The sequence below is a fragment of the Mauremys mutica genome, chromosome 12, assembly GCF_020497125.1.
Source record: "Mauremys mutica isolate MM-2020 ecotype Southern chromosome 12, ASM2049712v1, whole genome shotgun sequence".
In the NCBI taxonomy this organism is placed as follows: Eukaryota; Metazoa; Chordata; order Testudines; family Geoemydidae; genus Mauremys; species Mauremys mutica.
Window position 1 is genome coordinate 26,386,791 of NC_059083.1, and position 113,196 is coordinate 26,499,986.

The 113,196-nt window shown below is 48.5% G+C and overlaps 3 protein-coding genes and 1 long non-coding RNA gene across 9 annotated transcripts; 1 reads left to right on the forward strand and 3 right to left on the reverse strand.

The window, feature by feature from the left end:
* Positions 1-7,035: 7,035 nt before the first annotated feature.
* On the forward strand, positions 7,036-8,343 carry LOC123346648 (uncharacterized protein F54H12.2-like). Its single transcript, XM_044984124.1, has one exon. The coding sequence runs from the start codon at positions 7,036-7,038 to the stop codon at positions 8,341-8,343; it is 1,308 nt and encodes a 435-aa protein (XP_044840059.1).
* A 7,411-nt stretch (positions 8,344-15,754) lies between these two features.
* LOC123344954 lies at positions 15,755-17,755 on the reverse strand. The gene is made up of 3 exons (XR_006572679.1): positions 17,457-17,755; positions 17,268-17,333; positions 15,755-15,875 (listed from the first exon to the last, which is right to left on the reverse strand). It is a non-coding gene; the product is annotated as an uncharacterized LOC123344954 (long non-coding RNA).
* Positions 17,756-18,067: 312 nt separating this feature from the next.
* Positions 18,068-19,413, reverse strand: LOC123344902. The gene is made up of 2 exons (XM_044981403.1): positions 19,039-19,413; positions 18,068-18,898 (listed from the first exon to the last, which is right to left on the reverse strand). The coding sequence occupies exons 1-2, from the start codon at positions 19,318-19,320 to the stop codon at positions 18,224-18,226; spliced, it is 957 nt and encodes a 318-aa protein (XP_044837338.1). The 5' UTR covers positions 19,321-19,413; the 3' UTR covers positions 18,068-18,223.
* Positions 19,414-43,791: 24,378 nt separating this feature from the next.
* On the reverse strand, positions 43,792-104,428 carry LOC123344841 (butyrophilin subfamily 2 member A1-like). Of its 6 annotated transcripts, XM_044981325.1 has the most exons (16): positions 102,212-104,428; positions 67,006-67,125; positions 65,000-65,347; positions 62,441-62,722; positions 60,857-60,961; positions 60,117-60,137; positions 59,525-59,545; positions 57,528-57,548; positions 56,099-56,119; positions 55,625-55,645; positions 54,293-54,313; positions 53,854-53,874; positions 48,687-48,707; positions 48,226-48,246; positions 47,492-47,524; positions 43,792-45,829 (listed from the first exon to the last, which is right to left on the reverse strand). In XM_044981325.1, exons 2-16 carry the CDS (start codon positions 67,103-67,105, stop codon positions 45,315-45,317), a joined length of 1,572 nt encoding a protein of 523 aa, XP_044837260.1. In that variant the 5' UTR covers positions 67,106-67,125; positions 102,212-104,428; the 3' UTR covers positions 43,792-45,314. The 6 variants fall into 6 exon arrangements, with proteins under 6 accessions (XP_044837260.1, XP_044837261.1, XP_044837262.1 ...); XM_044981326.1 differs by lacking the exon at positions 56,099-56,119; XM_044981327.1 differs by lacking the exon at positions 55,625-55,645.
* Between the last annotated feature and the right edge of the window lie 8,768 nt (positions 104,429-113,196).

Here is a 113,196-nt window from a genome sequence, read left to right on the forward strand (position 1 = left end):
ACTTTTTCCCCACTGAACGGTGGTGGTGAGTGGGAATGGTTTAGCATATCCATTAGGTTTTGACACTGTGGTCCCATTGGAGAGGGTACAGAGATGCACGTCTCCCTCAAACTGCAGCTCTGGACTATGAGACAAATTCTCCTCAAACCTAACTGACCAGGGAAGAACATAACCAGCATCAGAAATGCAGGCCCTACACTTTCTAATAATTGAGGGGACGGGAATCCCTTACCCAGCGAGGTCACTGTCTCGTAGTTCTCTTGCATGACATCTCTGTAGAGGGCAGGGCCGGCTCTAGGCACCAGCGGGCCAAGCAGCCGCTTGGGGCGGCATCCTGAGGAGGGCGGCAGAGGGCCCCGGTGGACCGCCCCCCGGCATGCCGGCGGGAGGTCCACCGGAGCCGCTGACCTGCAACCACCAGAGCGCCGCCCCGCCCCAGCAAATCCTAGCCGCGGCTGGGAGTTAAAAGGCTCTGGGCTGCCCGCCGCAGCGGGGAGCCCGGAGCCCTCTGATTCCCGGCCGCGGCTGGGAGTTAAAAGGCTCTGGGCTCCCCGCCGCCGCGGGCAGCCCGGAGCCTTCTGATTCCCGGCCGCGGCTGGGAGTTAAAAGGCTCTGGGCTCCCTGCCGAGGCGGGGAACCCGGAGCCCTCTGATTCCCGGCCGCGGCTGGGAGTTAAAAGGCTCTGGGCTCCCCCTGCGGGGAGCCCAGAGCCCTTTAGACACGCCTGCCGCCCTAAGGGCGCACGGACTGCGCCCCCCAGCCCAGGGCGGCAATTCAGTGCGCTGCTTGGGGCGGCAAAAACTCTAGAGCCGGCCCTGGTAGAGGGCTCTCTGAGCGGGGTCCAGCAGAACCCCCTGCCCCTGGGTGAATACACAGCCACCTCCTTGAAGGTCACTGGCATCTGAAACACCAAGAGTCCCCCACTCAGCACCTGCTGCCCCAGCCACAATCCCACTAGTCACAGGAAAGGGTGGGGGGAAGTGAAGCTCTGGGAGGGCCAGAGTTGCAGGGCAGGGGGTGTGGGACTGGCTGCAGGCAGAGCAGTTGCAGAATCCCCCCCCCCCTGCTCAGAGCAGCCAGGAGGCTTCAGGGGGTGGGAGAAGGTGAGAGCTCCTTGTCCCCCCAGCACACAGAGCAGGGCAGGATCGTCTCATTTTCCACACACCTGCCAGCCACAGGCTGATCCGGGAAGCAGAGCTCTGAGCCGGGGACAGGGACAGGAATCCCAACAGCTTCCCTGCATATTTCACAGCAGCCTCTCTGGCTAACGGGTTCAGGCTCCAGCCCTGGGAGCCTGGAAAATGTTCCCAGCCCTGCCCAGGTGGTTTGACAAATATGGGAATGTTTCCTCCTTCCCTGCTGCTAATGGGCCTACTCAGAAAATCAGCAGGTTTATCAGACCCTGTCTCCTCCCTGCATCTCCTACCCTCCCCCCCCCCAGCAGCTCCCTGAAAATCCCCTACCTGAGCTGGCTCCATCACAGCCATTTCCCTGCCCTGTCTCCTGGCAGGCTGCCGATCTGGAGCAAAATGTGGACGTGATTCCTCAGCCTGTCAGGGCAAGAGAGGCAATGGAGGAGGTTACAGAAGGGGCTTCAATCCATGTCATACCCTGATTCCCACCAGGCTCTTCAGACCCTCCCAGTAACAGCATCTCTGAGCCAAACACTAGAAAAAGAGCAGAATCAAAGGGGACACTTTGGGAGATTTCCCCCCATTGCAGTGTAAACCCCTCCCCCTTAACAACTGCCCTGACTCCCCCCTGCCGCCGGCAGCCCCCAGGGACAGGCAGGCAAAGGCTGATCTCACTGGCCTATCTGCACTCCCCCCCTGCCAGAGCCAGCAGTGACTCCGGTCTGACACTGCATGCGGCTGAGATCTAAACGCTGCAGGGAAATCAGACCAGGACCTGGGGCAGCTCTGAACACTCAAGAGACAGACCCCTGAGCAGTTAGACCCCTGCTCACCCCCTATGCTCGTTTTACCACTGCCAGGGGAAAAAAATCCCACTGGCTGCTGGGTGGGGCAGCCCCTCACTCTCTCCTACCCCAGAGTCAGAGAGCTGCCCTTGTATCTCTCCCCACCCCGCTGCCTTCTCCCTGCCTCTCTCTCCCTTCCCCATCCAGCCTCCTCTCCCCACATCCCCCCTTCCCTCACCATGTTCCCCACTCACATGTTACCTGATTCCAGCCTCGTTCTCCTCAGCTCCATAATTCTCCTCCTGCAGCCCAAGTCCCCTGCATCGCCCCATCCTCGCTGCCCCCTGCATCCTCATCACCTGTTTCCGGCCACCTAACATATCCCTGTTCCCTCCTCCTGCCCACACATCCCCCTGCACCTCGTTAGCCATCTCCCCATGCAGGTGTAAGCGGGAGGCATCGCTCCTGGGGAGGAATACAAAGGTCTCTCTTACCTTCCCTCCAAGCGGTGCCCTCTCTATGGGCAGGGGCTGGGCGGGAGGGGGGCCCTGCTCAGGCTGGGGGCTCTGCCCTGGGAGCGGCTCCTGAGGCACAGCAGGAATGTTACTGCCTTACACTATACACCTCTCCTGTCTACAGCCAGGGCTTTGGGGTTTTGCAGGGAACTGAGATTCCGCACAACAGTGACCAGTTACCGCAGTGAGTGCGCAGTGAGTGCGATTCCCTTCCTGCTGCTGGGAACAAAGAACTCCACTGATTGCTCCCACTGGGCCCGACCAGTAAAACCCATTGCACTGAAACCTCCCTGCCCCAGACCCCGCCCCTCAGAGCCTTCATGTCCCCTGGCCATAGCACTATAGGGTCATCATCCATAAAAGCCACGAGTCAATGGAAGGAAGTAGTATAAGGGCCCTACCATCAATCAAACCCTAACCCCGCCCCTAACCCCGCCCCTTGACCCCTGTAGTCCCTCCCACCTGTCACCGGAAGTCCCACCCTCTGGGGTATTACTTCCGGGGTCAAGATGGCCACATGACCGGAAGTGAGGTGGGTCATGTGACCCCTCTAAGAACTCCTCCCACCCCCCTCTACCAATCAGGAGGGGTTTCGTCCCGGAAGGACCACCCCCCAGAAGAGATTTGCCCAATCAGGGTGACTTCCGGGGGTGGCCACATGACCGGAAGCGAGGTGGGTCATGTGACTCCTCTAAGAACTCCTCCCACCCCCCTCTACCAATCAGGAGGGGTTTCGTCCCGGAAGGACCACCCCGAGAGGAAATTTTGCCCAATGAGGGTGACTTCTGGGTTGGGGTGAGCGGTCCGGAAGTGGGTCGTGTGACCCCTCTAAGAACTCCTCCCACCACCCTCTACCAATTAGGAGGCGTTTTGTCCCGACAGGACCACCCCGAGAGGAGATTTTGACCAATCGGGGTGACCCCTCTAAGAGCTCCTCCCAAGGCCCTCCGCCAATCCGAGTGCAGCACCATTACCCCATAAGTCCCAGCGCCGGACAGAGGAGGCCATTTCTTACCAAGCACACGTGTTTTAGAAAAGCGTGGAAAGGCTGCCGAGAGGAAACATGGACTCCTTCACCACCCCCGTCAGAACTTCGGACTTTGTTTTAGACCCAAGCACCATACTTATGTGGCGCAGGCGCTACGTCAGCGACAGTTCTGAGGAGGAGGAGGGAGTGACCGAGGGGAGCCCTTTGGCTCAGCCGTTGATGGATATGTCGGAACCCAAACCCGACACCCTCGTGAGGCACCCCGAGGAGCCTGATGGCCTCTCTTTGTCCACCCCCTCAGAGCCTGATCGCCGCTCGGAGGAGTCACCGGTGGACAAGGCAAACGGAAAAGACGGCGCTCAGGTAAATGAATGATTAAGAAACGACGGTAGAAGAGGGGGTAATGAGGCTAGGAATGGGGTTTGTGTAAATTTAAAAAAAAAAACAACCAAGCAGTTGGTGTACTTATACTGTTTCTTTTTCTGAAAATCTCTCAACAGCTCAACAATGCCTTTCTAGACGCCTTAAAGAACTTGCGTATCAGTAACCCGGTGGGAGTAAATAGATCGAACATCAGCTGTTTTTGCTCATGTCCTTTTCACAGATTTTAAGCCAAAAAAAAAAAAAAAAAAAAAAGGACAAAATGGAAGAATGAACCAGCTCAGACTTACCAGGGGGTGATGGCGTCCATTTTACAGCCGTCTGTAAAAACAAAACAAAACAAAACCAAAAGATTATGTTAAACCAGGCAATTAATAAAATTTTTATTTAAATGTGTCAATATGAGTGTGCGTGTCCATTTTTCATACTTGTGGTAGTAAAAGAATGAACCAGCTCAGACTTACCAGGGGGGGTGATGGTGGCCATTTTACAGGCGTCTGTAAAAACAAAATGGAAGAATCCATCAGCTCAGACTTACCAGGGGTGATGGCGTCCATTTTACAGCCGTCTGTAAAAACAAAATGGAAGAATGAACCAGCTCAGACTTACCAGGGGGTGATGGCGTCCATGTTACAGCCGTCTGTAAAAACAAAATGGAAGAATGAACCAGCTCAGACTTACCGTGGGGGTGATGGCGTCCATTTTACAGCTGTCTGTAAAAACAAAACAAACAAAAAAAAAAAGATTATGTTAAACCAGGCAATTAATAAAATTTATTTAAATGTGTCAATATGAGCGTGTCCATTTCCATACTTGTGGTAGTAAAAGACGGTACCAGTAGCAGTCATGTCTACGCCAACGGCTCTTTTAAAGAAAATATATTACAATCCCAGGGAAGTTGGGAGCTTTGGCGGAGTGAACCCTCTTTTTCGAGAGGCTAGAAAGCATAGTAAAACTTTAAATAGAAGACAAGTAACAGCTTGGCTTTCAGACCAGGATGCTTACACTTTACACAAACCGGCTCGAATACATTTTAAAAGAAACAAGACCATTGTTTCAGATGTGGATGCGCAGTGGCAGGCAGATTTGGTGGATATGCACCGGTTCTCCAAACACAACGGCGGTTTTAAGTACATCTTAACAGTGATAGACATTCTATCCAAATATGCCTGGGCCTTAGGCCTAAAAGACAAGACGGGTGGTGAAGTATCCAAGGCCTTTAAAGCTATTTTCAGCGAAGGTCGCGTGCCTCAAAAATTACAAACCGATCGGGGGAAAGAATTTTTAAACAAACCTTTAAGTGGATTGTTAAAGCGGCATGGGGTTCACCATTTTGTTACTAATAATGAAGTCAAAGCAGGGGTTGTGGAGCGATTTAACAGAACTTTAAAAACTAGGATGTGGAGATATTTTACAGCCCATAACACCTTTCGCTACATTGACGTCTTACCTGACTTTATAAAGAGTTACAACCAGAGCTTTCACAGAACTATACGTACCAGACCCCTTGATGTTAACCCTTCAAATTCTCTGAAGGTATGGAAAACGGTTTACGGAGATGGTTTTAAAATAAAACGGGTTGTTGCCCCTTTTAGAAAAGGTGACCACGTGAGACTATCTAAAACCAAAGGCGCTTTTGAAAAAGGTTATGAACAGATGTTTACCGATGAGATATTCATAGTGGATGAAGCCTTAACCAGGAGCCAAAGACCTGTCTACCGATTAAAAGATTATGAGGGTGAGGCAGTGACTGGATCTTTTTACCCTGAAGAATTACAAAAAGTAAACCCCAAACGAGACAGGATTTATAGGATTGAAAAAATTCTAGCGGAGAAAGGAAAAGGGAGAAAAAAACAGCTACTGGTGAAATGGTTGGGTTGGCCTGATAAATTTAACAGCTGGGTGGAAGCTTCTCAGCTCTGTGACATTTAGACACGAAACAGAAAAAAAAAATCCTCCTGCAAAAGACAGAGAAGAAAAAAATTAATAATGAGCGATGGCGGGTTTTACATCACTTTGCCCAGCAATGCCAGCTCTGCAGTTTTTCCCCAAAACACCATCTCGAACTTTACAATACGGCTAATTAAGCCCTTGGATCTCCCTGGTGCCTGGGAGGTGGGGTTAGTGGAAATACAATACCCACACAGCTGGAATACTATCAATGAAGACACCCCTTTTGAAATCACCTTTGGCGATAAGACGTGGAATTTTATCCTACGACGAGGTTATTAGTCGACCATACCTGAATTACTGGAGCATATGAACAGCGCCGTGGCTCGTCACCCCGGACCACCTGAGGTGGTCATGAACTATGACCCTGTGGGCAGAAAAGTGAGACTTAAATCTACCGATTTTATGTACGGGTTTTCTACTGGCGGGGAGCTAGCTAACATTCTGGGTTTGGGCCCCAAACGCAACGTCCAAAAATTTTCCTTCTCGGCAGACATCACAGGGGGTTTTAACTCCTTGTATCTGTACACGGATATCGTAGAGTACCAGTTTGTGGGGGACTTTTCTGTTCCCCTGTTACGCTGCGTCCCTGTCCGAGGAAGGAACAATGAGTTTGTTACCATCACCTACGATAAACCTCATTACGTCCCTGTCAGTAAACACCACATCGACACCATTACCATTGAAATAAAGACAGATCAGAACAGAGGCGTTTCATTTCGCTTTGGCAAGGTGATCGTCAAGCTGCATTTGCGACCGCGGAGAGAGCGAGGTTTCTAAAAAGAAAAAAAGCAAAACACTATTATGGCGATCGTAAAAAATTATGGCGACCCCACCATCTACAGGAACTATTACAAAGCCCAGGCTGGATATGCCCTTCCTGGATATCATGGGGCCCCCGTGATGTACGGGGCTGGTGTGGGTGGAATATTTCGTAGCCTCTTTCGAAAAGCTGTACCGCTTTTGAGGAGAGGGCTAGAGATTATTAAACCCCACGTAAAAACTGCCGCTCAAAACATAGCTAAAGACGTGGTAGGTCATGTCTCCCGGGCTGTTCTGGAGAAGGTGGGGAATACAGCTTCACAGGAAGGAGCGGGGCTGATGTACATTAAAAGGAGGAAGAGAAAGAGAAATACGTCATACCCGCGACGCACAGGTCCCCCGAAACCCTTTAAAAGAAGGGCTTTGACACGCAGGGCCAGCCATAAACGAAAGTCCAAGAGGAAGCCTGGGCAAAAGAGGAGACGCGCGCTGCCTGCTAAAAGAGACATATTTTAATCGATATGGCTTTTGTTCACTGCGGGTCTGAAGAGTGCGCCAAATCCGAACTAGACTTGTTTCAAATAGCCCCTACGCAGACCAGCATCGAAAAAAGCATTTACATTGAGGTGCCACCTCTATCGGCCGTTACGGAGTCTGCCCCCATTGACTTTTTTATAGCAGGGAATGGCATAGATTATATGGATTTAAACAACACGCTGCTTTACCTGTGTTGCAAGATTGTAAAAGGAGACGGAACCGAACTTGCCGCGGATGCCGAAGTGGGCCTGGTGAATTACCCTGTGGCCTCTATTTTCAGCCAGTTGGATGTTACTCTGGGAGACCGCCTTGTAAGCCAAAGCAACAATTGTTATCCTTACAGGGCCTTTATAGAATCAGTGCTCAATTACAGCGATGACACCCTCGCCACGCAATTTTCTGCCGGTCTGTTTTACAAAGACACTGCTGGACAACATGAAAAAACAGAGTTGGATGGAAGGAATCTAGGGTTTGTGAGGCGTGCAAAGCTGACGGCCGAAAGCAGAACGGTAGAGCTGCTGGGCCATCTACACAGTGACCTGTTTTTTCAAGAAAAACTTTTGTTAAACGGAGTGGATGTGAAAATTAAACTGACGCGCAGTAAAGACGCTTTCTGTTTAATGGGCAGCGCGGCTGAAGGCTTTAAACTGCGCATTGTATCAGCGTCCCTTTTTGTGAAGAAAGTACGGGTGGCCCCGGGTGTCCGTCTGGGGCACGCGGAGGCCCTGCTTGCCTCTAATGCTAAATACCCCGTGGACCGTGTGGGAATGAAAGTGTTTAGCATCCCTGCGGGCAGCAGGGTCAGTAACCAGGAGAACCTGTTTTTGGGACAGTTACCCAAAATGCTCGTCCTAGGGTTTGTGGATAACGATGCCTTTAGCGGAAGTTACACTAAAAATCCCTTTCATTTTAAACATTACGATATACATTTTGTGGCCTTGTATGTGGATGGTGAACAGGTACCGACCAAGCCTCTGCAACCGGACTTCGAGGCAGGACGCTGCGTGAGAGAATACATGAATCTGGTACAGACAGCTGGTAAACACATGAAAGATCGTTCTTTGTTAATTGACCGGGAGGAGTTTGCACAGGGTTACACCTTGTTTGCCTTTGACCTGTCTCCCGACCAGGAATGTGCAGATCATTATTCCCTAATTAAAACTGGGAACCTGAGAGCAGAAATACGTTTTGGAAAGGCTTTGACAGTCACCGTTAATATGATCGTGTATGGGGTTTTTGACAATGTCATAGAGATAAATCAGAGAAGAAACGTTCTGTTTGACTACATGTGAACATGGACACCGTGCAGCTCTCACGTGTCTTATCAACGGATCCTTACACGAAAAAGAATTTCTTAGATGTGTTCCCTTGTGATTGGCTCCCTGGAGGCAAGCTGTCTCAGAGACCCCTAGGTTTGGTGGTGAACACGCATCCGCACAACCAACCGGGTGAACACTGGCTCGCCCTGTATCTGGCGGAGCGTAACCGTGGAGAGTTTTTTGACTCATATGGGCAACCCCCGAACAGCGTGTTGTTTCCTAAAAGCATTATGAAATTTTTAAACAAAAATGCCACAGACCTGGTGTTTCACAATAGACAATTACAAGACCCCCGCTCCGTCGCCTGTGGCTATCACTGCGTGTTTTTCTTACATCATCGTAGCAAGGGTTTATCTTTTGAACGGCTTTTAAAATTGTATTCTAATGACTTAGTGCAAAATGACCAGATGGTAATGAATTTTGTAAAGAGTAAATTTAAATTCTTGGGCATGCCTAGCCTTGCTCAAAACATGTTTCAACAAGCCCAGACGTGTGTATCTTGTAATGATTTTTATAGCCGTGTTACCCAATAAAACACCCCAAGTGTGGGGTTTAAAGAAATTGATGTTTGGTGGGGGTTTTTTTTGTTTTTTAAATGACCAATTGAGAAAAATTACACAGATTTTTTTTTTAAAAAGTATAGAAATGTTTTATTTAAAGCAAAACATTACAAGTTTTAAAAATTTTAGAATGTGAAAAAAAAAACATTACACACTGAGCCACTGGGCTCTTTTAGCCAATTTTTTTTTTTTATAGGGCAAAAAAGGGGTCACGGATTTTTGATCCGCCCCGGTGTCAGCGGTCGAGGCCTTGAGGCGTTCCAAAAGGTCTCTGTTGGCTGCATTGCCCATGACGGAAGAGGGTACGTTCAGTTCCGCCATGGCATTCATAAACACATCCCATCCTTTAGGTACACGTTTGCTAGGTACAGAGCGCGTTTGGGTGACGGCCCTGACTAAGTCAAGCATGTTAGAACCATTAACCACAGAGCCTTTGTACACAAAAGACCCTTTATCGTCCCATGAAGAGAGATTTTTATCCTGGCCCAGTTTATTTAGCAATACTATTGCATTTTTTTTAAAACGCTTATTCACGTTATCCAGCACCTCCTGAGCAACCGAGTCTGAGTTCTTTGGTGTTTCTGGGGGTTTGGCAGTTACGCTTTGTTCCTGTTCCGGTAGAAACAGACTTATTTTCCCTTTATCCGCATCGCTTTGCTTCACGTACGTTAGGTACCTTTGAAGCACGGCGCTGTAAAGTTTAGCCTTTTCGTATTCGGCCAGGTCAGTTCTTTGAAGAACAGACTTCATTTCAGCGTCCAGTAAGCGAGTCGCTGTTGTTCTGATATTTTCCTCTGCCGGAGGGGATGCCCTTAATTGCTCCAACTGGTGGCTGGGCACCAGGTACATTTTTTCTGCATACTCCATTATCGATTAGTTAAAAGCCCTGTTATCAGAGGGATAGCAAAACTTAACAGAGGCCCGATAAACCCCCCAGACTGCTTTACCAGAAGCTTTTTTCTTTTAAGCGAAACGCTCTTATTACACAAAGTTTTTATAAGCGTGCGTTTCTTTTTTAACACACGCACTTGATTCTGTGTCAAAGGTACGTTTCCTTTTAAGATATTGAGCCCTATTTCTGAAATGGCCGCTACTAGATCGTCAGAGGCTGAACACAGTATAGCCCTCCTTTGCTGCGGGGACGATTTGCTAAGTAATTTTAAAAGGCCCAGGTTTCTCTTCACGCAGCTAGACATGTTTTCAGTCAGCAGCCCCAGCTGTTAAAAAGGGGCCTGCCGATAAGTCATCTCTTTTTATACCCAGCTGCTGTTTTTTTTAAAGTATAAACCACCGGCCAGTCTGGAGGGAAAAGACCGGTTCTTAGTCTATAAGCTTCTGGTGTGGAAGCATTTAAATCCACCACCAGGTAGCCATAAGGTCTTTTGGTAGCATCCTCAAAAGCTTCTAGAAAGAATTGAGCTTTGCCGGGGTACATTTGCCGAGCGAGCGTGGTGATTTGTAATTTGTCCCTGGGGTTTTTGAACAGAACCATGTACTTTGTGTTTAGGTTAATCGTGCGACTCTTTTTTCCCTGACAAAATACGTTCTGAACTATATACATAATGCTCAGGTTTCTGTGATGCACGTACTTGGTAAAAGCTTTTTCAATTTCATCGCTTTCACAAGCAGAGTTCATCAGATCGTCTATGATAATCATATTTACTTTATTAGTAGGAAACAAACCGTCATCATCCAAAGCATCAGGCAACCCCTCCACAAAATTGATAAAGGGATATTTACAGAGCAGTTCTTTATACAGAGGTTGCCAACAACTGTAACACCACACGATATTCTCAGGCATAACAGACAGTGTTTGTTTGGCATTATCCAACACGTTTTTTATAAAGTAACTTTTTCCGCAGTTGCTAGGCCCCGCTAGAATTGCAGAAAAGGGGTGTTTCCACCTCGTATCCATTTTTTTTTCAAAAGCCGTAGGGCAGGGTTGTAAAACCTTTTCCTAGGACCCTCTTGTTATAAACCACTTTTTGTGTTTTTTTAAGGGTTTTTGTCTCTATTTGCCACTGGTTTTTGTTTCTTACAATAGAGGGCTGCTGCACCTCTATCTTTTTCGAGGTGTTTTCTCGCAGACCCGGCAGTAGCCCAGGACTAGGTCTTTCAAACTGTCAAAGTTGACCTTTTCACAGTTTGCTACGTTTAGGGTAATACCTTTGACTTTCATACAGGCCTTTCCTCCAGACAGCTTATACCCGTATGTTTTTGGACCTGCCGACACAAACTCGGTGATGTGTTGATCTGGTGGAATCTCGCTTGTGAGGTCCCCTAAATAATCCCCCAGAGGGGGATTCCAGACACCCTCCCTTTTCACAAATATCACCGAGTCAGTGTCGTGGTACAGGCACCGCTCTTGCAAACCGTCTAGGAGGCTGTATAATTCTAAGCGGGCATAAGCGGTGGTGAAACAGGCTATGAAAACATTGGTATTGCCAGAGACCGTGTACCGTTCTTTTGCATGCTTCCAAGACACACACGCTGTTTCATCATCGATAAACTCGCAGGATGAAACCTCGTAATTGGGGGAAAATAGGTACTGCAAGAGTTCATCAGGGTCTCTCACGATGCTGGTGTTGGGTAGGTTGGTTCTTTGGCCAAATTTACCCCACAGAGAATTTAAAAACAGTTTAGCGATTTGGCGTTTAGCAGGGTTTGATCTGATTTCGTGTTGGCGTAAATGCACGCCTTCTTTCTGGTAGAAATCGCTGACGTACTTATTTTGTTTTTCCTCGTTTGTGCACCAGCTGGGATACCCCGAAGCCTCTTGTTTCTGGCGGAGGTGTAATTTTATGTACTCTGAAAAGAGTTTATCAGATTTTTCATTAAAATGCCAGATTTCATAGATTTTAGCCACCACGTACCCCTTCGCTATGGCCGCGTTCAATTCCACCGTGCACCAAGTCCCCAGGATGGCCCGCTCCTCGTCAGTATGGGCGCATGTCTCCCGCTGCTCGGTTTCAGCACAGGTTTGGCATAGCGGGAACATAAGCTTGCCACCCACTCTGACAGGTAACAATGGGAAAAAGAGGCCTCGTGGGGGGTACACTTTAACTTTTGCGATTCCAAAATAATTTGCCAGGGGTCCAAATTTGTCATAAACTATATCGGGGTGTCCGATAGGGTATTCTTTGGTTTTGTTTACAAAAGGGTACAGGCTGGTAAAGTCATAATAGTGGATTTCTTCCCCGGGGTTAGGCTTGTAATACAGACGGATAGCGTTTGTCCTCCCCCCAAAAAGAGCATCCCTAGGCACAAGAGGTTGGGGTAACTGGGCTCGGTTTAAAAAGTCTGCCAACTCCCTGTCTGTTTCTTTCATTACCTCCCACTCGTGCTCCCAAAGAGTCCTCACTACAAAACCAAATAGTTTCAGATAGTCAGCCTTGAGCTGCGTCTTGTAATAAAGAAACCCAAAAGATGTCCCCGTCATAGGATTTTGTGCTTTTTCACAATAACAGGTGACACAGCCGTGGAAAAAACATCCATTAAACTCAAAGGCTGTGCGTACCCCATCAACATCGGCATAACCGTCTAAAAAGTAGGGGCCTACCTGTAGTTCCCCACCCTGTAAAGCATGCCGTATCTGTATATTTTCTTTGTGAGAGGTATACAACAGCCACTGAATAGACGGGGTCGAATATCTCTTTTTCTGCCTGTGATAGTTGTCTGGAGGGAGAAGAGCTACCGTGTTAGGCTCCAAAAACATAAACCTGTACATAGCCATGCAAACGGATGCCAGTGTTATGTACTGGAATGGATCTATGCACAGTTTTATCTCGGTGAATTTACCAGGTTCTCTCTCTACTACATTTCCCTTCTCCGTCATTTTCATAATCTCTCCTCTGTATAGGATACAAGCCTGTCTCAAAATTTTGACATCCTGCTGACAGTAATACGCGAGCTCTTTCTGCAAGTCAAACACCTCAGAACTGTGGTCCTGATACCAGTCGAGAAACTCTGCTTTTTCTCCGGGCATCATGCTTTCTACACCATAGTGTGCCACACCGGGCATAGGCCCCACATAATTTTGATTTTCTAAAGTGTTAAAAAAATGGGGAAAATACCCTTTGCACCCTTCAAACCCCATTGCCTGCGGTAGCTTGCTAAGCTTCATGGGCAAGAAGTTTAAAGAGTCTATAAAACGAATCCCCAGGGCCTTCACTTCCACGCACATTAGTTTACTACCCTGAGTAATCAGTTCTATGCACATCTTTTCCTTCAGTAACTGCCTAACGATGAAATACGCATCATAACCTTTGGAATTGTGCGCTAGGAACGTGTAGTCCCGAAACTCTTTGCCGATAAAGGTCTTAACAAAGACAGACAGACACTCATCGCCCTTAAATTCCCAGGATTTTTCGGGCTTTAAGGACGTAGCAAAAATGTAATTGGGAGTGTGCACCCCAGTCTCCTGCATGCATTCGAAATCATAAAAGATATACTTTTCTGAGGATTCAGGCTTTCTAAGGCTATCCATAAAGCAAAAGTGACTGTCTACATCACCAACGATCGAACCCTGACACTGCTTACATCGTCTCCCTTTACACTTATGCCGCTTGTTCACGTAAGACTGACACTTATCACATAAAGTTTTAGACAGGCATTCAACTTGGTTTTTTGACGCACAGTCGACATGTCTGTCTAAACACTCTTTGGATCGACAATACAGTCTACAGCTAGGACACCGCAGCTGCACGCCCACGCTGTCTGAGCACGTTACACTCAAGCAGAGGCGGCAACGATACCTGCAAGAGTGGTCGTGACTGTACACCGTATGGCAAAACTCACGATAATTTTTCGCTCCGAACAACTTTTTCACATCCAGAACTCCATAGTAATGCTCATCGTGCAACAGGATGAAATAAGTCTTGGGGTACGCTAGGCCTCCTGTTTTGAAAAAGCCCCAGCCACCTTTTTCCGTATACAGCACCACCTGTATGTTCACTCCTAAATGCTGTTCAAACTTTGCTACGTCACTCAACAGAACCTTTTTTTGATCTGACCACCCCAGTTGCTCATGCAACTTTCTCGCCTCCGCTAACAATTTCGCGTCCGTAGGTTTACGATCGGACATGACGGCCAAAAGGCCACCCGCAAAACACAGATTGGTACCGGCGTAAGTCAGGTCTACCAAACACTGTCTTTTTTTATGAATAATTTGACTACTCAGAATAGAATTTAAAACTCTACGAGCACCCCCACCCCTGTTTTTTACAACTGTCACAACAAGGCGCAATGTCCCATCGAGATGCAACTCTCTATTGCTCTGTAGCAGCTTTGAGGTGTGATTTAAGAAATCCTCAGCAGATAGCTCATCCCTAGTTCTTCTGACTGAAAACAAAGCGTTAGCTAAATTACGGCTCTCTAAACGTAACTGAACGTAATCATCAGGGCCTACCCTACCATTAATGTCATCGAGGACCGACTGTATTCCCCGGTGTATGGCTTCAACAACCTGCTGAGCTGAATTTATTTGCTCAAGGTTGACAAAACGAAATTCCTCACAATATACCGACCCCCCGAATCTAAGTAATTCACGTTGCCAACTTCTCACTCTTTCCATATACACCTCTGCATTTTCGGGGTTACTTGGGGGTTCCTCTACAGGATCGTTAGCGACATCTTCTACATCAGTTGCTATTTGAGGGTCATTGGGAGAGGAACGGGGCCCATCTAGAGAGCCCTCTGGGGAATTTACTAAACCAGAGTCTGATTCCATCTTCCCATTTTCAGAGAAGCCAGTCTGAGAGCCTCCAGTAGGAGGCATCTCTTTTTGTTTTTTTTTCCTCATGAACTCTTTAGCCCTTTTTAAAAGTTTTACAACCACCCTGGCCTGGAACTTTTTGGCAGCCATCTGTTTATCCCCCAAGCGCTGTCCCCCCTTTTGTTTACACATGAGCTGGTGTGAACCCTGGAGGGTGCCCCTTTTACCCAGGCCCCTTTCCACGACTAGTCACGCCTGCTTAGAGACACCCTTTCCAACCCTCCTGTCTTTCAGCATTGCTCTGAACAAAGAATCATATTTTTCCCAAGTCTTTCTAGAAGGCCGTTCTTTTAGACTCCCCAAGGATACAGCATCCATCACTTTTCTGATGGAAGCATCAAACTCTTCCCAAACACTAGAACTCGGGGGAGCTGCGGCGAGCTTATGGTTTTGGGAGAATGTTTTGTCAGTGCTCGGTGTTTTATTCACAACCCCTAGAGCGCATGCTCCGGGTTTGTGAACGTGGGCATTTTCGCTCACAGTTTTCTCAGGGCTTGGTGTGGCTGTGGCCGCTGAGGAACTGGAATCGTGTTTGTGTGGTTGCAACACCTCGGCATTGCAGAAGCTTCTAGTCCATGGTTTTTTATATGGAGCCCATACACTACATGCTCCAGGTCTGCGCACCTTCAGAACCCCTAGAGTGCGTGCTCTGGGGTTGTGAACGTGGGCATTTTCGCTCACAGTTTCCTCAGGGCTTGGTGTGGCGGTGACCGCTGAGGAACTGGAGTTGTGTTTGTGTGGTGGTTTTTTTACCAGAGTCTTTTGTTTTGTCCTTGGGTTTCACGTATATGAGGTCTGGGCTGTTTTGCGTTGTTAAAGGTCTCAAAGCAGATTCCTGGTTCTTTAGTGGTTCTGGAGGAGGTGTCCTTGTCCTTGTCGCGCTGACAACAGCATTTTCAGAAAGGTTGCCCCTGCCTATGAGGGAGAAAAAAACCATAACATTTTACAAAAAAAACTGAACTTTACCATCTACTCTCTCACCCATACCTATGTATTTACTTAAAATACAAAAGCTCATAGAACAACTAAACCAATAAGCAAAGTATATTTACAGGGCTTCATGCATCCTTCAGTCACTGATGCTGGTGAATTTTCCTTTTCAGCCGTCTCCTTCCTTTTTCTTTTGAGTTTGTTTTCCCTCTGGTCTAAGGATTTCTCATGTTTTGACTGTACTGTGAGCAAACACATAAAACCATCTTGTAAAACTTAAAAATTATATATTTCATTCAGTAGGGTGTTTTTCTATTTTAAAAAAATCATAGCTTTACCACAAAATAATCCATTTTTGGCCCTACAACAAACAATTTTTAAAAACATCTTATTTTGCAAAATAAAAACCAAAACTGCTTTTTAAAAAAATCCATTATGCACAGTAAAAAACCAAATACTTTTTTAAAAAACCTATGCCCCAGCTTTATAACACACACACACACACACCCCAAATCATGCTTGCAGCCACACACACTTTTTTCAAAAAGCCACATGTTACTTTTCAAAACAAACAAACAAACAAAAAAGCCCCCAAACCATGCATTTAAAAACCCATGTGTTTGGGCCTTCCCCCTCCTCAAACCCCACATTATGTACAGTAAAAACCAAATACTTTTTAAAAAACCTATGCCCCAGCTTTATAACACACCAAATCATGCTTGCAGCCACACACACTTTTTTCAAAAAGCCACATGTTACTTTTCAAACAAACAAGAAAAAAAAAAAACCATGCATTTAAAAACCCATGTGTTTGGGCCTTCCCCCTCCTCAAACCCCACATTATGTACAGTAAAAACCAAATACTTTTTAAAAAACCTATGCCCCAGCTTTATAACACACCAAATCATGCTTGCAGCCACACACACTTTTTTCAAAAAGCCACATGTTACTTTTCAAACAAACAAGAAAAAAAAAAGCCCCCAAACCATGCATTTAAAAACCCATGTGTTTGGGCCTTCCCCCTCCTCAAACCCCACATTATGTACAGTAAAAACCAAATACTTTTAAAAAAACCTATGCCCCAGCTTTATAACACACCAAATCATGCTTGCAGCCACACACACTTTTTTCAAAAAGCCACATGTTACTTTTCAAACAAACAAGAAAAAAAAAAGCCCCCAAACCATGCATTTAAAAACCCATGTGTGTTTGGGCCTTCCCCATAAACCCCCCACATTATGTACAGTAAAAAACCAAATACTTTTTAAAAAACCTATGCCCCAGCTTTATAACACACCAAATCATGCTTGCAGCCACACACACTTTTTTCAAAAAGCCACATGTTACTTTTCAAACAAACAAGAAAAAAAAAAGCCCCCAAACCATGCATTTAAAAACCCATGTGTTTGGGCCTTCCCCCTCCTCAAACCCCACATTATGTACAGTAAAAACCAAATACTTTTAAAAAAACCTATGCCCCAGCTTTATAACACACACACTCACACACACCAAATCATGCTTGCAGCCACACACACTTTTTTCAAAAAGCCACATGTTACTTTTCAAACAAACAAACAAACAAAAAGAAGCCCCAAACCATGCATTTAAAAGGCAGTTTAAAAAAAAAAAGTTACCTTTTACTATGGGATAAAGTGTTGCAGGGACATGGTTGTTCTGTTCCCCCCCATGTGTGCTTGGGCCTTCAGGTTATAGAGCAAGCAGAAACATGTTAGTATTACCACCAAATCCCTATACAACCTGGGTAATACTTTTCTTTTTTTTTTAACAGTATTAAGCACAACTATAGTTAAAATGGTTTTTACCTTGGCCTGGTTCCATGCTAAACAGATCCACCCCTGAAATACATACAGGCACCATTATTTACTAAGACAGCCTGGGCAAAAAGTGGCTTTATAGTTTCAGAGTTAAAGGCACAAGGTCTTACCTCTTTTTGAGTCCAGCAGCTCTCCAAGAAGGTTTTCTGTTAAAAAGGACAAACTCCAGCACACCTAAGATTTTTATAGCCTCTCATGCCCATTGTTTTTCAAATAGTTGCTAAAAGGTTAATTTAATCACCACAGGTAAACTGCAACACACCCTTTTGTGAGCTGGGTTGTGGGGGTGAGGGTTGTGTATGCTTAAATCCATTCATTTCAACAGAGCGTGGATAGCTCAGTGGTTTGAGTAATGGTTTGGTAAACCCAGGGTTGTAAGTTCAATCCTTGATCTGGGGTAAAAATGAATATTTGGTCCTGCTAGTAAAAAGGCAGGTCTTATGAGATAAGTATATCTCCATATTAACTGTATTATACTCAAACATGTCTGAACTAGTCCTGGCTCTATTTTTTTTTTTATTGTAAGCACATTTTTTTTAAGGATATTTCCCCCCCTCCCACAACATACATTTCACACACAAGCACAAAAACACAAAAGCTAATTCTCACAAACTATTTTATTTTAAAAAGACATACAACTCCTTCAAAACAAACCAAGATGCTTCATTAAAACTTAAGGGCAAAAGGCCTTCTAACAAAACACAATAATCACAACCCCCTTTTTTTTTTTAAATTTACAGCTACCAAGTTTTATATCACATGTTTGCCTCCTCACCATTCTCTAACTTAAGCCTTTTAGATTTCTTACAAATAGTCTTTTTCTTAAGCAGGGTTCTGTAACTTTTTGTGCGAACTAGACGATCAATATAACGTTGTAAGCAGGCATCTTCCGGCTTGGTCATTTTCTTTAAAACACGGTCAGGGTCTTCACTGAATTGCACAGCATTTATCAAAGTCACCCCTTGTGCTAAATGTTCTTGGGTTAGGTACAGACATTGCATAGCATAACCTATGGCAATAACAGTGTTTAATAAGCTTTCCAAACACAGCTCAGCACACAGGGCCCGGAGCTTGCAGTTTATATCCACTGAAGTCCAAGTCACACAGTCATGGTGTCGTTGGGCTGGCGCATCTATAGCACAGCCCTCACAATCTTCAAAAAGCTTTTCCCTAAGGCAGTGTTTAAGAACAGCATAAACAGCAACGCGTACAATAGTCCGCATAACTTTTTTACGCTCACGACGTGGCACTGGCTCGGATAGTTCTATGCCAAGCCTCCTCCTAAATTCCTCAAACCCATCATCCTCGGAGCCCTCTTCAACAATTTGTATTGGTGTTGAGCAAAAACATGGTGGGCCCGGTTCATCTTCGCTGCTTGATGCAACGCTGTCCAGGGGCTCTGGGTCCTCTAGAAAGGCATCGTCGAGCTGCTAAAAATTTTCAAAAAAAAAAAGAAACAGTGTAAGTACTCCAGCTGCTTGGTTGGTTTTCTTTAATTTTTACACAAACCCCGGTTCCTAGCCTCGTTACCCCCACCACCGCCGCCGCCGTTTCTTAATCATTCATTTACCTGAGCGCCTTCTTTTCCGTTTGCCTTGTCCACCGGTGACTCTCCCAAGTGGCAATCTGAGGGGGTGGACAAAGAGAGACCATCAGGCTCCTCGGGGTGTCTCACGAGGGTTTTGGGGTCGGGGTCCGGCGTATCCAACAACGGCTGGGCCAAAGGGCTCCCCAAAGTCACACCCTCCTCCTCAGAACTGTCGCTGATGTAACGTCTTTTCCGTGGACGGTCAAAGACCCTCGGGGCTAAAACAAAGTCCGAAGTTCTGACGGGGGTGGTGAAGGAGTCCATGTTTCCTCTCGGCAGCCTTTCCACGCTTTTCTAAAACACGTGTGCTTGGTAAGAAATGGCCTCCTCTGTCCGGCGCTGAGACTTATGGGGTAATGGTGCTGCACTCGGATTGGCGGAGGGCCTTGGGAGGAGCTCTTAGAGGGGTCACCCCGATTGGTCAAAATCTCCTCTCGGGGTGGTCCTGTCGGGACAAAACACCTCCTGATTGGTAGAGGGTGGTGGGAGGAGTTCTTAGAGGGGTCACACGACCCACTTCCGGACCGCTCACCCCAACCCAGAAGTCACCCTCATTGGGCAAAATTTCCTCTCGGGGTGGTCCTTCCGGGACGAAACCCCTCCTGATTGGTAGAGGGGGGTGGGAGGAGTTCTTAGAGGAGTCACATGACCCACCTCGCTTCCGGTCATGTGGCCACCCCCGGAAGTCACCCTGATTGGGCAAATCTCTTCTCGGGGTGGTCCTTCCGGGACGAAACCCTCCTGATTGGTAGAGGGGGGTGGGAGGAATTCTTAGAGGGGTCACATGACCCACTTCGCTTCCGGTCACCCGCCCCGGAAGTCACCCTGATTGGGCAAATCTCTTCTGGGGGGTGGTCCTTCCGGGACGAAACCCCTCCTGATTGGTAGAGGGGGGTGGGAGGAGTTCTTAGAGGGGTCACATGACCCACTTCGCTTCCGGTCACCTGCCCCGGAAGTCACCCTGATTGGGCAAATCTCTTCTGGGGGGTGGTCCTTCCGGGACGAAACCCCTCCTGATTGGTAGAGGGGGGTGGGAGGAGTTCTTAGAGGGGTCACATGACCCACCTCACTTCCGGTCATGTGGCCATCTTGACCCCGGAAGTAATACCCCAGAGGGTGGGACTTCCGGTGACAGGTGGGAGGGACTACAGGGGTAAAGGGGCGGGGTTAGGGGCGGGGTTATGGTTTGATTGATGGTAGGGCCCTTATACTACTGAAGGACAGACAGGAGATATTGGGATCCTGGGGAGGGATGAAGGGGCATTTCTATAGAGACCCACAGTTCTTCCAGAGAGTCCCCAATATCGACAGTGATGGAGTCCTGGTCCTAGAGAGAACAGCAGGGGACACATTTCACAGTGACACCGACTCTAACCCTAAGCTTAATATATTTTTGTTACAGGTGCCAGTTTGCGCCCTCACACCTTTGTAAGCATGGCAGTCAGACTCACTGACATGACCATCTCCAGGTACGACAGGGGTAACAGACACTGCTGTCTGTCTAAGCTACCTTTTCCTGGCTGGCAGTGCCTACTTAGAAAGAGATATACACCGGATCCTCTCTAGAACACCCGTCTATATAATACAAATTCCAATAGAACGCAGTCGCAGATCCCAAATTTAGTAACCGTCATTAATTTTCATTGTAATGCAGTCCCTGCTAGAACGCGGGACTCGGCATGGATCCCAAATCCTGCGTTCTAGCGACGGTCCGGTGTAGTTTGGCTACTGTGTGGTTAGCAAGCAAGGAGAGGCTGAGCTCAAAGAAGAGTTTCTCCAGTTTAAAGCACCAAAACTGTGGATCAATCGGTTCATTCTCGTGGGACAAAAGTGCTCTCACTTGGTCTGTGTTGCTTATGAAAGGGGATCCCTGTACAGCACAGCAGGATCTGCCATGAAACTATCTGGCCTTCGCTCTCCTGCTCATGAAGGATGTCCTGTCCTTTGCAGGAGAGAGGAGGAGCGAGATCACCTCACATTTCAACCTCAGATCCCTTTCATGAAATTCTGTCAGGCCAAAGCTGTGAAATCGCGTAATGGTGTTTCTACACAAGGGGACACTCAGGGAAGATGAGACGAGCGCCCCATCGCTTCGATCTTTCTCTTTCGACTTGCAAAACTGCATGTGGGTTACACCTGGACTATAGAAAACTTTAAAAATGTTCAAGAAGTGATCAAAGACCTGATGGTTTACAGCAGTGGTCCCCAACCTTTTCCGGGTGGCGGGCGCCGGACGACAAGCCACCGAGGACCGGCGTTCTGGCAGCGATGCCTCTTGATGACGCTGCTTCTCGGCGGCTTTTCGGCTAATGCTTGTCTGCCAGCCAGTACATGGGCGCACATAGATGCCCCCGCAGGCACCACGTTGGGGACCACTGATTTACAGTGTTGGGGGAAGGACACCTGCAATTTTCTGTGATTTCCCTGACCACCGCTGTCGAAATTAAGGCCACCTTACTTCTGAAGGAGATTAGCCACACAAGGGTTTAAAGCCCTAGACTTCATGTCCATTAACTTCACACCTTTATTTCTTCAGGGCTCGTCTGTGTGGTCTGATGCTAATGGGACAGGAATATGTGAAATAGATTGGGTGGGGTGTCTCTGCTAATTCCTTTAGTTTTAAATGTTTTAATTTCTTTTCCATGATGCCCCCACAAATGGGTGCAGACATTCAAATGCAGCACCTGGCACAGGAGTAGCAGCAGTCGCCACACAATCAGTATCAGAGTTTTCAGCCCATGAACAATAATGGGTCATTTAACATCAGACTCAGCAGCATAGTCTGTGTCTATAGAAAACAAGGGTGTTTTTGCCCACGGGGTAACTAACCTGCATTAGCTAGTCCACTGCGAAAACATAAAGGAAAGGGTGAGGTCAGTACGGTGTCCCTGGACTGACCAATGCAAAGGATAAACTGAACAATTCAGTTTAAAAATTATTTGACTTGGGCCCTAGAAATCAGTCCATGTGTCAGAAGGAAGAACATCCCTGAAATCGATCACAACAGAAATGGAGCATCCATCAAAGGCTGGGAACCTCAAATAGGGAATTAAAAGTATAAACAATGCGCTAGAAAAATCTATATCTGGAGGAATGTTTATTCCCCCTCCCCCTCCCTATTCCTGGGTTTCCCACTCTGCCCTGTCTGGGAGAGCCTGTGCCCCAGCTCTCCCCTCCTTTTGTCCCCCCACATGTCGCTGTCCCAGACCCCAGCCCGGGCTGGCTCCCCCCGGCCCGCCCCCACCGGGGCTGGCGGCAGCTTTCCGGGGTCCTGGGCGGGAATCGCAGCCAGCTCTGCTGGGAGCAGCCTGGGGCCAAACCTCCCCCTGCAGCCCGGGGGGGCGGGTCTCTCTCACCTTCCCTCCGAGCGGGGCCCCCCGGGGCTGGGGCCGGGCCAGGCTGGGGGCTCTGCCCTGGGAGAGGCTCCTGGGGGGGGAGCAGCGGGAAGGGCCCTGCTGGAGATTCCCCTCTCCCGGCTGCAGCCAGGGCTCCGGGCTCCCAGCACCAGCCGCCCCCCGGGGCTCGGGGATCTCGCCAGGAGCCTGGGAGCCAGAGTCACCGCAGTGGCTGTGAGTCACGTCCTGCTGCTGGGCCTGAGCCGGGGCTGGTGCAACCACTAAGTAAACTAGGCGGCTGCCTAGGGCGCCAAGATTTGAGGGCGCCAAAAAGCAGTGCCCAAAATGTCTGGGATGCTCACCCGGTGCCGGCTAAACGTGTAACCCTCTTCCCACCGCTGTGCGAGGGGGCACTGCAGCTTTGATCAGCTCCGGCTGGCCAGGAAGTGATGTTATTCCTCCTCTGGCCACCAGGGGCGCTGCGCTGCTCCCTGCTGCTCTGGCTCTGCCCCAGGCCCCCGTCCCTGCTCAGCCCCGCCCCCACTCCCCTGAGCTCTGCAGCAGGGCCTGGTGGTGGGAAGAAGTGCAGAGACCCGGCCCCAGCCACGCCGCAGACCAACCCCACACCCCCTGCCCTGCCCGCAGCCAGCCCCACACCCCCTGTCTCCAGCCAGCCCCTGCTGCACCCCCCTGCCCAAAGCCAGCCAGCCCCACACCCTCTCAGGTTATTCATTTATTTTCAATAAATATGTAGACTAAATAATGAAATTAATAAATTTTCAAGCCGAATGTGTATTAATTCTAATGAACAATGCCACGTTATGCAATACTCATTTTTGAAAGTTTATAATAAGTAATGCTCTGGGTGGAGGCAGTGATGAGCTGCCAAAATCTTAACAACCGGTTCCCTATAAAAAGTTCTGATTTAAGGGATGTTCGTCCACAGTACCTTTCTCCATAAGAAATGGCAATGCATTGAATCATTGGAAGTCATACTTAAGAATAAAAAAACATTTTTATATGTTTATTACAATAGAATTTAAAATACATTTGAAAAGAAAAAAAATATAAAGATGTATGAGTAAGCAAACAATAATAAAGAATGAAATGCCTTTTCTTGTATTTTAAAATATTACATGTGAACTACTTAAGTTATTAAAAAAGTAATATATTTATGTTGAAGTATACAGAATGTGTGTGCAGATACTTGGACGGCTGCAGCAACTGTCTGCAAACTCCACAGCTAGTTGCTGCCAGCCAGCCCCAGACGGCTGCCGGGCACAGCACTGCCAAGTGCTACCCAGGCACAGGCTGCTCCGTTTGGCTTACCCGGGGTAGGATGACCAGACGGCAAATGTGAAAAATCGGGACAGCGGGTGGGGGGGGGGTAATAGGAGCCTATATAAGAAAATAAACCCAAAAATCGAGACATCTGGTCACCCTAACCCAGGACCACAGACCCTGCCCCGCAAGCCACCGCTCGCCTTACCAAATGCTACTGCAGGAGAGATCTGAACCCACCCAGAGGCAGAACTGGGGGATGACTCTCCCCTGGAGGATAAAAGGAGCCCCCCCCCACACACACACACACACCCTGTCCTGGGTCCATCCTTCCCTCCTTCCCTCATCACACAGGCTCCTCCAGGAGCTGCATTGGGAGGTTTATAAATTACAGCTCAGCAAACAAGCTGCTGGCTGTCAGGAGCCCTAGGCAGCCAACCCAAGGTACGCCAGCTACACAACCACTGCACAACAATCCCCATCTACACCACACTCAAGAAACAATCCGTTGTGCTGCAAGAACCCTGTGCAGTCCCAGCAGAGCATACAGCACCTCACCCCCAGCAACACAACACACTGTACACAGCCCTCCTCCTCCCATACACACCATAAGTGACCTCAAGTATTATACATCCCTCCTCAGTGCACAACCCCCAGCCCTCACCCACTACTGTGCAGACCTTCTCCCAGCCGCACAACTCCCCTGCTACCCAGCCGCCCTACAACACACAGCTCTGTCTGGCACACACACTATACACAGGTGGTCCCCACTACAGCACTCCCCTAACTTAAAAAATGCACAATGCTCTGAGCCGGGGGATGGATGGGGGAAGGTGAAGTCAAAGGGGGGGGACATACTCATGGGGCAGGGGGCCCCTATAGGGCCTGGGGCAAATTGACCCACTCACTCTCCCCACCCCAGGTGGGCCCCGAAGCTCGCAGCCCCTCCTTACTTTGGTGGCCGCTCAAAGCTGCAGGACAAGCTGGAGCTCCGCTGAGCTTCCCCGCTGCCAGTGGCTGGCCACTGCGGCTCTGCGGGGGGAGGGGCTGGGGGGGACATCCTCGTGGGACAGGGGGCCCCTGCAGGGCCCGGGGCAAATTGCCCCACTTGCCCCCCGGGTGACCCTGGAGCTCGCAGCTCCCACTTTGCCAGCCGCTCAAAGCAGCAGGACAAGCTGGAGCTCTGCTGAGCTGCCCACCTGCCTGCGGCTGGCCACTGCGGCTCTGCGGGGGGAGGGGTCAGGGGTGGGGGGGGCATCCTCGTGGGACGGGGGCCCCTGCAGGGCCCGGGGCAAATTGCCCCACTTGCCCCCAGGCGGCCCTGGAGCTCCCAGCTCCCCCCTTACCTTGGCGGCTGCTCAAAGCAGCAGGACAAAGCTGCAGCTGGTCACTGCGGCTCTGCAGGGGGAGGGGGCAGGGGGCATCCTCGTGGGGCGGGGGGCCCCTGCAGGGCCCGGGGCAAATTGCCCCACTTGCCCCCGGCCCCAGGCGACCCTGAAGCGCCCAGTCCCCTCTTACCTTTTGGCAGCCGCTCAAATCATCAGGATGAAGCTGGAGCTCAGCTGAGCTGGCGGCGGGCTGACCACCATGCGGCTCTGCGGGGGGTAGGGGGCAGGGAATCCTGCGAGCTGCTCAGGTGGGAGACAGGGAGGTCCTGCTGGCCACATCCAGCCAGCAGACCAGAGTTGTTCTCCTACCTGCCTGGCTCTTTAACATCCGGTTCTCTACCGGAATCTAATTTTAGCAACCGGTTCGCCCGAACCGGTGCGAACTGTCTGCAGCTCACCACTGGGTGGAGGGGTGGGGGCAGGAGACACAAGGTGGAAGTTTTGCCTAGGGCGCAAAATATCCGTGCACTGGCTCTGGGTGGAAGTGCTCCTGGTGAGGACGCACCCTAGCAACCCAAGCAGGGTAGTGTGAACATCGTCTACTGCAGTCATTACTGTGGTGGCTGTAAGTCAACCTAATATATGTAGACTTTGGCTTGGTGTGTGGACGTACCCTTACAAGCAAAAGGATTTCTCTCACCCAAGAGCTTTCAGCAGTCCCTGCTCACTAGAAAGCCTGCCAGCTAGGACCACTCCCCCAGCTCAATGATGCTCCTATTGTCTTTCAAGCAATCTTGCTGCCCTCAGTAGAGATGGAGGAGGGGAGATATCCAGAGGCCTCCCCCCCCATACTCTGTCCCTTTATACTGGAAAGATCTTTGCTGGAACATTGAGACAGGCAACTCCATGGTGTAGGTGAGCTCCAAAGCGTCCTACAGATGAACTGTAAATGTCAGGGCAGGGGGTGTGGGGCTGGCTGGAGGCAGGGCAGGGGGTGCAGCAGGGGCTGGCTGCAGGCAAGGTGGCGGGCAGGGCCGTCCCTAGATATTCTGGGGCCCTACGCAGCCCCCCCGCAGAGGGAGGGGTTGTAGTGCCCCAGGCCTCTAGGAGAGCAGGGGGGCCCTAGGATTCCATAGGGTGGTGGGAGCGGGGGTGCCCCAGGCCTCTGGGGGGCACTGGCTGGAGGGACGGAGGAAACCACTCCCCAGCGGCGTGGCTGGGCCGGGTCTCTGCACCCCCCCCCAAAACCTGTCCCTGCTGCAGAGCTCAGGGGAGTGGGGGTGGGGCAGGGCAGGGGCGGGGTCTGGGGCAGAGCCAGAGCAGCAGGGAGCAGTGCAGCGCCCCCGGTGGCTGAAGGAGGAATGACATCACTTCCCGGCCAGCCGGAGCTGATCAAAGCCACAGCACCGGGTGAGCGTCCCAGACATTTTGGGCACCGCTTTTTGGCGCCCTCAAATCTTGGGGCCCCAGGCAGCCGCCTAGTTTGCCTAATGGTTGCACCAGCCCTGGGTCTATGCGTTGAGGGGGAGGCGGAGACCGGCTGGGCTGTCAGGTTCCTTATCTCCCTCCTGCCTCAGTGATGGGGATCGGCCTGGCTTCAAGGCTGCCCAGGTGTGTTGACATCCCTGGCTCCCTTCTTGCCTGCACCCAACCTCGGCATCTCAGCAATATGGAAACGCTACCTGTTACCAGCTAGTAAGCTTAGGGAGGATTAATGACCCACCAGAGCAGGGCCATCCTTACCCACAAGCAAAGTAGGCAGCTGCGTAGGGCACCAGGAAATGTGGGGCACCACATTTCCTGGTGTCCTGTGCAGCTGTGTGCTGCTCCAGCCTTTGCTCCAGCTCTTCCCCAGGGCCCCCGCCCCTGCTCCGCCCTAGCCCCACCCCCACTCCTCTGAAGATTGCAGCCAGCTCCGAACCCTGCACTCACCACATGGTAAGTGGAGTGAACCAGCCCCAGCCTGCTCCACTCCCCTGGCTCCCAGGCTTGTGGGGAGGGGGGAACCGCCCCCCAGCACTCACCAGCGCCGCGGCTGGGAGCCAGTGGAGCACGCTGGGGCTGGGTCACTCCACTTCCCACAGGAAGTGGCCAGCCCCTCTCCCCCCTGTCCTCCGTGGAGGCCTGGGGTTGGGCCCCACACAGCCCCCCTGCAGAGACCTGGAGCCAGCCCCCCCCTCTTGCCCACAGCCAGCCCTCCCCCATGGGGGGCTGCATAGGGCACCAAAATAGCTAGGGACGGCCCTGGCCAGAGTTTGGCAGAAAGCAGCACGTTTATTACACTGATATCTAAGTTCCAAAGAAGAGAAGGGAAAGTGGGGGCGGTGGGGTCACACTCACATCCGCATACTCACGCTTCCAGGACAGGCACAGCACTGGAGACGTCAGGATCCTTCAGGGTAACTGTACCACAGCTCAGTGATGGATGGTGTGATGAAGGTAAATCTTCCCGAGGCACGATGGAATGCAATGTGGCCAACCACTGGCCAGGCAGTCCAGGTGAAGGGCCTTTATGGGAGATACAAGCTTGTGAGAGAGCCTGAGCCCTTTTAAAGACCTGCTCCTCATGGCCTGCAACTAGAGATGCATCTGGTTGGTCGTACTCCACCTCAGGCAGGGTCCATGCAGTGTCCATGCATTGGGTGTGTGATCACTGCCTAATTAGAGTCCCAGACACCTTGTCTACCTGGGAGCTGTTCTGATCTTCCAGCTGTTTAAACAGCCCATTCATCCTACAAGCATTCCAGGAGGGAGGGGTGGGGCGAAAGCCACTTCACAGGTATTCAAAGAGGGAGAGGAGACACAGCAGGGGGGACATCATGTAACAGACTTTTTGAGCATACAGGTATACATAGCGCACAGATCACTGCTGCTCCTACAACTCTCTGCTCCTTGATCTATGATCATTACAGAAGTTGTCCTTGTAGGGCACAGGTGATCTGTTGCAAACAAACCAAACAATCATAACCAGGTGAATATAACTAAAACCATTACAATTGACTAAACATCAGAAATAAGATAAACATAAATGCAAACAATCATAATCAAGAGTAGAAAAACAATAAAACCATCACCATTATAGTAACTGGGTACACTGAGAAATAAAACGAGGCCCAAGTTTGATGCTGCAATAATCATCAAACAATAAAAGTCAACCCTAGCCCTTAAGTCCACACAACAAATAGGATCTGTAGAAGCACCACAGTTGTCAAGCAAGGTTAAACTGATTTGGAAGATACATAGGAACAGAGAACTGGGTGAAATCGCTGATACTTAAACTAACATTTAGTTGTACAGGTTATGGGGGCCCATGAGCTTCCCTTCAGGGCTTGGGGAAGTAGAACCAGGGTGCATAGAGGAAAGTGTGAAATTAACAATACAAGAAAATCTAATACAAATGTATCAATAACAAAAATCAACAATAAAATGATCATTAGAGAATGTAACAAAAAATTAAACTTGGGGACCAAAGTCTTTTGGATAGAGGTGGATGCGATTGATAATTTGGTTGGAGATGGGGGAAGTAGAGAGAGGGGAAAAGGCATTTACCTTGTCTAGTGTAGCATCTCCTCACTCTGGATCCAGTGCTAGCACAGGACACCACCAGAGACAGGCACAACACAGACTTTGTCGTGACACTATAACCATGGTGTTTTATAACTCTTCAGCTGATACCAGCTCTCCTGATGTTCTGGTTCAGAGGCTGGAAGATAGAAGCTTAGGCCTGGTCTACACTAGGACTTTAATTCGAATTTAGCAGCGTTAATTCGAATTAACCGTGCACCCGTCCACACCAGGAAGCCATTTAATTCGACCTAGAGGGCTCTTTAGTTTGAATTCGGTACTCCACCCCGACGAGGGGAGTAGCGCTAAATTTGACATGGCTATGTCGAATTAGGCTAGGTGTGGATGCAAATCGAACTTAGTAGCTCCGGGAGCTATCCCACACTGCACCACTCTGTTGACGCTCTGGACAGCAGTCCGAGCTCAGATGTTCTGATCAGCCATACAGGAAAAGCCCCGGGAAAATTTGAATTCCTTTTCCTGTCTGGCCAGTTTGAATCTCATTTCCTGTGTGGACGTCGTGGCGAGCTCAGCAGCACTGGCAGCGATGCAGAGCTCTCCAGCAGAGGAGTCCATGCAATCTCAGAGTAGAAAGAGGGCCCCAGCATGGACTGACCGGGAAGTCTTGGATCTGATCGGTGTGTGGGGCGATGAGTCTGTGCTTTCGGAGCTGCGCTCCAAAAAACGGAATGCAAAGACCTACGAGAAGGTCTCCAAAGCCATGGCACTCAGAGGATACAGCCGGGATGCAACGCAGTGCCGCGTGAAAATCAAGGACTTGAGACAAGGCTACCAAAAAATCAAAGCGGCACACGGACGCTCTGGAGCCCAGCCGCTTCTACGAGGCACTGCATGCCATTCTCGGTGGGTCTGCCACCACTGCCCCACCAGTGACCGTGGACTCTGAGGATGGGATAGCGTCGAGGGGCAGTTTCTCGGCGATGTTCGCCGATGGGGAAGATGAGGAAGGGTTTGTGGAGGACGAGGCAGGCGACAGCGCTTACAATACTGCTCTCCCCGACAGCCAGGATCTCTTCATCACCCTCACAGAGATCCCCTACCAACCCTCCCCGGCCGTTAACCCGGACTCCGAATCAGGGGAAGGATCAGTCGGTAAGTGCTATAAACATGTAAACATTTATTTTTTAACAAAACAGGAATAAAAACTATATAAAAAGAAGGTCAATGCATATAGGGATCGAACAGAAATCCTCTTGGGACAGTTCTACGAAGCTCTCTGAGAGGTACTCGAAAAGCCTCCGCAGGAGGTTCCTGGGGAGAGGTGCCTTGTTGGGTGCTCCGTGGAAGCACACTCTTCTGCGCCAGGCCATCCTGAGGTATAATGGGAGCATCGCCTCGACCAGCATGGCAGCATAGGGCCCTGGTCTGTGCAGGGATTCACGCAGCATTCGCTCTCTGTTTCTCCTGGAGACCCGCCTCAGGGTGATCTCGCTCGGCGACTGCTGCATCTAATTAGGGGAATTACTTTAATGTTACTATTGTGAATGCTTGACTTTTCCTTTGCATAACAATGACCGTCGTTTAACAGCCACGTGTTGTAGGCTGCAGAGGAAAAGCATACAGGGATCTTTCCCGGGGACAGCCGCGAGGGGCTGGAACAGGGTCAGACTTTATGCTTTCCAGATTGCCTGCAGCAGGAGGGCACTGCTATCCATTAACTGTTAAGCAGCCTAAAGTTTATGGCTTACCAGGCCTGGCTGCTACACGGATTCTGCTGTCCTGCCCCGCTTGCCTGATCTCCAGTGCAAGACCCCAGGCAATGAAAGCGAATGCCGAAAATTCGAACTTGTCCTGAGAGCACATGAGATTAGGTGCCCTGTATGGTCTTGTTCACAGAAACTGAGTAGACTGTGTTCAGTGTTCGCAAACATGTATCTTTGGAAGGAAATCACTTCCTTTTTCCCATCACACAGCTGCGGCTCATTCCCGAACTGCCCCGGCATCCCCCTCACAGAGGCTGGCGCAGATTAGGCGGCGAAAGAAAAAGACTCAGGACGAGATGTTCGCTGAACTGATGGCCTGCTCCAGAGCCGAGGCGGCCCAGCAGAGCCAGTGGAGGGAGACCCTCTCTCAGCAGCAGCGCTCACACAGCGAACGGGAGGACAGGTGGCGGCAGGAAGACCAGCAGGCGACTCAAACGCTGCTTGGACTAATGAGGGAGCAAACGGACACGCTCCGGTGCCTTGTGGATGTTCTGCAGGACCGCAGGCAGGAGCAGAGAGCCCCCCTGAACTGTATCTGCAACCGCCCTCCCCCGCCACAAAGTCCTGTCCCCCCCTCACCCAAAATCACAAGAAGGAGGGGCGCTAGGGGCCGTGAAAACTGTCACTCCACCCCAGCAGAGCGCTCATGTACCAAACAGCTCTCATTCCCTAAAGTATGAGAATTGCTTGCCTTCCTGGCTCACCCGATCCCAAATCCCAGTTTCATCCCCCAACTGTGTAGTTGAGTATTAAAAATAGTTTGCTGTTCATTACTGTTTCCGTCATGTTTCTTTGCAGAAGACTTTCTGTGAAGGGGGGGGGTTGTTAATTGTATAGGACAGCCACCATTAACAGGGTACAGACATGGGGGCAGGATCAACAGCAGGTCACACACAGAGTGCAGTCACTAGGCACCCGGGTCACTCTGCGAGGTGTCTGCTGCCCCAGGTCAGTCTGGGAGGTGTATGTTACCCCAGAGTCCGAGCGCCTGGCATCCACAAATGGCAAGGCAGGCTGCCCTTACCATGCCCTTCCACCCTAGCCATGAACCCCTCCGATGCCCTGAGCCCCAGCCAGAGCCATCATCCACCCACACCTACTCACCCTTCCCACACACCCCTCACCCCTTCCTGCAAACCCACCCCTTCCTGCACACCCTCCTGTAACCATCCTCCCCCCAGAGACCGCTGTAGGAGCAGGAGCCTGTCAGTCCTCGAGTGTAGAAGCAGTCTGTACATCACTGCACACCGTACCCACCACAGTCTGCGTCCCTGTTGGAACCCTTGCACGAGAATTCGTTAGTAAAGAAAACTTTGTTAATTAAAAATGTTCCAATAACTTTATTTTTAAACGTCTGTTGGAAGGGGGGAAACCTGGTGAACGGGGTATGTAACCGCTGAAAAAAGTCAATAGTAACTGAAACAGGGACAGGTTCAGCTTCTCTGTAAAGAGACTGGACAGTCATAGGTTACCCTGCTCTCTGAGGAACCTAGCTTTCAAAGCCTCCCGGATGCACTGGGCTCTTCTAATCACACGGGTGTCTGGCTGAGCGTAATCAGCAGCCATGCGATTTGCCTCAACCTCCCATCCCGCCATAAAGGTCTCCCCCTTGCTCTCACAGAGATTGTGGAGCACACAGCAAGCTGCAATAACAATGGGGATATTGGTTTCGCTGAGATCCGAGCGAGTGAGTAAGCTCCTCCATCTCCCCTTGAGACGTCCGAAAGCACACTCCACCACCATTCGGCACTTGCTCAGCCGGTAGTTGAAGAGCTCCTTGTCACTGTCCAGGGCGCCTGTATAGGGCTTCATGAGCCAGGGCATTAGCGGGTAGGCTGGGTCCCCGAGGATCACTGTAGGCATCTCCACATCCCCAACACTTACTTTGTGGTCCGGGAAGAAACTACCTTCCTGCAGGCGTCTAAACAGACCAGAGTTCCTGAACACACGCGCGTCATGAACCTTGCCCAGCCACCCGACGTAGATGTTGGTAAAACGTCCCCTATGGTCCACCAGTGCTTGCAGCACCATTGAAAAGTAGCCCTTTTGGTTAATATACTGGCTGGCCTGGTGGGCCGGTCCCAGGATAGGGATGTGAGTGCCATCTATAGCCCCACCGCAGTTTGGGAATCCCATCGCGGCGAAGCCATCTATGACGACCTGGACGTTTCCCAGGGTCACTACCTTTGAGAGCAGTAGGTCAACGATTGCGTGGGCTACTTGCATCACAGCAACCCCCACGGTAGATTTGCCCACGCCAAAGTGGTTCACTACTGACCGGTAGCTGTCTGGCGTTGCAAGTTTCCAGAGGGCTATGGCCACTTGCTTCTGCACTCTCAGGGCTGCTCGCATCCGGGTGTCCTGGCTCTTCGGGGCAGGGGCCAGCAAGTCACACAGTTCAAGGAAAGTGCCCTTATGCATCCTGAAGTTTCGCAGCCACTGTGATTCATCCCAGACCTGCAGCACTATGCGGTCCCACCAGTCCGTGCTTGTTTCCCAGGCCCAGAATTGCCGTCCCACAGCATGAACGTGACCCATTGCCACCATGATCTCCGTGGCGTGGGATCCCATGCTTTGTGAGAGGTCTGTGCCACTTTGACACTTCATGTCCTCACCACGCTGCCGGAGCCTCCTCGCCCGATATCTCAGCAGCTGACTGTGGAAGAGGTGGACGATAAGGTGCGAGGAGTTGACAACAGCCATAAGTGCAGCGATGATCGCAGCGGGCTCCATGCTCGCAGTGCTGTGGCGTCCGCGCTGTCACTGACCAGAAAAGTGCGCTAACAGATTTCCCGCCGGCGCTTTCAGGGAGGGAGGGCGGGAGTGAAGGTTGAATGACGACAGTTACCCAAAACCACCCTCGACACATTTTTCCCCGAGCAGGCATTGGGGGCTCTACCCAGCATTCCAATGGGAAGCGGGGACTGCGGGAACTGTGGGATAGCTGCCCAGAATGCACCGCTTCCAATGTCGACGCTTGCCCCGTTAGTGTGCACTCACAAAGTCGAATTAGTGTCCTTAGTGTGGATACACAAATTCGAATTCATCAGGTCGAATCCACAAATTCGACCTAAGTTAAATCGAACTACTCTTGTAGTGTAGACATACCCTATGGCCTGGTCTACACTAGGACTTTAATTCAAATTTAGCAGCGTTAATTCGAACTAACCGCTCAACCGTCCACACCAGGAAGCCATTTAATTCGAACTAGAGGGCTCTTTAGTTCGAATTTGGTACTCCACCCCGGCAGGTGGAGTAACGCTAAATTCGACATGGCTAGCTCGAATTAGGCTAGGTGTGGATGCTAATCGAACTTAGTAGCTCCGGGAGCTATCCCACAGTGCACCACTCTGTTGACGCTCTGGACAGCAGTCCGAGCTTGGATTCTCTGACCAGCCACACAGGAAATGACCCGGGAAAATTTGAATTCATTTTCCTGTCTGGGCACTTTGAATCTGACGTCCTGGCTGGACATCGGGGCGAGCTCCACAGCACCTGCAATGATGCAGAGGTCTCCAGCAGAGGAGTTCATGTTATCTGTGAATAGAAAGAGGGACCCAGCATAGACTGACTGGGAACTCTTGGATCTGATTGGTGTGTGGGGCGAGGAGTCTGTGCTTTCGGAGCTGCGCTCCAAAACAGGGAATGCGAAGACCTACGAGAAGGTCTCCAAAGCCATGAGAGACAGAGGATACAGGCGGGATGCAACGCAGCGCCGCGTGAAAATCAAGGACCCCAGACAAGGCTACCGATAAATCAAAGCGGCAAACGGACGCTACGGAGCCTGCCACCACTGCCCCACCAGTGACCGTGGACTCTGACGATGGGACAGTGTCGACGGCCAGTTCCTCCGTGATGTTCGCGGACGGGGAAGATGAGGAAGGGTTTGTGGAGGACGAGGCAGGCGAGAGCGCTTACAACGCTGGTTTCCCCGACAGCCAGGATCTATTCATCACCGTCACGGAGATCCCCCAACAACCCTCCCTGGCCATTAACCCGGACCCTGAATCAGGGGAAGGAGCAGTCGGTAAGTGCTGTAACCATGTTAACTTTTATTCTTAATATAACAGGAATCTTAACTGTGTGAAAAGGAGGTCTCTCTAGATATGGGGATAGAACAGAAATCATCCTTGGAGATCTCCATGGAGCTCTCCTTGCGTTAATCGAAAAGCATCAGCAGGAGGTTCCTGGGGAGAGCTGCCTTATTGGGTGCTCCGTGGTAGCAGAGTTTTCCACGCAAGGCTTTCATGAGGAACTCAGGGAGCACTGCCACCCCGAGCACGGCTGCATTGGGCCCTGGTTCGTGCTAGCTTTCACGCAGCATGCGCTCTCTATCTCCTTCAGTGACCCTCCTCAGGGTGATCTCGCTCGGAGACTCCTGCATCTAATTAGGGTAATTACTGTAATGTTACGCCTGGTCCAAAGTATTTTTAAAAAATCTACGGACAGACGGCATAGCACAGACTCAGCACGCAGCTGCGTGACGAGCGTAACGGAAAGCCAAAGAATATAATGGATGCTCATGGAGGGAGGGGGGAATGAGGACGCAAGGTATCCCACAGTTCCTGCTGTCTCCGAAAAGTATTTGCATTCTTGGATGAGCTCCAAATGCTTCTAGGGTCAAACACAGTGTCTGCGGTGGGTCAGGGCATAGTTCGGGAATTTGCGCACACACCCCACCCACCACCAGAAGTGAAAACAATCCTCTGTTGACTCTTTTACATGTCACCCTATCTTTACTGAATGCTGCAGATAGACGCGATGGTGCAGCACTCAACACCAACATCCTTGCTCCCCCCATGCTATGGATGGCTGATGGTACAAAAAGATGGAAATCCGTTCTCATCATCAGCCTCTTGGCACATGGGGCAGTGCAAAAGGGCTGGTAACCATGCCGACTAGTATCAGTAAGGTCGATCAAGGGCGCCTGTTCCTAATTTTTGATGGCTGATGGTACAATATGGCTGGTAACTGTCCTCATCATTGCAACAGGGGGCTGAGCTCCATCAGCCCCCACCCTTCATTGTAAATAAAAGATTCAATTGCCCCTGGACTAGCAGAGGGATGATGGGCTCCTTCATCCACACTCCTTAATGTCCTGCCTGGACTATCATTGCAGCTGGAGGCTTCCTTCCAGTCACTTCTCACAAACAAGTCACTGTGTCTTATTCCTGCATTCTTTATTACTTCATCACACAAGTTGGGGGACAATGGTATGGTAGCCCAGGAAGGCTGGGGTAAGAACGGAATGAACAGGTGGTGTTGTTGCAGGAGCACCCCCTGTGAATAGCATACAGCTCATAATCTATGCAGGATCAGACACAGAGCAGCTGTGCTCTCTGGTTCTATGATACAGTGGTTCTCTAGTACACTTGACCATAATCTAGGCAGGACTGATTCTATTTTTAGATACCAAAAAGGAGGGATTGACTCAGGGAGTCATTCCCAGTTTTTGCTTTTGCGCCCCTGGCTGCTCGGCCAGGGGCACTTATGACAGCAGCAAATGGTGCAGTGCAAAAGGACAGGTAACCATGCCCATCTTATTACCATCTTATTACCAATTTATGGTATGGTTGATGGTACAATATGGCTGGTAACCATCTCTGCTGTCATGCAAAAGCAAAAGCATGCTGCTGTGTAGCGCTGCTGGCCCGCCTCTGTCAGCGGCATCTAGTACACATACGGTGACATACACAAAAGGCAAAACAGTGTCCGTGGTTGCCACGCTATGGCATATGCCAGGGCAATTCTGGGAAAACGGGTTTGAAATGATTGTCTGCCATTGCTTTCCCGGAGGAAGGAATGACTGGTGACATTTACCCACAATCCACCGCGAAAATGATTTGTGCCCCAGCAGGCACAGGGGTCTCAACCCAGAATTCACAGAGACAGCCTAGACTCAGTTAATTGTTCGCCAAAATGTATCTTTGCAAGGAATTCACTCCCTGTTTCCCATCTCACAGCTTCCACTGTCTCCAGACCTGCCACAGCATCCCCCTCGCAGAGGCTGGCAAAGATTAGGCGGCGAAAGAAAAAGACAAGGGACAAGATGTTCGAGGAACGTATGGGCTGCTACCTAGCAGAGGCGGATCAGCAGAGCCAATGGAGGGAGACCGTCTCTCTGTGCCAGCGCTCACACAGCGAACGGGAGGAGAGGTGGCGTGAGGAAGACAAGCAGGCGACTGAAACGCTGCTTGGACTAGTGAGGGAGCAAACGGACACGCTCAGGCGCCTTGTGGATGTTCTGCAGGACCGCAGGAGGACAGAGACACCCTGCAGTGTATCTGCAACCGCACTCCCCTGCCACAAAGTCCCATACCCCCCTCACCGAAAGTAATCTGGAGGAGGGGCGGCCGGGGACGTGAATACTGTCACTGCACCACAGCACAGTGCTCAAGTACCCAAAAGCTCTCATACCCTACATTTGCCGAAGTCCTTCACTTCCACACTCACAGTACTCCCAATCCCAGTCCCATCCCCTAACTGTGTACTTAATTAATAAAAATGCTTTGCTGTTAATTACTGTTTCCGTTATGTTTTTTCAAAGAAGACTGTGTTTGAATGGGGGGCGTGGGGAAGGGGGTGGTTAATTGCATAGGACAGTCACCTTTCCCAGGGTACAGACACGGGGGCAGGATCAGCAGCGGGTCACACACACGGTGCAGTCAGTAGGCACCCTGGTCGGTTTTTGGAGGTGGTTTCCAGGATCTGTGTGGGCGAGGGAGATGTGACTTTGCAGCGGGGGAGGGCGGTTACAGATCTTATACAGCGGTCCTTGTCCTGGACCGCTGAGTCACGCAGCTGAGGAATCTGTATCCGTCCTCCTCCACCACAAGGTCACATATCCGCCCGCACACAGAATTCCATAAAGAGGAATGGCAGGCTCCGTTGAAAGAAGCATTCTGGCACTGCGGTCCGCTCTAGGAGCAGGAGCCTGTCATTCCTTGAGTTTAGAGGCGGTCTTTACATCACCGCACACCCTACCCAGCACAGCCTGCGTCCCAGTTTCAACCCTTTCACGAAAAGTCATGAATAAAGAAACCTTTGTTAAGTAATAATGGGACATGTATTTTATTTTTACACGTGTGCTGGAAGTGGGGGTAACGGGGTGAACGGGGTATGTAACCGAAGAGGAGAGTCAACAGTAACTGGGTAAAGAAACAGGGGCAGGTTCAGCTTCTCTGTAAAGAAACTGAACAGTCACAGGTCACGCTGCTCGCTGCTCGCTGGTATTTGAAGAGTTCCTTGTCGCTGTCCCAGGCGCCTGTATAGGGCTTCATGAGCAAGTGCATTAGCGGGCAGGCTAGGTCCCCGAGGATGACTATAGGCATCTGCACATCCACAAGAGTTATTTCGTGGTCTGGGAAGAAACTACCTCCCTGCAGGCGTCTGAGCAGCCCACAGTTCCTGAAAACACACGCATCATGAACCTTGCCCGGCCACCCGACGTTGATGCTTGTAAAACGTCCCCTATGGTCCCCCAGTGCTTGCAGCACCATTGAAAAGTGGCCCAATTTCTCAGCAGCTGACTGTGGAAGAGGTGGACGATAAAGTGCGAGGAGGAGAAAACGGCGATGATCGCAGCGGGCTCCATGCTTGCAGTGCTGTGGCGTCCACGCTGTCACTGACCAGAAAAGTGCACGAACAGATTGCCCGCAGGCGCTTTCAAGGAGGGAGGGAGGGAGGTTGTGATTGATGGTTCAATGACGACACTTACCCAAAACCACCCTCGACACATTTCTCCCCCCAGCAGGCATTGGGGGCTCTACCCAGCATTCCAATGGGCAGCGGGGACTGCGGGAACTGTGGGATAGCTTCCCACAGTGCACCGCTTCCAAAGTCGATGCTGGCCCCGTGAATGTGGACTCAGAAATTCGAATTAGTGTATTTAGTATGGATACACAAATTCGACTTCATAAGGTCGAATCCACAAATTCGAACTAAGTTGATTCGAAATAGTCTTGTAGTGTAGACAAGGCCTTAGAAACAAATTAGCATAGTGCTCCCACCGTGGCGGACCCTGCTCGTTTGAGTTGTCCGCGGTGTACCCATTTTCCCTCCGGGGTTTTATCTATCAGATACACTGCTGCTCCTGCCCTGTTCACCACAGTATAGGGTCCCTCCTACTTCACCTGCAGAGGACGAGCGACGAATTTACAATACATTACCTGAGTCCTGATGTTCCATGGTTCCACTGCTGACCGCCCCTGGTCCATGTTGACTCTGGCCTTACTCATGGCTTCCTGCAATTGCCGTGCCAGAGCTGGCATTTCTTCAGTGAGGGTTTTATGCCAGAGAATCCAGTCTTCTGGCTGATCTTGTGTGTGTGTTTGGGGGGGGGTCCCCTGGGGCTGATCGAAGGAGTACCATGGGGGTTCCGAATAACAGCTGATCCGGGGTAAGGTGGGAATTGAGGCATTCTCAGCTGCGGACAGTGGCCAATACAAGAGTTAATTTCTCCACCCATGACCCGCCTTGATGTTCCAGAACCTTACCTAGTGACTCCTTCATGGTCCTGTTCATACCCCCACATGTGTTAAATACAATTGCCCCAGATGGGCAGTCACCCACTGGTGCCCAGTCTGCCAATCTTCCGCGTGAGCTAATGGCTTCCCATCTGCACTTTTCCATAGATCTCAAGCCCATTGCCACATCCAGTTCCTGGTACCCTCCACTACATATTTTGAGTTACTAAACACCACTCGGGGTCCCAGGTTTTCAGTCCACAGGCTCAGGCACTCAACTGTAGCTTTTAACTCTGCTAGCTGAGCTGAACCCACAGACCAACTGCAAACCACACTGCGATCCAGCAGATTCAGACACTCTGAATATGCAGCTGTCCTTCTACTCGTGAAACAGAGCCATCTGTAAACCAGGTGTTCTCAGGATGGGTGATCCCCTGTGCCTCGGCCACTGAGGCCACCTGTTTGATTAATTGCTCTGGGGATTGTATCGGGCATTCATGGCTGGCTCCGGTGCATGATAGCAAAGCGGCTGCCCCTTCGGATGCCCCTGGAGTGGATTTGTATTGAAGCCTGTGGTTCACCCTAATCCTAACTCTATTGCTTGCGTGGGCGTCAACTCGGTCTCTCCCACAGCGTGACCAGTACTTGGGGCTGCTCTGCCCCTGCAGGCGCAGGCCCATAGTTTCAGACCACCCTCCGGACCACCACAACATGGTGTCTGGGGTCCGGCCATCTGGGGTCTGGATCCGGGGGATCCAGATCACACCAGATATTCCTGTTCCAATCATCATATGGTCCCGCACCGCCCTGGGCTTTCACCCCAACAGCGGCGACCTGGGCTGAATAAGCCACCCGGGCCCTGTTCTCCCGGGCAGACCCCTCCCGGACCAGATCCTTCAGGCAGGTAACTGCCTGGCTCAGAGCAGTTTTCTCTACTTCCACTCGCTCCCGCTTCTCCTCTGCTGCCGCCACCTGTACTGTGGCTACAGAGAGGGAAGACGCCTGGGCGCTAGCAGTCAGAGCCTGCACCTTCCACATATCCTGTTCCTCCTCCAACTCATTACATAGGCCCTTGAGTGAGTCTATTTCAGTGGGGAGCTGACTCTGCTGCCTGCCATTGCCAGCCTGCTTGCCACAGCAGCCAGGAGGCTGCAAGATCCAGTCCCGCCTTGTTGGGGCCATATATAAGTACATATTTATCCAACATGAGCTCTAGTTCAGGAATTGTACTCCCAGGTGGAACCGCCCCTGGCATCCAGGGGTCTGCCCCTTTCTTTTGGAGCCATTCTAACAACACCCGTGGGGGGGTGTCTTCTCACTCGGGCTGCTTTGCCTTTTTCTTCCCCTTGCCCCACAGTGGCATACTTCCCAGCGGCATCCTTTTCTCCCTGCAGTGGGTCGCTAGCCTACCACTTTTTCATGCAGGCTCGAGCCAGACCTGCTTAAGAGAGCACCGGGGGGTGGGCACCAGGGGACCCCTACTCTTGGTCAAATCCTGCACGCTCCACCATTAATGTTACCCGAAATTGGGCCAGCTAGTAAGCTTAGGGAGGACTAATGACCCACCAGAGTTTGGCAGAAAGCAGCACGTTTATTATACTGACAGCTAAGCTCAGAAGAAGGGTGTGGTCACACTCACACTCACATACTCACACTCCCAGGACAGGCACGGTGCTGGAGATGTCAGGATCCTTTAAGGTAAGTGTCCCACAGCGCAGCGATGGATGGTGTGATGAAGGTAAGTCTTCCCGAGGCACGATGGAATGTAACACAGCAAAACACTGGCCAGGCGGTCTGGGCGAAAAGCTTTTACGGGAGGTACAAGCTTGTGAGTGCACTGCTGACCATGTGGTCCCTTCCCCTTTTAAGGACCTGCTCCTCATGGCCTGTGACTAGAAATGACTTGGCCGTGTCTGGTTGGTCACACTCCACCTCAGGCAGTGTCCATGCACTGGGTGTGTGAGTGCTGCCTAATTAGAGTCCCAGACACCTTGTCTACCTGGGAGCTCTCCTGATCTTCCAGCTACTCAACCAGCCCATTTATCCCATAAGCATTCCAGGAGGGAGGGACGGGGGAAAGTGAAACAGACCTTTGGAGCATACAGGTTATGCATAGCATAGTCATACAGAGCATACAGATCACTGCTGCTCCTACAACACTCACTCCCCATCACACTCCTTGAGACTGGGCAGGGGTTGGACACCAGGTGAAAGCCACGTCTCCCCTCAGCACAGTGTGGACAGGACCCACATTTCTGCTACTTTCATTTTGTTTAAGTTAACCCTGAGGTTCTCGCCCTGTGAACAAAATGGTGGATTTACCCTTCCTGTGGGAAAGATTATGAACTTGTTACATCCCTCGGGGACTGGCTGTCTGTAGACACTGGGGATGTAATATGAGCCTTTCGCTGCTCGGTCTCTGCTTACCATAAGCGCTGGCTTTTATTTTTCCCCAGAGGGCTCCACCCCAGCTCTGCCCCTGAGGCCCCGCCCCACTATGCCCCTCCCCTGAGGCCCTGCCCTCGCTCCACCTCTTCCTGACCCCATTCCACCTCCTGCCCTAAGGCCGTGCCCTCTGTCTGCCTCTTCCTGACCCTGCTCCAACCCCTCCCCGAAGCCGCAGCCAATCTGCAGCTCGCTGCTCTCCGCCCTCCCCCAGGCACCTCCCCTACCCACCAAACAGCTGATTGGCAGCCCTGCAGAACAGCTGTGGCTGGTGGGTGCTGAGCTCCAGAGCAACATGGGGTCAGCACCTATGCTGCTTACAATCATGGGACTGAGCGGTGACCAAGTATAAACAGTGACTTACAATGAGACTTAGCCACGTCCTGCTGTTAATGGGCAGGTCGGTAAGACCTAAATTTACAGCAGTGGCCTAATTGTGGGTGTCTCGGTTTATCTTCTCAACATACAGGAGTTCAGGGCACGTGTTCCACCTGCATTCGCAGCTGCAGCTGGAGTCAGTGGGTGCTGCGGGTGCCCAGCCCCTTGGAGAACCAGCCCCTCAGCATTTAGGTCAGTACCCAAATTTGGACCCTAAATCAAAAGAGATTCTTGACCTTTGGACCCAGCCCATCATTGTGCTCTGCTCCTTTGCCGGCCAGCACGGCTGTTTGTGTCTCCTCCCCAGCAGCTGCAGGCACAGGGAGCGCCCCTGGGAGGGGCGGGAGGCAGTGGGGTTGGGGCAGGGACAGGCTGGAGGAGGAAGGGGCGGAAAGGGATAGAGGGGTGTGGCCAGGGTGAAGCTGCATCTCTTGTACTCTGCACCCTGGCAAAGCCCCTTAGGACCATTAAACCAGGGATGCGGCTCTGGCTGGAGCTCAGCACTTGTCTAGCTGCTGCTAAGGTCTGCACTGTCCCTTGCAGCCACTGAATAGGGGGCCTATTGAACCAGCCTGCTCCCTGCCTCAGTTTCCCCATCTATAAAATGCTTGTGTGTCTCTTCGCATTACAGTTTATGGAGGATGAGGGCCTCATGGTGCTGAGCTCTGAGCAGCCACAAAAATGTGTTTGTAAGAACCCCTGATGGGATGGGAGCCTGTGAGTGGAACAGGAGCCGGACCCAGAGATGCTGCAGCGCGATCACTTGATCGCTAGCACCCAGGTGCAGCTGGGAGGCGGCTCCGGGCAGCGGGCGCTGGGCTCAGGCCCGGCTGCAGGAAGTGACTCGCAGCCGCTGCGGTGACTCTGGCTCCCAGGCTCCTGGCGAGATCCCCGAGACCCCGGGGGGCGGCTGGTGCTGGGAGCCCAGAGCCCTGGCTGCAGCCGGGACAGGGCCGGCTCTAACATTTTTGCTGCCCCAAGCAAAAAAAAAGAGTGCTGCCCTGCCCCCACGAGTGCCGCCCGACCCCTCCCTGAGCGTTGCGCCACGCCGCCCAACTCCCCGCCCCCCCGAGCATCACGTTGTGCTGCCCAAGTCCCCGCCCCCCCCGAGCATCGCATCGTGCCGCCCAAGTCCCCGCCCCCCTCCCCCAGTGCTGCCTGGCCATACCAAAAAAAACAAAAACAAACCCCGATCGCCGCCCCCTCCCAAGGTGTCGTCCCCAAGCACGTGCTTGGTAGGCTGGTGCCTGGCGCCGGCCCTGCTTGTGGTGTATGCTGAGCACAAAGGGTTAATTTTTTTTTTTTTTAATTTTTGACAAGTCCCTGAAGGACAGGTATTTGCTTAGCCAGTGCTTCCAGGCGGGTGCATTCCAGTTTTTTCTGCCTGGAAGTTCTGTCTCAAGACCTGCAACTTGTCCATTTTTATCTTCAGGCAAGGCTAAAATGGCATCCCTTGCAGTTTCCCACTTGCACAAGTCCTGCTGTTACAAGGCTTGCGTGGTCAGGGTTAGGGTTAGCCTGACTTTTGCTCTGTCTTTAACAAAACTAAGGTGGCTGCACTTAAATCTCCTTTTTTCCTTTTTCCTCTTTCACAGATCCTTATATAGAAACTTTGCATTGAACCCTGATATAATGTTATAGCCCCTAAGATAGTATAATTAAGGTAGAAGAAAAATGTCTTTTTGCTAGGAGTAGAAAAAGATCCGCCCCCCCCACACACACACTTTGTAATCAATTGCCCTGTTGAATGAACGAGGTGTGAACGAATAAGGGGTGGAAGGCAGCACCTCCAGACAGCTGCAACCCTTGGAGAGGGGATGGAAGCCAGACCCAAGAACAATAAAACTTGTCAAGTGGACTCACTAAAGAAGATCAGACGTATTGACGGCCTTGAGAGTTAGAAGCCACCTCCTTCTTTTGGGAACGCCCTCTTTGCAGCACTGGAACAACACCCAGAGAGAGGTAGCACAAAGGACCAACCGACACAGACTCAGATTTTGAATCTGGTACAGATTAGCATGAGAGGGAAGCTGCTATAAATGTGAGGTGTCTTGCAGAGGACTCCAGGTCTCGTCTTGTCAACATCGGAGCATCGAGCCAGACCGGCAGAAGCCCGGCTCCACCCCCTCCCCCATCTAACTCACTTGGCCAGTGAAGTTAAGGGGAGCAACTAGTTGGTAACAACAACAAGATGGAGTGTGCTCGTGTGTGTATATGAGTGCATGAGTTTAATATAGATCATATGCATACGATAGTGTTGATTGATACATGTATTACTAATAAATGTGGTGTTTTGCCTATTTCTCCCGAAAAGATCCTGTGCAGTGCTTTAAGTACAACATCGTCCCCCCTAGGCCTGAGAATGAGTGAGATCAGAGCTCCTCCCCTTGCTGTAAATACCCACCCTCACCCCGCCGCCGACTGCAGATACGCGACTCCCCTTGGTGCTAGCCAGTCGGAGGGGGGAGGGGCATGAAGCTGTTGTCTGTGAAAACAGACTGACTTTATTGCTGTTGGCAGCAGGGGGCTTGGTTTGTTTCCTTTCCATTATTTTATTTTTTTACGGTCTCTCCCTGAGACATGGACCCGCCTACCCCCCACCGGTGCAGCCTCCCCCTTTTTGTTTTGTATATTTTGTATTTAGTAATAAACATGGTGATTAAAAAATGGATCATCTAATTTAACCTTGGTGCCTGTGCTGGCTGTGTGGGGAAGGAACCATCTGTGCATCTGTACAGCGCCTGGCGCAGCAGGGTCAAGGTCTGTGGCTGGAGCCCGTGGGCACTTCCACACTACCAAGATCGGTGCCCTGCTGCAGTTTCTGTCTCTGTTTCATTTCGCCACTGAAATAGGAATGAGCTGGATGCACAGGGGAGACGTTCCTTTGTTCTTACTGTCCTGCTGGGGGCTGGGATGTAGCAGGGGCCTGGGAGTTGGGCTCCAATTCCCACTGGCTGGAATCCCTCAATCCACCCTGACTTGGGACAGCGCTTGGAACCCTGGGATACCTACCCAGTGCGCAATGCAAGCGAAACTGGTAAAGTTGCCCAATGCTTCCCTTTACAAGCCCTTGTGTTCAGTTGCTTATAACTTTGCCAGGCATCATCTGTTTGGGCTGAAACTTTTCATGCTGTGTGTCTGCCTCAGGTTGAATATTTTGGGAGAAATTATTTTGCTCATGTTGTGACTCTTTCTTTGAGAAGCTCTAGTCTCCCCGTGTTTCAGAGCAGGGACTCAAAACTGGGCCAGGGCGTAGCCTGTGTGTCAAGGCTGACGTGCTTTTAGCCAGCCCTGGGAAAATTGTCTGGGTGTGGAAAAGTAGGTCTCTAGAGGGCATGGGGGGGTGCTCAGTAGTGGGGAAGGTTTGTGTGTTTTGGGGTGCTGTGTAGGTGGGGGGTTTGGAGGCACTGGGCTGTGGTGTGGGGAGATCTGTGTGTGTTGGGGGCTGTGTAGTGGTGGAGATCTGTGTCGGGGCGCTGGGAAGTGTGGGGGGTCTGTGTGGGACACTGTGCAGTTGTGGCGGTGGGGTTGTGGGGGGCACTGGGCAGTGAAGGGATCTGTGGGGGGGCCTCTGGGTGGGTGGAGGTGTGCTAGGTATAGTGGTCTGTGGGAGGAAAACAACCACCAGACCTCCTGGGTGTCACTACAGCGATAACATAGCATGACTGCAGGGTCATAGAGACTGGGGTCCATAAGGCTAGAGAGGCTGATTTCCAGTTCCCCCCTCTGCTGTGTGTCTCAGGGACACAGTCTGAGCTGGGCTCCCCGCCCCGCCCGGAGCCAGGGTCGGATTCTCTCCCCAGGGATGGAGCCCGGCGGGAAAGTGAAGATCGTGGCCTCATCACCAGCATCGATAAATGTCACCTGCCCCCGGTCACAGTCCAGACAAACCCGGATCCTGCTGGGGAACCGGCTCAGGGGCAGGGGGGTCTCAGGGGAGGTGAGAACCTCAAACTGATCCCCCCACTGCTGCACAGCCCAGATACCCCCCTCAGGGCTACGACTGATCTCTCCCTTCCTCCCCACAGACTCTCTGGCCACCCCCACAGCCCAGCGTCCCACATTCCCCACCTCCACCTCCCAGCAATGTCTCCCCGAGGTGAATCCCTCACAGCCCAGCACACAGGCCCAAGTATCAAATCTCTCAGGGTTGTCGGGCAGATCCTGCCACATGCCTCCTTGTCTCACACATTTCCAATCCTCAGACAGGAAGAGTTTGCGATGAGCCGTGTCTGGATCCAGAGTCACATTCACTGGGGAGAGAGAATCAGAGCGTTAGGGGCAGAGCTCAGCCCTGGGGGATGGTTTGATGGTGTCAGTGACAGAATCTGCCCCAGCTGGGGAGTGAGTCAGGGAATCTCCTTCCTCCAGGATTTACCCCTCAGCTCTGAGATCTCAGCACAGTGCTGGGGAGAGTCACTCCCCTGGCAGAGATGTGTCAGCGACAGGAACAGCTGGGCCAGGCCTGAGACTCAGAATCTCTCCCCTCCTGCCCCCACATCTCCCCGGGGAGGGGATTAGAGACTCTGGGAGCCCCCAGCAGATGGTAAAACTCAGTGAACATTGACACAGCTCCCCTCCCCCTCCCCCCTTAAAACTCTCTGTGTCCAAGCTGCCCCTGCTGTGCTGGACTTTGCTATGGGGCCTCCCCCCTGCACCCGGCCTGCTCTGAAATGTCACAGCTGGGACAGCAACAGGCCAAATGGTACCAGGATTGAACCCGCCGAGAATGTCACTGCTGAGCAGTAGTCGCAGCACAAAAGTACGTTATCCTGGGAGACTGAGGAGCTAAACAAGGGACGCAGGTTCATGTTGGAAGCTATGAGTGTGGGGGGAGCCAGGACAAATGAAGGTTTTGTGGGGCCGTGGGCCATAGCAAGTAAGGGCCCCTCCCCACCCCTTCTGCCTGTAGAACCCCCCCCACACACACACACACACACTCCTGCTGGGGAATCAGGGCTGGGGCATGGGGGTGTGTGCCCTGCTCTGCCCACCTGGTGCTCCAGCTGCAGAGCAGAGCAAGACCCCGCAGCCTGACACCATTCCCTGGCTGGAGTGCTGGGTGGATGGGGGAGTGGGGCAAGCACCCGAGCCCAGACCCCACTCTCTGGCAGGAGCAGTGGGCAGGCAGAGCGGGTTGGGGCACAGAGATGCCCATTTTTCTGGAGCCCCTGGGCACAGGCCCCATTGTCCCAGTGGCAAATCTGCCACTAGGGAGGAGGTACAGAATAGGTGGCTGGTGGAAAAGGGGAAAGGGTCATGCTAGGGATGGGGAGGCTGACTTGACGTCCTGTTTACCATAGATGGGACCATGCTGGGGTCATGGTGGATGGAGACAGGAGAAAAGAGACAAGCTCACAGCGCTGATCACAGGAGCTTCCCAGATCTGTAGAATGGAGCCAGGGGAGCCCCTGTCTGTGATCAAGGTTCTGTTCCTCTGCTTGAGACAGGAGCAGGGGTCTCACACAGACACAATCCCTGATCACCCCGTCAGTGTGGGGTAACTGCAGAGCTCCTGGCTTTCTTCACAAGGGAAAAGATGAAGGAAGAAACAAAGGAACGCTGGAGATTGGACATCAGCACAGGAAAATAGAACAAACTCGCCCTGGAGAAGTGGCTGTGGAGGTGCATGTCCTACTGGTTCTGTACATTGGGTGGCAGCTGCTATCACAGATCTCTGCAGGGTGCAGTGCATATGCAAGCCGTGCAGAGACAGGAAGAGTAGATGCAATATGCTATGGATTCATTATGGTGTGGTAGGACATAGGCACAAACCCCACCTCACCTTGTGATGCACCGTTAAATGAAGGGTGCTGGGGAGGTCTGCCCTGAACTATCATGTTCACTCCCATATACAAGGAAAAAGAGGCACATTACAGAGATTTGGACATTGATAAAATATGATCTTTAATTACCTTCTTCTATAGGTGCCAGGGAACTTCTCCACCCTAAAACCAGCCACATAATTAGAGATGAGAGCAGATCTGAACATGTATTCCATGATTCAATATTGTACAAACTAATACACTGAGGGAAAGAGAAAGTTCTAAGTTCATCAGAACCTGCACTGGGTTGCATGAGTGTTTCTCTCCCAGGGTTGATCTTCACTGCAGGGTTAGCTCAGAATCTTACCTGGCTGTTGCCCCAACCTGTTTAATGCGCAAGCACAAAAACTCTGACTCAAGTTTGCTGGTGCTGGCAAGACTTTGGGTAGAGGCTATAGCCTAGGTACCACTTTAATTCAGGTTGGTTAGATGCCCACTTTGCAGTGTGGAGGGAAGATAATCATCTCAGGTGCTGATAGTCCACCAGTGCCTTCGCACAATTCCTCCTGGGCAATATTGTTTTGGCCATTACCTACTTTACTACAGTATTACTTATCAATTTTTCAAATTAGCTTTTGGTGTGAAATTCATCCAGTTTAGTCTTTCCCCACATTTTATAAAGTTACATTAACAAACAAACCCCCAAAGAATGATGATAATAATAATAAAAAAGCAAACAAACAAACAAAAAATGTTTCCTATTGCAATAATTTTAAAATTTAAATTTAAAAGCAAACAACCCCACCACAATTAAACAAACAGCCACATGAGACTCCAAACTGGTACGAAAAGTTTCTTTTCAGAGGAAGGACAATGACACTTACTTATCTCGTTATCTCGTTTCTCTGAAAATGAAAGAGAAAGAAATAGTATTTTTTTAGGCATTTCCCTTTTCTTATGTTTTATTTCTCTTTATCATCAGTACAACAGAAAAGGCTAAGAGAAATCAACATCTTCTTCAGGACATCAGACAAGAGGATCCAGGGGTACCTTCTGGTCTTAAACTCTGTGACTCTATTGCATATCAGATTTTCAAATTAGCTTTTGGTGTGAAATCTCTCCACTTTAGTGATTCCCCACATTTTACACAATTACACTGACCCTTCCACAAAAGAATAATAATAAAAAAACCAAGTAAACAAAAAGAGAGGTTTCATATTACCACAAAATTGTAGAAGTTACATTTTTCAGTGAACTCCACAACATTTAAACAAACTGCCACATGAAGATCCAATTACCAAAAAAAAAAAAAAATCCTTGTCAGAGGAAGGATAATGACACTTACCAATTTCTATATCTCGTTTGCCTAAAAATTAAACAGACACACAATGCTTGTTAGATGTTTTGCTTTTCTTAAGTTTTATTTCTCTTTATCATCACTATGACAGTTAAGGCAGGTTACTTCTATTCAATCTCTTCTTCAGGAACTCAGACAAGACCAGTGGTGCCCAAACTTTTCCAATCACACACCCCTGGCAGTAATGGAATCTGTCTGCTCCCCCTTCCATAGGCGGCAGGTTTGTATAATTTTTGGTGGGGCCCAAAATGGTGGTGCCCCCCCGCTCCTGCCCTGTAAGCCGATATAAAATGAAGCTACAACGCATCAGCGCCACAAGATTACAAGGGTCAATTAAAAGTGGAAAGTGAGAAGCAACACTTGCCTACTTCAATATACAGTATTATATTTTGTTGCACCTGTTGTGATGAAGTGGGAATGTTCTTAATATTTTCTCTGAATACTGTGTGGGTGCCTCAGTTTCCCCTGCAATATGCCAACTGAAGGTGTTGGGGACAAAGAGATCAGGTGGCCTCCTTGTCCGGAAGAGACACAGAGGCCAGAGGGAGTGTCAGTTTGGAGCTGGCTGGGGAAATGGGGAGAGACTCAGAACTTGGTTCTGGGCTCCCCACCCCGCAAGATGGACCTGACAGAGGGGTTCTGTTTTCTGTACCAACAAGCTCTGTTTAAACTGTGTTCCCATCATCTAATAAACCTTCTGTTTTACAGTCTGGCTGAGAGTCACATCTGACTGCGGAGTTGGGGTGCAGGGACCTCTGGCTGCCCCAGGACCCCACCTGGGCGGATTCACTGTGGAAAGTGCATGATGTGGAAGGGCATGCTGAATGCTCTGAGGTCAGACCCAGGAAGGTGTAAGCTTCTTGCCCTGGAGACAGTCTGCTCAGAGAGGAGGCTCCCCCAGAGTCCTGACTGGCTTTGAAGAAGTGGTTCCAGAGCATCCCAGCATCCCCTTCCACCTCATGCACTTCCCAGAAGTCCACACAGGCACTAACACTCCCTCCTCTGGCCTTTGTCAAGAAGGCTAACAGCATTTTGGGCTGTATAAGTAGGGGCATTGCCAGCAGATCGAGGGACATGATCATTCTCCTCTATTCAACATTGGTGAGGCCTCATCTAGAGTACTACATGCAGTTTTGGGCCCCACATTGCAAGAAGGATGTGGAAAAATTGGAAAATCCAGTGGAGGGCAACAAAAATGATTAGGGGGCTGGAGCACATGACTTCTGAGGAGAGGCTGAGGGAACTGGGATGGTTCAGGCTGCAGAAGAGAAGAATGAGGGAGGATTTGATAGCTGCTTTCAACTACCTGATAGGGGGTTACAAAGAGGATGGATCTAGACTGTTCTCAGTGGTAGTAGAGGACAGAACAAGGAGTAATGGTCTCAAGTTGCAGTGGGGGAGGTTTAGGTTGGATATTAAGAACAACTTTTTCACTAGGAGGGCAGTGAAACACTGGAATGGGTTACCTAGGGAGGTGGTGGAATGTCCTTCCTTAGAGGTTTTTAAGGCCCGGTTTGACAAAGCCCTGGCTGGGATGATTTAGTTGGGAATTGGTCCTGCTTTGAACATGAGGTTGGACTAGATGACCTCCTGAGGCCCCTTCCAACCCTGATATTCTATGATACTCTAAACTGACCACCAAATTTAAGTTGCGTGTTTTTCCCGTCAGGTGAGGACTCTGGGGCAGGGCTGGGGATAAGGAACTTGGGGTGCAGACAGGCTGCCCCAGGGCTAGGGCCAAAGAGGACTCCCCTCCACCCTCCCTGGCAGCAGCAAGCTCCAGGGGAGGGACCCCTCCTCTCCCCCGCAGTTCACTGCACATGCTCCTAGGTCCCTCTCAGGTCCAGAAAGCCCACTCGCCTCCCCTATGGTGGGTACCGAGGGGGGAGGTTGCCATCACGTGTGGCCTCCCCTGCTGCCACCCCTCACCATAGCCTCACTGGGGATGGGGCTGCCCCTTGCCCAGCATGGTGCAGGAGTGGGGACTGCAGGATGGTAGCTGGGGAGGGGCACAGTATCACAAAATTCACCTAAGCCCCAGCTGCACAGGTCTAGGAAGCTCCCCTCACCAGTGGTGTAGCCAGGTTCTAACATGAGGGGGAGTGAACACGTAAAAAAAGATGCCAGCCAACATATCCAATTACTAATCAGGTAGTTCTATAACAGGCTATAACAGGCTGCCCTGGACCCCATCACCCCCTGAAGCACAAGGTAGGGGTAGGCACCACCATGTTGTGCAACAAACACTTGACAAAATTACTGGACTTAGTGATGGACAATGCGGGCAGGTGGGTATTATGTCATTCAATCATTCAACCCATAAAATTGCACACATTTTGCCTCAGTGAAATTAAATATCCAGAGAATTACTGGGCCTGTGATGATGACCAGGGCTTGCTCACCTGTGGCTCCCCCTCCCTGTGCTGTGGAGGCACAGCCAGGCAGGTCTGCATCTGCAGGCAGGCACCCTGCCTCATGTGCAGCTCCCGTGGGCCCTGCTAGCCACTAGACTGGGAGCCTCCCAGCCAATGGAATGGGCTGGGCTGGGGGGGCAGAAGGCAAAGGGGGAGATTGTAGGGAGCTTTGGAGGAGGGGAGGCAGTGGGGGAGGGGAGTGGTCTGGCACAAAGGGGAGGGCTCTCTGGAGAGGAGTGACAGGGCACAGGGGTCACTGGGAGTCTCTCGAGGGGGCAGAGGGTTGTGTGGGTCTCTGTGGGGCAGGGGGCTGTGATGGGCGGAGCCAGCTGCAACCTGGGTCTGCTCTGCGGGGGGTATTGCTATAGTCCCCTCAGGAAGCTCCCCCCATCCTGGGTATTTTATACCAGCCCCGGGGTGCCCATTGCTGCTCCTTTCCCCGCCCACGGCTCCATCTGTCTGTCCCCACAACCCCCCAGCAGTGTCCATCTGTCTGTCCTCACAACCCCCCTGGCTGTGTCCTGGTGTGTGTCTGTCCCACAGCCCCCTGGCTGTGTCCTTGTGTCTGTCTGTCCCACAACCCCCGGCTGTGTCTGTCTGGCTGCCCCCACCACCCCCGGCTGTGTCTGTCTGTCCCCACCACCTCCCGCTGTGTCTGTCTGTCCCACAACCCCCCGGCTGTGTCTGTCTGGCTGCCCCCACCACCCCCGGCTGTGTGTGTCTGTCCCACAACCCCCTGGCTGTGTCCTTGTGTCTGTCTGTCCCACAACCCCCTGGCTGTGTCTGTTTGTCCCCACCAAACCCCCCTCCCCGGCTGTGTCTGTGTCTGTGTCTGGCTGCCCCCACAGCTCACTGGCTGAGTCTGTCTGATAGGGACAGACCCTGCTGCTGCTCTGCCCAGGGCTCAGACGCTGCCGGTGGCTCGCTCCCCCTCCCTGCTGTGGAGGCGTGGCCAGGCAGCTCCGGCACCGCCCCCGGCAGCTCCCATTGGCTGGGGTTCCCGGCCAATGGGCTGTGAGCCCAATTGCTGCTGGGGCCTCTCCCGGGAGCTGCTGCTGCTGCGGTGAGAGCGCTCGGCATTGCAACGCGGAGACCCCCAAAGTACAGGGCCTGGGGCCCAAACATTGGTGGAGCTGGGCCCAGCTTCAGGATTATTGGTGGGGCCTGGGCCCCATGGGCCCATAGAACTCGCCCCCTATGCCCCCTTCCATTACTGCCCAGTTGGCTCAGCAGAGGAGCTTGGGCTGAAGGCGGAGCTGGGTGCAGAACTGGGGATAGGGGAGGAGCTGGGGCTACAGGCAGAGCTGGGCTGGGGGAGGGGAAGGAATTTGGTAGGAACTGGCCTGGGGCCAGAGCAGGGGGAGGACTGGAACTGTGGCAGGAGCTGGAGCATGGCAGGGGAATAGGTGGCAGATCGCAGCTGCAGATGGGTTTGGATCTGGGCTGGGTGGGGCTCTCTCCCCAAGGGGGCTGGCAGGGACCCTGCCTTTCATCTGCTCAGGGCCGGATTAAGAAAGGGGCTTTAGGGGCTGCAGCCCAGGGCCCCAGGGAAAGGGAGGCCCCGCAAAATGATCTCCAGACTGCCAAAAGTGCAGATCTTTTTGCGGGGCTCCCTTAGCCTGGGGCCGTGGGCTGCAGCCACTAAAGCCCCTGCATTACCAGCCTAGCTTGGCATTGGCGGGGAGGCGGCTCTGTGTGCTGATATGCCATTCCCCCATCCCGCGCTGGGCTGGAGCTGCGAGTGCTGGGAAACTCAGTCCGCGAGCTTCCTTCACTTGCAGGCGATGCCCCCGCAGCTCCCATTGGCCACGAATTACAGCCAATGGGAGCTGTGGGGGGCGGTGCCTGCATGCAAGCACCAGGACAGTGTGTGGAGCCGCCTGCTCCCCATCCCTGGGGCCTGAGCCACCAAAAGGGAGCTGTCCTAGGTAAGCGCCCCGCACCACAGCCCCCTGTCCTGCCCCACACTATAGCCCTGAGCCCCCTCCCACACCCTAACTCCTTTCAAGACCCCACTCTCCACCCCCAGCTATGAGCCCCCTCCCACACCCTAACTCCCTCCAGACTCCACACCCCCAATCTCCTGCCCTGAGCCCTCTCCCACCCTCCAATCCCCTTGGCACTAGCCTGGAGCCCCCTCCTGCATCTGAAAGCCCTAATCCCCAGCTGCACCTCCATGCCCTCACCCCCAGTCGGGGCCCTCACCCTCTTCCACCCACTGCCCCAAGCCACAGCCCCCTCCTGCACTCTGAATCCCACATTTTTTGGCCCTACCCCGGAGCCTAGGGGGCCCACAAACGCTAATAGTCCCAGGCCCCCAGAAGAGTTAATCCGGCCCTGTGCCCGCTTGAACATTCCCTCATGTGCTCCTAGGGGCCTGCCCCACAGTCTGCAGACCTCTGGACTAGAGGATCTAGTCATCCTTTCTGGTCTTAAACACCATGACTCTATAACTGTATTGCTTAGCAATTTTTCAAATTAACTTTGTGTGAAATTGATCCAGTTTAGTCTTTCCCCACATTTTATAAAGCTATATTAAAGTTGACCCCCCGCCCCACACACACACATTACCAAAAGACTGATAATAATAACAAAGTAAGCAAACAAAAAAGATTTCTTACTGTAGCAATTTTAAGTTAAAGTTAAAATCAAACACCTCCACCACTGCTCCACAAACTCCCACATTAGAATCCAAACTGGTACAAAAAGTTCCTTGTCATAGGAAGGACAATGACACTTACTTATCTCTTTATCTCGTTTGCCTAAAAATTAAAGAGAAATAAATAGATATTTTTGTTACGTACTTCCCTTTCTTTATGTTTTATTTCTCTTTATCATCAATACAACAGTAAAGGCTGAGAGAAATCAACCTCCTTTTCAGGGCATCAGACAAGAGGATCCAGGGCTCTCTTCTGGTCTTAAATTCTGTGACTCTATTGCTTATCAGTTTTTCAAATTAGATTTTGGTGTGAAATCTATTAAATTTAGCATTTCCCCACATTTTATACAATTACACACCTTCTACAAAAGAATAATAATAAAAAGCAAGTAAACAAACAAGGGGTTTCGTATTGCAACAATATTGTAAAAGTTAAATGTAATATTAAACAATTCCAAACCATTTAAACAAACTCCCACTTAAAAAAAAATCCTTGTCAGAGGAAGGATAATGACACTTACCAATTTCTATATCTCGTTTGCCTAAAAATTAAACAGAAATACACATATTGTTTGTTAGGTGTTTCCCTTTTCTTGTTTTATTTCTCTTTATCATCAATATGACAGGTAAGACTGAGAGATTATTTCTATTCAAACTCCTCTTAAGGAGATCAGACTAGACCAGTGGTGCCAAAACTTTTCCTGTCATGCCCCGCACTCAGGGGCGGCTCTAGGAATTTGGCTGCCCCAAGCAGTCATGCCTGTGGGAGGTGCTGGTCCCACGGCTCCAATGCACCTCCCGCAGCTGCGGAGGGTTCGCTGGTCCCGCGGCTCCAGTGGACCTCCCACAGGCATGACTGCGGGAGGTCTGCCGGACCTGCCTGCTGCCCTGCCGGCAAAATGCCGCCCCACACGCACGCTTGGCGTGCTGGGGTCTGGAGCCGGCCCTGCCCGCATTTACCAGTAATGGAGTCTGTCTCAGGCCCCCCTCCCCCCTCCATTACACCACAGTTGGCTGAGTCCAGGAGCTTGGGCTGAAAGCAGAGCCAGGGATAAGAGAGGAGCTGGAAATAGAGGTGGAGCTGGGCTGGGGGTGGCAAGGGACTGAAGGCAGAGTTGGGCTGGAGGCAGGGCAGGCGGGGGAGTGGAGCTTCAATTGGGGTGGGAGCTGGGCTGGGGGGAAAGTGGAGCTGTGTCTGGGACAGAGCAGGGGGTGGAGTGGAGCTCTGCCTGGGGCAGGAGCTGGGCTAGTGGGCCGAGCATGTCATGGGCTGGGGCAGAGCAGGGAGTGGAGTGGAGATGCAGCTGGGGCCAGACCTGGACTGGGGGTGGAGCAGGGGACCGAGCGAAGCTTGGGTGGGGTTGGAGCTGGAGCTGGGGCAGAGAGGGGCTGGGTGGCACTACCTCTCCATGCCCCATGGGGGCTGGCTAGGGTCCTGCCATGGACCCCGTCCCCTAAACATTCCTTCGTGCACTCCTAGCAGGGCACACCCCACATTTTTTGGAATACTGGACAAGAGGATCCAGCCATTCTTTCTGGTCTTAAACTCTGTGATTCTATTATTATATTGCTTATCAATTCTTCAAATTAACTTTTAGTGTGAAATTCATCCAGTTTAATCTTTCTCCCCAATTCATGAAGTTTCATTTTAAAAACCCCCACACACCATGAAAAGAATGATAATAACTATAATCAAAAGCATGAAGCAAACAAATGAAAAAGGTTCTATATTGCAATAATTTTAAAACTTAAATTTAAAAGCAAACACCTCCACCACAATCAAACAAGCTCCCACATGAGGATTCAATCTGGTATTAAAATTTTCTTGTCGGAGGAAGTATAATGGCACTTACCAATTTCTGTATCTCTTTTGCCTAAAAATTAAACAGAAATACACATATCGTTTGTTAGGAGTTTCCCTTGTCTTATGTTTCATTTCCTTTTATCATCAGTATAATTACAGCTGAGAGATTATTATTTCTATTCAACTTCCTCTTAAGGATGTCACACTAGACAATCCAGTCATCCCTTCTGGTCTTAAACTCTGTGACTCTATTGCTATCAATTTTTCACATTAGCTTTTGCTGTGAAATGCATCCATTTAATCTTTCCCCATGTTTTATAAAGTTACATTACAAAACAAACCCCTATAAACTCTAACAAGAATTATAGTAATAATAAAAAGAAGCAAACAAACGTAAAAGATTTCATATTGCAACAATTTGGAAAGTTACATTTGAAAACAAACACCTCCACCACAATTAAACTCCCACACGAGGATCCAAATTGGTACAAAAATTTCTTAGAGGAAGGATAATGACACTTGCTTATTTCTTTATCTCGTTTCTCTAAAAAATGTAAGAGAAATAAATAGATATTTTTGTTAGGCATTTACATTTTCTTGTTTTATTTCTCTTTATCATCAATATGAAAGTAAAGGCTGAGAGAAATCAACCTCCTCTTCCGGACATCAGACAAGAGGATCAGTGGGCCCTTCTGGTCTTAAACTCTGTGACTCTATTGCTTATCAGTTTTTCAAATTAAATTTTGGTCTGTAATCTATCCAATTTAGTGCTTGCCCACATTTTATCATGTTACTGAACATAAGAACATAAGAATGGCCATACCGGGTCAGACCGAAGGTCCATCCAGCCCAGTATCCTGTCTACTGACAGTGGCTAATGCCAGGTGCCCCAGAGGGAGTGAACCTAGCAGGCAATGATCAAGTGATCTCTCTCCTGTCATCCATCTCCATCCTCTGACAAACAGAGGTTAGGGCACCATCCCTTACCCATCCTGGCTAACAGCCATTTATGGACTTAACCACCATGAATTTATCCAGTTCTCTTTTAATGCTGTTATAGTCCTAGCCTTCACAACTTCCTCGGGTAAGGAGTTCTACAAGTTGACTGTGCTCTGTGTGAAGAAGAACTTCCTTTTATTTCTTTTAAACCTGCTGCCCATTAATTTCATTTGGTGACCCCTAGTTCTTGTGTTATGGGAATAAGTAAATAACTTTTCCTTAGCTACTTTCTCCATATCACTCATAATTTTATATACCTCTATCATATCCCCCTTAGTCTCCTCTTTTCCAAGCTGAAGTGTCCTAGCCTCTTTAATCTTTCCTCATATGAGACCCTCTCCAAACCCCTAATCATTTTACTTGCCCTTTTCTGAACCTTTTCTAGTGCCAGTATATCTTTTTTGAGATGAGAAGACCACATCTGTACGCAGTATTCAAGATGTGGGCGTACCATCGATTTATCTAAGGGCAAGAATATATTCTCTGTCTTATTCTCTATCCCCTTTTTAATGATTCCTAATATCCTGTTTGCTTTTCTGACCGCCTCTGCACACTGCGTGGACATCTTCAGAGAACAATCCACGATGACTGCAAGATCTTTTTCCTGACTCGTTGTAGCTAAATTAGCCCCCATCATATTGTATGTATAATTGGGGTTATTTTTTCCAATGTGCATTACTTTACCTTTATCCACATTAAATTTCATTTGCCATTTTGTTGCCCAATCACTTAGTTTTGTGAGATCTTTTTGAAATTCTTCACAGTCTGTTTTAGTCTTAACTACTGTAACCTCCCCCAACCAAAAAGAAACAATAATTAAAAAAGCAAACATGCAAACAAACAAAATCAGGCTAAATGTTGCAACAGAAGTGTAAAAGTTAAATTGAAAAGTGAACAATTCCACAACAATTAAACAAACTCCCACATGTCAGAAGAAGGATAATGACACTTACCAACTTCTATATCTCGTTTGCCTAAAAATTAAACAGAAAGACCCATATTGTATGTTAGGAGTTTCCCCTTTCTTTTGTTTTATTTCTCATTATCATCAGTATGATAATTAAGGTTTAGAAACTATTTCTATTCATTTTCCTCTTCAGGAGGTCAGATGAGATGATCTGGTCATCTCTTCTGGTCTTAAACTCTGTGATTCTATTACACTCATAGAATCATTAGAATGAAAGTCTAATCCTCCGCACTTGTGGCAGGACTAAGTATTAGCTATTCTAGACTACCCTGACAGGTGTCTGTCTAACCTGCTCTTAAAAAGCTCCAATGAAGGAGATTCTACATCCTTCTTTATTCCATTTATTCCCTACTCTGCCTGTTAGGAAGTTTTCCCTAATGTCCAGCCTAAACCTTCCTCACTCCAATGCAAGCCCCTTGCTTCTTGTCCTGTCCTCAGAGGTTAATGAGAACAATTTACCTCCCACCTTCTTGTAACCATTTTTCATATACTTGAAAACTGGTATCATGTCCCCCCTCAGTCCTCTCTTCTTCAGACTAAACAAATCCACCTCCCTGCCCCTCTGATTAAAAGAGGGCCAGAACTGAAAGACTTGCCACTGGGAGGGGACACTAAGTTTGTTAACCACTAGGCAACCTAACCCACCAATGACTCTGTTACACTCCTACAGGGGAATCCAATTGTGTACAAAAAAAATCTTCTGAGGGAAGAAAATGACACTTGTCAATTTCTAGAACTCGTTTCATTAAAACATAAACAGAAATAGATATCAAAACTGTTAGGAGCTTTCCTTCCCTTATCTCTTTATCATCAATACAAAGTTAAGGCTGGGTGATTATTTTTATTCAACTTCCTTTTTTCTATTGCTTCCCCAGAAACACCCCCCCAATAACATTTCGGTGTGAAGTTTATCTAGTTTAGACTTAATCTAGTTTTATAAACTTTGGGGTAACACACCCTGTCCTGATGCCCAGCCCCTTCCCATTCAGGAAGAGACAAAAACTCCTCTGGGCTCAAGTGACCTCATTCCTACAGGGCCTGCTCCACTTGGAAGAAATGATCTTCAAAGGGACAGGTTGTCACAGGAGGGGGCAGCGACCAGGAGGGAGGCTGCTGGAACTCAGGGGAGCTGAGTCTTGCAACAGAGCCATTCAGAGGAAGACAACTTACCTAGGCTATTCCGTGGGGCCGGGGAGGGGAAGCTACGACCTTTGTTGGAAAAATTCCAAGCCCTAGAGGGCTGCCCTGTCCCTTCCACAAAGAAGCAGGCGCCAACAGGCGCCAGGTCCCCTCCCCTGCTAATCCTCTGGGGTGCCCTGAGCCCCACAGGGGCCCCCAAAGCCGGATCCTGGGTCAGCTGCCCCTTTTGCTCCTCCCCCCATCAGCTGATGGGGGGGAAAAAGTCAGCTGTGTGAGGTCCAGTCCGACAGCCGGCTCTTACCAGAGCGCCGCACTGGCGCGCATCGGCCCACTTTCACCTCTGTCTCCACTGATATGGGGACTAAGGGCCAGACACCTAAACAACACCCATACTTACGTCACCTAGCCTGCCCAGAGAGCAAACAGTCCTTTCCCCTCACTGGGTAACAATGCCCATATACCAGAAACTGAGGTACACACGGGTTTCATAAAAATAGTGCAGAAAATTCCCACTTCATCACACCTTCCTGAACAAGCCAGACCTCTATAGAGTCTTTTGAAAGACTCTGAGACTGAGGGCTCATCTGCGCTGAAAACTTACACCTCTCAGACATGTAGTTATGTCAATCCAACCTCCTATTTGGAAAGACTTTTAAGGGGAATGGGTCTCTGGAAACATCCAAAGAGGCCCTAAAATGGTCCAACCTATTACACACACATCAACCCTCCCCAGCCCGACAAACACAGAGAAGTAAAAATAAATCACAGAAAACAACAAATCGATACACAGTTGTGTGATTGGTCAACAATTGTAATTGTGGGAAAAGGGAAATTGAAACTTACCAACTTCTTCAGTAAGTTTCCCTTAAAAATACAGAAATAAATAGAAATTATTTTCCTCTCGTGCTTCATGAAACAGTGTTAAAAGACAACATCCTATAGGTGCAAAATTCATTAGGAGCATGGAGGGACAAGCCCAATTTATTTGGAAATTGGGCAGATATTTTTTATGGATGAAGTGAACCCGGAGCATGGACAGCTGTGTCTGAGTTATGTGACACCTGATATGATTTTTTTTCCTAACTGAAGAAGAAATGTGTTTATTTACTGATTTATCACTGAGGCATTTCTGTTGGATCTATCACTGTAACATTGAGGTGCAATACATTTTGTTAGCAAAAAAGAGACTGAGTACAAATCTGAGAACCTTCTCTCAAGTGGAACCAGAGACAGACAGTGATAACTGCCTGAGAACTAGGAAGAGAGGGAAATGAAGGACTAAGCAGAACAGAGACGTATCTGCTCTGATCCGATTATCTGGTTCAGTTCTATTGTCTGAGACTCTCCTCCCTTCTATCTCGCCAAGAAGCCCATAGACAATTGTGTAGCCACGGTCAAAAATTGTGATTGTGGAAAAAGGGAAATTGAAACTTAACAACTTCTTCAGTAAGTTTCCCTTAAATATACAGAAATAAATATAAATTATTTTCCTCTTGTGCTTCATGGAACAGAGTTAAAAGACAACATCCTATAGCAACAAAATTCATTAGGAGCATGGAGGGAAACATCCGATTTATTGGGAAATTGGGCTGATGTTCTTTATGGATGAAGTTCAGCAGGGCATGGACAGCTGTGTCTGAGTTATGTGATCATGTGTATGGTTTTTTTTTCTAACTGAGGAACAAATGTGTTTACTTACTGATTTACTACAGGGGCATGTCTATACGGCCTATCGCTGTAATGTTGAGGTGCATTACACTTTATTAGCAATGAAAAAGAGAGAGAGAGAGAGAGAGAGAGAGAGAGAGATGAGGTGAAATAGGAGAGGCTAGGCTTTGCAGAACCTTCTCTCAAGTGGGACCAGAGACAGAAAGCAATAGCTACCCGAGAACTGGGAAGAGAGGGAGATGGAGGACCAAGCGGAACAGAGATGTCTCTGCTATGATCCAATTCTCTGGTTCAGTTCTATTGGTCTGAGACTCTTCTTCCTTCTATTCTCTCCTCTGCACTTCTGCCCCCACCCTCTATCAATAAATTCACATCTATTCTTCTTCTTTATGTAGGACCAGATCAGCAGATCACATGTTCTTTCCGTGTTAAATCCCTAAATTGCCCTTATTTATTTATTAGAAACAAAACCTTTATTTACAGTATATTTCTCCCTCTGATATTTACCTTTCATTTTAAACAGATAAACAGTGAGGCCAATGAAACCAAACAAAACCACCAGGATCACACTCAGAGCCACCATCCAGGGATTCACCCTTGGGAAAAAGGAATCTGAAAAACAAAACACCCAGGGCTTGCCTTACTTTGGAAGTGGTGACTAAAAGCAGATTTTTTTTTCATACAAACACATAAATAGTGCCCAGCAGGATTTGTGTGAGATAAGAGTGAAAGAACGGCCATGTCTACACTACACAAAAGACCAGAAACTGTTTTTAAATACAGCTCCAATCAACACAGCTTTACCACTGATTTATCCTTGAAAACACAGCCCTGATTTGATTCATTGCTCTTCAGAGGGCCACAGAGATCAGGGCAAATTCCCCGCTCATAAAACCCCATTGACTCTAATAGAGTTATACCAGAAAATAATTTGGCCCTTAGCAGTAAGCAATATTCAGAAACTGCCAGATTAATTAGCATATTTTTGAAAAATCCACAGTTACCCCCTAATATTGGGAAAAAAACATAATCACAATTTGTCCAAACACTTGTGCAGCAAATTAATTAATTTCCATTTGCTATTCTTGTGTTCACAGTGATTCGGTCATCTAAACAGGATGGGATTTTCAAATGAGCCTAAGGTCTTTTCCACACATGGCTTGTGCTCTGATTTAGTGAACCTGGGGCAACCCTCTTACGGGGTCATTCTTAAATTGGTTCAAGAGTTGACAATGTAGGAGGGTTGCATCAATTTAAATAAATTGATGCACAAAACCTTAAATCATAAGTCAGCTTCATAGTGCTCTATCTCCATTTAGCTGAAGTCAATAAGGAATTGATTGAAGCTAAATCTATTTAGGGCACTCTGAAATTTATACAAGAAGTGTTCACACAAGCAGGTGTCATCCATTAACTAATCAGTACATCTTCTGTGTGTAGAGAAGGGGTAAAATGAGTCCTTTTGTGGATCCGGATCAAAGTAATTTAAGGAATGCAAGTCCCAATGAATGTCAGTAAAAACAACATCACATGACTTAGGTGACATTTCACAAAAGTAATGAAGTTGGTGAAGTGAACAGATCACTAGAGCCCTGCATGGATACAAAATTGGTATCCGCATCCAATCTGCAATCCCCCAAAATGATGAGGCTATCTGTGGATATAATCTGTGGGTTTACAGGGCTCTACAGATCACAATCAAGCCAGAGTACAAAGTTTACCACATTCAAAAAAATCATTAAGGTGAATTTAAGGTTACAGGAGCCTAGTGCATCACTGGATTGAGTGAAAGTTCCTTCTCAAAAAGGTTGGAAGGAGTGTGTGTGTGTGCGTGCGCATGCACGCATGCTAGAATATCAGGAAAGTCAAACTTAAAATTAAATTTACATGAAATTCAAAATGTTGATATTCTGAATACTCACAATTAAGGAAATCAAATTGCTTAAAATGTAACCCTGTAAAAACACTATCTTCTGTGTTTTTGTTGGATATTTCATAATCCATGCACAGATGTTTCAGTTCTTTTCTTCCTATGTTTTGTTTAGTTTCTAGTGGTGGTGAGTTCAGTGTGGGATTTGGATGGTAACTGACCTGCTATATAAACTGCTGATTCCTTTTCTTGATTGAGAATGGTGTTCCTGATGCAACAGGACAAGTTTTGGTTTGAATGCTCTATTACAATGAGAGCAGTTTCTGTTTCAAACAGGCCGTTATCTCTTTGGGATGTTGTTTCAGAGAGTGATGGTAAATGTTGCCCACTGAGATCTTTCCACAGCACTTCAGGCTCTGGGTACCAACCAGCTGATTGACAAATCACCCGAATCCCTCCACCTTGGTGACCCTCCACAGAGATGAGAGGAGCAGAGCCCAGACCTGAGGGGAAATACATAAAGGTGTAAATTCCATATGTTAATAAAGCAGAAGGGACAGTTTGTGGATCCCTTACTCACACTAGAAAGCACCTATTAATGCGGGTAGTCAGTAGAAGGGATAAAATGAATACTGCAATGTCTGAAATCCCAAGACACATGGACACACAAAAATTTGAACAAATATTTAAAATAGTTTCACTGAGTCAGTGGGAGATATTGTCATCTCAACACAGGAGCAACTGAGTGCTGACACCTTTGGAGATATTACAATGTAGATAACTGAATAGGATCTGAACTTTACAAAATCTGATCATTAGTGCATTGGATAGATCTAGTTATTTAAACAAAAAAATCTAATTGGTTCATGGTGAAAGTGTTAAAGCAGCAGGGGGGAAATGCTCATTCTTGTCTAAGAGTGATAAATGCATAATTTCCCCTCCCCACTAGGACACTCTGCACTCCATATCCACCATAGAAGCAGCAAAGAATCCTGTGGCACCTTATAGACTAACAGAAGTTTTGCAGCATGAGCTTTCGTGGGTGAATGCTGCAAAACTTCTGTTAGTCTATAAGGTGCCACAGGATTCTTTGCTGCTTCTACAGAACCAGACTAACACGGCTACCCCTCTGATACATATCCACCATAGTAATATGATTATGGTATGATTATGATATAATTATGTTGCATCTTGTACAAGATGTGTCAAGTAAGGTGTCAATAGAAAAGTTATGATTGGCTGAATGATTACACTATTTGTATGCAGGTATCATTTTTGTATCTGGAGTTATGAATATTGACTATGCATCTGTATTTCAAATGTGCTTGCCCTGAGTGACACCCACAACTAGCCTTTCAGGTGCTACAGTGAAGAAGCTAGAAATGCTAATGGCCGATCAGTGAAAACAATGGGCCATGGAAAAGCCTTGTCCTCACTGGGGGACACTGCAGACAGCCTATGGATAACGGCTGCCATGACTCATCAAGCCTGCAGGGGCATGTCACTAGATCACATGATACTGAACTCCATTTTGATACCTGTATTTTTCCTCAAACTGGGCTGGGAACTTGGCTTGGAACAAAGGGGTTCCCGCCATATAAAAGAAACTGTAAAAGGGGGAAGTGACATCACCAATTGGCCTCACTTGCTCCACAACTCAACACCTGGATATAGCTCTGGAAGAGCACAGACTTTGAACTGGGGAAGTGATGGTCCCAGGTGGGAAAGATGGAAACCCTGCCTGTGTATGAAACATCTATAAACTGCTTGTACTATCTAACAGGGTGAGGCACTTTTTGATTGAAATCCTGTGTGGTATATTAGACTTAGATTGGGTTTTTGTTTATTTGCTTAATAATCAACTTTGATCTCTTTGCTATCACTTATCATCCATCTTTCTGTAGTTAATAAATCTATTTTATATTTTTTTTACCTAAAATAGTGTGGTTTGAGTGAAGTCTCAGCTCATTTAACAAAAGTTTTTGTGTATATTCCTCTCCACATCAAGGGAGGGGTGAAGTGGGTAATTGTAATAATCTTTACTGGTCAGGCTTTTGATCAGGGCAGGATGGTACAGATCCAGGGTCCTAAGTTGAGGAGCTGGGGGGTGTTTTAGCTGAAGCTTCGCTATTGTTGGTTCATGAGTGCCTGGCCAGATGCATTCATGCACAAAGATGGATGTGGTCCCTGCCTGTGGATGTTGGTGTGAGTGCAAGTGTGGAGGGCTTTGCAGTTTGTCACAACATCACAGTGCAAGAGGGAACCCAGACTGGTGAAACAGAAGGCTCAGCTTTACCCCAGTTCGAAATGGTACCCCAGGGGAACCCATCACACCCACCACCACCACCATCACCATTATACAGTCTTAGCAAATAAGAATACTGCATTTGATTTGAACTACACCTGTGAGGAACAATCAACAGTGAACCAATAAGACGGTCATAAAAGTCTGTCAGTCCCATCTTAGCCACACATCCTAGAAATGACTGCAGAGCAACTGGAAGGCCATATCTGTCCAGAAGTCTTTCCCCTCTTGACTAAAGACCTCTTTAGGGTCAGTCAAGATTGGGTGAGAAAGTGCCTTGGCCATCCTGAAAATGTTTTTAATAACATGTTGGGAAAGTTTCCAGCATATTTTCCTGGTATGAAAGTGGTTGTTTGCTGAAAGTCAGATACACTGTGTTATTGTGAAATATTTCACAAGCAGGGAATCATGGTTGTAACAGGAATGAATAAAGACTGCAGATCACACACAGCTAAAACTGATAGGAGCTACTGACCTGCTACCTGCAGTTCCAATACAGTTTCTTCATAAAAAGTACCATCTTGAACATAACAGAGGTATCGTCCTTCATCAGCACGTCTGATATCGAGAATCCTCAGGGGAACAATCCCATCTCTAAGTCCAGCTTTCAAAAGCTCTGTCCTTCCCTGATACTCTGGCCTCTGCCCATCAAACCAATCCTTCCCATCACGATACAGGTGCACAAAGGATTCAAACTCAGGTCGGGACCATCTCACCTCCATGTTTGCAACGCTCATGCTGGGGGACAGGTGACAGGGTAACACAGTTTCCTGACCCAGGATGGCAGTGACAGGGTCAGAGGGTCCAATCACTGTGAACTTTGCTGGAAAATGCACCATGAAAGTAACAACAACAAAAAGCAGGTCAGAGGAAAATGGCAATTTGATATGAAGGACACAGCCAAGAGGTTCCATGTCAGACAAACTTTCCAAAAACTTCAGCCAGGGACAGACACTGGCATGGAACATTTCAGCCTGAATGTTTAAGAGAGAGCAGCGCTCCTGGGCAGCAGGACTGGGGCTCTGTTATAAGAACACTCAGCCTCAGTGTATGGCACAGGCACACAGCACTGAGATGGGGTGTGGAGCTGATAACAGACAAGTTTAGCACATGGCCCTGGCACAGAGCACTGGACACAGTGGGGAGCTGAGAATTGGTAGGCTCAGTGCATGACAGAGGCACACAGTGCTGACCCGGGGTGGGAAGCTGAAGACAGGTTTATTCAGTCCATGTCACAGTCACACATCAGAGAAACTGAGGCAGAGAAACGGTAATGGACATTTTTGGTGTATAGCTGAGACAAGCTTACTATTTAACAGCCCATTTTCCTGAGTGTTCTCAAACTGACACACTTACTGCCATTGCCATAAAATTTGCTGGGCCTCAGCAGGAATAAGGGTAGGGTTGATGGGCCATATTTGGTGTTCTTTTACCAAGGTGTTCCTGAGACATGGCCACATTGCTAGAGCTAATTTTTGAACAAGTCTGGTTCAATGCTTCACATGCTCAAGAGACCAAATAACCGAACTTACTGAACATTATTGTCTAAAGACAAAACAATGCACTACATAAAGGAGACATATAAATTCTCCTCCCAGGAAGTGAGTCTTATTTTGCAGCATACTCACTTTACACAAAAGGTGTGCTAGAAAAATACACCCCAAACCCACTTATACCATAGCTGTTTACAAGTGAAAATGCACTTTAATCGTTATGTAAGATCCAACCCACCATTTTTGGATACCACATTCCAAACCTGATGGGTGTTGAGGTACATCCCAACCAGTGCTAGGGCACACCTTTCATGGCTTTGATAGGCTTCCTATATTCAATTGTGAACGGTAACTTCAGATTTGTAAAGAGTTGTGGGATATTAGATATTGGTGAACAGAATTGTGGGAAAAGCATCATACATTCAGTTAACTCAACTTCCCAACTCTCTGTCTGTCTGTCTGTCTCTCTCTCTAATGTATATTATAGGACTACCGTGCACATAATGCCTAATAATATGGTGTATACTACACCTAACATATATGTATTAGCGAACAGGCCCAATTAAAGAAGTCACATGACATCAATATATTCTGGTTCATCTTATGTTTTTGTGCACATTAGTTTCAAACTAGGGCTCTGATCTTTTTTACACCTGAAACCCACTAAGTTATTTTATTGTATTTATTATTGTGATTATTAAACATTTCAGTAAGTGTCCACCCAATGCTTTGGGCATATTTGACAATCTTTTAAAAATACTTATGTGAAGAAACAAACCTGGGCACTATCCCAGGAGCAAATAAAATAACCCAGCAGCATCAACACAATCAGAGCAAAGATAGAATAATGATGGTGCTGATCATGCAGTTTGATTAAATTCACTCACTGTGAGTAGTTCCATTGACTTTGAGTGGAGCATGTTGTTAAGACGCTTCAGGGGCCTAAATAAATCCTTTAAGGAACAGCAGACACAGGGCAGATTCCTACCTGATTCCATTCTGTGAACATAATAAGTAAAGAAGAAAATAATAAACCCAGGGAGAGGGGAGCAGGCTCTGGAGCTGTGGCAGAATGAGAGAACCTTCATCTTCTTCACTGTAACTTGATCTAGAAAACAGGAAGAAGGAGAAAAAAATATCATTGTGAGTATAATACTGACAAACATTAAATCATTAAAGTAAAACATTAAAGAGGGCACAGTAAATAAATACATTGTTAAGTGAACTCTTTCATATTATGAAGTTAGAACAGCCATTCAATTAAAGTTGAAAAGGTGATTTCTTTACAAGTCTGATTTTTCCCCATCCCTACAAAATCCATGTTAAAACAAAAAAGTTAGATTGGTGTTGCTAGAAATTCTACCAATGGAGAAAAAAGATTTAAAGAATTAGAAAGCGTGCGTGTCAGAAAGAGAGATTCTCATTTGTATTTTTTTAACCATTTCTTTTCTTTCGACATATCAGAGGCAAAATGATTCAGTCCCATAAACAAAGTTATAAGTAACATGGAACACAGAGGAAGATGCTTCATAAAATTAGATTTGCAAGAGCTTGTAACTTACTTTACAAAACAACCTCCTCCTTCATAGTCTTTGGCCTGGAGCAGCTCCTCCCCAATGCCCAGGCCCTCTCAGAGGTCCAGAGAGGCCCAGGCAGTGATTTCCCTATACCCGCCCCCCCTGAATTTCCCCAACACCCCCCCCCAGTTTTGTGAACTAGTTACATGCCAAACTTTGAACTTTGTGACTTTGCCCTCACCCACAACTATTTCACATTTGGGGACAATATATACCTTCAGGTCAGCAGCACTGCTATGGGTACCCGCATGGCCCATAGTATGCCAACATTTTTATGGCTGACTTAGAACAACGCTTCCTTAACTCTCATCCCCTAATGCCCCTACTCTACACTGATGACATCTTCATCATCTGGACCCATGGAAAAGAAGCCCTTGAGGAACTCCACCATGATTTCAACAATTTCCATCCCACCATCAACCTCAGCCTAGACCAGTCCACACAAACAATCCATTTCATTGACATTACTGTGCTGATAAGCGATGGTTACATAAACACCACCCTATACTGGAAACCAACTGACCACTACACTTACCTACATGCCTCCAGCTTCCATCCAGGACACATCGCATAATCCATTGTCTACAGCCAGGCTCTAAGATACAACCACATTTGCTCCAATCCCTCAGACAGGGACAAACACCTACAAGATCTCTATCAAGCATTCTTAAAACTACAATACCCACCTGCTGAAGTGAAAAACAGATTGACAGAGCCAGAAGGGTACCCAGAAGTCACCTACTACAAGACAGGCCCAACATTGAAAATAACAGAACGCCACTAGCCGTTACCTTCATCTCTCAACTAAAACCTCTCCAGCGCATCATCAAAGATCTACAACCTATCCTGAAAGATGATTCCTCACTCTCACAGATCTTGGGAGACAGACCTGTCCTTGCTTACAGACAGCCGCCCCCCCCCCCCCCGCAACCTGAAGCAATACTCACCAGCAACCACACAACATAAACACTAACCCAGGAACCTATCCTTGCAACAAAGCCCGTTGCCAACTCTCTCCACATTTCTATTCAAGTGACACCATAATAGGACCTAATCACATCAGCCACGCCATCAGGGGCTCGTTCACCTGCACATCTACCAATGTGATATATGCCATCATGTGCCAGCAATGCCTCTCTGCCATGTACATTGGCCAAACTGGACAGTCTCTATGCAAAAGAATAAATGGGACACAAATCAGACATCAAGAATTATAACATTCAAACACCAGTAGGAGAGCACTTCAACCTCTCTGGCCATTCAGTAAAAGATTTAAAGGTGGCAATTTTGCAAGAGAAAAGCTTCAAAAACAAACTCCAACGAGAAACAGCTGAACTTGAATTAATATGCAAACTAGATACAATCAATTTAGGCTTAAGTAGAGACTGGGAATGGCTGAGCTATTACACACATTGAATAAGAACATAAGAACATAAGAAAGGCCGTACCGGGTCAGACCAAAGGTCCATCTAGCCCAGTATCTGTCTACCGACAGTGGCCAATGCCAGGTGCCCCGAGGGAGTGAACCTAACAGGCAATGATCAAGTGATCTTTCTCCTGCCATCCATCTCCATCCTCTGATGAACAGAGGCTAGGGACACCATTCTTACCCATGTTTCCCCACCTATTTCCCCATGTTAAGTATTGTGGAAGCCAGTAAATAATTAACAAGGTTTTAAAGAGATCTTAATGAATGTTAGTTAGCATGAGTTAGGTTAACTGTGACCCTGGTGACGTGAGGAAGCAAGATAATGTAAGACAGAGGGAATTGTGTGAAAGTTATTACGACCTTGCAATATGCAGTCTTGCAGTCTTGTTTTTCTAGTGAGATAGCAGAGAAGCTTATGTATAAACAAAATGTATTTGTTGCTTTTTACTGTCTGTATTATTGTTAGAAATTGTCTGTAAAAGGTATAAAGGCTTGCTGTGATTGTTTACCAGTTGAGAGACCTGTCCAGGACTGGGGTGACCCTGTGTCCTATGGCACTCTCTCCCTCCATGGTAATTACTGGAGAAATAATAAAGTATTTGGTTTTGCTGCACCCAAACGAAAAGCGAGAACTGAGTTTTTCTTCGACAATTTGGGGGCTCGTCCGGGATGGCAACGCCCACGGACCCACAGACGGCTACTACGGATCATTCCCCTTCGAACCCCATGGCGCCACATGAGAGGTATGAGACCTTTTGAAATCTCTATTGGGGTATCGGAGGAGGACTGTCCCTGAGGACGTCTGTCTCTCTGTTGGGCTCACGCCATCTGAACTTATTGACTGTGCAGCAGGATCAGATGCAAAGTGGTATTGGGGAGAGGCCCCAATAAGGTTAGTTTATAGCAGTACTGGGAACTGCTGAGTTGGCCAAGGAAATGCATAAGGTAATGCATAAGGTAATGCATAGGTAAATGCATTAGAATGCACCAGTGCTGAGGGGTTTTACCGCCTCAAGAGGGGTTGTCATACCGCCTCATGGTATTGGTCCGGACCAGGTAAAGATGCATCATGGTTAAAAAAAAAAAAAAAGAAAAAGGAAGAAAAGGAGGCCTTGGTGTGTGTGTGTGTACACCAGTGTGAGTGGCTGTTACCGGGCTAGCCCGGTAACTAGTGGATCTTTAGGAGATCCGACCCACGGTGGGCTGACTCAGCCTGGCATAGTCCGGCGAGGAAGCTGCCTAGGTCTAGGAGTGTGTGAACCCATCTTCCCTCCCCTTTCCTTGTGAGTCTCTCCTGTGTGAGTGGAAAATGGGTAAGGGACAGTCTAAATATTCCACCTTACCCCCTAAGGGTGCCCCAGCATATTACATGTACGTACATTATGGTCCTAAAACCTGCAGGTATTTAAATGATTGGAATCTGTACACGCGTGAAAATTCATTTAAACAATGCCCATTAGAAGGTACCTTCAATCTAGATAAGATCATATATCTCAGTGGAGCTTTAATCACAGAGAAAAGCCTCTGACACAGTGTGAGCAATTTGTCTAGGAACGGGTTACTTTGAAATTCGGCTTAGCCCTGAGATAAAGGAGAAGTTGTTTTGTCTTCAAGGTCATGAATCAGTGCGGACTATGCTAAGTGCAAAGGCTGTACAAGTTACAGAATTGGAATTATATTTGCAAAGCTTAACTTCCCAGTGAGACATGTGTGAGTATTGAAGTGGTTTAAGGCTTGGGGCATTCATGTTTTCCTGTGTGAGGTGGGAGCATTCCCAACACTCTCCATTGTTGTTTTATTATTTTTAATGAAGCTTTAAAATTTGATTGTATGCTCTGTCAGTCTGATCACCTGACATGAGGGATAAATTAGTAACAGGAATTTGTCACAGTTTGGTGTGCAATTAATAATGGGGGGGCCCTGCAGAATTTACACCATCTCTCTGTTTACCCTTGTTATTTTGTGTTTGCTTTGTTTGGTATTGTTGGTTGCATGATTAAAGGTGAGCTCTAATAGAATAAGGAAACACTATTTAGCTTTGGCTCTGTTTTGTTTAACCGGTTACTGATGTTTTTCTGCTCTGTTCATTTGGGCGTTAGGTGTGTGAGCGGAACTGAACTTCTCGTTCGTAATTCCTCAGGGTGGAAGCCATGTGTGCGATGAAGCTCTGAGGTTGTCCTGAGATTTTTACAGTCCCGCCCCCCCGTAGCGGACAATATAATAGAAGTAGAAAAATTTGGCTTAGACTGTAATTTTTTGCTTTTTGTGTAATTTTCTTTTCTGTTTAAGTGTCAGCAGACAAATGGGTGGGTCTCTGGGTAGACCCCCAAAGGGGTCTGGATTATGTGTTAAGTGAATGGCCATGTATTTTTGCCCAGGTGGCAAGCCTTACTAGGGAGGACTCAGGTAGTCTTGTGAGTAGAAATATTTTGGGGAAAAGACCAGTAGGGTGGGGCTAGTTGAGAAGCTCACCATCCTAGCTAAACTGGTTGTGGAACAAGCTAGTGTCCATGGATGGGACGATTCAGCGAGAAAAAAGGATCGGGCCCAGGCGGACAGGCAACAGACAGAGTGATTGGAAAACAGGTTGGAAACTTTTGAGGGTGTAGTGGAAAGAAGGAGTCAGTGAATATAAGCATGAGGATTTCAAATACTCAAGAGGATATTTGGATAATTGTCGAAGAAAAACTCAGTTCTCGCTTTTCGTTTGGGTGCAGCAAAACCAAATACTTTATTATTGTTGTTGTTGTTGTAAATAACGTAAGAATAGCAATACCTTTCATGTTCATGCTAATCATGCATTGTCATTACGTCCCATGACGGTTGACATGTTTGCTGTGGAATCTGAAGTCCATGGTTTCATGCAAATTGAGATTTGAAATTGTTTGTTGTACTAGAAGTACAAAAGGGGGGAGTGTGGAAGCCAGTAAATAATTAACAAGGTTTTAAAGAGATCTTAATGAATGTTAGTTAGCATGAGTTAGGTTAACTGTGACCCTGGTGACGTGAGGAAGCAAGATAATGTAAGACAGAGGGAATTGTGTGAAAGTTATTACGACCTTGCAATATGCAGTCTTGCAGTCTTGTTTTTCTAGTGAGATAGCAGAGAAGCTTATGTATAAACAAAATGTATTTGTTGCTTTTTACTGTCTGTATTATTGTTAGAAATTGTCTGTAAAAGGTATAAAGGCTTGCTGTGATTGTTTACCAGTTGAGAGACCTGTCCAGGACTGGGGTGACCCTGTGTCCTATGGCACTCTCTCCCTCCATGGTAATTACTGGAGAAATAATAAAGTATTTGGTTTTGCTGCACCCAAACGAAAAGCGAGAACTGAGTTTTTCTTCGACAGTATCCTCACACCTTCTTGTCAAACTATCTTAAATGGGTCATTTTGATTATCACTACAAAAGTTGTTTTTTCTCCTGCTGAGAATAGCTTGTCTTAATTAATTAGCCTCTTAGAGTTGGTTGGGCAACTCCCACCTTTTCATGTTCTCTGTATGTCTATATATATTTCCTCACTATATGTTCCATTCTATGCATCCGATGAAGTGGGCTGTAGCACACAAAAGCTTACGCTCAAATAAATGTTAGTCTCTAAGGTGCCTGTTCTTTTTGCAGATACAGACTAACACCGCTGCTACTCTGAAACATGCCAATTTAGTGACTGGAAATTTGAATTGAAATTGAAACATTAATACACACTTTAAAAGCAGATACAGTGTATGATAAAATACATATATCTGAAAAAGTGTAATAGATTTCAAAGGTATGAACATAGACTAGCTTTCTTATACAGCTGTTTTTTATGACAGTGTCAGTGCATTCATTTCGGTGATGTTGGCCAACTTAATCATTTCAAATGATGATTTGTAAGCAAAGTCTAAATGAGCTCTCCCTGACAGCTAGTGATGAGCTGGAGGCTGGAGGGAAAGGCTTCAGGACCAGATTGTATTTACATTCACACCTAATCTACCTAGGTATCCAGCAAACAGAGCTGTGTTGCCCAAGTGATCGATTTTGGCTGGGGTTGGGTTACAAATCACTTGAATGTGGGGGGTGGGAGTGGGGGTGCGGGTGGGAAATGAAACGTTGTTCTTATTCTATGAGTAAAGGTCAGTAGAACTGTACTTAGCCTGTGCTGATTGACCTCTATCGTATCCCCCCTTCGTCGTCTCTCTTCTAAACTGAAAATTCCCAGTCATTTTAATTTCTCCTCCTGTTTCATACCCCTAATCATTTCAGTTGCCCATCTCTGTACCTTTTCCATTTCCAATATATCTCTTTTGGGATGGGATGACCAGGTCTGCACACAGTATTCAAGGTGTACACATACCATAGATTTATATAGAGGCAATATGCTATTTTCTGTCTTATTATCTATCCCTTTCAGCACATCAAAATACATCATAAATAGCACATTTTATCTCTAAAGCAGACGACTTCTCAAAAATTGTAGACCAGTGTTATCTAACCCTTTCTTAATGATTCCCAACATTCTGTTTGCTTCTTTGGCTGCCGCTGCACATTGAGTGGATGTTTTCAGAGAACTATCCACAACGACTCCAAGATCTCTTTCTTGAGTGGTAACAGCTAATTCAGACTCCTTCATTGTGTATGTATAGTTGAGATTGTTTTCCAATGTGCATTACTTTGCATTTATCAACATTGAATTTCATCTGCCATTTTGTTGCCCAGTCACCCTGTTTTGTGAGACCCCTTTGTAATTCTTCGCAGTCTGCCTGGGACTTAACTATCTTGAATAGTTTTGTATCATCTGAAAATTTTGTCACGTCACTGTTTACCCTGTGGAGGCCAAGAATTAATTAATAAAGGTTTGAAGGGATCTTAATGTATGTTAGCTAATTAGCAGAGGTTAAGCTGTTACCCTGTATCTGGTGCAGAGTGAATTGTGTGAAAAGTCGTTACGACCTTGTGAATTGCAGTCTTGTTTTCTGTTCTGGTATTGCAGACAAATAAGATAATGAATAGGCTTATGTATAAACAAATGCAAATGTTTACTTTTACTGTCTGCAAGTTTGCTAGCCACTGTCTGTTAAGAAGGTATAAAGATTGTTATGATTGTTTTACTAATTGAGAGAGATCTGTTCAGGACAAGGGGCAACCCAGTTCCTGACACTCTCTCCCTCTTGTGTTCACTAGAGTATTATAATAAAGTATTTGTTTTTGCTGCACCTAAACATAAGCGAGAACTGAGTTTTCTTCGACAATTTGGGGGCTCGTCCGGGATGGCAACGCCCACGGACACACAGACGGCTGCTACGGATCGTTCCCCTTCGAACCCCATGGCGCCACAATAGAGGTAAGAGACCTTTTGAAATCTCTATTGGGGTATCGGAGGAGGACTGTCTGTGGGGGACGTCTGTTTCTGTTGGGCTCACGCCATCTGAACTTTTGACTGTGCAGCAGGATCAAATGCCGAGTGGTATTGGGGAGAGGCCCCAAGAAGGTTAGTTATAGCAGTACTGGGAACTGCTGAGTTGGCCAACAGGTAATGCATAAGGTAATGCATTAGAATGCACCGGTGCTGAGGGGTTTTTACCGCCTCAAGAGGGGTTGTCATACCGCCTCATGGTATTGGTCCGGACCAGGTAATGATGCATCTTGGTTAAAAAAAAAAATAATAAAATAAAATAAAAAAAGAAAAAAAATTTTAAAAAGGTTAAAAAAGGGTTAAATAGAGGAAAAGAGGCCTTGGTGTGTGTGTGTGTGTGTATACCTGTGTGAGTGTTCGTTGCTGGAAGACGCCCAGATTGCCCTGTGAAGCGATTGCTAATGATCAGGAGTAGTCTAACGCAAGCCCAGTAACTAGTGGATCTTTAGGAGATCCGACCCACGGTGGGCTGACTCAGCTTGGCATAGTCCGGCGAGGAAGCTGCCTGGGTCTAGGAGTGTGTGAACCCATTTTCCCTCCTTTCCCTTCTGTGTGGGCTACTGACAATCTGATCGTCTCCCTGGATGCAATTAGAGTATGCGGGTTTATCTCCCGGAAATGGAGTCTTTAGCCGACGCTCTTTGCTGAAAGGAGATGTACGAGGGTCGTAGTCTTTCTTGTGAGTCTCTCCTGTACGTGAGTGCCCTGTAGGGAGGGATTCTTAGATTCTGGTCCGCTAGCGCGGACAGGGACCCCTTCAGTTGGTGTGACTGGAACATGGGGGGGGAACAGTCTAAACTTTCCACTTTACCCCCTAAGGGTACCCCAGCATATTACATGTACGTACATTATGGTCCTAAAACCTGCAGGTATTTAAATGATTGGAATCTGTACACGCGTGAAAATTCATTTAAACAATGCCCATTAGAAGGTACCTTTGAGTTAGATAAACTTACATGCCTCCGTGAAGCCCTTAAATCACACACCTCTGCTGCGCAGTGCGAGCAGTTTCTGTCTTGGTGGGAGGAAGCAACAAAGAGACTCCATGAGTCTCGGGTGCGGAGTCTGAAGGACTCCCAGGAGAAATTAAAAACTGAAGTACAAGATTTAAAACTTAAATGTCAGACATCCAAATGTCTTCCTGCTTCAGTGCAGCCCTCTGCTTCTCTTTATCCTCAATTAGTTAAACCTGAAAGTGAGGAGGAGACTACAGAAGATATAGTGGATTTTTTTAGCAGCATTCCACAGCCGCAGCAGGCTTCCCCCTCGGCCCCCCCTTCTCGGGCTGTGCAGGCAGTAATTGTTTCGTCGCCGCAATTATCAACTGCACAAGTTGTTCATTCTCCTTCTTCGGAAGAATTATCTTCTTCCCTACTGACTGACACCAGTAGTCCGGTTAACCCTGCTTCTGCTGATAACCATGCCGGCTACTTTCTTAGAAGCACGACACAGGCACTCCAGGCTCCTTTAAGGGACTTGCCTGGAGCTGGAGCGATAGGGGGGTTAATTAAGGTACATGCCCCGTGGACACCTGGAGATCTTAGAAACTTGGTGAAAGACTTTCCTAAAATCAGGGAGGAGCCAGTAAAGTTTAGAGAAGAGCTCCAGACAGTGATTCAGTGCTATAATCCATCTTGGGCAGATATTAATCAACTTTTACGAGCTGTACTGCCCGCCGAAGTACAGCAACGCCTTAACAGACAGGCGGCTTGGCCTGATGCCGACCCTGGTATTGGGGATGCTTTGACAGAGGCTAGGAATCGTCTCTTGACCTCTATTTCAGAAGTTTGTCCTAAGAAAACAGATTGGACCAAGATTGCAAATTGTAAACAAAATAAGGGAGAATCCCCTGCTGATTATCTTGATAGACTGACTAAGGTCTTTGAACAGCATTCGGGAATTACTGATCCAGCTGATAATGCCAGGGAAGCGGTGGGAGCTGCTTTTGTTCAGGGACTCTTGCCAAAAGTTCAGCAACCATTGAGAACTATTTGTATTGGCTGGCAAACTAAACCCCTTTCAGAATTGGTGACAGTTGCAAATCATTGTACAGCTTGCATAGACCAGAAGAAAGAAACCAGTGAAACAAAACTTATGGCTTTACAGTTACAAACTTATCAGAATAGGGGTCGTGGGGGACTGAGAAGAGGACGGGGACGAGGTCGTGGGAGAGGTATGGGACGAGGTTCCTCATATCCTGCCCAGAATCCTGCCCCGACTGGGAGCGCTGCATGCCACTTGTGTGGTCAGGAGGGACACTGGAGAAATGAGTGTCCAAATCGATTTGCTCAAAATCCTACTCAGTTCCCCAATCCTGAAGCGCCTGTTTTCTCCCCACAAGGAACCCCTTACTAGGACAGCCTGAGGGAACGTAACTGCATCATGAATCCTTTAATTTCTATTAATCAAGAAGGCCCGTTTGTTGATTGTAATATTGCTGGTAAATCTGTTACTTGTCTTGTAGACACTGGGGCTAGTAGGTCTGCTCTGAGATCCTCGGAGTTTCCCTCTGTTCCTTTGTCCGCTTTGTCTGTTAATGCTGTGGGCATTTCAAACTGTCCTGTTTCGCATCCTGTCTCAGTACCCCTTGAAATTTGTCTTGGCCCTCTAGAAGATAAACATTCCTTTCTACTCAGTTCTACTTCTCCTGTGAATTTGCTGGGAAGAGATCTGTTGTGTAAATTAGGTTGTACCATCTACTGTACACCAGATGGCGTATTCTTACAGGTTCCTGATGAGAATACTAACCTGGTGTTGGCTACACTCCATATATCCGAGCCAGCTGCGTCGAAGTCTCCACTCAGCCCTGACCTTGTGCATTTGTTGTCACAAGTGCCCCCCCATCTCTGGTCTCGTCATGCAAATGAAGTGGGACAGATTAGAACAGCCGAGCTGGTTAAAATTCTTGTGGACCCTGCTAAGCTTTTGCCAAGGATTCCACAGTACCCACTGCGTCCTGAAGCAGTGGCAGGCATAGCTCCGGTTATAGAATCTTTATTGCAACAGGGTATTATTATTCCCACTATTAGTTCTTGTAATACTCCTATCTTTCCTGTAAAGAAGCCAGGAAGGAATACCTATCGTTTTGTTCAAGACCTTCGCGCTATTAATGCTGTGGTTTTGCCTTCTTTTCCAGTGGTTCCAAATCCAGCTACAATTCTTTCTTGTATTCTACCGTCAGCCACTTATTTCTCTGTTGTAGATTTATGTTCTGCATTTTTTTTCCATTCCAATTCACCCAGATAGTCAGTATTTGTTTGCCTTTACTTATAAAGGATGTCAGTATACCTGGACCAGGTTACCCCAAGGGTATACTGAATCTCCCTCCCTGTTTTCTCAGATCCTGAAGAAGGATCTGGATGATGTGGTTTTCCCTGGAAAATCAGTACTTATACAATATGTGGATGACCTTTTACTGGCGTCTTTCTCTTTTGACTCTTCTAAAACTGATACTCTGACTCTTTTAACTGCTTTAGCTGCCAAAGGTCACAAAGCATCCCGAGAAAAACTCCAACTGTGTCAACCCAAGGTTCATTATCTTGGTCATGATATTTCTCATGGCAAGCGTCATTTATCAGACTCTCGTATTTCAGCTATTTTAAATATGCCTAGGCCTAGTACTGTTTCTCAAATGCGTACTTTTCTGGGCATGACTGGATATTGCAGGCAGTGGATTTTAGGTTATGCAACAGTGATTAAACCCTTACAGGATCTGACTAAGTCTGGTACCCCTGAACCTCTTCCTTGGCCCCCAGAGGCTGAGAGTGCTTTTGTTGCTATTAAACAGAGACTATCTACTGCTCCGGCCCTGGGACTTCCTGATTATACTAAACCATTTACTCTTTTCTGTCATGAGCGTAATGGGTTTGCTTTGGCTGTACTAACGCAAAAGCACGGGGACAAACACCGTCCAATTGCCTACTACAGTACTGCCTTAGACGCTGTGGCGGTAGGATTTTCCCCTTGTTTACGGGCTGTAGCGGCAACGGCCCTTTCTGTTCAGTTATCTGAATCTATTGTATTGGGTTCTCCTTTGAGTGTGTGTGTTCCGCATGCTGTGGCTGCACTCTTGTTGAAATCTAGGACGCAGCATTTATCCGCTTCTCGTCTTATCAAATATGAACTGGTTTTGCTTTCTTCCTCTCATATTACTTTGGCTCGTTGCCCTGTTCTTAATCCAGCCTCTTTGTTGCCTGGGCCTGAAGATGGAACCCCACATGATTGTGTGTTTGTAACGTCTGTTCTTACTCGTCCTAGAGATGATTTACTGGATGTGCCTTTGCAGAATCCTGATCTCCTTTATTTTGTGGATGGCTCGTGCTTGCGAGATTCTAAGGGTACATTAGTTGCTGGTTATGCTGTCTGCACTACCTGTGCTGTTGTTGAAAGTGCTTTCCTTTCTTCAGTGTTTTCCTCTCAAGTAGCTGAACTGGTGGCTTTGACTCGAGCTTGTGTTCTGGCTAGAGATCAAACGGTCACTATCTATACAGATTCTCGTTATGCTTTTGGAGTGGTTCATGATTTTGGATTGCTTTGGAAATATAGAGGCTTCCTTACATCCACTGGTTCTCCTATTAAGAATGGTTTTTATGTTTCTGCTCTTTTGGATGCTCTTTTGTTGCCTAAAGCTATAGCTGTTGTTAAATGTACTGCTCACAAGACCCCTCATGATGAAGTTACCCGTGGGAATGCTCTAGCTGACTCTGCAGCTAGGACAGCGGCTCTTTCTGCACCTCAGGCTGTACATTCCTGTGTACTGATAGAGCAGCCTTCACTGGCCTCCCTTGACGATCTGGCTAAGATCCAGGAGGCAACATCAAGAACTGAGAAGCACTCTTGGAGTGCTGCTGGCTGCATTTTACATTCTGATAATCTTTGGCGTGCCCCGGATGGTCGCCTGGTGGCACCAAAGATGTTATTGCCCTATCTTGCTCGCATATACCATGGGATGGCACACGTGAGCAAAGGGGGGATGGTTGCTGCAGTTGCCCGAGATTGGTTTGCACCCATTTTCCCTTCTGTTGCCCATTCCTACTGTCAACACTGTGTGATTTGTCAACAACACAACATTGGTAAAGCTGTTAAAGCTATGCGAGCAGCCCACCCTCCTCCTTGGGGACCTTTTGTAAATATTCAGATTGATTTTATTCAAATGTCTAAATGTTGTGGTTATGAATATGTATTGGTTTTAGTTGATGTATTTACCAATTGGGTTGAAGCTTTTCCCTGCAGGAAGGCAGATGCCAGGACTGTTGTGAAACTTCTGCTTAAGGATTTTGTCCCTCGTTTTGGCATTCCTGTGAGTATCAACAGTGATCGTGGAACTCACTTTACTGGACAGATTGTAAAGGAGTTATGTACAACTTTGCAGATCCAACACAACCTTCACTGCCCTCATCACCCACAATCTGCTGGGACGGTGGAACGCCAGAACGGGATTTTAAAAAATAAACTGGCCAAGATTTGTGCTGAAACGAACTTAAAGTGGCCAGATGCCCTTCCTTCCATTGGCACTGATGAGTATGAGAGCCATTCCCAATCGAAAGACTGGACTCAGCCCTCATGAGATTTTGACGGGGCGCCCAATGCGACTACCAACTGCACCCCCACTGACCTTAGCTCAGATGGACATTCATTTGATGGATGATATAATGCTTAAGTATTGTCAGGCACTAATGAAATGTGTTAAGTCTTTTTATACACAGGTGAAGGAAGCCTTACCGAAGGATCCTGTGCAACCTTGCCACTCGTTGGAACCGGGAGACTGGGTCTACATAAAGGTCCATCAACGAAAGACTGCCCTGGCTCCACGCTGGAAAGGCCCTTTCCAAGTCCTGTTGACTACCAACACTGCTGTGAAGTGTCAAGGACTACCTGCCTGGACCCATGCATCGCACTGCAAAAAGACCCCTCCACCTCGGGAGGCCACACCTACTGATGATCAACGTGCTCCTTCTTCTAGCCCTGCTGTTCCTGCTGGACAGCGGAAGAAGAGGACAAGGTGACGTACTGGTGACCTCTCCCTTGTCCTCTGACGGACCTACTGTGCCTTTGGATTTTTCTAAAGGTATTCCCACATTACAACCCTCTTCCCTTTATCATGCTAGACCACGATTGTTTTTGGGGAAGAGGAGAAGATACATTCGTTCTGCAAACTCCTCCAGAGTTCAGGGATTCCTGACTAAAAGAGACATTATGAACTGGCCCTGGTGGAAGAAACGAAGCATCGTTTATTGGCAAGGAGGGAACTGTGGGGAGCGTGCTTGGGCGTGTGGGGTTCAATGGTGGCTTGGATTTCTTCCAGGGGCAGGGCTCTGTGCTTATGGACAAGTACCCTGGGGATGTACTGCCCTCCCTAATTGGCTTTCAGATAATGACTACCAAAAGCACCTTGCTACCACAAAGGTTACCCCCACTAGCCCCTCAACCCTGGCCGTCACTTCTGTAATTTATCCAGATGTAAACGAAATTGTATATTCTAATGAGATTCGTTGGCCCAGACCTTCCCATCTTAGTGATTTATTAGGATATTGCTCAGAAAGCCTATTTTTTAAAGTTCAACAGACTTCATATGAGAGAACCATTGAGTGGAAAACAAATGGATCAGTGGCAATAGAGATCCATAATATTACTGCAGATCAGCCCCTAGACTTTAGATATGAAATTGATGGATTCCATAGTGAAGTAGATATGATGGTTATTCCTGGACTTTGTGTTATGTTACCTGAAAGAGGCCCTTATTGTTATTTGGTTACCCAATTAGTGAATAATCAAACGACTACCCAAAGAGTTTGTTCTACTACTGGGAATTTTACCTGTCTTGAGACCATTCCAGTGACTGATAATGTGACTTGTACTTTATTGCAATACACTCCCTCTTATGCTATTGATATTAATGCCTCTCAGAAATATATGCAGGTCTACAACCAACAGATGTGGTATAGACCTACGCTGAGGGGAAATGTGCCAGAATATCGGTGGACTGTACTAAACACTACACTAGGGACTGTGAAGTTTACATTGCCTTTATCTAGTTTTCAGATCACCTCTACATATCCAAATTGTTCCCAAGGGGCTGCCATTAGATTAGCACAACTGAGGGCCTGGGTTATTTCCTCTAGAAAGAAGAGGGATCTAGCCGGATCCTTGTGGGATGGGGCCAATTCTGCAGCTGCTGTTTGGAATATTTTTAAGACCCAGGAGCATGATGAGAAATTGGGCCAATTAGAGAAGGCCACTGGCCTGATTTCTGGGGCACAGCTGACACAAGTGCAAACCGGGGTGGGTGAGTTACATGTCATTTCCGCCCTTAGTTCTCTGACCCAGAATTTATTGAGAGAGATGGTACTGAATATAACTGAAGCTGGGAAGGCATTGCAGTGGGATCTAGCATGTTCGGAAATTCAGGATTTCCTGAATGACCAGCTGATGGCCATTCGGAATGATCTAGTGCACCAAGCTTGGCCCACTGCCCTTACAGACACGTCAGGAGTACCATCTGATCTGTGGCCATGGAGACATACTTGGAGACTTTCTGGATGGAAATGTGGACGTTCACAGTGCTCCTTCCAAGCATATGGACCGGTTAAGGGGGTGTGGGCTCCCACATACCGAATCCTGCCGGGTCCATGGGGAGGATGCATGTGGGATTGGGTGATTCACCGAGATATCTGGGAAGTCAGGCCACCTGATTCTCCTAATCGATTTTTAGTTAGTGCTCCTGGGATTACAGCTGATATTTGGATGGGGTTAGGGAATTTATGGACATTTTGGCCGTTAGAACCACCACAGCTTCAGTGTATACGGAAACTGAAGCCAGGGGAAGTTGTCACTGTTTATGACAATATTTGCTGGGAGGGTAAAGGTCAGGGGACTACCCTTACAGGACACCCACTTTTTCAGGCTAATGATAGCTGTGTGTACGTTAATGCCACCACGTTACAAGATATACATATTAATCTTACCACTGCTGCAGGCAATCATATTATTTACTGGCCTGCAGATAGAATGTTACATGTAGCTCTTAGATTTCAGGTATATTTTAATTGGACTAGGATAGTACCTGATCGTTTTCAGAATTTGCTTTCATTGTTGCCAGAGGTTCGCAGAATCTCTGAGTTGCAGGGGCAAATTCACATGCTTCAGAATATATATCATGCTGAGCAGAATGCCTTTCATACAGCTTATAGAGTTTCTACTTTATGTACTAAGTTTGATGTATTGTGCTTTGTTACCAAAACTGTACGACAACCCCATTATTTTATTCCTATGGGGATGTTATTGTTTGTAGTGTTGTTAGTTGGTGTGGGATTATGTTATTGTTGTTGTTGTTGTAAAGGGCGTAATGATAGTAATACTACTTTTCATGTTCATGCTAATCATGCATTGTCCTTACATCCCATGAAAACCCCTAAGGTTGAGATGTCTCCTGTGGACTCTGAAATCCATGGTTTAATGCAAATTGAGATTTGAGGTATTTGTTGTACTAGAAGTACAAAAGGGGGGAATGTGGAGGCCAAGAATTAATTAATAAAGGTTTGAAGGGATCTTAATGTATGTTAGCTAATTAGCAGAGGTTAAGCTGTTACCCTGTATCTGGTGCAGAGTGAATTGTGTGAAAAGTCGTTACGACCTTGTGAATTGCAGTCTTGTTTTCTGTTCTGGTATTGCAGACAAATAAGATAATGAATAGGCTTATGTATAAACAAATGCAAATGTTTACTTTTACTGTCTGCAAGTTTGCTAGCCACTGTCTGTTAAGAAGGTATAAAGATTGTTATGATTGTTTTACTAATTGAGAGAGATCTGTTCAGGACAAGGGGCAACCCAGTTCCTGACACTCTCTCCCTCTTGTGTTCACTAGAGTATTATAATAAAGTATTTGTTTTTGCTGCACCTAAACATAAGCGAGAACTGAGTTTTCTTCGACAACCCATTTTTCCAGATCATTTATGAGTATGTTGAACAATAATGGTCCCAGTACCGACCCCTCTGGGATACCACTATTTATCTCTCTCCATTCTGAAAACTGATAATTTATTCCTACCCTTTGTTTCCCATATTTTAACCAGTTACTGATCCATGAGAAGACTTCCCTCTTATCCCATGATGGTTTACTTTTCATAAGTCAATTTAAATTAAATACATTTTAAAAAAATATATATATTTTTTAGAAATCTAGACATGTTATGTGTAACTTGCATTATCCTTATGTTAAATTTGCATTATCCTAACAAAACATTTACTTTATTCATAGCTCTTTTATAGATCTCATTGGCCCTGACACCCCCCTTGTAAATTCGAACACCCCCCCCTAATTTCAATTCCTGGGGAAACTACTGGTGTCACCCATTCTAAAGCACTTACATCTCCCCAGCACTCACGCTTTGTGGCTCACGGTGTCATTCCAGTGACTTTCTAGGCAGCTGCAGTTTAGACCCAGTGACATTCAGCTTTGTAATACCTGAGTCCCTACCTGGATCTCGCTTTTTGTCTCCAACTCAGAAGGAGAGAGCAAACTCTCCCAGCATGCAGCAGCCTCATGAGGTTGGGGGCCCTGCCTGCTTTTCCTGAGCCCAGATGGCCCCCAGGACTCCCAAGGGAAGGGTGAGCTAGTGAGGGGCACTTCAGTTAGGTTGGTCATTTTGTGCTACGTGATCTGAACTCTCTTGTACTTTATCTGATTAAGTAAAAGAGCAATGGTGTGTTGGACATGTGCAGAGTCTCTCTGTGTGTTAAATGGCTTATCTACACTGGCAATTGACAGCACAGTAACTTGCTGGCTTAGGGGTGTGAAAAATCCTACCCCAGTGCACTTTGAGTGCTGAAAAGCACCAGTGTAGACAGGCTCTGAGTGTCGACCTAGGCTCCCTGATCAGTGAGCTGGCTTTTGTGAATCGCATTGTAAGGTGCCTGTGATGCATTGTCTAGGGAGTTTAGGCACCTGACTCAGCTTTGCAGAATGTGATTTTCTGGTTGCCTGCAAACTAGGATCTGTGACGCTCAGCATTTCAACACCAAGTCCCTTCATGGATTGCACCCTGTGCAAGCAGTCACCTCTCCACAGAGCACAGCTGAGCAATTCCTGATTGACACAGGTGTGTACATGTCAGAGACAGAGCATAGGCTGGAGAGGGACACATCCCAGTAAAACCCAAACTTATCCTCCTAGAAGCACGATATTCCCTGTGGGGGCTGGGGGGACACAACAAAGTTAGGAAGCAAATCCCATGGCTCTGCCCCCTGCAGCTGGGACAGTAAAGTGGAACAAACACAAAGAATTGTTTGTAATGTTTTATTTACAGTAAGTAACCCTTCTGCCCCTCTGAGTTGGCAGCAACAAGGGCCGGGTTCAGTATCCCGGGGTTCTGTTTCAATAACACAATGCAAAACCGGCTCAAGCCCCCACCCAGTGACCTGGGACAATTACATACCACCCCCCCGGGCGCCTCTAGGAGGCAATACTTCCCCATTCGCAAGCACGGAATCTGAGTGTAGCAAAATCCTTTTAATAAAGGAGGGACACGATGAGGCATCACGTTGAAGAAACACCACAAACAAGATTATAACACAAACCATAAGCAACAAAAACCCACCTCCAAGTACATTTGGCACTGTCCTTTCCCCCTTAGGGTCTTAAGTCCAATCACCCCAAACTCCAACAACCCAAAAGTCTCTGTCTCTGGTCAGTGCCACCCCAGAGTTCAAAAGTTTATCTGCAGAGTTTTAGCCCCCCAGCCTGGGTGGAAATGGGGGGGGCACACACAGGGTGTTAAGGGGCACCTTACGTGGGCCAGGGCCAACTGCTCCGCCTCTCCGTGGAGTTCTGCTGCAGCCTTCACCACGACTGGCTCAACTCCACCAGCTGTGCCGCTCCTCCAGCCAACCTGTGAACTGCAGCAGCTGTCCCCGCAAACCACTCCACACTGCTCACGGTTCCATGGGCTGCTCCAACGTGCTGCAAACTGCTCCACTCTGCCAGCCGCTTAGCGATAGATCTTCGGCTCCCCCACTAGTTAACACAGCACTCAGTGATCTCAGCTCTTAGTGATTTCAGCTTGTAGTAGGGGAGCCCAGTGCTGGTGCACCATTGGCCCAATGTGAATTCAGGTCACCAGCCTCTAGATAGACTCCTAAAGGATTCAAAATTAGCTCTGCTCTTCAACAGTGGAGAGAGGAGGCTGTGCAAGGGGTGGTCCAGACCCTCAAAGGGTGCCCATACTATCAGGTACACATACCAGTCCCCAACCTCTCTCCATTCACTGGGTTTTGGCACCCATGTCCCTTGTCTAGCAAGTGCTACTTAATGGATAGTGAGCCATCCCTGTCATAACGCAGTCTCACAGTTCCTCATTTACTTAATCAGGGTGACAACACTTTATTCCTCCTACCCCAATAACAAAGAAATTGGGGATCCCACAGCTGTAAAAATAACCATTCCAGGCTGCTGTTGGCTGGGGTGGGTGTGCCAATGCAAAATACCTGAAATTCCTTTCCACACTCCCCATAATTCACCACCAGATGTCAGGGTAGAGCTCATCCTGACTCTGCTTACATATGGCTCAATCAGAGAGCTACCCATTGAAAAAGTACTGGAAGAAGCAAAGACTTCAGTCCAGAAGTTGACTAATGAAGGCATTTATACTGAATCTTTAAGTGAAGGGGACAAGAAGTGTTTGTTAAGACAACTGAAAAAGTACACACTCTTGATTCTTAAAAATCTACAACAGTGAGTTCTAGATTCTACTCAACCTCTACGTAGCCTTTACAGATCCCTGTCCTATAAAACACCAACAGTTGAGTGGAGTGAGGCACTCCCAGTCACAGCAGCCGCAGCTGAATGTTCTTTTTCATCATTGAATAGAATTTTGTGTTCTGAAAGAAGTCGCCTTCTGCCTGATCATGTGAATGAACTAATGAGCATATCAGTTGAAGGAATGGAAGTACCAGACACATGAGAAGCCACCAAAGATGAACGCGTTGCATTCAAAAAGTTCATTAACAGAGTTGTGCTAAATTATAACAAGAAACCAAGAAGGATGTAGATGTAGTGCTTCTTAGAAGGCTTGAGTAGCCAACTTTCATTTGTGTGATGATTTTAAAACATGCGTTAATTCTAATAAAATGGTCATGCAACATTTTTCAGTTTTCACTATGGTGCCATACAGCCCACCTTCACCCTCATGCTCTCACTCCTCATCAGCTCTGAACCTCCCCCCCTAGTAAATTTGAACACCCCCGTTAATTTCAACTCCTGGGGAAAACACTAGGGAGAGCTGGGACTGGAACCACGTCACCTCCATGTTCTCAGCGCTCATCCTGGGGGACCGGTGACAGGGTAACACAATCTCTTCACCCACAATGGCAGTGACAAGGTGGTCTGGTCCAATCACTTTAAACTGTGCTGTGGAATGTACCCGGAGATAAAGAAAACAAATGCAGAGAGAAAATCATGTACCTTTAATTAGTGGTACACACAAGACAGGTCCTGTTTTATGTATTTTATATTCCATGGAGCTATTTCATAGATTTAAAGGCCAGATGGGAGAATTGTGATCACCTGATCTGACCTGCATAACATAGGCCATAGAATTTCCCTATGGCAAAGCACTAGCCTTCCCTGACTGGGAAGTTAATCCAGACTATGGCAATGACAGCACCAAATGCTGATCACTAGAACAGCAGGGAGAATGAATGAACATTCTGTGTTCTGAATTTACATATGGATTTTTTTAAAAAAAATGTATTTGTGTAATTGTTATTCATATAAATATAAATAAATGCTGACATTCTCAGTGCTCATCCTGGGGAGCAGGGTAACAAAACGTGATTGTTGACAGTGTCACACATTCTTCCATTTATTAAACCATTGAATACCTTTTTAATCACATTTGTATCTCATTTCATGACGTTGATGCACAATTTATCTCTGTCACATAAGATGATAAATTTGCATGCTAGGATCTGTAAATCATATAGAAACTTTTTAATTTTAAGAATAACTGAAATGTACTAACATCAAGAAATTGAACTGTGCACCAACATTGGGTGGACAAATATTAAATAGTGTTACAGCAGGTGACAGACTTAGAATGGTAACAGGGCCAGATTTAGGGGCATTTTACTTCAAACATTCTATTTTCCCTTCTATCGCTAACAACAAAAACAGCACCCAGAGCCTAGCACCCCCCATGTTCGGCACCCCAGGCAGTCACCTGTCCCTAAATCCAGCCCTGACCAGGACACAAATGAAAAGTAATTCAAAGAGAAAAAATATTTTACATCTACCCCCTCAATTCTTCTGCCCCTGACAGTAGCGTGTTCTGCATAGAAAGTAGGATTAGGCCTGGTAAACTAGAGAAAAAAAGTGGAGGAAATTTTAAGTGACTGGGGACCTGATCTCAATCCTGCTGATGTCAGTGGAAAGAATCCCAGTGATTTCAATGGGATTTGGATCAGCATCTCAGGCCCTTGCCAGCTTTTGGTGCTCAGGTTTGCAGTGTGGGAATCCCGTTATCACTAGTTGGCAGCTCCTGCAGACTGTCACCTCCTGTTTCCTTATCTGTGCTCTTCAAACAGAAATCTGTGACCCTCACGCTGGGATCTGCTCTGGCTCCCAGTATATTTCTGGTGCAATTCAAGGTGTCTGGTTTTTGACACGTGAAGCACTAAATGGTTTAGGACCAGGCTACCACGTCTCTGCTGATGGTGGCAGAGAGCAGCTGGGATGCTCAGTCTTACAATCCCATTGGATTTAGTGGGAGAAGAATGGTGGTGAGAAGCTTTCAGTGAAGGACCTTCAGCTCTGTAACACCCCATTGGTCTGGTACATCTAGAGTCCATTCTCTGTTGGGAAGGGAATGGCTGGAAGAGGATGTAATTGAGATAAGGTGTGTTGGGGAGTTATTAGTCCTGAAGGCTTTGGGAGACAGCAGGACCGACTCCAGGCACCAATGGAGGAAGCACGTGCCTGGGGTGGCACATGCTAAGTGGTGGTATTTATTCCGTCCATTCTCGGGGTGGCATAGTCTGGGTGTTTTTGTTTTTGTTTTTGTTTTTTCGCTTGGGGCAGCAAAAATGGTAGAGCCGGCCCTGGAAGGTAGGAAGGTGTTTTTAAAACAAACCAAACAAAAACAAACCAAACTGCTACTGGTCCATTTACCTTTGTATTTGCAACTAAAGAGAGAGTGATGGGCTCTCTTTATAAATATAAAACCTAATCATTTTAATGCTTTAGGTTTGTATTACTCTGCAGTAAAAGAGTGTCCATCCAATGAGCTGGGCCTTCTTGGCAATCTTTACAAAATACATGTATGAACAGACAGACTGACAATTACCCCCAGGTCATATCAAATAGTCCAGCACCAACAGAAACCACAGCTAAAAAACAAGTAAAGCCCTGTTCCCGCTCTGTGCTTACATTTACACACTGGGATTACTTCCATTGACTTCACTGGGACTGCTCACAGTGCATAAAGTTCAGCCCATTTGTAAGGCATTGCAGGCCTGGGGCATAAACAAAAACCTCTAGGAAGCCGTAGAGGCCGTGAGGATTCCTACCTGGTTCCAACTTGTGAACATAAACAGTTATAAAAAAATAATAACACCAGGCAGAGAGGAGATGAATAGGAGCTCTGCCAGAACGAGAGAATCATCATCTTCACTGAAACGTCATCTACAACAGGAAGAGTAAAGAGAACACAACAACAGTATAACTTCATAAGTAGGCTGCAGTGATTAGGACAAGCGGGATATTAGAGTTCAAGGAATAGAAGATTGCAAAGGACCCATTAAATAGGGGGAGAGGGATAGCTCAGTAGTTTGATCATTGGCCTGCTAAAGCCAGGGTTGTGAATTCAATCCTTGAGGGGGCCACTTAGGGATCTGGGACAAAAATTGGTCCTGCTAGTGAAGGCAGCAGACTGGACTCAATGACCTTTCAAGGTCCCTTCCAGTTCTATGAGATAGGTCTCACTCTCTCTCTCTAAATAGGGATAAATGCATCATGTGAACTCATTTGCATATTATGCAGTGACAGCAGTCATCCCATAGTCTGCACAGAAAAGAGCAGATCAGTGTAAAATATTAATGTCCCATGACCCCAAAGAGAGAGAGAATGAACTCCTCTGAATGAGAATTAAGAGCAGGATTTTGAAAATCACTGAGCACTGGCCTAATGGTGCCCCACTGAAGTCAATGGGAAAACTTGAAATGACTAACAAGGCAGCAAGGTTAGACCAAGACTGAGAAGTTTTAATACTCTGACCCTAAAATAGTAGGTGTTAGGAGATTTCAGTTTTGTAATTAAAACAACAGCTTTAGAATGTTTTCTTCACAACAATCCCATAACCCCCCATCTCAGACACAGATTTTCTGTTCCCATCATGGGAAACAATAAGCCAGTGTAATAGGTAAAGTTGAATACGCTGTACGTAAAACATAGCAGGTGGGAAATAGATAGGACCAGAACATGTTATGGTATTTTGTTTTTATTGCCATAGCGTGTAGGCACCAGTCGCTGATCAGGACCCCATTGAGCAAGGCACTGTACAAACATGTAACAAAATCCAGATCTCTGCCCATGTAGGAGATCCCCTCACTCATGGAGCTCTGTTCTTCCACACGGACAAAAAAAAATACATGTGGGGACTTTTTTAAAGTTGCCTTTTGGTATCTGAGGGTACGTCTACACTACAAGACTATTTCAAATTAACTTAATTCGAATTTGTGGAATCGACCTTATGAAGTCGAATTTGTGTATCCACACTAAGGACACTAATTCGACTTTGTGAGTCCACACTAACGGGGCCAGCATCGACTTTGGAAGCGTTGCACTGTGGGAAGCTATCCCACAGTTCCCGCAGTCTCCGCTGCCCATTGGAATGCTGGGTAGAGCCCCCAATGCCTGCTGGGGAAAAAAATGTGTCGAGGGTGGTTTTGGGTAACTGTCATCATTGAACCGTCAATCACGCCCTCCCTCCCTGAAAGCGCCGGCGGGAAATCTGTTCGCGCCCTTCTCTGGTCGGTTACAGCGCAGACGCCACAGCACTGCGAGCATGGAGCCCGCTGCGATCATCGCTGCACTTATGGCCGTTGTCAACTCCTCGCACCTTATCGTCCACCTCTTCCACAGTCAGCTGCTGAGAAATCAGGTGAGGAGGCTCCGTCAGCGCGGTGAGGAGAGTGGCTCAGACCTCTCACAAAGCAGGGTACGCCACGCAGTGGAGATCATGGTGGCAATGGGTCAAGTTCATGGTGTGGAACGGCGATTCTGGGCCCGGGAAACAAGCACGGACTGGTGGGACCGCATAGTGCTGCAGGTCTGGGATGAATCACAGTGGCTGCGAAACTTCAGGATGCGTAAGGGCACTTTCCTTGAACTCTGTGAAGCGCCAGGACACCCGGATGCGAGCAGCCCTGAGTGTGCAGAAGCGAGTGGCCATAGCCCTCTGGAAACTTGCAACGCCAGACAGCTACCGGTCAGTAGCGAACCACTTTGGCATCGGCAAATCTACCGTAGGGCTTGCTGTGATTCAAGTAGCCCACACAATCGTTGAGCAACTGCTCTCAAAGGTAGTGACTCTAGGAAACGTCCAGGTCGTCAGAGATGGCTTCGCCGCGATGGGATTCCCAAACTGCGGTGGGGCTATAGATGGGACTCACATCCCTATCCTGGGACCAGCCCACCAGGCCAGCCACTACATTAACCGAAAGGGCTACTTTTCTATGGTGCTGCAAGCACTGGTGGACCATAGGGGACGTTTTACCAACATCTACGTCGGGTGGCCGGGCAAGGTTCATGACGCGCGTGTGTTCAGGAACTCTGGTCTGTTTAGACGCCTCCAGGCAGGTAGTTTCTTCCCGGACCACAAAATAACGGTTGGGGATGTGCAGATGCCTACAGTGATCCTCGGGGACCCAGCCTACCCGCTAATGCCCTGGCTCATGAAGCCCTATACAGGCGCCTTGGACAGTGAGAAGGAACTCTTCAACTACCGGCTGAGCAAGTGCAGAATGGTGGTGGAGTGTGCTTTCGGACGTCTCAAGGGGAGATGGCGGAGCTTACTCACTCGCTCGGACCTCAGCGAAAAAAATATCCCCGTTGTTATTGCAGCTTGCTGTGTGCTCCACAATCTCTGTGAGAGCAAGGGGGAGACCTTTATGGCGGGATGGGAGGTTGAGGCAAATCGCCTGGCTGCTGATTACGCTCAGCCAGACAGCCGTGCCGATAGAAGATCCCAGCGGGAAGCGCTGTGCATCCGGGAGGCTTTGAAAGCTAGGTTCCTCGGAGAGCAGGGTAACCTATGACTGTCCACTTGACTTACAGACAAGCTGAACCTGAGCCTGTTTCAGTGACTGTTGACTTCGATCTGCGGTTACATACCCCGTTCTCCAGGTTTCCCCCCTTCTAACACATGTTTTAAAATAATGTTAATTGAACACTGATTATTAACAAAGTTTTCTTTAATTATGAATTCCTGTTCTAGGGTTGAAACATGGACGCAGACTGTGGTGGGTACGGTGTGCACTGATGTACAAACCGCTTCTACACTAGAGGAATGACAGGCTCCTGCTCCTACAGCGGTCTCTGGGGGGAGGACGGTTGTGGGTGGGTGTGCAGGAAGGGGTGGGTTTTCAGGAAGGGGTGAGGGGTGCCGTCTTTGGGACGGAGTTTGGATGCAGGCTCTGGGCTGGGGGTTGGGGCATAGGAAGGGGTGAGGGGTGTGTGGGAAGGGTGAGTATGTGTCCGTGGATGAGGGCTCTTGCTGGGGCTCAGGGCATTGGAGAGGCTCGTGGCTAGGGTGGAAGGGCATGGTAAGGGCAGCCTGCCTTGCCATTTGTGGATGGCAGGCGCTAGGACCCTGGGGCAGCATACACCTCACAGACTGACCCTGGTGCCTAGTGACTGCAGTCTGTGTGTGTCCTGCTGTTGATCCTGCCCCCAAGTCTGTACCCTGGTAATGGAGGCTGTCCTATGCGATTAAAAAACCCCTCCCCCCCCTTCACACAAAGTCTTCTGACAAGAAAAACGGGACGGAAACAGTGAATAACAACAAACTACTTTTAATACTCAACTACACAGTGGGGGGATGAAACTTGGATTTGGGACTGGGTGATGCAGGAAGGGAAGCACTTCTCAAAGTTTATGGCATCAGAGCTGTGTGGTACATGAGCGCTCTGCTGGGGTACTGTGCCAGTTTTCACGGCCCCTAGCGCCCCTCCTTCTTGTTATTTTGGGTGAGGGGGGGACAGGACTTTGTGGCGGGGGATTGCGGTTGCAGATACAGTGCAGGGGGGCTCTCTCCTCCTGCCTGCGGTCCTGCAGAACATCTACAAGGCGCCGGAGTGTGTCCGTTTGCTCCCTCATTAGCCCAAGCAGCGTTTGAGTTGCCTGATGGTCTTCCTGCCGCCACCTGTCCTCCCGTTTGATGTGTGAGCGCTGGTGCTGACATAGGGTCTCCCTCCACTGTCTCTGCTCGGCCGCCTCGGCTCTGGAGCAGGCCATCAGTTCCGAGAACATGTCATCCCTAGTCTTTTTCTTTCGCCACCTAATCTGCGCCAGCCTCTGTGAGGGGGATGCCGGGGCAGTTCGGGAAAGAGCCGCAGCTGTGTGATGGGAAAAAGGAAGTGATTTCCTTGAAAAGATACATGTTTGCGAACAGTGAACACAGTCTGTGAACAAGACCAAGACCATACAGGGAACCTAGTCTCACGAGCTCTCAGGACAAGTTCGAGATTTCGGAAGACGCTTTCAGTGGCTGCGGTCTTGCACCAGAGATCGGACAAGTGGGGCGGTACAGCTGAATCCGTTTATCAGCCAGGCCTGGTAAGCCCTACACTATAGGCTGCTTAACAGTTAATGGGTAGCTGTGCCCTCCCGCAGAAGGCAATCTGGAAAGCATAAAGTCCGACCCTGTTCCAGCCCCTCGCGGCTGTGCCCGGGAAAGATCACTGTATGCTTTTCCTCTGCGGCCTCCAACACGTGCCTGTTGAACGAAGGTCTTTGCTATGCAAAGTAAAAGTCAAGCAGTCACAATAGTAATAGTACACTAATTGCCCTACTTAGATGCAGCAGTCGCCGAACGACATTACCCTGAGGCGGGTCACTCGGAGAGAGAGAGAGAGGATGCTGCGGGAATCCCTGCACAGACCAGGACCGTATGCAGCCATGCTGGTGGAGGCAATGGTTCCGCTTTACGTGAGGATGGCCTGGCGCGGAAGAGTGTGCTTCCACGGAGCACCAAATAAGGCACCTCTCCCCAGGAACCTCCTGCGGAGGCTTTTCGAGCACCTCTACGAGACCTTCGTGGAAGTGACCGAAGAGGATTTCTATTCAATCCCTATATGTGTGGACCTTCTTTTTATATAGTTTTATATGGACAACTTTTTAGGTAGTTTTTATATAGTATATATTCCTGTTTTTTAAGAAATAAATGTTTCCATGTTTATAACACTTACCGACTGATCCTTCCCCTGATTCTGAGTCCGTGTTAATGGCCGGGGAGGGTTGGTAGGGGATCTCTGTGAGGGTGATGAAGAGATCCTGGCTGTCGGGGAAAGCGGTATTGTAAGCGCTGTCGCCTGCGTCGTCCTCCACAAACCCTTCCTCATCTTCCCCATCGGCGAACATCGCCGAGGAACTGCCCCTCAACACTATCCCATCCTCAGGGTCCACGGTCACTGGTGGGGCAGTGGTGGCAGACCCACCTAGAATAGCATGCAGTGCCTCGTAGAAGCGGCATGTCTGGGGCTGGGCTCCGGAGCGTCCGTTTGCCGCTCTGACTTTTTGGTAGCCTTGTCTCAGGTCCTTGATTTTCACGCGGCACTGCGTTGTATCCCGGCTGTATCCTCTGAGTGCCATGGCTTTGGAGACCTTCTCGTAGGTCTTTGCAATCCGTTTGTTGGAGCAGAGCTCCGAAAGCACAGACTCATCGCCCCACACAGCGATCAGATCCAGGACTTCCCGGTCTGTCCATGCTGGGGACCTCTTTCTATTCTGGGATTGCATGGACTCCTCTGCTGGAGAGCTCTGCATCGTTGCAGGTGCTGCTGAGCTCGCCTCGATGTCCAACCAGGAATTGAGATTCAAACTGGCCAGACAGGAAAAGGAATTCCAATTTTCCCGGGTCGTTTCCTGTGTGGCTGGTCAGAGAATCCAAGCTTGGACTGCTGTCCAGAGCGTCAACAGAGTGGTGCAGTGTGGGATAGCTCCCGGAGCTAGTAAGTTCGATTTGCATCCACACCTAGCCTAATTCGACATAGCCATGTCGAATTTAGCGCTACTCCCCTCATCGGGGTGGAGTACCGAATTTGAACTAAAGAGCCCTCTAGGTCGAATTAAATGGCTTCCTGGTGTGGACGGGTGCGCGGTTAATTCGAATTAACGCTGCTAAATTCGAATTAAAGTCCTAGTGTAGACCAGGCCTGAGATTTTAGGTCACACTCAGGTCATTGTCTCAAGCTTTTTTTCTGCAGTCACAAGGGCTAGAAACTTTCTTTAAAAATTAAAACTGAAATGCTCTCATAATCGCAGGACAAGAACAGGTGGGGTTTTATGGAAAATATAAAATATTTCAAGACTCTCGATAAAATTATATAAGAATTGACACCACTTGAATATATTTCAATATATTTCTTTAAACAATACATGAAAAAAATGCCATTCAGAACAATGCAGAAATAACCACAAACACTTTCTTGTGATTTGATTTTAAAAAAATATTTCAAAATGAATTTTATTTCGAGTAGATTTCAAATGACAAGCTCAAACTAAAAGGAATGAAAAGATTTATTACTATTATGTTTCTCCTGCATCATTTCTTTTTAAAAAACAAAACAAAAAAACCCAACAACACGAGAGTGAAAGCAAGAAAATGAGAAAGTCCCAAAACCCACTGCCCCAAAATTAAAGTGTTTGTGTCCATTCATTTTTTTTTCAAATTATTTCAAGCTGTTTTTTTTTAAAAAAAGGAAAGATCCATAAACATTTCAAATCAATCAAACAAAAATCATGCAATTTTTTGATGAAAAATAATTCTCCCTTTTTTAATCATGTCCAGAGATACCCTCATGAATTCTCCCCGCTGATGGTTTTTCACACAGGGAATAACCTGTCTCACAGTTTCTAATATGGGCCTCTCTTGCCATTATGCCATCAAATCTTCCCTAAACCTAGGACAATAAAATCACCCCTACTGGCCACCCTTCTACATGTAAGGGGACTGTTGCCCCCTTACTAACATTCAGTGGGGGTGTTTTGGTTGCTAGCCCCCAGCACTAAAAGGGGAGGGATCGATGGCAAATCAGGACCCTGAGACTGACAGTCCCCAGGAACAATGGCAAGAGGCTAATGCTCCAGGTCAGCCTGATTGACAGGGCGGGCCGGCTAATCAAGGAGACAGAAGGCCAGGGTGGGCCCCGTCCTCCGTGTGAGCAGGAATGTGCCTGGAGTCAGATGGAGTGGGGCCGAGCTAAGGAGAGAGCGGGGCCCCAAGCTAAGCTGATGGGAGCGGAGCTGCAGCCCAAAAAGCCAGAGCACGGCCCAGAGAGAGCAGCCCTGCCCTGGGAGCAGAGCTGTAGCAACCAGAGCCAGAGGGGCCAGACAAGCAGCCCAGGAAGCAGATGAGAGCTCAGAGCAGAGTCACAGAAGCAGCCTGCAGAGCAGCCCTGCCCTGGGAGCAGAGTGGTAGCAACTGGAGCCAGAGAGGCCAGAGAAGCAGTCCAGGGAGCTGAAGTCAGAGCAGCAGCAGCCGCCGTGCTGAGGCAGAGTGGAGCTGGAGCTGGAGCAGGGGCAGTCTGGAGCTGAGTGCGGTGAGCAGCTGGGCAGAGCGAGGGGGACCCCGGGCAGTGGGCCCAGCGCAGGGAGATACCTCAGCCAAGAGGCCCTGCAGGCCAGACTGGGAGGGGGATTGTAACCCTGACAGGGCGGGGGTGACGCTGGAGAGAAGGGTCCTGCCACCCAGAGCCTGAGAGTGTGTGGCCACCGCCGGAACAAGTGTCCGACCTGCAGCGTCCCTGCAGCACAGCCAGGGCCTGAGAAGGAGGCCTGGGACCTACAAGGAGCAGGCTGTGAACTGCCCTGACCTTTCAGAGACACTGTTTGTGATGTTCCCTGCCACAGAGCAGGGTGATGTGTTTCCTGTAACCTTTCCCATTTTTCCTTATTCTTTTTTTTAAATTAAGTGTTAATTAAATAACTTGTATTTGCTTTAAATTGTATGATGTGATCAGTGGGTCAGGGATGTGCGCAGTGCAGAGAGAGTACCCCGGAGTGGGGACACCCTAGCCCCTGTCCTAGGTGACCACAGCAGGGTTGGGGGTCGAGCCCCCTAGGAATCCTGGGCCCAGCCTTGTTGGGGTTACGAGGACTCTGCCAGACAGGAGAGTGGAAGGGGAGTCCTCAAGGGCAGGGAGGCCTCTGGGTAAAGGAAGTGGGAGCGAGGACTCAGATCCTTTCGCTAGCCCACTTCACCGGGGTAGTGCAGAAGCCAGGAAAGTTCCCCACAATAGCGGGACCATTCCCCCGCTTACATACAGCTCTGTGGCCACAAAGATAGGAAGCAACATTAATTTATCACAGGATAACAATGTAGTGTGTACAAACTGATCACGCAGTGGTTGTTGTGGATCACTTGACATCCATACAGAAGACCAATATGAAGCTAAAAGTAGTGACATGCCCTCATTGTCCAATTGCATTAAAGATTCTGGCCCAGATTCAGTAATTAAGCCCATCCTTATTCAGCAATACATTTCAAAGGGTGCTTCACTTTAGGCACATGCTTAATTCCCACTGATCTCAAAATGATTAAAGGCTGTACTTTGTTTCCATTGATTCTGGACCAAACTGGACTTTTTTTCGTTTAAAGCATCAGAAGCAAAAGGACTCAACCCCAGAGTCAGGTCAAAAACTACTGCCTACAAGTAGGCCAGGAAACTATACTGATTGCAGTTGAGTTTGCAGCTCTATGTTTCTTCCTATATTCTAAATACAGGAAGTTTCTTTGTTACAAATCTCCCTCTAACTTCACTAAAAACTGGATTGGGCCCAGGGTTGAGTGAAAGACAGTAACAGAGGAAATGAATTACTTACTGAATGTACTGTAAAAATCAGGGTTAGGGCCAACAAAATAAACTAGTGCTATAAAAAGTAAAAGCGGTAGAATTAAAAACTCCAAATTACAAATCAAAGTATAAAACCCATAGCAAGTGCTATAATAGAAACAGATGGAATTGCTAAAACCAATAACAATTACTTACTTAAAATTTTTTTGATGAGCATTAGCTATTAAAATACAAACTAAACAGCACAATGACACGCATTGCACAGTGATTATACTGATAAATGACAAAGTGTTCAGAGTAATAAGAGTAATAGAAATAACATTTTTAAAGGAGCAAAACTATAATTAAAATGGATTACTAGAAGAGAGCACAATTCAGGGAATCACAGCAGCAGATAAAACAAATTTGTGAACTGTTGTGAGACTTCACGTAGACATATAGTGATAAGCGACTCTTTTAAATACGGTACTCAAAATGTGTGACACAGAGTTTGAGGGAATGTAGGTAAATTATTTCACTGCGTCAAGTCTCCTGTAGCAATAAAGTAGCACAAGAGGCAGCAAGTTTGTATATATTTTGGTGGCATCCAGAACAGGTCCAACAGAGTTTTGCTGTGGGAGGGGTTTGGGATGCAGGCTCTGGGAGGAAGTTTAGGTGCAGTAGGGGTGCAGGCTATTGGCAGGGAGTTTCGGTGAGGAGTGCAGGCTCTGACCTGGGGCAGGGGATTGGGGTGCAGGAGGGGGTGCGGATGTGTGTGCTCTGGGACGGAGTTTAGCACCTCAGCACATTATATAAGAGAAAGGAACTGCAGTCACTTTATATAGACATAGAAACTGATAGAAGACTCTTTTAAATGCTCAAAATGTGTGAGGCAGAGTTTGAGGGAGGGATTGTATGTATAATCTTTCACAGCATTAAGTTTACTGGCTGTAACAGTAAAGTAGCACCTCAGCACTAAGTTATATAAAATAGAGAGACTCTGCGGTGTCTAAGCATTGACAGTCTAGGAATAGGGAGGGGCCTGTGTCTTTAAGACACAGCCCCAGGAGCCAGCCCTCTGCTCCCATGCTGACATGCAGCAGGAAGGGATTTAAAGGGCTCGGGGCTCCCCGCAGCAGAGGGAGCTCCAGGCTCTTTAAATCCCAGGCCCAGCCCAACTGACGGAGCTGTGGGGGGGGGGATTTAAGGGGCTCGGGGCTCCCCGCAACTGCGGGAGCTCAGGGCCCTTTGAATCCCCGCCCGAGCCCGGCTGCTGGAGCTGCAGGAGGGATTTAAAGGGCTCAGGGCTCCCCGCAGCGGCCGGAGCACCAGGCCCTTTAAATCCCCACTGCGGAAGCCAGTGCAGTCCGGCACGGCATACTGGCTCTTGCTGGTACACCATACCGGACCTAACCAGCTTACTTTCACCTCTGGGACGCACCCACCTACCCCTCCATCTGGCCCCCGCTGTCGGAGGGAGCCAGCCCAGTTCATCCCCGGGGTGCTCTGAGCCTCTGCCCTCCCCCAGATCACAGCACTATGTGCCTCTGGGCCTGCCTCTTGCTCTCGCCCGTGGTCTGAGCAAACTGTGCCTCTGCCATGTGCTGAGCCTGCCTGTTCTCAGGGCCACATTGGTCTGAGCTGGGTGTGTCTGTGCCCCACCCAGGGGCAGCTCCAGGCACCGGTACGCCAAGCGCGTGCCTGGGGTGACAAGCCATGGGGGGCGCTCTGTCAGTCGCAGCGAGGGCGGCAGGCAGGTTGCCTTTGGCGGCTTGCCTGCGGAGGGTCCGCTGGTCCTGCGGCTTCGGCGGACCTCCCGCAGGCTGCCGCCGAATCCGTGGGACCGGGGACCTCCCGGAGGCAAGCCGCCAAAGGCAGCCTGCCTGCTGTGCTTGGGGCGGCAAAATACCTAGAGCTGCCCCTGGCCCCACCCCTGTGTCATGCACGGAACCTGCCTGTTCTCAGCACCACATCAGCTTCTGACTCCCCACCCCCAGCATTGCCCTCCAGCCTGTGCCTGGGATGCACTTGGGCACACAGCTGGATGCCAGGGTGTGTGTGAAAAACATCACCGGATTCAGGGTAACCATAGGTGGGTTTTTTAATAACTTCAGCAAAAAATGATTTGGGGGAGGTTTGTTTTCTGTGCAAACTTCCTGCCTTTCACCATCAACCCCTCCCCCCATCTCTTTCCCCTCCCTCTCCCATGTCATTGAGGGAGAGTGGAGACTTTCTGCAGGAACGGAAGGAAGCCAACTAAGCAGGGATGGTCTGTTGGGTTGTGTCTAAGAATTTTACACTTGATATTTTTAACTTGAGGAAAAATATTCATCCTTGTGTGACCCTTCTGCCAGCTGGAGTCGGCAGCAAGAAGGGCTGGGTTCAATATCCAGGGGTGCTTCTTAACAATACAGCACAGAACCATCTCGAGTCCCCACCCAGTAACCTGGGACAATTACAGATCACCACAGTTGCCTCTAGAGGCAAAACTTCCCCCTCTCACAAGCACAGAGTGTGGAGGTAGAGAAGAAACATCCAATAAAATGGAGGACATTAACCCGGCATTCACTCAGGAAAATGCCGCACGCAGGATTCATAAGCATAGTACCACAATCAAAACACCCACCCCTGAGTATGTTGGCAAGTGTCCTTTTGCCTCAGGGTCTTAAGTCCAACAACCAAAAGTTCCTTTAACGGGCCCCTCTCTGCTCTCTCCAATGCACCCCACTCACACTTGATATCCTTGGTCAGGGAAGACCCAAAATTCATAGATGCATTCACGTGAGTTCACCTCCCACCCAGGAAAGGGTGGAAGGAGAAAAAAATGTCACTTGCTCCTCCAGCCATTCCATAGCACCCACTGGGATGTCCTATGGCCCCACCACTTAGCACAGCTCTCAGTGATTTCAGCTGTTAGCAGGGAAACCTCACCACTAGTACAGGCTGCACAGCATCTTTCACCAGAGACATTGTCCTGTAGACGTGGTTATCAGTGATTTCAACTTTTGTGGTCATTTAACAAAACAAAAGACTCTCCATAGAGCCTAAGAAGCTTTATATCTAAAGAAAAAAAGCCTATCATTCTTAAGCAGCACCCACACTACCAGACAGAGACACCAACACCCACCTCCACACAGATTTGGCATCTGAGCCCCTTGCTTAGTCAGTTCAGTTGATCATGGGTGGCAAGTTTGTAAAAATTTTGGTGGGGCCCAGAACCCGCCCCCAACTCCGCCCCCCCAACTCCGCCCCCACCTGCCTAAGGCTCTGGGAGGGGGCTCGGCGGGGGAGGTCTGGGGTGCAGATCCTGGGCTGGGGATTAGGGTGCAGGAAGGGTGCTGGGTGCAGGCTCTGGGCTGGGGCAGGGGGTGGGTGTGCAGGAGGAGGTGAAGGGTGCAGGCTTTGGGATGGAGTTTGGGGTTGGGAAGGGGTGTGTGGGAAGTGGGAGGGAGTTTGGGGATAGGAGGGAGTGCAGGGTGAGGACTGTGGGGCTGAGGATGAGGGGTACATGATGCAGGAGGGGGCTCAGGGCTAGGGAAGAGGGTTGGGCTGTGGATGAGGGGTACATGATGCAGGAGGGGGCTCAGGGCTAGGGCAGAGGTTTGGAGTGTGGGGTGAGGGCTGTGGGGCTGGGGATGAGGGGTTCATGATGTGGGGGTGCTCAGGGCTGGGGCTGAAGATTAGGATGCAGGGGATGAGGGGTTCATGATGTGGGGGTGCTCAGGGCTGGGGCTGAGGATTAGGGTGCAGGGGGAATGAGGGCTCTGGCTGGGGCTGAGGGTTTGGGGTTGGAGAGGCTCAGGGTAAGGGCAGCCTGCCTTGCCAGTAGTGGTGAAGGGCAGGCACTAGGACCCTGCGGCAGCAGACAGCAAATCTGCTGGGAGCCCTCCGGGCAGCAGGCAGGGGAGAGGCGTGCTGTGTTCTGTCAGGCAGGGACGCAACACAACGCGGCGGAGGGGGGGGAACACACGGAGGGGGGGGTGGCAGGCGGGGGCTGGGACCTGCTTCAGGCAGGGTCGCGGCGGCAGGGGGAGACCTACGGTGGCCGGGGCCGATCCAGGCAGGAGGGCTGCCACCAGCACGGCGGGCCCCCCTCCCCATCCCCCTCCACTCGGAGATGGTACAGTCAGCAACAGTCAGCAGCAGCTTGCACTCACTGCTGACTGCTGAGCGGCAAGGAAGAGACTGAGACACGCAGACGCAGCTGCCTGCGTTCAGGCAGTTAAGCTCTCTGGGGCCGGGCGGGGAGGGGAGGGGAGGGGGGAAGCTCTCCAGCCCTGGCGGTGGCGGCGGCGGCGGCGGGGGGGCGCTCCAAGCAGGGGAGAAAAAACATTGGTGGGGCAGAGCCCCTGCTTGGGATTTATTCCTGGGGCTAAAGCCCCAGAGCCCCATATAAGTCGGCGCCTATGGTTGAGTTAAGGGGTGACCCTCCCTCAGTCAGGACCAGCGCAGCACAGTTCTGCTGCCCTTTACTCACACAATCAGGATAACAACATCCCATGACCCCTGCATTCAATACTCAAGTGATTTGTAACCCAACACCAGCCAAAACTGATCACTTGGGCAACATTACACAGCTCGGTCTGCTAGGTACCTGGGCAGAGTGGGTGTGTTCATGTAAATACAGCCTGGTCCTGAAGATTCACACACACACACACACATTCCTAGCTCATCGCTAGCTGTCAGGGTACAGTTCATTCACACTTTGCATACACCCAGGTCAAAGGATAAAAAAAAATCATTCCCCTACCTTGTTTCTATGTAACAAATGTCACCACAGCTCCAGGGTCTCTGGGGATCTCCTGGCTACCCCTTTCCTTTGAGTTACATTGAATCCAGCAGAAGCCTTTTTAATAAAGTAGCTTATTCTCAAGTATAGATTGTTTCATCTGAGCATCCCAGGTAAATCTAGTGGTTTGTAATGAATGTTTGAATCCTTCCCCCTCTCTGTGCACTGACTGAGGCTCAGTGCTAGAGGAAAAGTAGGGGAATGGCAAGAAATCACATGGTGTTATTGGAATGAAGAGACAAAAACAACTCAACATTCCTTTTATGGACCATAACTGTGATTTCTGCCCAGTCATCCGCTTCTCACACAGCTGGCTGGAGCAGAGTCCCAAGAGAGTTTTATGGGGTAAGGTTGTTTTTTTTTTTGGAACCTGTCCCAGCAACCAAAAGCTTGGTCCAAGCAACAGGAAAGCTTAGGTGGAGCAATATGAAGAGAGTTCATTGTTTCGGATCATTTAATTGTGCATTTCTTTGCATTCAAATGTGTCTTGGTGTTGCAAGTCGAACCTGGCTTATGAGAACCCTGTGAGTTTCGTGTATCTTTAACTCTGGATTTCGGAGTTTTCTCAGATTTGCTTAGTAGTTATCTATTGACTGTTTGTTTCAATAACTGAGGGCTCAGTGAAACTGCCCACTGCAACTATAAAGTTAACTGTGAAGGAGACAGCTTTCTTAAGAGTTAGTCCAAGGCCATTGGTTGTATTTCTGCCATTCTGAGAACCAAGAAATAATAATTAAGAATAGAAGAAAAAATATTATCTTGCCCTTCAAGTGCAAGCTGCACTGCTCTGACCTGCCTCTGCTAATAACCATACAATGCAGAGGAATAATTAATTTAAAAAGAAATATCCCTGAGTAATTTTTCCTCTAGTAAGTGGGGAATAAAGTAGAAATGTACCACACATACAGATAGTAGCCGTGCCACTGAACACGGGGCTTTTCTTCTATGTAACAGTCTGTATTATGATAGAGTGTCTGCACTAAAATAAATTTTGAGAGATCATTTCACTACAAATCCTTCATTTTGTTTATTAGAACATTTTTCATATAAACTTATGGTGTTCAGTTCCTGGGGTTTAGTCCTGTATGCAACCTTTTTTAAAGTTAATTTAAAACTCAAAACAAGAACAAAATCAAACAAAATCTCACTTTTAATAGGCTCCAACTTCATAGAAAAGTTTTCTATTCAGAAATGGGATAATGAAACTGACCAATATCCATATCTCACTGGCCTAACAAATAAAGAACAAAATAAATATATAATAGTATTAGATGCTTCCTAGTCTCAGATACTGTTTCTCTGTATTATGAATACAGATATTAAGACTGAGAGATTATTTTTATCCACACCTCTTTTTACTATTGCTTATCAGCTAGGTGAAATGTATCTATTGCTGTGAAATTTATCTGAATTAGTCTTATCCCACATATTTTAAAGTTAGAGTAACCTCCCCTCGCTGCTAAAAAAGGAGGAAAAACTACAATTGTGTCAACATATTTGTGGAAGTGGGGGAAAGTGAAATTTACTCAGGTCTGCAGTAAGTTTCTAAAAAGCATTTACATCGATATTATTAATGTTATTAATATAATATTAATATTAATGATTATTCACAGCTGCTTTCTCCATCAGTTCCCAATTAAAATATTGTATTCTTTTAGGCTAGGGAAGATACAGATTTATTTTTAAAAGCTTTTGAAATGAGTTGTGCATTCAATAGGGTGGGACATGAGGCCATGTTACAGTGTCTCCATTGCTGACAGGGAAGGTGTTGGATGCATTCACCCATATGGCCAGAGAGGACAATAGAAATTATGTGCTCCAGTGCCTTTCCAAGTATAAAAGTTTAGGCTGACTGGTCTGTAATTCCCTGAGTCCCCTTTTTAAAGAAAGTTACTATAAGAGATCAAAATGTATGAGTTGAACCCCCCCCCGCAAAATCATGAGATTGGCCCAATAAATCATTAAATATATAAAAAAAAAATTAGGTCACTCCCTTTATGTTTGATGGACACCCCCCCCCCACTCAGCCCATCCTCAGAGTGTGTGACTATTAGTGTTTTCTCCTTTCTCTCCTACACATACTGGGTAAGGTCCCTGCTGCAGGAGCTCTCACCCTGCCCAGCAATTAATCCTCTCCCTTCAGTGCTCCATTAGTTCTGTCCCTACCCAACCCCTCAATTCAGCCCCCCTCAGTTCAGTCCCTCAGCCCCCATCATCACAACCCCATCAGTTCAGCCCCCCACCATTCCATCACCCCCACCATCCTCAGTTCACCCTCCCAGCACTGGCCCATCTGCTCAGAACCCACCATTAATTCAGCCCCCAACCCATCAGCCCCCACCATCCTCATTTCAGTCCCCCGGCAGCCGCCTGGCTGCTGTTCAGCCCTCTCAGCTTCACCTCTGCTCCTCTTACGGTTCCTCACCCTCCCCAGGCTTGGGGTAGGGGCTGCAGTGGAGTCCCCACTCCCAGTTCCCAGGCCGGCAGGGGAGCAGCCCCTGAGGGATTACAGGGGGAGCCCCAGCCACGTGTGAGGCTTGACAGGGGGCTTATTGCTGTCCATTTTGTCACTGCAAAGGAGGAGGGGAAGAAGAAAGAGGGAGCTAGCACAGGTATGAACATCCAAGCCAGGAATTGTACCTCCCAGCTGCTGTGCAGACATACCCTCAAAGGGCTCTCTCCCAGAATTGCACAGTGGGAGAATTATCTCTGAGAATCCATCACTGCAGTGCGCAGAGTTGGGAAGGACAGGGACCAGAAGGTGGTGAAGGAAGGTGTTTCTGGAGGAAAAGTCAGTCTGTGTCTCACTACTGTATCTCAGTCGGCAGGCTTAGAAAATGCCATGACCCATGAGTGTTCTATTGACTTCCCAGGCTGTCTTGTTCGAATATCGGTTCAGATAATGGGCTTGTGTGATTTGGGTCACTCACTTCTGCACATCGGGAGGCCCCGTGGTAGCTGACATTTGTGTGGATATGCAGAGAGGGTGCTGCAAGCCTCCTCTTCCCTTTCCTCACCCTCCACAAAGGCCAGTCACAATCACACCCCATCCCTTGGCATCCCAGCGATGCACCTTGCCCAAAAGGTTGCAGGGTGGAACAGGGTCTTTCCTGCTCTTCCTCCTCTCATGCTCCAGGTCAGCCCATGCAATGAACCAAGATCTTCAAGAAGAGCAGGGTGCAGCTTATGTCATCCCACTTACAACTCAGACTCAGCTTGTTTGGCTGGCACACAGGGGTCCTGCCATAGCCCTAATGCAGTGGCTACATGGAATATTTTGGCCTTTGGAATTTTGTTCCAGTTTTATCACTTCAGTTTGATGGAGACCCATCATGTAAAATTCCAGTTGTTCTCTGCCATGGCACATTGCCCTGGTGTAAGCAGTTCCACTAATGGCATTTTTTAATTACAGAAACGTGGCATGGGGAACTATTTCATTTTGTAGTCAAAAGCTTTCCCGGATGACAAAAAACATTTGAATTGGCCGTGCACTAGTTCTGCGTGACAGAGGAGCCTCGGCCGGCTCCGTGTGGGGGTTGACAGCAATTTCTAAGTTAAATTAAGCCTCACTCATGATCTCAGACAGAACTCTCAAATATCAGGAGGGGTTTTTCCAGCAGCAGCTTGACAATTTATCCATCTGAAGAGCCGTCTTAGGCTATGTTGGCACTACAAAGTTCAAAGTTGATTTAAGTTCCATCATTGTACAGTCACCGCTGTAATTAAACCGCTGTTGCATGTCCACACCATGCTTCATGTGTCAGCGGAGCACATCCACAGCAGGAGCTCTTGCAATGGCACCGAGAGCAGTGCATTGTGGGTAGCTATCTCACTGTGCAACTGGCCGCAGGGTGCTTTGGGAAGGGTTTGCAATGCCTCATGGGGCAGGTACAACATCACAGGATGCAGGTTTCTCAGCCCCATCGTTCCATGGGCATCCTACTAGGTTTCCAGTCACATTTCAACTGCCCTGGTAACCCATGAGCCAGCCATCTGGGTCAGAAAGCAGGATCCTGCACTGTTCTACAGCACTGTGCTGTGCGTTATGTGCACAAGGCTGCAAGAGGAGCTCAATGTGGGAGCGATTCACCATCACCGTGACCCCAGACCCTCCTTGTAGAAGTGACAGGTCTGTTGTTCCGCACCAGGGGCAACTATTTGACTCCTGCTCTGCCTGCCGCAGCTCTTTGGGTTTTACACAGCTCTGCCGCGTGTCCGTATCACAGCTCTTCCCTTCCATCCTTGCACAAGTTCTGGTGGCTGGATCGGAGCAGGGCCTGCACAGCCTCCTCTCCCCACAGACCCATGAGATCCACCATTCCCTGCAGACTCCAGGCAGGAGCCATTTGCTGCGTGGAGCCGGCCTGCTCAGCTGGGCAGTTGCTATGTGAGCTCTCCACACTGAGCACACAGGAAGAGCAAGTTCACACCTTCCTGGGGCTTTTACAGGGGAGGGGTGTTCACCTGGGTACCTGGCTGCCAGGGTTCAAAATGGTGACCAGGGCAGTCAATGTGAGGCATTCTGGGATTGACACCTCATGGAGGCCACGTAGGGCAATGCAAACAATGCAGTGTTCACACTGACATTGTGTCGCTCTAACTACGTCACCCTAAGCTCCACGCCTCTCCTCGAGGGGGGGTTATTACACTGGCGTAACATGCGAGTCGATGCAGTGGGAGGAGCATTGCAGCGTGTACACCTGCATAGTAAGGTTGATGTAAACTACCCTATGTTGGCAAAACCGTGTTGTGTAGACAGGGCCTTTGAAAGACCAGCAAGTGGTTATGGTGAATAGCCCTGGGGCAGCCAGATGTAGCTCTGCTGGCCCAAACACACTTGTGAAGGATTCACAAAGGAGCTTAGGCACCTAGAAAATCAGCCAGCTGCCAATCTTGTGAGTGGTGCCTGATCCTGCAGCTAACCAACCAGATTGGGTCCTATTCAAACATCTGTCCACTGGGGCGGAGAAGGTGGTGTTCCCATCACTCTGTCATTATTTATCTAAAGGCGGCGGCAGGGCCGGTGCAAGGAAGTTTCCCACCCTAGGCGAAACTTCCACCTTGCGCCTCCCGCCCAGCCCTGCGGCAGCTCCCCGCTCCCCTCCACCCTGAGGCGCCCCTCCCCCCCATGTGACAGCTCCCCCTCTGGGTGGTTGTGCGGCACCTCCCCACTCCAGCTCACCTCTGCTCCGCCGCCTCCCTGAGCACGCCGCCCCTGCTCTAATTCTCCTCCCCTCCCAGGCTTGCGGCGCCAAACAGCTGATTGGCGCTGCAAGCCTGGGAGGCAGAAGAAGTGGAGTAGTGACCGTGTGCTCAGGGAGGAACGCTGTAAAAAAAAATTGGGGGCACCGCTTTTTGGTGTCCCCAAATCTTGGCACCATAGGCAACTGCCTAGTTCACCTTAATGGTAGCACCGGCCCTGGGTAGTGGCAGTTCTCTCTCAATACAAAGATGATGTCTGCCAGGGGGAAAAGATGTTAACACCCTTGGCAGAAGCCTACATGTGAAATCTCTTAATGTGGGGGAGCCAGTGTGCAGGTGGCAACCTCATGAAACTTGAGAGGAAGGAGTCCTGGATCCGGTAGCAGAGACGTCCGAAACAACCAGAGGTCTCTGTCCTGCAGCAGCCCTCATCTGCCTTTACTGCCACCAGGGGTGGCTTTAGACATTTCGCCACCCCAAGCACGGCATCATGCCGTGGGGGGCGCTCTGACGGTCGCCTGTCCCGCGGCTCCGGTGGACCTCCCGCAAGCGTGCCTGCGGAGGGTCTGCTGGTCCCGCAGCTTCAGTGGGAGGTCCACCGAAGCCGTGGGACCAGCAGACCCTCCGCAGGCAGGCCGCCAAAGGCGGCCTGCCTACCACGCTCCCGGCGACCGGCAGAGCGCCCCCTGCGGCATGTCACCCCAAGCATGTGCATGGCGTCCTGGGGCCTGGAGCCGCCCCTGACTGCCGCAGAGAATTGGCATATCCTCAAATACACCTGTTCTGCCATTGGGGTCTTCAGAAGTTTGGACTCCCATGGGGTTGAAGACTCTCCACCCCACAGGGCTGAAGTGCCAAGACCCCCTCCCCACAGGGAGGAAGCCCTGAGCCACAACAGGTGCCTTTCGTGGGGCTGAAGCCCCAAGATCCCCTCCCCACAGGGAGGAAGCCCAGAGCCCAGGCAGGCCCTTTCCATGGGGCTGAGGCCACAAGCCCCGACTCTCAAATGCCACTTTCTGTCTCAGGGGCGGCCAAACTTACTGACCGCCCAAGCCACAGTGTCTGGCGTCTTGTTCTCCTAGGAGGGCCACCCTCGGCAAACAGTTCTGAGGGGCTGTTCAGAGCAGCGGCACAGGAGGCAGCAAACAGAGCTGCTAACAGGGGAGTTTGCGTGGGAGTTCCCATTGGAGGAGCAGTGTTTGTCTCCCTCAGTAGAGGCCCGGAGGGGCAGACTGCTGAAGGGGCAGCCGAGCCTGGATTGGCTGAGCCCTGATTAGGGGGTGGAGCCAGGCTAGGAGGGGCCTATAAAAGCGGCCGCCCAGCCAGGCAGCGGCACAGGAGGCAGCAAACAGAGCTGCTAACAGGGGAGTTTGCGTGGGAGTTAGCAGGGGGAGGTGGAAGGGGGCCGCGCCGTGTCCCCTGTGTTCCCCTAGGTACAAGCACCAAGCGAGGCCGGGACAGCAGCAGCCATGAGCCAAGCAGCAGAGGACACACCGAGGATGAGAGCATGCAGCAGCTGCGGTATGTACCTGGTTCTAGCAGGGGACCCAGAGCAGTACTATGTATGTATGTATGAAGTGTCGCCTAATAGAGCTGCTGGAGGAAAAGATCCAGGGCCTAGAGCTGCAGGTAGAAACCCTGATAGAGAATAGAAGGGGGTTCGAGCAGCTGATGGAGCAATGGCAGGCAGTAACCGAAGGGGAACGCCCAGGGGCACAGGTGGGAGCAGGGGCCAAGGCCAGTGAGGGGGGACCACCAGACGAGGAGGATGGGCGGTGGAAGCATGTGACTGTGAGAAGCAGGCCAAGGAAAAGGAGAGCCAGTGAGGGGGAAATAGAGCTAAGGAACAGGTTTGAAGGTTTGGAGAATGAGGAAGGGGTAAAGAATATGGTAGCTGATGGTAGGAGGCCAAGGAAAAAGAGACGAGCGGCCAGTCCCATAGATAGAGGGGAGGAGTCTATGGAGGCAACACCAAGTTTGGGTCAGGGGAGATTACAGGATGGCTTAAGGGGAACCACAAGGGAAGATAGGAATGGAAGGAGCTTGCAACCAGGGGGAACGGGGGATAGGTTAGAGGACCGCACTGTCCCCAGGCAAAGGCAGGTCTACGTGATTGGGGACTCCATACTGAGAAGGTTGGACAGGCCTGTGACCAGGGCCGATCCAGAGAACAGAAGGGTGTGCTGTCTACCGGGCGCTAAAATACGGGATGTGGACCTGAGGTTGAAAAGGATCCTAAGAGGAGCAGGTAAGAACCCTTTGGTCATCCTCCATGTGGGAACAAATGATACTGCTAGATTCTCGCTAGACAGGATCAAGGGAGACTATGCCAGGTTGGGTAAGACGCTTAAGGAAATTGAGGCTCAGGTGATCTTCAGTGGGATCCTACCTGTCCCTAGGGAAGGGCGCCAAAGGGGTGAGAGAATCCTGACGATTAATAGTTGGCTGAGAGAGTGGTGTTACAAGGAGGGCTTTGGGATGTATGGGCACTGGGGGGCTTTTGGGGACAGACAACTGTTCTCACGGGATGGGCTCCACCTAAGTAGGGAAGGAAGTAGACTTCTAGGAGGGAGGCTGGCTCATCTGATTAAAAGAGCTTTAAACTAGACACTGGGGGGAGACGGTTGGGAGAGGCCCTGGTGCACTCCACGCCAAATTTATACATTGGGAGTGAGAACAAGAAGATAACAACAGATATAGCCAGAGGGGGACGGTTAGGTGTAAGGAAGAGGGGGGGACAGATACTAGATCGACAGGTCATACTGGTAGTACTGTGTCCCTACCGAGCGGGGTGAGAAGAGTGAGAGGAGCCCAACAGCAAAAGGTAGGATGTTTGTTCACCAATGCGAGAAGCTTAGGTAATAAAATGGAGGAACTGGAGCTCCTGGTCCGAGAATTGAAACCGGATATCGTAGGAATAACCGAAACATGGTGGAACGATAGCCATGACTGGAGTACAGGTATGGAAGGGTATGTGCTGTTTAGAAAAGACCGATGCAAAGGTAAAGGTGGGGGAGTAGCATTGTATATCAATAATGAGGTGAAATGTAATGAAATAACTAGCAATGCAATGGTTAATACGGAGTCTGTGTGGGCAATGGTCACATTAGGGAAGAAAACTACCAGAGCCTCACCCGGGGTAGTGATTGGGGTGTGCTATAGACCGCCAGGATCTAGCTTGGAGACGGATAGAGAGCTCTTTAATGTTTTTAAGGAGGTAAACACTAATAGGAACTGCTTGATCATGGGAGACTTTAACTTCCCAGATATAGATTGGGAAACAAATGCTAGTAATAACAATAGGGCTCAGCTTTTCCTAGACGTGATAGCTGATGAATTCCTCCATCAAGTGGTTGCTGAACCGACGAGGGGGGATGCCATTTTAGATCTGATTTTGGTGAGTAATGAGGACCTTGTTGAGGAAATAGTTGTAGGGGACAACCTTGGCTCGAGTGATCACGAGCTAATTCGTTTCAAAATTAATGAGAGGATAATCAATATTGCATCTGAGACTAGGGTTTACGATTTCAAAAGGGCTAACTTTACTAAATTAAGACGACTAGTTAGGGAAGTGGACTGGACCAACATATTTAGGAATCTAAAGGTAGATGACGCCTGGGGTTACTTCAGGTTGAAATTGCAGGAGTTGTCAGAGGCATGTATCCCGAGAAAGGGAAAACGGCTCGTAGGTAGCAGTTTTAGACCGAGCTGGATGACCAAGCGTCTTAGAGGGGTCATTAAGAAAAAACAGAAAGCGTACCGGGAGTGGAAAATGGGAGGGATCAGCAAAGAAACCTACCTTATTGAGGTCAGAGGGTGCAGGGAAGCTGTGAGAAAGGCAAAGCGACGAGTGGAGATGGACCTAGCGAAGGGGATTAAAACCAATAGCAAAAGGTTTTTTAGCCATATAAATAGGAAGAAAACCAAGAAGGAAGAAGTGGGACCGCTTAAAACTTTAAACGGAGTGGAGATTAGGGATAATCTTGGAATGGCACAATATCTGAATGAATATTTTGCCACGGTCTTTAATGAGGCTAATGAAGGGCTAAGGAATAGTGATAGAGGGACCGATGGGAATGAAGATATGGGGGTAGACATTACGGTATCTGAGGTGGAGGCCAAACTTGAACAGCTTAACGGAAGTAAATCGGGGGGCCCGGATAATCTTCATCCTAGAATATTAAGGGAATTGGCGAGTGATATTGCTAGCCCGTTAGCGATGATTTTTAATAAATCTCTAAATTCGGGGATTGTACCGTTGGACTGGAGATTAGCTAATGTAGTTCCTATATTCAAGAAGGGGAAAAAAAGTGACCCGGGTAACTACAGGCCTGTTAGTTTAACATCTGTAGTATGCAAAGTAATGGAAAAAATTTTGAAAGAGAGAGTGGTTAAGGAGCAGGAGGCCGATGACAACTGGGATAGATTACAGCATGGATTTACGAAAGGTAGATCGTGCCAAACCAATCTGATCTCCTTCTTTGAGAAAGTAACAGATTTTTTAGACAAGGGAAATGCGGTGGATCTAATATATCTGGATTTCAGTAAGGCGTTTGATACGGTACCGCATGAGGAATTATTGGTTAAATTGGAAAAGATGGGGATCGAAATGAAAATCCAGAGGTGGATAAGGAGTTGGTTAAAGGGGAGACTGCAGAGGGTAGTACTGAAAGGGGAACTGTCGGGTTGGAGGGGGGTTACCAGTGGAGTTCCTCAAGGTTCGGTTTTGGGTCCTATTTTATTCAATCTATTTATTGCTGACCTGGGAACCAAGAGTAGGAGTGGGCTGATAAAGTTTGCGGACGACACCAAGTTGGGAGGTATTGCCAATTCGGAGAAGGATCGGGATATCCTCCAGGGAGATTTGGATGACCTTGTAAACTGGAGTATTAGTAACAGGATGAAATTCAATAGTGAGAAGTGTAAGGTTATGCATTTAGGGATGACTAACAAGAATTTTAGTTATAAGCTAGGGACGCACCAGTTGGAAGTAACGGAGGAGGAGAAGGACCTGGGAGTCCTGGTTGATCGTAGGATGACTATGAGTAGGCAATGTGATGTGGCCATTAAAAAAGCTAATGCGGTCTTGGGTTGCATTAGGCGGGGTATTTCTAGTAGGGATAAGGAAGTGCTAGTCCCGTTATATAAGGCATTGGTGAGACCTCATTTGGAGTATTGTGTGCAGTTTTGGTCTCCCATGTTTAAGAAGGATGAGTTAAAACTGGAACGGGTACAAAGAAGGGCCACTAGAATGATCCGAGGAATGGAAGGCCTGTCGTATGACAGGAGACTTGAGGAGCTCGGTTTGTTTTCCTTAACCAAAAGAAGGATAAGGGGAGATATGATTGCACTCTTTAAATATATCAGAGGGATAAATACCAGGGAAGGAGAGGAATTATTTCAGCTCAGTGCTAATGTAGACACGAGGACAAACGGATATAAATTGTCAGTCAGGAAATTTAGGCTTGAAATTAGACGAAGGTTTCTAACCATCAGGGGAGTGCAATACTGGAACAGCCTACCGAGGGAAACAGTAGGGGCGAAGGACCTCCATGACTTTAAGATTAAGCTAGATAAGTTTATGGAGGAGATGGTATAATAGGATAACGGGCTTAGTCAATGGGTCAATTAAGTGCCAAACTGGTGCTTAATTGGGTCAAATTGGGTCAATAATATGATATTCTTAACCTCTTTCAGAGGGTATGGCTGGAGAGTCTTGCCCGCATGCTCGGGGTTCAGCTGAC

What these genes read in the sequence shown, in the direction of transcription:
- LOC123344902 (XM_044981403.1), bottom strand. Translation starts at nt 19,320, where the DNA reads ATGGACTCCTTCACCACCCCCGTCAGAACTTCGGACTTTGTTTTAGCC. An exon ending in ACGGAAAAGAAGGCGCTCAG is followed by an intron (nt 18,899 to 19,038) that starts GTAAATGAATGA and finishes GAAAATTTTTAG; the next exon opens with CAGCTCGACGATGCCTTTCT.
- LOC123344841 (XM_044981325.1), bottom strand. Translation starts at nt 67,105, where the DNA reads ATGAAGGTTCTCTCATTCTGCCACAGCTCCAGAGCCTGCTCCCCTCTC. An exon ending in TGTTCACAGAATGGAATCAG is followed by an intron (nt 65,348 to 67,005) that starts GTAGGAATCTGC and finishes TGCATTTTCCAG; the next exon opens with CAAAGTTCACAGTGATTGGA. An exon ending in CAAAAGAGATACAGAAATTG is followed by an intron (nt 54,314 to 55,624) that starts GTAAGTGCCATT and finishes TTTAATTTTTAG; the next exon opens with GCAAACGAGATATAGAAATT.
- LOC123346648 (XM_044984124.1), top strand. Translation starts at nt 7,036, where the DNA reads ATGGCTTTTGTTCACTGCGGGTCTGAAGAGTGCGCCAAATCCGAACTA.